Here is a 139,036-nt window from a genome sequence, read left to right on the forward strand (position 1 = left end):
CACTTCTGTTATTATTGTATGAATTGCCACGGTTTCCTTGATAGCGATTACCTTGGTATCCCTGATCTTGACGATAGTTCTGGAAACCTCCCCCTGTTGTTCGAGCTTCCAGGATCCTTTCATTGATGTCAACAAGAGTTGATACCTTTTCAGCAAGTTGTATCGCCATGTTCTGCAATCTGGTTGGATCAGTGCGATGAAGCACAAGACTTGAGGAGGGTTCATCCCATGACGCAGACAACTCCTCATTGATTATTAGTCTGCTCACAATACGATGGCAGGATGCCTTGTCCAGTTCAAACATGGAGGAAAACCAGTCAAGACTCATGTTATCGTAGAACTGACTGTATGTAAAGAGGTATGTACAAAGAGATTCCTCCTTTATTTTAGTTTCCAACATCTCCATGACTGCCTCTTTATTGTGGAAAAGATTCCACACCTTGTTGTTCATTTTTTCATTTATAACAAAATTGAGACAAGCACGATAATCGCCCATTTTCAAAGCTTTGGCAGCTGCGACAACATGCTCCCTCATATTGTCAGGGGGTCCTAAAAGGGATTGCCTTTCACTAACCCTCAACTGATGGTGAAACTGCTTGGAAATCATCCTTCTCCGTGCATCAAATTCATGAGCAGAAACATATGGAATTTCTAAAAGCATAGCAGATACCAAATAAACACATTCAAGAAGCTCTAGATTGATATGCATGTGGAATGGTATTTGGCGTCTTTTTTCCACTTTTTCCTGCTCAGGACTAATTCTCTCTCCTTGTCTTTGCAGTAACAAACCTTGGGCAAGGAGCTCCTTAGCGCGGCCAGTAGATTGAATATCAACGAGGGCATTGTGAGCTTCTTTCATAAGTCCTCTTCTAAATGCACAGAGTCCCAACTGCACAATAGTGCGATTATAAATGATTTGGGTTGGTACATCTGAGTAATGGATGGTTTCTTGAAGGTGAGACATAAGCATAAGATCTCTTGCTTCATACCAGCGGTCATGGAGGCAGTGATGATAAATTTGATGCAAAATTGCTCTAGTACGAAGACGATCTGATGAGTCCTTTGTATAAATATACTGACAAAGCTCTTTCATTATTTCAGCAGATGATTTGTTATCTGTTTTAATTTCTTCGGCCTTTTCCTCATTTTTCTTAGTGACAGATTTGTAGTCATACCTAAAGTAGATGTATTCTATGAGCAAAAGATATGTGCTACAGATATTTTGAGAAGATCCTATGCGTTCAACATAAGTTCTAAGCTTTTCAATAATATTTATCATTTTAATTTCTTCCCTTAAATGCTTAACATATTCAGTAGAGTGAGCATCTGAGTTTTGAAGAATTTTGATGTACTCCGAGTGTAACTTCTCAACCATAGTTACTGCACTTCCATTCAGACGATAACCAGCAGCCTCATCGGACACATTCTCAGATTCCTGTGATATATTTTCGGATACCGCTATATCAGGATGTTCTTCAAGCATGTCCAGAATTTCCTCAACATACTGGAGAACGTCATTCCATGGCTCTGATTTCATACAATCCAAAATTTTGGAGTTGTAATCAAAATATGCAGAAACTAAATCAAATGTAATCCTAATAGTCATTGCTGGGCCAAGATCATTATCTTCGGCAACTTGCCTAAGCTGCTTTAGCAAGTCTACCTGATCTTTGCGAACTGTAGAACGCCTGCCACGGTTCAATATGATTTCATTAAGCTTTTTTATTACAACAGGATGGGTAATTTCAGTATCTTTATCAAAAAGAGTAACCTTTGCTTTCCCAGCACGCTTTACCTCTTCCCAGTCACCATCTTTTTTTTTAGACTTGGTTTCTTTTTGTTGACCCCTGTCCTTCTTCTTAGACTTATCACCAGCACCATCTTTACCAGGAACCTTCTTGAGAAAATATTCAGCTGTTAACTGTCTGCCACCGACTCCCCCTTCATCGGAATCATCAGAAGAAATATCACTATCATCATCTGACCAATCGCTATCACTATCTGAGCCATCGAGTTGTTCTTTTGGTGGGGGTAATGTTGCTACCTTTATAGGTGAGCTTAAAAATTGATCAATGTCCTGCACATCATCTTCTTCCTCTTCTTCACTAAGTGTCTTGTCTACCACTTTTTCGTCAACATCTGGATTTTCGCGATACTTTGTCACTTCGTTCTCAAAGTCCCGTAGATATTTTCGCAGCTTTTGACGCAAGCTGCTCAGGCCCTTGGAGTTTAACTTGCTGGTTTTTTTACGAAATTCCTTATCTTGCCACAACTCATTTACATAATCTTCTGTTTCAACAAGATTTCGTATATAAAACCGTGGAATACCCTCTTTCAAGATAACTGACTTGGATTTTACGTAAAGTTTGCAAAGATTATCAAATTCATCAACTAACTTTGACATATCTCTAATCTTTCGTGCATTTTGCATGAGTTTAATGATATCTTGTAATCCTTCCCAGCGCTTCTCTTTACCACTTCTGACAACACGTTGTGTTTCTTCTTCATCATCACTAGGTAGGTATATCTTCTGAGCTGATGGTTTTGGGCGGGAAACAATTTGAGTTTCTTCATCTGATGATGAGGAGTCATCTGTTTCACTGCTTGATTCAGCAGCATAAAACTTAGAAGTTGACATAACAAGTACTACTGTAGACTAATACATACGAATGTGGAGTAAACTAAAAATAATAGAAAAAGGTTAATCAGTAGAATGAGGGAGGTTTTTACTATACATTGTGCAATATTAACACCCTATATATGCGTGTTAAGATACTAATTGCTTCATTACAAATGTCAAAAATCAATTTAGACGTAAGGTGTTCAATAACACATTCTGGATAAGTAATAAGTTGGTAGTTGCCTATTGCAAACATTCAAGTTTAGGTAGGTGACATCTAAATCGAAAAATCTGATTTTGTGCAGAGGAAGGTTTAAACAGCTTAAAATTGTAAGGCTGTAAAGCTTACTGCTGAAATTTGAACAGCTGTTTCAACATTTAATTCAAAAATTTGGAATCCCTAATTGAATTTATTACAAAAAGTGTAGGGTTGGCAAAAACGCAACATGTAGCAAGCAAATTATTTTACGTGCAAAAAAAGAGATAAGTAACCCAATTTAATAAAAAAAAGCCAAATGTAAACACCTAATTTCAACCAAAGTCAGTTGTGCAAAAGTTATTGTCTAAAGTAATTACAACACTGCTCTTGTCCTATAAAATCTAACATGATATGGCATGCTATTGCATTGGTCTGTAGAGTGGAATTAACAAATTAGGCCCTGGTCTAGAATCCTATCAGATTTTCGCTAACATTATTTGGTTTAATGGCGCTGGTCTAGAATCCTACCACAACAGGCATTATTTGGGTTAGGTTGCGGGATTAGCGTTTGGGTTAAGGTGGGTCAAGTATTATTATTAATAAAGAATATAATAATACTTGACCCACCCACACCTAAACCTGCAACCTAACTCAATTTTGTGCGTTGATTTCATAACTGTGGTAGGATTCTAGACCAGCACCGGTTTAATTAGCGTTTCATTTGGGCGGCTGAAGCATTATCATTATATTTATTCCCCCATATTTATGTCTTACTTGCAGTTTTGATTTTCGTTTCGTTACTGTAAAACAATTGTGGTAGGATTCTAGACCAGGGCCTTTTTTTCATAACTCATAGGCAAGTCTGGAAAGTACGGCAGATTTTAACGAGATCTCGCGGGTGCACGGCCGAAAAAATCCGGGTGACCGGGTGCAACAAAGGTCAAAAAAGTGTACCTCGGGTGCACTTTATGATTTTCCAATGCATTGTGTATTGCATACATTGCACTGTAAATGTATGCCGCACAAATTTTGTACATAATTGGGGTGCAGTTTAGATATTTTTCGGGGTGCACTTTTAAATGGTTGAAAAAAACTCCCGGGTGCTCTTGCCATACTTTCCACAGTGGCTCGGAGGTATATTTTAAGGCAAGGTTTTAACTGATTAACCAATTACCTTACAGAATTTTAATCCGATTCCATATGTTACGTTAAGCAACAAACCACTTAAAAACTCTCTTGTTTAACGTTAATTTTCAATTTGCAATACACCTAAACACTGCGTTATTGTGTTAGAAATATTCAATATATTTTCGCCGCCCAACATCTACACGTGAAAATAACCAACCAATGGGTACATTAACGTACAAAATAGAATGTGTTAATACTAAAACACCGACATGGATATAACGATACTGTTGAATAGGTTACATTGCATTTGGACTACGCAATGGTTCCCCAAAACGGTGCCATGACGTGCAGTTTGAAATACTTAAGGGTGCCGGGAAATATTTCGCAGTTTGTAGAACTTTAATTTTGCTTGTAGTTAATTTAACCATTATGTCATATGTTGTTATTTCTAGCAGGAATATTAGCCTTTTTGTCGCATTACGTCACACCAATAAACCAATATCCATTAGATACAGTGCCATTAAATATACTCCTATGCGGCACCCCATCCGTCAGAAATCAGTGCAGTAGTGAACGTGCTTGAAATGAAAAAAATACATATCACGTAACAAAGGTACGTCACAACGTGACGTCATAAACAGGCAAGCTCAATTAACCTGCTGGTCTCCGTCGATCCAGGGCGGGAACTTGAAATTAAAATCTTAAAGCTAAATACATTTAAAGAGATTACGAAAAAGAACTTGAACATTATTTTAATGCAGATCTACTTATAACACGCGGACCGCGGTCCGTATCCGGAACTGTAATTAAAAGTGCTAATGTGGAATCATTTTTTCGGTCGAGGTTGTATTCGGGTTGGTTTTAATCGATTTTGTTGCCTTGGTTGCTGGCCCCTGTTGTTATTTTAGTCTTATCTGTCAAGAAAATGCACTACTGGCTTAATATACCGGTAGGTCTTTGTGTGTTACCGTAAGGGACGGGCAGTCAGGGGAGGCAGGTGAGGCACTGCAAAGTTATATGTCTACCGCAAATTTCACGTTTCTATACCTATAATGTACTTTATTTTTTTCTTCTATTTCTGTTGCGTTATTAGTATCAAACCTTCACGCGGTAAAAATTGTTAAAATCCGCGAAGAGAGTCAGCGCCAAGCTGTGCCTCTCTTCAGGTCACAAAAGTGCCATACACTGCATTATGCGTGCTTTTTTCTTTCGCAAATTCTCTCGGAAAACATGATGAATTTAGCTATGATTTGAGGCATGCCTTAATTGTGACGTTCACGCTATGAAACGTTTATTTGTCCGCAGCTTGGATGCCCGCACGTACATTGACTTCTTGTAGTGCAAAGCTCTAAAGTTGAAGTCATAAATAAAGGCAGACCTGTTGCAAATTAAAAAATTTTGCATCAGACGACTGGACAAAAAAAAAACACACAACTGCACAACTTTCAAAGAGATTGGTAAAAAAAGGAGTAGATGTGTTGCTGTCATGGGCGTAGCCAGGGGGCCATGTCCACCCAAAAATTAATAAATATTGTACTCTTAATAATAATTTGTTTTGTTGCTTTTATGAGCAGTAACCTACCACAACGATCACAGGCATGTCACACCTTCAATTGTCATGCACTGTTACGTCATAAACGATGTAGTCATTATTACGTTTGCTATATTAATGTAGTTTTACTACTTTTCAGTCATTTAGTTTTTGCCCTCTGAATGGTTTTTGAGTGTTGCGTTAACACTTAGTCAGTTGCTGCTCGAAACGGTTTGCTAGCATATTTATTTGTGTTCGTTACGCAGTTTATACAATGGCAAAAGCTAAACAAAAAGAGTTCAAACTTTCTTTTTATTTTTATTATTACGATACCGTTTTTGTGGTTGTTAAAGAAAAACGTGACTCGAAAAAAATTGTACCTCACCATCTAGGAACCTCACCGCACGTCACTGGTTACCATATTTGAATATAGTCTTGTACATGGTTACCAAGCGGCTCGGGAGTCGCATGTGGCTCTTTTACCAAAAATTATTGCCATCATATGCAAAGGCGTAGTGAGGGTATTTTGCGCCCAGGAGCAAACTATAAATTTGCCCCCCCCCTCCTCCATGTTTAATCACATTTTTTATTGAATTAACATAATATAAGGACAGTACTTTATACGAAAAGCAGTTAAAAAGCGTTTTGGTTATACAAACTACACGCATGACTCACTTAGTCACAGTCAAACATGAATGATTAACAACTATAGATTTTTTCTAGATTTCACTGTCGCAAACTGGTCATCACGTCATCGAAATCTGTTGTTTCCAATGTTTCTCTTTCAACTTTAAGAATAGCAAAATCTTTGAGACGATCCTGCCCCATTGATACACGGCGTACTGCACGCCGATACGACAAAATAAGGTTCAATTTGCTGACAACCGCTCACAACTTGCAATTGAAACAGCTATTGTTAACAGAATTTGTAGTGAAGATCGCATATTTGGAAATACGTCATCATCATAAAACACAATAAAACCAATAAACTCTAAAGGAGTTTTTGGTAGAGCTTCAGTTCGGTTACTGAGCAGCATTCGGCAATTACCAAATTCAATGAAAAGATCGTTGCCATTGATGTTCGTGTCGTAGAAATTTTCAAAATCTGCACAATTTTGACGCGTTGCAGGGTTGGGCATAAGCACTCGCCCGCTCGCCAATGCGAGTGCAAATCGCTCCTGGCGAGTGCTGATTGACACTCACTCGCCCGACTGACGAGTGGCTTCGGCGAGAAATTTAATTAGTTTGTGTAGCACAACTTGTGGTAAGCACCACTACTAAGCGAAATATTACTTAGCGCCAGTTATTTCCTTAAACACCAAGACGCAAATACATTCAACACTACACAAATAATAAGGTTAATCGAAGTCACGTTCGAAGCTCGTAATAAAGACTCTTTGTCCCGTTTTAAACAAAAATCGTTACCGGCAAACAATCAAAGACGTCATCTTTTGTCGCCTACTTGTGTAACTACAGCTGAGAATTAACAATTAGTCTACGTAACCATGTGTTGCGATCTTTTAAGTTAATAGCGGTCAACCAAGACAAAGCTTAAAAAATAATATTTTTTATGGGATAAAAATATTTTTTATGGGAATTATGTTAAGATACAAACCGAACCATTGCGGACACCCTTGGGAAATTGAAATGACCCACTATAGGGCGTCGCAGCATAGAACCTCTGGTGCTTGTGGTTGTTAACTTTTCGAATGAATGTTTAGATGTAAATTTGACTATTTTGTCAGTATTTGCTGTTCAACCAGTAACTATGGTGTTAGGTGAAATGTGGCGTTTTGTTTGTGGCGCGAAGCAACCTGTGGTGAAACGTCCTTCAAGCACAGAAAATAAAAATACGAAAAAACGAGAGCGCGAGCGCGAGCATTTTTAGAAAAATGGCGTTATTTTTTCACTGAAGATTGCAACAAATATTTCGCAAAAAAAACATTGTTTTAAGCGTACACTGCTTCATTGGAAATAAACGACCAGACTTTAGGCTGGCGAGTGTACATTTTTTGCTTAGGAACAACCCTGCGTTGCGTCCTCATCTGTTTCAGATAGAAGAGTCTTTAACGTCCAGCAAATATGCAAACTTATTGTTCAGGTCTTTTTGTCGTGAAAAAACGTCCTAGATACGCCCCCGATCATATGTTATTCTAATATCTTTAAATACCCACTAAACTAAAAATTGGTAATTTTATTAGCCTAATAATACATGATGGCAATTAAAAGTAATATTACAAACAAGAAAAAAACGTAGGCCTTGCAGCTATCATATCGGCAGTCGGTAGCTTTTGGAAAGTCTATCCAATTTAAACGATATTATAATTAACGGTTTACATACCGTACCGTACAAGTTATGTTGACAGAGCTGCGAATTCAGAATGCCATAGGCATAGACCATCAGGTATGGCAAACCTTTTTATCGCGCGGGTCACAAACACAACCTTAATCCTTACAAAATGCTAGGGTGGGTCATATATTTAAGTTTATACTAATTTTTGGACGATTTTCAAATTCATATTCTCACGAATATTAGCCTATAATAATCTAAATAGTTAACAAATGCTGCAGCATTTTTATGAGATTACAGGAGTTCAGCAGTAAGCTTTTCAGTATGGTTAACCAGGTTTTTCAGAATTTTAGAGAATTGCCACCGTTTTACAGCGATAAAAGAAATTCTTTTAGTTGTCTGTTTTTTTGCACGCATTAGTTGAAGTGCAGTTAATGTAGGCCTACTCGTCACCCCTAAAACACTTTTGCACAACCAACAAATTGGGCAGCCCTGATTTAAACAGTAATAGTGCTATCTAACGAAGAATTGTTGTTTTTACATTTATCCTTTCCTAAAAAGGGTTGATAAATAATAACATTTCGGTATTTCTAGAGAGACAAGTGGGTCATTAAAAAAAATCTGTAGTGGGTCACTCCGTGACTAGCGGGTCTATGGTTGGTCATCCCTGGAATAGACAAATACGCTAACAGTGACTTGATAAACACGTTTTTTTGTGTTCTAAACAAGTCATTTGAAAGTGATTTTTTTAAGTCGCATTCAAGTCATTTGAAAAATAACGTAAAGTTATTAGGCTACTATAAGATTTTACGTAAACTATTAAAATTGGCAAACTCGCCCATTTATAAGCAATAAATAAATAAAAATAATAGAAACGCAACAAATAGAAAATAACAGAAAAGCAACAATTAACAGCAAACAAATTGTTTTACGTGTGAAAATAGACATAAATAACTAACTATTAAATTCCAAAGTCAATTCAATTAAAAGTCCAAGTCAATTCAATTAAGATTAGTAACTTAAAGTGTAAACATACTTAGGTCAAGTCATTGACTTAAGTCATTACAACGCTGTTTTTGGTTTGATACCAGTTGTATTTTTGGCCGCTTTAAACTGGGGTTAAACAAAAAATTAGGAAATCATTGTCGCCGGTGCACCCACTCGATAATAAAAGAGATATTGCTTACAAATTTGAATTTTACTAGGTGGCGCTAATTTGTTGAGCAATTTGCGCTCGTGGACACTAATAGTGACCAGTTAGATCTCTATTGGTGAGCGCACATTATTGCGAGAATTAGCTTCAGCGAAAGCAATTTAGCGTAACAAACTAACAGTGCAATATAAATATATGTAGGCACTGATACAACTGCTATTGCACTTTTTACAACAGTTTATATTGTTTTAATCTAAGATGTGTCTGTATGGAAGTCGTTGAAGCTGGTCTAGAATCCTATACAACCAGAATATTATTATTTGGGTTAGGATGCTGGTTAGAGTTGAGCTGGGAAGATTAAAGAAATATTATTAAATAAAAATACTTGGCGCTCTTTCACTATTGTACGTAAAAATTAATAAAGAAAAAATTTTGTTCAAATGCCGCATACCACAACACATTGTTTGGGTTAGGGTGCGGGTTAGCGTTTGGTTGAGGGTGGGTCAAGTTATTATTAATAATAAACATAAGGCGCTGGTCTAGAATCCTACCACAATGAAACACCATTTGGGTTAGGGTACAGGTTAGCGTTTGGGTTAAGTAAGTCAAGTATTATTATTAAACAAAGAATATAATAATACTTGACCCACCCAAACGCTAACCCGCACCCTAACTCAAATTTTGTGCGTTGATTTTACAACTATGGTAGGATTCTAGACCAGCGCCTAAACATAATATTACTTGACCCACCCTCACCCAAACGCTAATCCAAACAATGTGTTTTGTGGTATGCAGTATTATTTTGTTGTTTTTTTTGCATAACTTTTCACGTACAATAGTGAAAGAGCGCCAATTACTTCACCCACCCTTACCCATACGTTAACTCGCACCCTAACCCAAACAATGTTAGTGGGATAAACTCCCGGGCGAAATTGTGGTAGGATTCTAGACCAGCCCTAAAACAGTAATTTAAGTGCACCAAGATCAATTCCTTAAACATTGTTTTTATTGTTGCTGTTGTCACTAGGGTTCTTCTTTTTCCCGGATTTCTTCACTCCCGGGAAACGGGATTGAAAAATGAAACTTCCCGGGAATCCCGACGAAAAAATTATATCTAAAATTAAGCTGAATTATGTTCTGTAGTATTGCTTCTGCAATCTTGCAAGACCTTCTCGTTTTAAAGTCAGGACCCTTATTTGTTTTAATTTAAAAAAGCTCATGCAGGGCGCATTTTATTGGTAGAAGAATTTGTTTTCCGCTGGTAAGCGCAAATAATGTAACAGGCAGGCAATGACGTTAACATGGTTAGGTACTATTTTTCGCGCTCCTTCACTTCTGCACGTAGAAATTTATGCAAAAAAAACAAAAATACCGCATACCATATAATGCACATTATTTGGGTTAGGGTGCGTGTTAGCGTTCGGTTGAGGGTGGGTCAAGTGTCATTATATTTATTATTAATAATACCACCTGAACCACCCTCATTCAAACGCTAATGCGCACCCCAACCCAAATAATGTGCGTTATGGTATGCGGTATTTGTAGACCGTGTTTTGGCGTAACTTTCTCTGTGCAAAGTAGGGTTCCTCTCCGGGAATGTTTCGACGGGAAATTCCCGGGATTTCCCGCGAATTAACAATACCGAATCCCGGGAATTTTTTTCTATAATCCCGGGTATTCGGCAACCTAGCAAAACTTTAAAAATATTGCCGTTTTTACCTAATATAAAGAAAAAAAATAGTGACTGAATTGTTTTATTTGCGCTTACCAGCGGAAAAACCTAATTAAATTTTTCTAACAAAAAAATGCGTCACAAACAAGGGTCCTAACTCGTATTAGAGAAGGTCTGGTGCTCCTTCAGTTATGAACGTATAAATTAATAAAGAAAACGGTCTTTAAATACCGCTTGCCACAACACAAATTATTTGGGTTAGAATGCAGGTTAGCGTTTGGGTGAGGGTGGGTCAAGCAGTATTATTAATAATAAACATAATAATACTTGACCCACCCTCACCCAAACGCTAACCCTCACCTTAACCCAAACAATATGCGTTGTGGTATGCGCTATTTCTTTCTTTTGTTTTTTTGCATAACTTTCTACGTACATAAGTGAAAGAACGCCCATAAATGAGCTTAATAAAATGTTTGAAGCTAAAATAAAAAAAAAATGCCAACATCAAAATGACGTAATTTTATGTGTAATTTGTTCGTCGGGATCCCGGGATTCCCGGGAAGTTTCATTTTTCAATCCCGTTTCCCGGGAGTGAAAAAATCCGGGAAAAAGAGGAACCCTAGTACAAAGTGAAGGAGCACCCTATTTTTTTCTTTTTATTTGTCAACAACGACAATTTTTTTAAGTTTTGCTATGTTGCCGAATACCCGGGATTATAAAAAAAATTCCCGGGATTCGGGATTGTTATTTTGCGGGAAATCCCGGGAATTTCCCGTCGAAACATTCCCGGAGAGGAACCCTAGTTGTCACTTATTAAATATATTACCTAATGATTATTATTGTATTTACGATGCTGGGTTAAAACCATTTTTTTTGGCTAGGGTTCTTGACTTGTCTTTCGTGAATTCAGCTGCTCTGTGAACAGCTTACTGTGGAAAGTATGGCAAGTGCACCCGGTAGTTTTTGCAACCTTTCCAAAGTTGCACTCCCAAAAAAATCTGAACTGCCCCCCAAAAAATGTTTGATATTTTCCGCCGTGCACCCGCAAGATCTGCCATACTTTCCAGACTAGTGAACAGCTATAGAAATTTAATTAACACAACAAAATGTTAGGGTACGGGTTAGCATATGGTTATGGGTAGGTTAAGCAATATTTTAAAATAAATAAATATAATAGTACTTGTGTTATCCAAACACTGTGTTGTTTAATAATTGTTTCAATGCTGTGGTAGGATTCTAGACCAGCTCTGTTTAATTACTATAGGGTAGTCAATTCTTATTAATAACAAAACTCTACACAAAACATTGTTTTTACTGGGTTCCAAGATGTTGTCCATTATGTGGAAGCGAATCTCACTTTGTAAAATTTCATATGGTATAAAAAATACATAATTTAAGAGTTTAACTCAATTTAATATCATACAAACAAATATATACTGTGTGGGCCAGGAAAATTCGTACAAAAAAAAGATTCATGGCTCCGTGAGAATAATTTTGGTAGCAATTTTTGCATTACCTACAGATGCGTAAGACTGACGGCAACGTAACCAAGTATAAATATAGATTCCTTACAATGTTTTTACATTATGAGTGCTGACTATGGATCTGCTTCTGCTCATTCAAGAATACCCAAAGTAAAAAGCTCTATAACCATTAGTCCAAGGTATTCTGTATTCTATTTGCACTACTGTGATTATCATTGTTTAAAATTAATTCTGAAATCTTCTATTAAAGTATATTTGCAGCTGAGAATATACAATATTATTTGCAGAAGATAGCCAATGGCAGACTGACAGAACCAGCCTTCGGGTGACAAGCATTTTTTGTCTAATTTTTTTGGTTGCGCCACTAAACTTAAATGATGTGTTTGCCTTTAACCTGTCCATGTCTAGGCGATAAACAAGGGTTTTAACAAGTACATTTTGTGACATAAACAAATCCATAAGGGGCAGTATAACCTGGAGCCTAGGGGGCACATGTCTGCTTTTCTTACTCTAACACTGCTACATTAGATAAGCTGTTTTGGGCAAACTCCGGTGCAAACAGGTAGCTCAAAACCAGATTGAAAAGGGAGAAAACAATTCTTTGGTTAAATTGGGAGAAATTTTTAATATGTATTGCTTGGCATAACAATATATATAATTCAATTTAGTACAAATAGTAGAAATTGTTTGCAGAGGTTAGAGTAGCACACTCCAGTCTCAAGTACAACATGCCATATGCATAATGCCCAGGGCTGAATAATATATATAACATAGTCCAGTAAAACAAGGACAAAAGGCACATGAACAGTGAAGTTTTTTTGCGCTTGATTAAAACACGTAATTAAAACATCACAAAATATAGTTTCATAGTACAACCTGGATTTTCCCATGCAAATGTCATACCTGTCTATTTAACAGGAATGGCAGCCATTGTAATTGTTTTTTTAATTCAATATAGGAATACACAACAATTCTAGGAACGAAATTTTACAACATGCTTCGCAATTCCAATTTTTTTTCAGAATGGCACAACAAAATTAAATTCCTGCCAATTGTGGGTAATGTTTCTACATATTCAGCATTTCAAAAATATATGTGTAGAAACCATCACAAGTTTTATTTTTTTGTAAAATGGATCAAAAAAAATTTCATAATTTTTTTGCACTTAGTTCTTCGGTTTTCTAGCTCATTTTTCGGCTAACATAGTCGCCAGCATTCTGCCATACCATATTTTGGCACATACTTAGTTGGGATCTCTGCTGATACAAAACCAAAATGTGTTATATTATCTGTTGTTTGCAACAATACTAATGCACATACCCTTTGCAAGTTTTCATTTTATCATTTTTTGTAATTGACTGTATCGGATCATACAGAGATGCTTTTTCTCAAAATTTTATATATAAATAATGGAATAAAATAAGAAGTCTACCTTAATTGAGAACTAATACTTCTGTCTTCTGTGTGCATTATTTATTTAACATTATTATACTTATTTTGTTTAGGCAACTATCTGTAGATGGTTCAACTGCTGATATCAAATTCCCACGCATTGAAGATTGTGCACATTTTCATTATGAGAATGTAGATTATGGGCATATTAAGGTACATACCATTTTTAGTTTTTAGTTCAAAGTTTCTGCAAATGTACTCTCACATTTTATGAAAAATATTATACCTAAACATTTTGTTTTTATTACTGCTAGTATTGTAAACAGACCCTATTTTTGATTTGCTGAATCTTCTTATATATATATACAAGATGTTCATGGTTGCCACAAAGTTTAAATCTTTAAAAGTCTTTAAATTTGTTTATTAAGTATTTAAAGAACAAACCCTGTGTGACTCCAAAAGTCTGTGAACAGTGTTTGAATTTATTTTATGTGCAACTATAAGTTATTTGTTAAGTAAGTGCAGTTAATTTTTTCTAATTGTGCTGACCATGGCATTTATACTGTTTTGTTTCGGATTATATTAAAAAACATTAAGCAACCCAATTTCAGATCTTTAAAAAGGCTCTAACATTTTTTTTTTTTTCAGAAAACTGTGTGGCCGAACCTTATATTATTCTTGGAGAAAAGTGTTTTGTTATACTTTTTCGTTACAAATTTATTTATTTGGGTATTTATTTATATTGTATTTTTTTTTTTTTTCACAAGCTATCCTTAGTAGAAGAATCTGGCGATGGATTACATATCAATGGATCATTTGTCTTTGAAGGGTTTAAACCTGCCTTTTGTGTACGCGTTCAATGCAAGGTAATATCTGTATTCAGTTGTAATCTTGACAGTGGTATTTAATTAGTCTATAATTAATTTTATATTTCAAAACAGATATATTTATCTTTATGGTATACATATATTTCTGAAATGATTTTTGTTAGTTGCTGATATATTTTTTGCACTCATTTGTTTTAGAAAGGTTTGTAACTTGTAAATGTAAGATTCATTTTGCAAAATTAAAAATATCCTGAAGTTATCTACTTTACAACTCAACAGAAAAAAAAAGATATTTTGTCCACAATGTATTTAACTTATTGATTTAAATAATTACAGTAATGAAACAGTAATTAATCTTGATCACAATTTAAAGTAAAAGTGTTTTTTACATAAATTTATTTTTTGAATTGCAGGGAAAATCGTGGATTGTCAGAAGAAATTTATTGCACTTTGAGAAACTTGATACCTTATTGCATGAGTGTATATATGATAGAAAGTTTTCAAAGCTACAACAATTGCAAGAAGAATCTCTTCGTTCTCAGCCATTAGAAGTATAAAAAGTTGTTTTTAATGACACTTAAAAAGTAAATCCTAAGTAGGAAGCATAACTGTAAATAGTTCTTTGCAGTTATATATTTAATATTACATTAAAATCAGTGTTATATGGCATGAATGTCTTAGTTGAGCACAATATTACTGAATCAGTTGCTTTCAGAATATCCCTGATTTGTGCCTTATTTTCCAATGCTTATACCGCCAGGAAATCCAGGAAACCCTTCGCTTGTACACAACCAGGTTGTCAGACATCACTGAAGTTGATGACAGTAACTCTGGAGGTCAGATATCATGTGGGCCTGTTCTGCACTGGTTGGAAACAGACAATCATGGACGGAACCTGGCCCCACATGCTCTTGGCGATGTTGCTGACATCAACATTCCAGCTGTGGCAGCAGCGAGAGTTGTAAAACGTTACAATGCTTGTAATGAAGATGAGCTCAGTTTGGATGTAAGTTGTACTAAATACTGTACTACTAAAATATTTGACAAAACTACCAAAATTACCCGTTATTATTAAGTTATTTTTAAAACATATAATAAAAATATATTCAGGTTGGTGATATGGTTTCCATCATTGAAATGGGTGCAACAGGTTGGTGGCGTGGAAAGCAGGGCCTCAGAGTTGGTGCTTTTCCTGCTCAGTGTGTTCGTAGGATCAACAGTGCAACTGACGTTATAGCGACCCATGAGAGGCCCTTTTCTCCACCATCGTACCATGGGACTACATCACCTGGTCCAAGTAAATGAGCACCTTGCAAACTATTCTGAACATCGTCGGCAACCCGCATACATCATTAATTATCAACATTTACTTTTCTTAATTTGCTATCTGTTGCAGTAATTAAAATAATATATTACTTTATTTTTTTTTATTACAGTTGGTAAAAAACATGGTAAGATCATGGATTTTTTGAGGTCATTTCTCGCTAGTCGCCCATCCAAGGCCCAATTAAAACAAAAAGGAATTTTAAAAGAAAGAGTATTTGGATGTGACCTGGGAGAACTTCTTCACAGAACTGGTGAAGAAGGTAGGCCTTGCAGAATTTTGGAGATTTAAACAAACATTGTCTAATTCAATTATTTCCTAAATGGGTTATTATACTTTTTACATTGCTGGCAGAGTGGTAGTTAAAGTACTGTGGTCCTGGGTATACAGAGAGTTCAATGTGAATCAGAAAAATTAAACTGTGTTTTTCTTGTATATTTGGTTAATTAAAAAAAATATTGTTTTACAATTTTAGTACCTTCTGTTGTGTTGGACTGCACACGTTTTGTTGAGCAGCATGGCGTTGTTGATGGCATATACAGGATATCTGGTGTTGCCTCTCATATTCGATTCCTGCGCTATGAATTTGATTCCGACCATCAACCAGACCTAGAGAGAGTTGTGGAAGGTTTACCTAAAACAGGGCATGTACCAGGAATGTCAAAAGAGCGGAGTATGGTCTGTGATCCACACAGCATTGCAGGGCTATGCAAACTGTTTTTCAGGTAAACGTTTTTATAGTAAAGGTTGTTTAATAACAACTAATACAGAATAGAGTTAACTTAGTGCTTTTAGTATGTTACTGCATTTCAACTGTGTTTTGGTTGAGTTTTGTAATTTATTGATTTTCTATCATTATGAACCATTTATATTCATGTAAAATAATAATAAATTTGCAGAGAGATGCCCAATCCACTTCTAACCTATCAACTTTATAATCGGTTTGCAAGTGCTGTTACTGATTTTGAAGCTGAAGAGCGACTGTTAAAAGTTCATGATGCAATTCAGCAACTGCCACCTCCTCATTACAGGTGGGTGGAAATGCTTTCCTAAAATAATTACTTTCATTTGCATCATCAAATATAGGTGAAATGTGATTTTCTTTGATTCTATGTTAACATATATGCTCTTGCTTACCATGAGTCATGTTAAAAGGCATAATTTGTTTCTTGTTATATTTGTGTTTAGAACTCTTAAGCACTTAATTACACACCTGCGCTACATGGCCAATCAGGATGCACACACCTCCATGCATTGTAGAAACCTAGCAATTGTTTGGGCACCAAACCTACTTCGATCTCGTGAAATAGAAGCTGGACTGGCTGCTTTCACAGAAGCAAGGGTTCAATCTGTTGTACTGGAATTCATGATTGTTAATGGCGACATGCTGTTCAGTGATCAGCTGCAGACTAAGCAATATGATGCTGGTAATGCGTCAAGTATTTCCAGCAGCTAATTCATTTGTCTTACTATAGTTGTGTTCCACATTTAGTACAATGTATGCTTCACTGCTGCTATCTTCATTTGTTAAAATGTTATTTCTTGTGAATGCTTCAGTTGATGCACAAATAATATTATGTTTTAATTCTATATGAGACAGAATAATGATTCCTAATAACGTTTCTTACAATTAAAATTTGAAAAAAAATTACTTGTACATTTTTTATGTGTGCAAATAACTGTTTTTTGTTTTGTTTAGAACACAAACCACCCAGGCCTCGTTCTTTAATGATGTATTCAACTACAAAACTAATTAGCCTGGAGGAAGCACAGGCCAGGTCAAGAACTAGGACTTACACAACGCCATCGTCATCTGACAGTTACAGTTCATCATTCCATGCAGAAAACAGCAGTATGGAAGTGTCAATGCGCAATCCTATGCCGGGGTCAAAGTCATCAAATGACAGAAGGTTAGTGGGCTCATTGCAAATATGTGTTTGTGTATGTATGCACCCTTTTCAGTAAATGTTGTGGAATGTATACCACTTGTCACAATATTTATGCTGCACTTTTTATTTTTGTTTTTGTTATCAAAAGCATTTATCATATACCAAATTTTGTTTTTATTTTTTTACTTATATTTATATTTATTATAGTTTTGCAGTACAATGAAAATATATACAATAGCACTCAAGTCATCTAGTACTTACTTTAAATCTGGTAGAATCTTACTGATAGGTTTGTTACACTAAATGGTTTGAGAAACATTAACTTTCTCAGTAAATAAACTATGTTTTTGTAATTTCTTACACCAACTCATTAACCAAAACATTTGTAGAGTAAATATAACTAGTGATTTTTGCATATTAGTTTTCAGTTCACTTAACTTGTTAAGTTAACATTTTGGTAAAATCATTGCACTGTGCAGTTCTTAGGTGTATGACGAACACTTTTTTATCCTAAAATCTCAAACACTTATAATAAACTGCACATGTAGATTTAGTAGTACGTTTGTACACCCATAATGCTAAAGGTGGTTAGTATTTCATCTTATAACATATATTTTTTTAAATATATTTTGGTGGTTCGTTTACTTTATTGTAATGGTGCTGTATCTTGTTTGTGACTTGTATAGGCGGCGTTCGTATGGTGACTTCACTCAAAAGCGCCGAAACCGGCAAATTACTATAAGCCGCATCTTTACCCCTATCAACACCAATGAGGCTGAAGCCCCTGAAAGTGAAAGTGTTGAAAAAGAGTCCCGCAGAAAATCTTCCCAGTTGTAGATGTCTCCCAATCTCTTGCACTTAATTAACAACTAATTGATTAATGTTTTAATAATCTAGTAGTTTTTTTAATTCATATTTAAAGAAGGCCTTTAAGTGTCAGGTTACTGATTAATTACAAGCTTATATAGCATTTCTTTGAGTTTGTTCTACCACTGATAGAAATTGATTTTGGTTGTCAGGGCAAGTGATTAGCCAGACACCAAATTGATCCTGATTTGCATGATGCTGTGATGACAATCATCTCTCACGCCTAACGTCATTCCTTTTCTATTATGTTACACTCTATGAATGTTTTATTTTTTGCATGAAATCCTTGTTCACTTTTGTTGCTTTTTTATGATAGGTATTTGTTTAAATGCATGAATGTGCATGCAACCGATCTCTCTTGGTTGTTGTTGTTGTTGTTGCTGTTGTTTTTTTTTTGTATACTGACTGATCAGATTTTCTAAAGCCATTGTAATGTTACTTTTCACCTTCTGTGCAAAAACAAAAAATTTGGATTAGTTTTAGTTAATTCGATGAACTGAGAGCCTAAGCATGAGCTATTTTCTTACTAACCTATAAAGTAATTTCTATGACTGACCACAAAATTTTGCCTATGAGATTTGTTTGCATTACACTGGAAAAAAGAGATTCTGGCACCCCATTACAGTAAGTTGATTTCATTGCATACATTAATTGATTATCTTGTGACAGATATATTTCGAATCCAAGTGTTAAGCTAAGTCATTACATCATTCAATCCAGTTTTAATTATATCTTTGTATCATCATGCTGATACATAAACCTAATTTCCTGTCTGCAAATTTGATTATTAAGTTGTGTTTTGTCTTATGAGAATTTCTTTGTTCAGAAGATGGTTGCACAAAAGGGGACATTCTTCTACTACCTCTGTTTCACATTCTACCAGCGCACAAAATCCAGGTAGTTTATTACAATTTTAAAGAAAATACAAAGAATGGATATTTTTAAATACAAAGAATGGATATTTTTATAAGATTTGTTTACCGTTCCTTTTGACTCAACATTTTTTTTACATTTTCCTATTAATGTTAATCTATGATATAGGGTTATGAATAACAAAACCGACTTTTCATCTGCAATATAGGTTTTATTTAAATCATTACCCACAGTTTAGGTAAAAATGCAAATTTGTCAAAAATGTTTAATTTATTTGACTTTCTCCCGCTTAAAATCTCAGCGCACTGATAATGCGACCTTGTACTTCAGCACAAAGCCACCTTGTTGATGCCATTCCGCTGAGCTCTTCTGTACCAGCAAAGTGTGAAGCGACACTCAACACCAGCAAGCAGCCACCAAGCAATGGTTCAGGCTGGAAAGTTAAACTGGGCAGCCTGTTAAAAAAATCTGCTACCAATACTGTGCAAAGACAAGGTAATATTGCGACCTTCTGATTCTAACGTTTTATTTGGGTTTGTCGTTTTCCGTTGGTCTTGAATTAAGGTCCGTTATTTATCCAGAACACGAGTTGTTGGTATGACATATATACTAATAGTTTGTTCGTCACCTGTATTACTTGTTGTTTTTCATTTTAGTTGTACTTATAGATACACTATGATGGCCGCCGTCCCAATGATTTATTCAAGCTTGGCGAAAAACTAACGACCATTAAGTCCCAAAATCCCTAATCTACTGGCGAATATCGATTTTCGTAACGTTTGTATTGTACCGCCTTGTAAGTGTAAGTCTGCTTGACTTTCCGAACATTTATTATCTTGGATCACCCAGTAGAAAGGCTTATTTTAGCGCTACAGAAAATATTTATTGTAAATCGATGATGCAATTTTCCTAAATAAAGCCGGTCCGTGTAACCTTACCTAATTTGAATAACTCCTGCTTTGCCAGCTATTTAGGTCGTTTCAGCTTTAGGCTTTATTCATTGTTCTGGCGTGCTTAGTGTTTCCCAACCTGAATGACTTCACGATGAACTAACACTATGCATAAAATCAAACCGCACACAACAAAAGTATTTGCAGGATGTTGTTCTTGTATAATAATTAAAAATACTTTCCTTTTTCTTTTTATAGCGGAACAGATGCAATTGGCAACCTCTAAATCGCATTTCGAAAATTAAATGTGACATTAGTATTTTGTTCTTTTTGCTTAAATTTTTTTCGAAACACCAGCCAAGATTTATAACACCATGCGAACTGAGGCGAATTTACAGTAATAAGGACATAAACGCCAATATAATTTTACAGTGATATTTCATGGGTTTCAAGTGTATAAAAATAGTTGACCTTTTAAATCAAATGAAGTTAAAAAGCCTTCGCGGCACACCACTTGCGTAGAACTGTTCTGAACGACCTTTCAAATTATGTAGTAAATTACAATTTATATCGTCAGGCAAAAGAGATTACAAACCTTTAACAAATATTTTTTTGACAAGAAAAAAAGTTTGTTTGCTCAATTGCGGCCAATTTAAAGTAATAATTCCGGTTTTGATAAAGTTAAATAACACTTTATTAAGTTGTTACTGTGCTTATCCATTCTCTTTGTCTGCGTTGGTTGACCATAACTAAAATTTGAACAAAATACTGTTTCGTTTTGAGACACGCATTGCGATGTATATAAATCCTAATCCAAGTGGCATTTGTGCAGTTTTGGATGTACCACCTTTCCATGTTCTACTTTTTATTTTATCGGATTTTTTGTGTTTATCACTGTAACAGCGCGAGTTTATACTTGCAGCCTCTCTTCGCCGGTGTCAAAGCGAAGATTCCCTTGTGTCGCAAAACAAGTTGGGTCAAACATCTTCCACTCGCAGGACGCTTAACTTTTCACGAGCATCACTGCTTCCTCAAAACGCTACAAATGTATGCAAGTAACAGTATGAATACAATTTGATCATGCTGCTGGTGGTTACTCACCCCGTGACCTAATGGATTTCTGATCATAGGATATAACGTGCATGCTCTCACGAATATCCTTTCGACTTTACACACCCTAAATAACTAATCCCGAAGCATTTAACACTTAGCAGTTTAGCACTGCTGCAATATCGGCGGCTTTTGCCTAACCCTTATTTGGTAACAACTATGGCGTACGCATTATTATAAAAATGGTACGAAGCCGTATTGTTTGTCAGTTTGTGCGAAAGATAACGCTTTTTTACTTTCAGAAGGGCTAGATTACAATGTTTGTACACGTATGTTAGTGTATCTTTCACTGACAACCGAATTAATGTTTTTATGACACTTTGTTAAACAAGTTTCTGACAAGCGATTTAGTGTTAAGTGTTTAAAATTTGTTAAAAATATCGTTTTATTTATCTATTAGGACTACGAGCGGGGCAAACCGGAGCCTCAGGTTCCCCATTGTCCTGGTCGGTCTAGTGGTTCCACGAAATGTCGGCCACTAGGAGGCGTTTATGACGACCGTGAGCCGACCGGAAATGACGCCCGCAAAACAATAAAAGAGTGAGATGTTTACTTTATTTTTTAGCCCTTTTTACATTGTGTAGTATATAATCTCCCTTGAAAACTGCCCATACGAGATACTTAGAATTGAATAATAATCAAATATTTAATAATAAGGCTAAGCTCAATCAAGTTTTGTGAAATGATGTGTACGTTTATTGTCCTACCATGGTTGCGCTACTCCTTAAGTATTATCATGGTGTACAGCGGAAACGACTCCGTAATTAACACCAGTCACGAATCTCCGGCGTAGAATTTTTTCAACGATTATATGCAATTATGCATGTACCATAGGGCCTTTCTCCATCTCTAAAACGTTCTTAAAATTTGCAACAATTCGGGGCAAAAATGTCCGCCTCGAGTTCGGCCAGAGATGTAAACGCCACTATTATTAGGAACCACAACATCGACAAGGCGAAAAGTTCGACATGTGGCAAGCCGAAGCGCGATAGCACCAGTCCCTTCGGCGAGCTCAATCCCGACTTTCCCGTCATCATGGGTGATGTTGGCCTGGACTTCGACCCGCTTAGCTACAAGGCACTTAACACTGGTAAGATTGCACGTTATCTTTTACAAAAGTTGCTACATACCACCCAACGTTTCGTCAAGTTCTTTGATATGCTTCTTGCATTCAGAAATCGAAAGTGTTGCAATCTCTATTTCAGAAAAGAAATCGACAAAGCGACAAAGCAGAAGTCCTTTAGGCGAAGAAGCGGCTGCTTCGACACCTGCCACTTCCACCACTGTCTCAGTTCGGCATGTGGACTCTAACCAAATGGTTAAAGGGGAAACAATATTCGTGGCCGTATCTAACGACCCGTCACGACGCAAACCCACGAGCCTTGTCTCAGCAGCGCGGCGTAACGGCTGCAACAGCTATTCGGATCGCAATAGCGCCACTTGCCCGTCTGTTGCTGACGTTGGCGCTCACGACCCGGCTGCACGAAATGGCGTTCGTGACGTAAGCAAATCCATAGAAGGCAAGAACCAACTGGATCAGCTTACCGCCGCTAACTGCACGTCACCGCCCAAGCCGGCAGCGCACGACGCGAGGCGATCGCTTACCAGGAAAAAGTCAGCCGCTGAACTGCTGGGCATTGTGTCGGCCAGTCGCGGCGCAGTAAAGCACTATCGTGTACCGCCCATAATACCTGTTGCCTCGAATAATAATAACAACTTTGGCAAGGAACCCCGCGACCTGCCAAGTCTTCCAGTCACCTCGCAGTCGCACGTTCGCTTTTCGGAAAGTCGCACGTCCACCAGTGTGAGTGTTGAGTATTACTCCATTCCTCAGGACCCGCACCTGCAGCGGAATCGACATTACGGTTCGTTTGTGGCTCTGGTCGGGAAAATGTACGACGGTACCGAGGGCGAAGCAGACAACCCTTCAGACCATTTCCGTTCTGACGGTAACAGCAACGATTTTGTTGAATCGAATAAATTCAGAACATCACGATCGGATCAAGTTGGTTCTTTGACATCAACAACAGCTTCAACAAGAAGCCATAGTACATTGTCACCAGTTGAATATGGCGAAGCAGTGTCAGACAGACAATCGACAGGATATTCCCCGAATAGCCACGCTCAGATATTTTCGCCACGACTGGACACGTTTGATCCGTCTGGCAGGCAGAGGCAGGACTACTTCGACGGACTGACCCACCAGCGAACTAACAAGTACACGGTACCGTTGTCTGATTGCGACCAAGCGCTCAAAGCACCTCACTGCCGATCAAAAAGCGCTGATTCCTACGAGAGGCAAATTCCAGATTCCAAGCACTCCTCGTTTAACCGGACGTTAAGTTCGATGGGATCCCATCATGGTACTTCCCCGTGCCCTTCGGTAAACGGGCACCCCCGCTACAGCGAGTCGCGTTCTGTGTATTATCCGATACCTGCTCCGCGAAAACATTACCGTTCATTCTCGGCCGGCGACCCCCTCAGTCGCCAAGACTCCGAATGCGGAACAAGGCCCGTTCCACTTCCGAGAACCTCGTCGAGGCGAATTTATAAACCTCCTTCCAACGCGGCAAGAATTTCTCGCGACGTCCCTTGCACTGGTCGGCCCCATCTTGATACAAATCGCGAAGCTTTTCGGCCGCAATCATACAGCAACATGACTTACGACTATGTCGATGCCTACTCCCATAACGAGCCATACTACGTCAAGCAGCAAGCCGCGCAACCTAACCACCATAATTCCAACCAGGCACCATCGAGCGCAATGAACAATCGCATTTCTTTGGTCACTGGATGTCGCTCGTACGACGGGAGAAGTTTGCCCCAAAAGCCATTAATAGCTCCACGGCATTTCGACGCTAATCATGAACTGGCGACCTCCTGCGCACCTGTAGCTGGCTTGTCTTGGGTTTAATATATCTTTTTTGTATCGCATTCAAGGTGTTGTCTGTCTAAAAATACAAACTATGTTTTATCAGCTGTATTGTTGTTAAACGATTGTGTTAAGTTTTATTATTTTTGCTTAACATCTCCTTGACTAAGGCATTTGAAGTTCAATCGAATCGTACGCCCTTGTTTATGAATTTTACATGCCCGTTACGTTGTGACACCATTATGATGTTGTAAACTTTTGATTTGCATGTCGGTTGAACGTATTGCATCCGGTTCCGTAACAAATATTTTGTATGAAAGCTGGGATTGGCTAGTCCGGTGCTACATTCCCGCGCGTAGCAAACCGTGTTGACGTCAAATTAATTTCACTGTGACGAGATAAAGATTTAAAAATTCTTCAGCAATTGAATCTGTGACCATTGAACTGCGTCCTACATTCCGTTTTGCATTCCAATATTAGAATATAAATAATAAAGTTCCACCGCACCGTTTCTTTGGCCTGACATTAACAGGGTTGGAGGGTGCTCTAATATACATTTCTGATAAATTTTGTTACTCATTTGCTGGGTTACTGTCGGTATGAAATTTGTTTAGTAATGCCGAAGTTATTGATATTGTTACAGCTGTATATGTTTCAGATGGTATTCTGTTTTTGATATTGTTACAGCTGTATATGTTTCAGATGGTATTCTGTTTAAAATTCCGTTAAATTATTATTATTCAAATGAAGTGATTTAAATGTGTTACTGACACGTTAACTTGTTGAGACAACATGCTCTGCGTTTTTCGCTGTGAATGTTTGGTGTATTCGTGCGCGGTGCAATATAAACGATACGTGCTCATTGTTTAGAGCACTCTCATCATAACAAGACTTGGCAAAACTAATATTTTTAACCTAAGGTACGGAGTCTATAGTGTAAGGTTCGTTTTATTTGCACATAATAACACCAGCAGTATAGAACTATCGCGGTCATTGTAAGATACGCGTGTTTGTTTTGGCAGTATTTTGTCGATTGCTTAGCGACGCCGACTGTGGCCATTGTTCAAGCGCGTCTTTACACTTTTGTCATTTTTTTGTGTTTGTTCCGCTTTGTGTTGTCACAATGTCGTTCATGCGGCTGTCGTCAACTGTACGCCCTCATGAAAACGTTCATTTAATAAAAAGAATCTCAACTTAAAAGAACATTTTTCAAATCACTGGAACGAAAAGCTATGCGGTTCAACAGTTCTGTTTTTGTTATTGCATTGTTAATTTGCTTTTGTACAATAAAACAGTCTACTATTTAAGCCCTTAAATTGGAACGTGAGAGTTTCGGTTAATTGTCATAATAAGCCGAGTGTAAATTAGGCTAATTTTAATTAGAATGTGGTATTGTAACTTAATATTGCTGTCTTAATTTTAGACAGTTTTACATGTTCAGTATTCGACTGCTGTCCTTGCAGTAGTTGTAATATTAAAATATATTAGAATGTCATGTGGAACTGGCCTATCCGAAACTTTGCCTTTATGTTCATGGTTTCTGTTTAGTTTAGACTAGGAGTGGTCAGCCGTTGTTTCCCATGCGCCAAGTTTTTACGTTTAATTCATTTGTGCCACAAAAACGATTCAAAGTCTAAGTATAATGCGTGTGCTTTTACGGGACCCCTTCTTTTACTGTATATAGCAATTCTCACTATGCCCCATATGCCCTCAACCAAGTGGGAAAAATGGCGTGACAGTCTTGGACGACTGCTGCCTGGACGTCTGAACTGGGAAAATAGATCGTCCAAACGAAAATAGAAGAATGCTGTTTGAGTGCTTACTGTAAATTTAGGGTAACTTGTTATATACCTTTGTCCGATGTGCTAAAGTTATGAGTGTTATGACGCTAGAGTTAAATAATTAAAAAGCCTCTTTATATTTTATTTGCTCAGATTACAATGTTGCACAACCACCTGAAAGTAACGAATATTGCACAACCACCTGAAAGTGAAATGCGTCATGACACAAACTACAGGATGTCTTCTTTGACGCGTAGCGTGCCTTTTTCTCACTCTGGAATTGGGCTTATAAAACAGCCTGAAAAGCTGAGGTTCGCAACGTGATTCTGTTATGACTTGGAAGGGCATCAGTCATGGCAGGCACAATCTCGTTCACGCTTACTTCTCGTTTCGGCAGATACAAAGATAAATACAAGATACCACGGCTTTCATCGTCAATGGACTCTACTTTCAAGTAGGTCCAACCCCCAAAGTCCCTTCCACACCGGTCCCTAGATTGATCGCCCGCAGCGACCGCGCTGTCACCGGCAACGGTGCAAAGCGGTGGGCGTGATATTCCAGGGGCCACCTGAGTTTATCAGCCTAAGCCTATGCTTCTTCAGCATAGTTTTGCTGGTGAATTTGCGGTGGCTCAATGGAGAAATCGACAAATTGTAATTCGTGAAAAAGTTCATAGTAACGCAGGTCATATTTTGTATGCTACTTTTTTGAATTGTAATATTTTTGCTGATTTCTGGTACTGTAGTCTTTCACTGTATGGTAAGCATTAACTATCGAATGTGTAATCTGGTAGGGCTCTATGGATAGGCTACGACATAATGCTGTGCTAAGCCAAAACTTCTGTTAGTCGAATGTATTCACACAGAAGTTTAGCTGAATGCATTTTGACAATGATCCACACATAGCCTAGATACAGCATAAGAAAGCTGAGTCCATGACAAATCCGGGCCCTAACTCAATCATTGTGCGATTCTTAAAAAATATTTGTTGGCTACACCAGCACTAACACACTAACGCGTCGACTAACTATACAAGAACCTAAATGTTAATGATTCCCTAACACTCTCCAACCAATTGCCAGTGGTAATATCCGAAGCAGTGTTTTGTTGATCATTTCTGTTGACGGAATCTATATGTTTAGCCTACAGCTACAGGAGCCTAGGAAAGCAAAGCTCTTCGACGTTAATCAGTTTTTAATCACTTCGTATACCACACAAATTATAGCAATGTATATAAAGTAAAGAAACAACTATTAGTTGTTCGGTAAAGTTATTCTATTGTTCTTACAACCGGCCACAAAAACATAGCGATTTCATACAGGCCAGGATGCCCAACTTTCTGATAGGGAAGGCGTTGCTGATAGCATTATAATATAACATAGAAAAATCCCCTTTTACAGTTGTTACATGTGAGGTGCGCGCATTTTACATGCATGAAATACATACCCTTCGCATTTTTTTTAAGTTGTATAAGTATAATATATACCCTAATTTTTGGGTACACTATGCACGGGTCTGTAATGTAGCTTGATAATAAATTGCAAGCCAAAAAGGTCGAGTAGATCGACAGCATCTTGATTAAGACGTTTCGATACGTATCATCTTCAGTTGATGTGACTGAGAAGCACATTAAGCATCACTTATAAGAGATGGAACGCAATTGTTATCGGTCTGAGTTTCAAAAGTTGGGCCATTATTTAGCACCTTCAGGTGTTAAACAGGTACAGCGGTGTTGATAAGGTGTCAACGTTCAGTTCGGGGCTGCAGTCTTGGATAGATAGGATAGATCATCCAAAATCTTGGATAGATCATCCAAAATCTGTCTGACAGAAAGCTTTTGCCTGCAGAGATCAACCTTCTAAACCAGTGGTCGGCAAACTTTTTTCGTCGCGGCCCAAAATACTCTTTTCGGAGCTATTGAATTTACATTGGCAAAACTTCAATTAAAAGGATACGTGAGGCATATGGCACTTAAAAATTTCCAATATTGCTCGAAATAACGGCATTTATAGTATAAGTTAACAGAAATTGAACTGTACAGTTATGAGACACACGACGCAAGAAATTATAGAATGTCGCTTTTTGGCTGAGTAGATTTAAGTATAAAACTTAACATAAACGTACATAAAAATCCTTGCATTTGACTTCAAAAGTAACATCGTAGTTCAAGTAATTTGGGAAACTTGTTCTCCAACCAACCAGTGTGGTATTGTGCAACACAAAGCAAGTTTATCGCGCGAAAAAGTTTACCACTATATCATCTCCACAGCTGAATGGCGGCACCCGCAATTACGTAAAACGTTCGCACGAAACACGTAGAAAGAACTCCATTACGTTAATCTTGTTTTAAAATTTGGATAAATGTTACTCATGATACAATAGCCATATTGCAAAGTTGAATAGAAAATTATATTAAACTACATATATTTTGGTAGAAATTACAATTTGCAGAGAGTCTAAGTTTACACAGCGTTAGACTGTTGACACCAAGTAAAGGTGAAATATTACACGGTGCTTTGATGCCGAAATCACTGCCATACGATAATGTAAAACATAGCGGTAGTTCAAAACAAAGAATATACGCGCGAAGCGTGAAAAATTTTGCGTTTAAATATAGTTAACGTTGGCAAAAAATATAGTTAAACAGGCACTCTCGGGGCCCCATTTGGCAAGCGGGCCTGAACAACGCTAGGAAATATAATTCTTAGCCACATGAACTCTTAAAATACAGAAATCAACGTACGGCTCTCAGCCGGCCCACAACTACATGATAACACTAAACTATTCAAAAGTAACTCGCGGCCCACTAAAAATGGCTCTGCGGCCCACATTTGGGCCGCGGCCCACAGTTTGCCGATCACTGTTTTAAACAAAGGTCTGGACTACGCCTTCTTCCCAACCAAGCTCAACATCAATGCTATCCGAGCATACATCTACCATGAATTATGTCACCATTTGCGTAATACTCTTCGTATTCGATTTAAACAGAAACCTATATGGTAAATATGTATCCACCTTCTTTAGAGAACGGAAGACGCATCCATCCGCGATGTCGCCCAGCGAACATGACACCTTGCAATCGCTTAATTCGTTCTGATCTTAACATCGTTATCAGCAAACCGGATAAGGGCAACGGCGTGGTGGTATTGAATCGCAATACATACATATTCAAAATGCTGCAAATTATATCTGATTACTGTAAGTTCACCCGTTGTGCCTCGAATGACAACATTACAAATCTATCGAGATTTCAGAACTGCCTCCGCTACTTGAAGAAAGTAAATGCCCTCAGCGAAGAAGATTACCACCGAATACATCCAGTCGCTGCTTGCACTCCCAGCATGTACGGGCTACCCAAAATCCACAAAACTTCAGTACCGTTGAGGTCTATACTAGCATCCGTTGGAAGTTCCACTCACGCCTGTGCCACATGGTTATCAAAATCGCTCAACCATATACGTCAGCACCCTACCAACCTTGCAGACACGTTCGCTTTTACGTCACTTGTTCAAAACAGGTCATTTTCAGGCAAAATCATGGTGACCTTTGACGTCAAGCGCCTCTTTACCAATATCCCGGCTGATTACACCATCAAACTTATCCTTGATTCCGTTTTTAGTAACGGAGTTACAACATTCAAAGGTCTTAACAAGAGTCGCCTCAAGAAGCTTCTATGTTGGGTCTCTAAACATACTACATTCCAGTTCAATGGTAAGTTTTATAAACAAATAGATGGTGTAGCAATGGGCTCTCCAATAGCCCCGATGATGGCAGACGTTATGATGAACCACGTTAAACAGAAGGCAATCGACAAGACCAAGCCGGATCACAGGCCTGAGGTACTTTGTCGTTACGTTGACGACATGTTTTTGGTGTTTTCTAATGCTAAATCTCTGAATGTGTTTTTTGACTGCATTAACTCCATTCACCCCAGACTATCCTTCACTAAGGAGCTAGAACACAACAACACTATCAGTTTTCTAGACGTTTTAGTGGAAAATACCAGTGGAATAGCCCGAACATCGACATTTCGAAAACCAACGCACACAGGTCTCTACACTAAATGGTGTAGCTTTACACCTCGACTTTACAAACGTAATTTGTTTTTTTCTTTGTTACAAGGGCTTACAGGATCGCTAACTCCTACAAGGTTATCCATCTGGACATCAACAAGATCAACGGATATCCGTTGGAGTTTCTCGACAAGTGCATCGAGCAGTTTTTTAATAACAAACACCGACTAGAAAAAGCACCTTCAACACAGTGCAAGGACAACCCATTACGCTATATATTGATGCGGCTACCATACTTAGGCCCAGCCTCACATCATATACGTCGTGAATTACATAGGTTTATACTCCGCTCAACTGGGGCAAAGTTGCGTTTCGGTTAATTCACGACACAACTAAGATGACGAAATACTTTGCAATCAAGGATCGCCAAGAACATTTACAGCGATCTAGTGTCGTGTACAAATTAAGTTGTTCATGTGGTGCTTCTTACATTGGCCAAACCCGACGGAACCTGTTAACGAGGGTCAAAGAACATAGGGTCGATGAGAAATCAGAGGTTTGCAGGCATCTTCTGCAAAATTCCGATCACAAGGTTGATTTTGGCAAACCCGAAGTTCTCGGTTGGGCTTCAGGCGTTTTTAGATTGCGGCTACTCGAGTCGCTATCTATCCAAGACTGCAGCCCCGAACTGAACGTTGACACCTTATGAACACCGCTGTACCTGTTTAACACCTGAAGGTGCTAAATAATGGCCCAACTTAATGGCCCCGTCAACCGGTTAAAAAAAGCACTGCATTAACCATACTTTAATAACGTGGAACAAAGTTGTACATTTCATTAAATTTGGGGTTGTTTTATGCAGGAATGAAATTGTTTAATAAATTAAGTTAAAATTGACCATTACTTATTTTCAATAGTAGGTTAATTTTCAATAGTAGGCTAATTTTCAATAGTAGGTTACTACTTAACTTTTTATTTAGGTTAAAGTTAAAGGAACTCTTTTTTTCATTGGCATGGCGCAACCAACAATGACGACACATGTTTGGTAACGCGAAATGCCTTCTTTACTTCAGCCGGCACGTGATCAGCGCTGACTATAAAATACGAGACATGGCCTGAGTAAGCAGCGCGATTTCGTTATGAGGTGGAAGGGCTTCAGTCATGGCGATTCCAATCTCGTTCACGCTTACTTCTCAATTTGGCCACTGGAAAGATAAATACAGATAACATTAACTCAATGCGTTCTTCGTTACTGGATTCTACTTTCATGTAGGTCCACAAACTTTTCTCTTCGGAGAAACCAAAGTCCCTTCCACACCGGTCCTTAGATTGATCGCCCACAGCGACCGCGCTGTCACCGGCAACGGTGCAAAGCGGTGGGCGTGATATTCTGGGGGCCACCTAAGGTTATCAACAAAAAGTGCCTTTAATGTGTGTACTTTCTTGATGATGATTATGGTGGCTTTTCGGAAGTTTCAACGATCTACGTTTTTAGCAACAAAAACAACATATTGAACGGTCCATACTGTACTTACCTACATACATTCTGGGTTATCAAGACATGGCATATAACCTTAACTCTCTACACAGTCTGTCTACTATTCTTTAAATAACTATAAGGTTAATGCTTACTAACCTTTCATAGCTTATGGCACCCCTAAAAAATAATAAATAGATTTTCGGCACACTGACTGGAATTTTTGTTGAGTATAAAACTGAAATGCCACTTTAAAGGGAACTGGAACACTTGTCATTTGATATGATGGTCTCTTATGGTACACAAATAGTTTTATCAGGAAGCTTACCAGTTGAGCAAAAATAGGTTTCTTACAAGAGCATTAGAAGTGGCACACCAGGGCGCTGCGGCACCCCGATTGAGAACCACTGGTTTAGTACAATATAAAATGACTAGTTTTACATCATTTGTCATAAAGGGGTATATTTTGATCATCTATCTATTAGGTCTTGTAGTTGTTTGCCTCCCAGCATTTCACAGTACTTTTCAACAAGCTATCTGGTGTTTAGCACCAAATTTTGAAGTGTGCAATCATGTTTATTTGCACTGGAGAGGTTCAGAAATCAGAAGCATACCACAATTGTTTTTTTCCTGATTTAGGTATTTACTAATTGAGATGTGCACACAATATCCTGAAAAACTCTCGGGCGTGCACCTGTCACAGAATGCAGGCTAGACAAGGCCTTTAGTTTAAGAACCACTGTTTTATATGCAAAGTTGGCCAGGTTTTTCAAAATTGTGCAATACAAAATAAATGACTCTTTTTAATTAATTGTTTTCTGTTTGAAATGAATTTAACAATGTTGTGCTAACTGCTACACATAATATTATTCACTCACTCAAACAAACATTTTAATTTTGACATGTTTAACTTTTTTTTATTTACTGAACATATATTTAAAAAAATAATTTAATATTTGGTTTATGGCACTACATGCCAGAACAAGTGTCAGCACAACCTATGTAATACTATGTGATATACAAATTTCTGTAGATACACTGTCATATTAAATCTTGTTAATTTTTTTTTGCTACATTCTCCGCTTAAGAGTAACAAAAATATGAATCACACAACATTTTATTCAGTAAACGGCAGGGATACCAAAAATCTGAAACTTTTCTAAATGAGATATACATAGCAAATTAATAAAAAAAATTGTACAACGATAATAAAGAGCAAACAAACTAAACTAAAAAACACATTGCATCAACAAAGTTTTAAGGGCACGATTGGGTTTTGACACACTTCCAAAACTCCTCGGCAGAAATCACTTTTACATTATTTGGTAGTTCAGTATCAACTTTTTGTTTACCCAAAACTACATGTGTTGCATTTTCAATGTCATACTCCTCTACCATGTCACCATTGCCAGCAACTACATGCCGGACCATCAAACTTCGATCACTGATGCTATCAGAAATGTGAAACCGAAGCCCTGTAAAGCTGTTATTAAGAAAATCAACTGGAGGAATTTTCACATCATTGTCCAACTTTGAAGTATGAGGCTTACTACCACCAAGCAATGCAGAAACATCTGATTCCTCTTTTGATTTTTCAAACAAAACCTTTAGCCGTTGTAGCGAAGTGGCTGTGTCCCAAGACTTGTCTTTTCTGATTTTGGTAACCCTTGGGAATCGAATTGAAATTCCCGCAGCAGTATGTGCATCAGATTTGCTGAATTCTGTACCTGTAATTTCCCATACTGGGGCAGTCTTAGGGTCTTCCACTACCAAATCGGGCACATGTTGTCGATTCACATGTAACCATTTTGGAACTTTGCTGAAGTCTCTACCTATCTTGACAGTTGTCAGCTGTTTGTTGATTCGCTCCAAAGTCTTATCATCATGCCCATTCCCAACCTTAGTGACAGTACACCAGCGCTTGAAGGTTTCATCATAAACACCCATAAGGAAAATGGACATCATGCCACCTTTGTTGCCAGTGCCATAATATGCCCCAAGAACAACCAAGTCTGCAGTGTCTGCCATCTGACCTTGCATTAAATAATCCTTCTTTACTTTCAGCCAGTGCCGCTTCCCAGGCTCATAAATTCCACCGATATCTTTCAAAACCAAACCTTCCAAGCCTTCTTTAATGACCCTGATAATCATATTTTTAAGGTCGTCTGGTTTGTTGACAAACTTCATTTCTGAAAACATGACACGATTCGGGATTTGTTTCATGTTTTTTTCCAACAATTTTCGTCTTTCTGTCAGCGTTTTTTTCATTAGATTTTCACCATTAAAATGCAAAATATCAAACACGAATAAGCAAACACTAGCATCTTGGAATTTTGACTTCTTGTGGACTCCAAGGGTTCCAAAAGGAAGTGGATTTCCTGTTTTGTTGTCAACCAACAACACCTCACTGTCAAGAATAATATTATTTCCATCTGGAAAAGCATCAGGTATGTATTTGTTAAAATGCTGTACTTTGTGTTGTTGCACGGGCTTTAGACTTCTGCTAAAGAACTGAAAACTGTTACCAGACATATGAAGTTGAACTCTTTCTCCATCATATTTGATTTCGGAGTACATTCCTTTCGGGCATTTCTTCATTGCTTGTTCCACAGACTTACAAGCTTCAGCAAGCATCGGAGCAACAGGAGTCATCAATGATGCTCTTACCTCCAGGGTCTTAACACCAGTTTTCTTTTTGTTCAAGATCCGGTTTATTACATCTTTTAAATCCCTCGATGCTTTAAATGCTTCATGTGCATTAGGATCTAAAGCATCCAATATATGTTTTGGTCCTGCTGTTATCCTAAGGTCACCTTTAATCAACCGAATAATAGTTTTTAAATCGTTAGCAGTACACTTCTTGGTGATTTTTTCCAAACTGTTTTTTTGATCTTCCTCTTTTGTCATTAGCGATAGGTTGTCCAGAAATTTGTCAACATCATGTATTGTCAGTGAACTCTTTTTGCTAGCTGGACATCCAGTATTGTTTTCAAAAAAATTAAAAATAGTTTCTGAAACATCCCCCTGCTCAAGATCTTCAACCATGCCATCCATGTCTTCATTAAAAATTTGACTGAATAACTTTACCAATTGTTTACTTTGTAGGTTATATATTCTTTTAATAGCTCCTGGAAGTAGCAGTTTTGTGATGGTGTACAAGTCACCAATAAAACCATCACCAGAAGTACCTTTAACAAAGAAATTCTTCACAATGTTGGTCTTTTCATTATAACTAGACTCTTCTGCAATCATTGCACAAAGTCGGCGGAACTCACGAAACTGATTGTCTTTGATTTTTAAGGTTGTAGGTGAATTTGTTGCTGCTGTCAATTCGCTGGTTGATGGCTTTACATCCAATGGTATTTTGGCTGCAGGAACATCAGGTGGAGTTGTTGCTTTTCTTTTCTTTGGGGTAGACTTTTTTGGTGTGGTTTTTTGAGCTCTATTCATTGACAGTTCTTTTGCCAACTTTCTAATGGTTTCCTTATCCCCATCATTCATTTCTGCAAATCCCTCCAAATCACCAACATCTTCAATAACTTTTGTTGTCGCCCTAGCCTTGCTGAACACTTGAAACATACATTCAATATGATGGTATTGTTTCATCATTCCATCTCCGTCATTAAAATGGTTTGGAACCAATTTAGCAATTCTTGCAGAACCTTTTTCGATTGGTTGTTTGCACTTTTTGCAGTTTGCTTTTCTTTTGGCATAGTCACACATAAAATTTGAGGTATCACTCATTTTATTGTTATGGCTATAGGACTGCAATATAACCATTAAATGCATTACAATAAGTATTGACAATAAAACATACTTTTTAATACTACCAATTTGGAAAGTTTGGCACACGCCAGTGCATAGCTGAAACAATGGGAGTAACCGGGTGCACCAAAGTAAAAAACCTGCTAAAGAATGTTTGGGGAAAAAGGTGCATATTCAATATTTAAGGGTTCAGGTTTAATTTTTTGATAAAAACTCACACTGGTGCATTTGCCATACTTTCCACAGTGGTATATGTATATATGCATTTAAGTCAGTGCTTTTCAACCTTTTTGCTGGAGTGGAACCCTATGAAAACATTCCACTGGCTCGAGGAACCCCAGTGTAATAAAAACACCTCAATTAGCTAAAGAATTTAGAAATTGCGAAACACCTGGACTGTACAAGCGGAACCCTGATTGAAAACCACTGATTTAAGTATTAAAAAATAATTAATATACTAATGGTGCTACCACAGTAAGGATAAGCAACTGTTAACGGAAAAATAAACTGCATCCTTAACATGGCCGTCACACAAGGGGTCTAAAAGGCATTTAAGCATGCTGTGCCGTTTGGATTTTACATATTTACAAAAATAAATCATAAAATAAACAATATTGATCTTTGTGAACTCATAGTATTAAAAAAGAGAACAGGTTCCAACAAATAATATTTTTTAAATGTGAACCATAAATGGGAAGTTTACACCATTCCTTGTTAAATGCATGCTATGATAAAAATAATGTTTAAGACTGAAATGGTCACCACAACAATTATATAGATTAATTGGCCTGGATAGTAACCAAACATTTAGGGCTTTACATTATTAGGTATAGTCAACAACAACACAACCTGCTAACATAATACCAGTCTGGAAAATATGACAGATCTTACTGGTACACATCTGAAAACATTAAGGCGACCAGGTGCACGTTCTACTGCATTACATAATTTGTGGCCGCCAAAGATTTGTGTCAAATCTGAGTGGGGTATAGCTATGCTAACATGGTGTCACACCAGTCGCCAACGTCTGTAATAACACGTCAAAATCGCAATTTCATGGCTAGAAAAGTTGAGTTCCAAGATTTTAATAAGCTAATTTATGCTCTTGCGATATACTGAGCATGCTTTCTGTGAATATAAAGCTCATTTGTACCTTAACCTAGCGGGGGTACAATAGAACGAAAACAAATAGTCCAAATAGAGTTTAACTACTTGCATAGCCAGTAGCTTACATTTTATTACTGGCAACACAGAGATTTTTTAGCTACTTATAGCCAAATTTCGCGGGATTGTTTTTGAGTTTTAAAATGATTTCCGTTCATTTTCGTAACATAGGTTCAGATTTCGCCATAGTTGTGCTTCAGTGCTATGTTTGAAAGTCCCGCCCCCAAACCGCCCCCTAAATCCACAACCGCTTAATTTTCGCCAGTAATAAAGTAATGGCGACATCTAACGCCGTTGGAAAAATATATTCTAAATAATTAATAGCGACAGGAAAAAAGTTCTGCGAGACAACGGCAGTCATTGGCATTTTTAAGTAAATGAGTTTGTAAGCTCACCCTTTTCCCCATAATCGTAGGATTTTTTTTACGGCACACTTAAAAAATAAACCGAAATCCACAACCGACACGTGGGTAAAAGCGCAAGTAAAAAACAAGTTACACCTCGGCACACCTATCATGGTCTCGCGGCATACCAGTTTAATCATTGGCTGAGTTCATTCAGTATAACTTAAAAATCCCGAATTAAGGACCATTAGTGTTTTCAAGGGGTTACCCGTTGGCAGAAACCTAAAAAAACTTGTTTGGACCTTTGGACATAAGAGCAAAGGCTGCTCAGTGTTTTTAAATAACTAGACTTTCAAAGCCATAATACTCGATTCTCAAAGCGTTTTTAATTTATTTTCGAAACAGTCCCCTTCAAAATTTTTCGACAATCCACGGTCCACGCATTAAGCCAGGGTGGTCCTGTCACGCCAAAATTGGTCCGGCTTTGGTCGTAATCAAGCGCCAAAACTGGTCCGGTCCGATTTTGGCGTTGGAACACCCGCTAAAACAGGTCTGGCTAGGCCAAAACTGGTCCGGCCTTTAAAATCCCTTATTTATTCTTTAAAATCTGATAAGAAGCTTGCAAACAGTTCAGATGGTTAAAGTAAACTATGCGTAAAGTAAATATACTGAATATTACAGTACAAACGAAAAGAAATTATCGAAACACTATTATAAAGAAACTCTAATCGGCTTTTGGGAGATTCTATTGTTCAGTTCGTTTAAAACTAATAGCGCCCTCTAGTAATTTTATATTCTGTCTAAGATCTAGATATTATGTACAAACTGAAAACGTCTTTATTAGGCCTATTCAATAATGATTAATAATAAAATATAGAACGTTATAGAGTTAGGGTTAGGGTTAGGGTTTAAGAATAAATAAGCGGTTTTGAAGGCCGGACCAGTTTTGGCCTAGCTGGACCTGTTTTAGCGGCTGTTCCAACGCCAAAATTGATCCGACCGGATCAGTTTTGGCCCCGGACCGCAATTACTCCGCTAAATGTTTTAATTGCATTGAAAACTGTAATTAAATACATCAATTACAATTACAAATCCATTTTAAAAATACTATGCATTTGCCTATAGGCTATTGCAATTTGCTAAGTTTTCTATTGCTGCTGAAATATGGAAAACAGTTTATGTCTCATTGCTTTTCAAATAAAATAAACAACGTGGAATATTATTGAAACTTCAATTTTCTCAATATCAATGAAATTGAGCCAAAATTTTAACAAATTACAATTACAATTAGAATTACACAGAATAAACATGCCTCAATTACATTAAAAACTGCAACTAATTACATCAATTACAAATCACAATTGATCCAACTCTGGTTGACAGCATATCGCGGGTCACAATATTTTATGCCTATTATTTGCGCGCTACATAAAGCAGGCTATCATGCGTGCCAGGAGCCGATCAACAATTTTCGTTAGGCCAGGCATAAAATGTTTAAAGATGAAGCCACGAGGCATCGTCAAAAATTAACGTTGAAACACATATAAGCTCCAAAAACTTGCTGCTATCGTCGAATTGTGCGCAAATGAAATCGAGTGATATAATGAGACAGGAAATGTGGTGGCGGGATGCGCGAAAAAATTGGTAGCCGATTTGACAAAAAGTTAGTTTATAGAAGAAGGCTGCATTTATAAGAGTATGAATGTTTTTTATCTAGATCAATTTGGCCGAAATTGCACCATGAAAAGGGCCAGGGCGCCAGCCTTTAGTCATAGTTGTAAAACAATACTTTACAGAAGCGCGATATATTTTAGCAAAACAGTATAGGGCGTACTGTGACTTTCAAACCGGTCTAACACATGCCGGTACCAAAAAATGGGCGTTCTTGCCAATTGCTATACCTCCTGAACAGGGGCGCCCGCAGAAATTTTTCCAGGGGGGCAATCAGGGGCGTAACCAGAAAATAAAAAAGTGGGTCCGGAATTTTCAGCTTAGGGAATTACCCTATTTTTCGTCTGACGTTATTGAATAATGACGTCATAAAACAGTGACAGTATGACGTCATAGAATGGTGATATCCAGACGTGAGAAAAAAACTAATCAGAAACAGCCAAATACGTCCAGCAAAAGCGACCACGTGCGTCATCGACAATCCTGTCAGGCGCCAGCTGCGAAATCACGGTGTGCAATCGTTAACTTCAAGCAAAAAAAACAAACCAGCAAGACCGTGAAATATGTGTGATTAATTGTGGTAGAATCACACATAATTCGACCATCAGCAGCGCAGTTTTCAAGTTCCATGAACGGAACGAGCGCTTAATTACAAGCACGTCTTTCACCACCTGCAATACTAAACGAAGATCATTTTTTCCGGGTGTTATTATGCCACGATTAGCGCAACATCTGCGCCGAGCTGTGTGAAAGTCAGCTAAATTACAAGCTGCGGTTGAGGGGAAATAAGTTGTGTCCATTGCACACTTAGCATGTGGTCTTAGAGTATGCTTAAAGAGCATAATTTTGCGTTAACCATCATTACTTAAAAATGGAGATTTTGAAACGCGCACGACAGTCACCATTATACCTCCTTTAAAGAATCTGCTTCAGTTAAACAAATGTCGGTGTTACACGAACATCGGATATTAGGGCAGAGACCGAATGGCGAGCAACATACTGCGTATAACTCGACGTTTTTTAGCGAGAAAAAAAGAAAGAAGGTTTGACTTAGCGTTGTCAACTGTCGAATACACACTTGCTAATCAGTCAACCTAAACAAATAACGAAAGAGAAAAACTTCCAGCGTTTACGGTCGACCAAACAAAAGACGAAAAACGGCGTTTTGCGCTCGATTTTGGTTTCGCATAATATTAAGACGCGTGACCCAATTACTTAAAAAGCACGCCGCTTTGAACAATTTGTTACGATGACAACGAACAAAAAACGATAATATCACTTACAAAAAGGGGGTAAGAACCCCCGCCCCCCTGGATACGCCACTGGGGGCAATGGATAATGTATAATATTTTTAAACTTCTTAAGTAATACATATTACACTTATAAATAATACTAATAATCGCATTTTGAAATTCCAGGGGGGGCAAGTGCCCCCCCTTGCCTCCCCCCGTGCGGGCGCCCATGCTCCTGAATCCGAACTTGATAAGCTATAGTAAAGTGGTTTATTTAATGGTGTACGCTAACCGGAAATATGTAGGCCCAATCATACCCAAACTATTGCAGTATGCTTGCTGATGATTATAAACCCTCACCTATAGGCTACGCATTACAATAATTCAACAGGGCTTCGAGGGCCACGAACAATGATGTCGCGGGCCGCATGTGGCCCATAAACTATAAGTTTTAACCTGTAACTTTAGTCACATATGCATACTTTTGGCGTAAATCCGAAAATTCTTGCCATCTATGGAAACAATCTATCTGGAAATGTGAAACTGGAAAGGGGGTCGCGACAACAATAAGCTGCGAACCACTGAATTCGATCAAAATGCGACTAACTTTAATTCTAATTTGATTTGTTATCGCTGGTGTTTTCTAATTAGAGTTCTAATCTACTTTTAAAGTGCTACTTTGTACAACGGCATTTTAGTCTCTCAGTCGGAACAAATTGGCTAATTTTGAATTAGTCTAACAGGCCTACTCTTTAGTCGGAACGATCCTTGTAGTGTAGGCTACTTGAACTTTACTCTCTGAAAAGCATAGGATATGCAAAAAATAACCAATTAGTGCAGGAATATGTGCTGTTCACATTCCTATGAGAATAAATTGCGATTTGGTCGTGAATAAATATTAACAAAAAAATGGTGGATAGGATGAAAACAGCACTTTTATGCCTAAAGCTGCAATGAACATAGATAGATGGATATACTTTTTTGCCAAGTAACTAAAATTCAAAATATCATGTATTGCTATGGGGCTTAGAATATTACCAGCCTGCTGGACTCGTTGCCGTTCTTAAAGACCCTGGCGACTTCTTCTTTCCAATGCGTGCCCAAATGGTCACGAACATAAGTTTTTAGCAAAATTCCTAATGAAGTAAAACGGTATTCTATTTTGGCCTATATATTTGTACTCAGTCGAATTCTTCGTCTGCAATTCATCTTCGCATAATTCGTAATTGTGACAGCATAAACAACCCTATTTGAAATAGATGGCGTTTCTCAAATAATTATGTCGGTAAACTGATGTTTAGCTAAAGAAAATGACAAGTACCGCAAATCACACAACATTTTGCATAATGCGAGTTTCGTTAAACGAGTCCTAATTTTCATGTTACTACCAATTCGAATATGTTTTTCTGAATTCGCATGATCAAGATTTTTTCCATAAATCGGAAAATATTACACATTTTTTAATGTCTTGTGAATTTACTCAGTCAATTCAAGTTAATAATTGCTACCTATAGTCAGTGGTAGGATTCAAATTTTTTGTCAGCCGGTTCTATCACAAAAGTCATATAGTTCAACCGGTTCTGTTACAAAAGTCATATTTTCCGAGAAATAATTAAAGTAGCTGTAAGAACAAGATGGTTTGTACTTCTGACGCAACAACTACATTTTCAGACAAACAACCACAAATAGAAAATTGCTACAATTATAAAAATTAATAAAATGTATGACTGTTACGTGCGACCTTGACCATTGTACATTTTGTTAAAAACAAACACGTGAGCTACTTGGATCTCAAAAATCAATGTAAGGAATAAGATGCAAAAATTCACTGACAGTAACCAGTAATGCTGACCCAGCGGTTCTCAACCAGTGGGCCATGGCTCACTGGTGGGCCATGGAAACTTTTTAGGTGGGCCACAGACCAATTTGAAAAGCTAGATTTATTGAAGAATTCAGTTCCATTTGTGTCACTATACCTAATTTTACAGAAATAATGGCTTGGAATGTATATTAAACGTAAACTTATTGGTTGAATAAATAATTAATCTGTTTTAACATATGCTCCGCTATTTTTTGTTCCTAAACCTTTTGTAGTTTGTCCATTCAAAAAATTAATTGGGCCACAGAATTTTTGTGCAACGAAAATGGGCCACAAAAGAAAAAAGGTTGAGAACTACTGTGCTAACCGGTTCGCTGATATTCCGCGAGACGGTTCTATCAAGGCTTATATCACAGGCATGGACACGGGAATTCCCCCGCCCATTGTAGCTGTATTATTTGTTGTATATTTGAGTCTGCCGTCTCACGCTTGACTGAATTTACCAAAAGCAACAATTAACGTTGGTTGTAGTCTGCGAGATTCATTAGATTTTGTAATATGTTTATTAGGATTGCAGTTTATAAAGTTAGGTAAAGACCAAAATATTTACATTGTTTCGACACGAACGAAAAAATTACAATATAGTTACTTTTTATTTGGATTGTGGGCAAAGTAATACAACAGTAACGAGATTTCGTTGGCCCAGTCTGTATGGTGTGGCAAACGCATGCCCAAAATTTTTTTAGGCAAGTTGTGTGCACAGGAGATCTCGGTGATTTTTGCGTAAAGTGCTTTGCAGTACAGACTGGTCGTCGGCGAAAACAAACTTCTTCTTACATGTGTACATGTAGACCTACTTACCTTTAACAATGACTTTTATTTACTGGTCCAGTATTTGTAAACCTTGAGCAAGATTTCACTACCTTGGTCAAAGTAACTTTTGTTCCTATTTTCATAGACTAGTTAAAAATGAGTAAACATTGCTGTATTCCTGATTGTGATGGTAAATATCCCGACCAACTTTACCATGTGCCAGCAAAAAGATTCTGTTCAGGCGACAAACTCAAGTGGGCAAATGATTTGGAAAAAATTATTCTTGGCCTCAGGGCTGACAAAGCAATTGGGGATTTATATAAACGAGATGTAGTAAAGATATGTGGTCGTCATTTTAAAGCAGACCAGTTTATTCATGGTTAGTTTAAACAATTTCTTAACTATTCTACACCTGTATTGTATTCCTGGATTGGAAAAGTTTGTGTATTTTAGAAATAGTCATTATGTTAGTTTACTTAAAAAACATAAATTATTATTTATCTACAGGACAGAAACGAGATACGTTAAAATTTGGATCAATTCCAACATTAAACATGCCAGTGAAGTTAGCAGCCAGTACAAAGGTAGCTCGCAGACCACCCACTCCACGAAATCCAGAAAATTCTATTGTCTTTAAAACTTTTAGTTCATTTCTAAAACAAGCTAAATGTCTTGTTTCAAAAAGTGATACATGGAAAATACATGCAAAAGATTTCTCACAAATTTGCATTTCCCACGTCTCTGAATTCGATCAACAAAAATATAAAATATTTGTTAATGAAAATTTTCAATTAGATGTGCACTACTTTGGATGGTCTGGCCTCTCTAAAGAAATTTTTGAGTATAACGTTAGGTCCAAATCTGTAAGAGATCTTTTAAATTTTATTTCGAACCTACCAATTTGTGGAGGAGTGTCTGTGTTAGCAGATGGAGAAGATAGCAATATGACAGCTTCACATATTGTAACAAAATCAAGTCAAGCGTTTGATCACTGCAAACCTCTTCAATCAGTAACATTGGCTGTTAGGTGTTTTATACAGAACTTTTGTAAAATATAGTATTTAGATAATATGTTCAAACCTTTTTATTTTATTTACCCCAGAACAGATAAAATTGGTATATGCATAATTAGTCAGGAATTTGAGTTTACTGTTATTTAAATATTAAGCACTTACAGGATTATTTGAGAGTTGGTATGTCCGATAATATAGGATCGTAGCCTATAGCTGATGTGATAGTGTCGGTACTCACCCGTTGGTATCGGTGCCGATCCGATACCAGTTCATTTGTGCTTAACAGCCATATTGGGTAACAGATCAGATCGCGATTCTTTTTGCTCGAAATACTGGGTATCGGTATTAAATATCAAGTATCAGACATCCCTATTGAGAGTTCTAAATATAGATTAATATTAAGGTTAAGAACATTACATTTTGTTAGAAGAAGCCAGTTAGAACAGGATATAATATATATATATATGAAAATAAATGTAAAATTTTTGGAAGTTTTAAATAGAGATAATCAGCTCATAAAAAGATTATATTTTTTGCCAAAAAACTACTAAAAATATATTGGTATAGTAATGTATTTGTAAACTTCATCAAATCTAGGTCATTGCAGTGTGAACTATTTTTTGCTGGATTTTGTCCAAAATGTGTGATGGTATCAATGACAAACAAAAAAAGACTGCAACAAAAGCAGAGGTATGTTGCCAAAGTTGAAGGTATTCCCCTTCGCAAAGTAGATGCTCGTTCACTACCACAACGTGTAAAAAACACCATAAAGGATAAAAATGAAAGGTGAAAAATAAAATATTAAAATCAATAAATGTGATCGTAGTATTGATTATATGTTAATTGAAAAATATTTTAGCATTGCAAACCTGCAAAATCAAATTTCGGAGCTACTAAAGGATCAAAGCAAACACATACTACTGGACGATAATCAATCTTTTGATATCCAAAGTTGTATGCAAGAAGGTCAGTTTGTAATTCACACTTACAGCTTTTGGATATCCTATGTATATATATATATATATATATATATATAAAATTATACTTGGAATATTATAGTTAAAGGAAAAAAAGGAATTTCGCCTTTCTATGAAGAATTTTGGAAACAACAACTTTCTCTTAATCACCAAAGTAGAAAAACCAATCGATATCATCCTGATTTAATAAAGTAAGTTTTGCTGCTGGGTTTTTATTTAAAAATAAAATAATGGTTACATGTTTACAGGTATTGTTTACTTCTCTATGCTAAAGGACCAAAAGCATATCAAATGCTCCAGGAAACTGACATTCTTGTTCTTCCATCTTCAAGAACACTCCGCAGATATAGGTAAACAACTGATTTTCATTTTCAGATGAGTGAGATATACTGTATATATATATATATTTTAACTGTTGCTATATGGACATATAAAAGTGGATATACATATATTTATAGATGTATAGATATTTATTAATTTATTTGTTATGTGTTAAAAGAAATGCCACACGGCCAAATGTTGGATTTGATCATGACATTTTGAAAAATCTAAATCTACCAGGCGATATTGATGACCACAGCCATCAAGTGATGCTTATTGTTGATGAGATGAAAATTCGTGGTAAGTAAAATTATCAAGGTGGTAAATTCGGTTTTACAAAATATGAATGGTAAAAGTTTAATTTTAGAGGAATTGGTATTTCAAGCCTCATCATCAAAATTTTTGGGATTTGTTGATCTGGGCAGCAACCTAACATTGGAAAATCAATCGTTAGCGAGCAATGCTTTAGGAATTTATGTTAAAGGTAAAATGTCTTTGTTTGTATGGTTTAAAAGACTACAGTAATCGGTTTAATGTCTAAAATTACTGTCATTTTTCATATTTCTAAAAACAAATTGCACCTAGTTTTATATTTTAGGTATAACTAACTCAAACATTTCTGTGCTGTTGGGACATTTTGCCACGACAACTGCCAATGGACAAGAATTGTTGTCGCTTGTGATGCAAGCAATTAGTCTTCTGTTCCATATTTCTAACCTTCGTTGTTTGGCACTTATTGGTATGTCCTACATTTATTAAAAGTTTAATAATTGTAAAATTCAGGTTTACATGTTGGTTAAATATTATCATACAGCATGTTATTTTAATTAATTTCATATATATTGCAAATAAATACTTTTGAGAAACTAATGTAGGTGATGGGTGTCAGATGAACAGAAAAATGTTTTGCATGCTGGCAGCATTACCAGATGGAAGCCCAATTCCACACTGTGCTCCGAACCCAGTTGAACCACATAAGTGAGTATTGAGTTATCTAAGAGTTCTGTCGTTATGATTATAAAGTTTTATAAAACATTTTATGCTTTGTAGGACTTTATTCTTCGTGAGTGACCCAAGTCACTTGATTAAAACCGCAAGAAACAACCTATGTAACAGTCGTTCGGGATCCAAGCTCCTATGGAATAGTGGCTATTTAACCTGGTCATCACTTTTGTCACTTTATCATAACAACTGTGAACCTGGTGCTGAGTGCTTAACGATGCTCCACAAGTTAACAGTACGGCACATGTATCCCAATGGATTTGACAAAATGAAGGTTAATCTGGCTGCTCAGGTGTTGTCAGGGTCTGTTGCTGCAGCCCTGAAACAGAAAGGTGACGAGGCACTTTCTAAGTTTTGCCAACTCATAAATGATTTCTTTGATATCTGCAACTCCAGTACAGGAAAAGGCAACCCTTTAAAAGCACCATTCTGTGATGTTAATGACTGGAGACTAAAGTGGTTGGAGCAGGATTTTATAAGTTATTTTCAGGAATGGGACAGAGTCGTGGAAGCAAGAAAAAAACAGAATGGAGAAAGTTTTACGGCACCAGAAAAAGAAAAAATGAAGATTTCCCATGCAACAAAAAATGGGTTGATTTTCACTGCGAAATCCTTAGTTGCTATTACAAAAATTATTTTGTCTAGTGGTGCCAAATATGTTATTCTGAGACGTCTATCCCAGGATGTCTTGGAGGCGTTTTTCGGACAGGTGCGGCAACAGGGTGGTTGTAATTTAAATCCAAATTTAAGGGAATTTAGCCAACGGGCTCATGCACTGAATGTAACAAGGGGCTTGAAACGTTCAGTATTTGGCAATGTAATTTCTGAGGGAAGTATGGTGTAATTCAAATATTTATAACACAAGTAGTAGGTTCAAAATGATAAGGACCTAGCTTTGTTTTTCCTTCCCACCCTATAGAGGTGGGCTACAAACCGATTTATGTTGCACGCCATGACATATATACATTTTTTGTGTTTTATATACTTTTATTCATGTTATTCACCTTTGTTTTATTGAAGAGCATAATAAACTTTAAACCAGGTTGTTTGCCGGGCGAACTTGGTAAATAAGCCTGGACCCCATCGTCAAGGAGTCGCCCTTTGTCCAGGTTTTCAATTTTTTTATATTCCAGAACTGAAACCCATAGCTCCATAGGCAAATTCGGAAACTATGGAAAATTAAACTGGTTACTCTTGGCTGTTGCTATGAAAGCAGTTATGTAGCTTGAAATTATCAAACTGTAGATTTTGATGAAGAAGCCAACTGTTGACGAAATGATGCACCCTGAACACTTGGGCTCTGTGAAACAGTTGTGTAAAGTGGGTGGCATATGAATGCCCTCTAGTCCGGACATATTTTTTAATAATATTAGACAAAATTGAAAACACATAGTAATGCGTTTGGTTGACATCCACTGGCAAGTCTTGAACCCATTTTTCAATTAACTTTTTCTGTGAAAGCAAAACTTCTTCGGCAATCAATGCAGGATCAAGTTCACGTGCAGATTCCTGTTGAAGTACTGATTTTACATTTAATTCAGACTGCAGAAAAATATTTTTTGCAACTTCATTTATACCCCAAAGATTTTTAACACTGCTGGGATTTTCTCCTTTTAGTTGCAGTATTAAAACCTCGCCCGTTTTGTAATACAGGGAACGTAGAACTCTCCCCCCTATGTAGTAGCAAATATCTCTTTCAGTATCATTGATGGAAGCATGTTGTTTTTCAAAATCAGTGCAATTTTTGCCCTTTTTCTTCAACAAAGCTGGAAAAAGCTCTATCAGCACTGACCTGGTATTTAAGTTTTGATTGTGAACCGTCAACATAAAATTTTGGCTAAAATCCTCCATTTTTATATTTTGATTATAAATTTGCAATACACTATCCAAAGTTAACTCGAAATCTTCTAATATTAATGAAGAAATGTATATTTTACATTTTTCTTCAGCAATTTTCCAAAGAGACATTAATTTATCAATAGTGATGGCGTCGCATTCCGAAACAATATGCAGTCTATTGATATGAGACTGACGACCTCGTGATGTACAAAAGGATTTTTTACACGATTCGCATATATACTTTTCGTCTGGTTGGTTTGACCAAAGAGATTATAACCATGAGGACAAACTGTGACGTAGCCCATTGTTCTACTTTCGACAACGTTCCGCTCTAGTGCATAATAGTAAAACGTAAACAACTGGGTTTGACTTGCATGTTGGTGAGCTTAAATTTTGGAGCAACCGGCTTATATATATTAAGGTTCGAAATTTCTGACAGGTTAAAAGTTATGTTTGAATTAGGTGTCAAACTTTCATTGCCGAGTTTCGTGTAAACACACTTAAAAATGTCCGTAGGGCATACAATATCAGTTAACCATAAGTACTACCGGTATATAATATGGTTAACACACTCGTTGGCGCGCCAACGTCGTCAAGTTAATGACTGCGGAAGCGTACAACGCGTTTCTGTAGAGTAGACCAGTGGTTCCAAACCGGGGTGCCGGAAAGGAATTTACATTTTTTATTATTACTAGTAAGCCTTTTGGTACATCTTTTTGTGTTTGCTTTTATAGTACAATAAACAAAATATTACAATATTGCTTAAAGTTATTTTTATTGCCCCAGTTTCGTTTATTTTAGCATTACAGTAAAAAACTTAAAGAAAATTAGAGTAGGGATCTTGTAATATATTCAATTATTCTTTATTTTTGGTGTTAAGGAATATTAACATTACACATTTTGGTACTGGATAGGGTTCGGTGAACACAAACTTGGTGTGTAATATTGTTCATTGAAAAAGGAAAGCACCAGATTATGCAGCTTTGTAATCTGTTGAAATTAAATGTAATAATAACCTTTATTATTTTACTGCCAGTTATCCAATCAAGTTTAAACTGAATAAAGATATATATTTAAGCTGTTTACAAGATGTCACCTATTTCTATACATGGGCTTTGATATTCATTCAACTACATCCTCCAGCAGTTAAGCTCCAAACTTTTGTTATCAGCTATTAGGGAGAAAAGAGATGAGAAGCACTGAAGGTAAAAAATACTTTTCGCAAACTTACATTGAAAATGACAAAAAATATCTATTTCAAACAGGGCTGCGGAGTCGGTTAAAAATAACCCGAGTCCGACTCCGGTTAAATGTGGCATTTCATTGAGTCCCGAGTCTGGCCCTGACTAAAGCCTGTTTAACAATGGATATTCAGCTATACACTTATAGGGGTGTCATATAATTCATTCATTCATAATACATGGTTGGAAAATATTCCACCACATGCTATATTCCACCTTTACAATTTTCAGTTGGCGATCATATTAGTTTACTGCGCATGTCAGACTTGGGAGTTGGGTAGTTTTACATGGTCTTACTCGAGTCCCGAGCCTGACTCCAGCAAAACAAACCGACTCTTCGAGGCAGACTCCACAGTCCTGATTTCAAACCTGTACAATATGCTACCTAGTTCTGTGTGGAATTTTTTATTTACTCTAAATTAAGTCACTATATTTTTACAGTCTATAATTTATTCAGAATAAGTAATGACTCAACAACTCTTTTGACGAAAAAGTAAAAATTTATAAATATTTTATTCATATAAAACAAAACGTTTACTATGTAATACACACTTGGAAATATAAATATAATATATCAGTGCAAAGAGAGATAATTTAATAAAATTATAAAAAACATTTGTAATATATTGGTTGATAAATTGTGTTCTTACAGACGCTGTTGACCAGGTACTACACAAAAGAGTACAATACTGAAATGGACTCTGGAATCTGGTGTCAATCAAGAACTTTATTCATTTCTTAAATTGACTGATTCCTGCCATGTTTAACCAAATAAATTTTAAATAAACATTATTTTGTTTTGCTTGCCTGAGTTTGCATATTACCAAAGAAGTAGGAAAATAATGACACTTTTAACAAGAATTGATTACTTAAGACAGGGTGGTCCAAAACCCAGGCCCAACATCATTGTTTGTGGCCCGCGATGCACTGTTAAATTATCGTAATGCGTACAGGGTTTATTTTAAAGAAATATAAGTGACCAACAATCAGTAAGCATACTGCAATGGTTTGGTTAGGGTTACATTTTTGCGATTACACTATTAAATAAACCAGTTCACTATAACTTGGCAAAAAAAGCCTAATTTTTTGTATGTGTCAGACAGGTTTGAAAGTCGCAGTGCGTCCTATATGGAACTTTCTAAAATGGCTGTTTTGCAATGCAAGTTATATTTGTGTTCACTTATAAATGCAGTCTTTTTCGAAATTAAGTGTTGTCAAATATGCAATTTTGCGTGTTTGGAGCGCACCATTCTGCCAGTCTGATTAGTATCGCTCGATTTTATTTGTGCACAATTTGGTGATAGCAGAAAGTTTGTGCAGTTTATATATCTTTCGACAGTTACTTTTTGACAATGCTTTGTGCCGTCATCTGTAAACCCCTTCATGCTCCGACCTAACGAAAATCGTTTATCCGCTCCTGGCCTGCATGTAGCCTGCTTTGTGGCCCGTAAAGAATATGTAAGAAATATTGTGCAACCTTGGACCACCCCAAAATCAAAAGCCCAAAACAATTGCCAGTAGGAATTTGTGTAAAGCAGTGTCATATGTTATCCACAAGAGAATAAAGTTTCACATTAATTAATAGGCTTCTTGCAGCACAACAAATGGTAAAAGGGTGGAAAATTTGAAGGAATTTATTGTGTTTTACTCTTTAATCTGCTCAGTCTGTGACCAGAACTTTTTAAGTGGAGGTTCCCGATCAGTTTTCCAACCTGTATAATAGAAAAATAGTGTAACATACTAAAATAGAAAAAGATTTTAAATAAATAAATACTTAAAATATGCCAGTAAGTCACAAACAAAACATTGGTAAAAGTACTCGGAAGTTTTGTATAACTAGACCAGGGCTTTCCAAACTGGGGGTTGCTCATGGAGTTAAATTTTATACAAAGTGCTAAATTTATAAAATTGTTATTTTTTTTGTTTGGTATGTTAATGGCAAATTATGTAATGCACATTACTTCAATAAATACATGCCAAAGCAGACATCGAGAAATGTTATGTTTTAAAATGTTAAACCTAGTGGGTCAAAAATTTTAATACAATAAAAGCAGTCACAGACTGAAAAGTTTGGGTAGCCCTAAACTAGATAGGCCTAAACTTTACCCATGGACAGATGGCAGTTTAAAGTTTTGTTTATAAGTAAAATAAATACTCTATAATGGTTTGCATTACACTATGATCTCATTGTCACAATAATCTTACCAGAGATTTGTTGTGTCGCAACACGTCAGCACATCAAATTAATTCTTTGTTTTATCGCCTTAATGTTGCGTCATGAAAGTTTTTGTTTAAATTCGATTGCCGATATCTCTTGCTAGAGTTTGCAACGAATGCCTTGTTACACCAATTTTTATGCGTCAGAGCTGTATGTGATGTTACGTATATCCGTTTAATGTGAGCGCTTTGTTTTGAAATTCGCCTTATTGTCAACAATCCATTATTTTAGAATCGAACGCCAGTTACGTCACAATGTAGATCGAAGCGCTTTTGTTCAAGCCATATTTGGACAAAAATATTATTTCCGTCTATAAGAGTCGAGAGAAAAAGGTTTAGACCACGCCTTGTTATCACGTGATATTTTGTTAAGTATTATAAGAATTGATGACGTAAATCTTTCTTTATCGCAGAAATTTTCTTAACTGATTCTCGTCTATAAATAGCGTGTTCAGAGAGAGAGAGAGAGGGAGAGAGATAGAGGCTTTTTATAGCTACTACTCAGACAGCAAACTCGAGTGCTTTTGTGACTGAACCAGATAGAGGCTACTCACCCGAACCGCAGCAAGCGGACAGAACAGGGTTTGTACGCCGAGAACCAGAGTTCTCGCCAATCAGTTCTGCAAGCTCAGATTCAAGCAGAAATTCTCCTGTCCAGAAGGTACGTAAACCCTTCGTTAATCTTGATAGACTTCAAGCATCTACTTCAGCAGCTGCTAATCATACAGCGAAAATACAATTGAGCAAGCCATCTCGAGGTCCAAGAACTCCACCTTTGATTAGACGAATTTCAGGATCCAGATCGCCCATAAGATCTAGATCACCATCAAGCAGAAGATCACAACCAATAAGAAGATATCCATCGGAAAGAAGAAACAATTACAGAAGAAATAGCCACGAACGTTCCCCGGAATCCGAAGATTCTTACGAACTGTATCTCCCGCCAGCTCCAAGACCTTCGTGGCGAATCCACGTCCCGTTTAGTGCAGGCACATCAAGAGAGCAAGTTGCTTCCGATCGGCTACTTGAAAATCAGGAATCTTGCCCTTTTGTCGATTCTTATTTCAAAGCTCGTGCAGTAACTACCCAACAAATCAGACTTCAAAACGGATCTTTTGAGGCCATTATCAAGAGGACGGCCTTTGACCATTTTGCTATTCCTAGCATCAGAGAATTCCGGCATATCAGCAATATAGACAATCTTGGAATTGTGGCTGTGCATTCTCTGCAAGCCAACAACGAACCAGGAGACGTGTTCGTGTGGCGATCAAGTCATACTCCAACATCTATTGAAGGCAAGGTCTTAACAGAGACGTTCTTGGCATTAAGAATATTCCTTAGTGTTCCATTACGTCTTGTAACAAGTCTTGTTTCTACAAATTGATGCCCGCGAGTGAGGAACGAACCACCTGCAAACTCATTATCGGACCCATACCCTCCACAAATTGATGCCCGCGTGTGAGGAACGAACCACCTGCAAACTACTTTCCCAAGAAGACTGAAGAAACGAAGCTCAAAGAAAAAATATGTGCCTTAATCTGTATGGACCACCTACAAACGGCCGCCTAAAAACTGTCATGTTTGGAACTTGCAAGAAGCCAGCTTTAGAAGAAATTAATCTCATCGAAAGATACGTGAAGAGACGCTCCATAGCGTCAGCAAAGCATTTGCTTGGAATTCGAAACACGAAATACAAACAAGCGTTGCCGATAAAGACATCACCACTGTTTGGAATCATGGAAAACGAAACGGAATTATGGATTTCACAATAACTGATTCTGCCTAGTTTATCAGGTGAAAAATCTGTTATACTTTTAAAATAAAAACAAAATTATATATATAATAAGTAAAAATATCGACTGAAAGGTCTGTAAATTGCTTTAATGCGACTTTTTATTAAACCATTATGTATCGCATTTCGCAAATTATGTATAGTCTATATCTATGAAGTCTAAGCTTAAACGTCGATCGCACGATATTTTGATAAATGTTAAAGGAGCTTAATTTTTGTGCTTGGAGCTCAATAGTTTGAAATCAACGCGTTAAACTTGTGAATCATGATTTAATTTTGTTGTGCACGAAATAATTTTGTGTTAAATTTCCGAATTCTTTTAAACATTTGGTACGTTTTGGGTTTTTGTCTGTTTTTCTCTCATCACGCAGCCGCGTCTACACACGAGTTTAAACATCTCGTATCAAGCATAATGATTTATCCACACGCGAAACATTAGCTTTCAAATCACAACTTTAGGAACACCCCATTTCCTGCCTTTTGTTGAAAGCAATAGTGAATAAGCAGCAACTTCAAAGCGTATTTTCTTGTGATGCGTCGTTATTTTAAAACTTACATTGAACGAATTGTGCAAACTAAAAAAAAAAATGCAAATTTTTAAGGAAATGTTGCTCAATGTTAAAAATCAATAAAATTTAAAATTGTATTGAATTGCAAAAGATGTGTAACGTGAGTAAATATATATTGCAGTAATTAATTGTCTCAAACTTTAAGTGTAACCTGTCGCGCCTATATATATATATAAGTATAGAAAATATGTGTGTCTATAACCAAAATGTTAATAACCTAAGTTTGAAGTGTTGCAATAAAAATGTTCCAGACATACGAACACACATCTGCCGAAAAATATTTCGCATTTTTCAGAATACAAAAGCACGTTGGACAGCGAAAGGTCACAGCACAGCGCAGCGCACAATGAATGGCTTTCCGGTGACGTCAAAATTACAACGCACCAAACAGGGAGTTTCCCCTGCTGCCGCACAGATCGCCTGAAAAGCTCAATCCACAGCAATGCAATGGTGTGTCAAGCACACAACAATTTCGAGCAACTCAGCGAACGCTGACATCAAAGTCCTCGGTTGCTAATTCAGGCACCAAAGAGAAAACTTTCTCGAGGAATCAGGAATCTGACTAAAACAATTGCGCAAATGCGTTATGTGATCGAACAATTTTCGCGTCCACGTGTCCACACACATTTCACAAACAAATAACCAGCTTTTAATATGCAAGCTGTTCCAAAATCTAGCGTGGGAATATTTGTAGAAGCCATTTTGTCATATTGTGTTTACACAGAGAATTTTTGTTTTTTAATCGATGTGTCGTAACGGAAAATTTTCAGTAAAAATCTATGGCCTAAATTCTTTGTAACCATATGTAATGTTTACGTCACTCCTTGCAGCCAATGTGCAAACGATAAGCGGAAAGTTTTCGGTAAAATTCCGTTACGTAGATTTCTTGCAACGAATGCCTTGTTACACCAATTTTTATGCGTCAGAGCTGAATGTGATGTTACGTATATCCGTTTAATGTGAGCGCTTTGTTTTGAAATTCGCCTTATTGTCAACAATCCATTATTTTAGAATCGAACGCCAGTTACGTCACAATGTAGATCGAAGCGCTTTTGTTCAAGCCATATTTGGACAAAAATATTATTTCCGTCTATAAGAGTCGAGAGAAAAAGGTTTAGACCACGCCTTGTTATCACGTGATATTTTGTTAAGTATTATAAGAATTAATGACGTAAATCTTTCTTTATCGCAGAAATTTTCTTAACTGATTCTCGTCTATAAATAGCGTGTTCAATCAATATGAATCGAAAAGAGAGGGAGAGAGATAGAGGCTTATATAGCTTCTACTCAGACAGCAAACTTGAGTGCTTTTGTGACTGAACCAGTATCACCCAGTACTGCCTAGTGCAGAGGAGGCTTTTACAGCTTTTACTAAGACAGCAAAATTGACTGTTCATGTATCTGAACTAAAGGAAAGAATTGGACCTGAATGGCCTCACGAAGACAGGCCATCTCAAATCTTGTAGGAGTGTGGTCGATTCATCTTGGCAATTATATAAATGAAGACTCATTAATCGGACCACACCACCACAGTTGTATCTTTGAGGAATAGACTGACTATTTTTTTATTTTGCCAGTGTACTGTTGATATGTCTTTAAGCAATGTCCAACATAATCCCAGAATGGCTAAATCACAGTTATAGACGAATATGTGTTCTTATTATAGTTTAACTAGTAAATACGAGCAAGTTCTATAAAAATAAACCAAGTGGAGAAGTTTAACATTAAAATAACATACTCCAATACTGAGCAATCAAATATATTCCAACTGCTGCAAGTTTGGCCTAAAATAATTTTATAGCAAAATTATTTTTCACATGACGTGTTTGTTACAATAAAGTTAAAAAAATATATATTTTTGTGACTTTGAAAAGGTATCCTCAGTCCATGTACTTAATTTAGAGTCAAACCGGTGACTACAACTTAGCATAAATAATAGTAATGTGCTATTGTTTTTTTTTACCCCGACATTGTTTTTTTTTGTACCTTTATCAGGGTAAAAAAAAACAATGGATTTTGTCAAATATTTTATTTATTTCAAACTAAAATCAAAAATCCCTTACATAGTTAGAAAGGTAGTCCCATCAGCACAATTAGAAAGAAAAACTAAACTTCTGTCACTAAAAATAAAAGTTTAGCACCAAAGTTAGCTAAAATTGTTTTTTTTACCCCACTTGACTATAATATAATTTGCAAAATTATTAACTGAATTCAGTGACATTTGGTAACTACTGATTTCAAATGTAACTACCTTTTTTAAATGTAACTACAAATGCTAATTGCTTTCTTCACTCGCACAAACAGCACACCACCAATAATATTTGCTAGTTAAATATTACACACAGCAAACTGAGGTGCAAAAATTTTTTGTTTGAACGATGTTTTCAAAGAATTTGGTATTAATTTTCAGTTTATGGTATCAATTTCAATGTGTCTTAATTTGTAACACTGGAACAAGTATATAGAAGACTATTTAGAGCAGCAGTACAGCATAAATTTATTTTGCGCACTGAACACTGGCATACTAAAGAAAAATTACTGTATGGAAAGTATTCTTTAGGATAAGGATATGTTTGCGTAAAGAACATTTCCTAAATGAACAACGGCTGTTACCATTTACCAAGCAGAGCAAATTTTTTTATTTAAATTAAATTGGTATACAACCAAATATTACTCCAACTTACTTTATGTAAGAAAAGCTGGAATTACCACCAAGGGGCAGACAAAATTTGCACTTCAAAAAATTGTTCGCAAGCTGCATAGCACTACTGCGCCCCACCGCTAAATTTGGGATCTTAAACAGTAGTATAGAAATAGATACATTTGTATTTATTCCAATAGTAATGTAAGGCAGTGGTTCGCAACCTTTTTTGCGACGCCCTCAAAAAAGAATTTTGATTTGCGGCGCACTTATCAAATTTGGAATTCTACAATTTTTACTAAAATTTATACACTAAAGCCAATTCATTTAAGGGTTTGGTTTACCAAAAGTTTCTTTTTCTGTAATAGGCTCTGTAGTGTACAGTGTACAACGCAAAATACCTATATCATTTACATTAAACATTAAGAAGCTAACAATTAACACCGCCATACAGTTAAGTTTAATGAGTTCGGCACCTTGAGGTTAACAACAAACTAAGTGATATTAATTTAATTTATACGCCAACTCCTCACACAAATCTTAACGTAGAAAGTAACGCAAAAAACGGTCAACAAATACCGCATACGGCAACAGGTTACGGTGCGGGTTTGAGTTTGGGCTGGTAGAGCATTATTATTATTAATAAAATAATGATGTGCGTTGCGTTATGCGGCATTTGTAGACCGTTTTTTGCGTTACTTTCTACGTACCAAATGGAAAGAGCCCCGAAATCAACGACATAGCTCAATCGCGTACATTTTAAGAGTAACACGCCTTCCAAAAAAGTACAGTAGGATCCTAAGAAAGTGTCACGCAACTTGTGATAACCTTGCCTGTCCTACCAAGTCAATTTTGTAAACAGAAAACGGTTTAAATTAGGACTAGGGGTCATTAAACAACAAATTACGCCAAAAGCGTACATTTTTATAACAGGCTTAAATGGGAAAGATGATGTTTTTCTTATTGTGAATCAGACCGTAACGGCTGTCGAAAGTAGAATGCATTGCTTAAACGCAAAAGAAAAAAGGCAAAAGTGAGAGTTTGTCCTCATGGTTATAATCTCTTTGGTTTGACGAAGAGGCCAAGAGCGCTAAGAAATCAACGAGGCGTGGTAAATTCAGTGAAGCGTAACACGGCAGAAGCATTTTTGACGAATCTCAGTCGTGTCCAGGCATGTATTGTATAGGTATTGGTTCTATAGAACCGGTGCGAACCGGCTGAATCCCACCACTGCCTATAGTGCACATTGTCTGGTGCTCGGAGTTTAGGCTATGTCAACATTAGTAGGCCTACGACTTTGTAAACTGTGCCGTAGACGGGCCAACCTCTAGCAACATTAGCTAGGAATAGCTGTTTAAGTTAGAATATTTCTATTGCATCTGAGCTTCAATAGATCACTGGGCTTGTAAATCAGGGTTACTTCTACACAATCCTGGTACCGGTAGTCTGAGTATTGTACTAGTTTAGCTCGGATTTAAAGGTATAAACAATAAAATAAGTAAAACCATGTAGGTTTCTATGTTGGTAATTCAAGTCGATGGTACTTCAAATCGATCGACCTTTATCGTCAACGAGGCAGAAAAAAAGAAAAAGGCCCGTACCGTAGCCTAAGGAGTAGCTATAAAGAGTCGATAATATACTAATGTACAGGTACTTGTGTGGCATTGGAAAAAGCAAACAATAGATTTAACCTCAAGATTATGTTCTGATTCCAGTGCATAAACTTAAAATTGAAGTTGTTTATCAACTTAATTCGCTGAAGGGTTGAAGAAACCGAGTGTTGACAATGTATCAGTGCTAGAGTTTGTTTTGACAGCGTGCCGTTTTGAATGATAGAGGAAACTGAGGCACAAGGACATATGGCGTTCCTTATAACAGTCAGCCTTGCATGACAGCTATTTGGTAAGGTGTTTTCGTCTAACTAAGAAAAGACTAAAAAACTGAAATATTCATATGACGTATCGGAGAAAAAAATTAGGGCAGTGCAAATAGAAAAACGTTTTTAGTTACATGTTCCCCGTGTATAGTGGTTATTGCTCTACTACCATATAATTTACATTGATTTTAATGGTATTGTGTTCGCTTGGTGTTAATTTTGCTTTTATGCTGTCCTTTGCTTTACTAAGTAACTGAAAAATAAGATTCATTATTTTACGATTTTCGTGTTTTAAGCTATGGAATTTATAGTTTTTTGGTATTTGGATTTCTTTTATTTCCATTTGTTGCTTTATATGATCGATTAGGGCAGCGTTTAGTCATGTAACAATCTCTTACAGTTCATGGAGATACATTGTGCACAGTTCACACCGTTTAGCCATTTGCGGAAATCCCTAATGTTATTGGGATATGGCCATTGCATTATGGGTAACACTTTTTGAAACAAGTAAACACAATTTGATTTTTCTGCGTTTTGCGCAAACTTTTTTAATATCCGATAGTACGATTACCATAGGGCGTGGTAGAACAACTTTTTATGTAATTAAACAATCATTTGTTTTGGTATAGCTATAGTATTAAATAACCCACGTTATAGTCAATGCAAAATAATCTAGCCCAGTTTTTCCCAACCTGGGGCTCGCGACCCTCGAGGGGTTTGCCAGAGGTAATCTGGCACGTCGTCGTGCACTATTTTTTTTATCGAAAAATTGACAAAAAAACAAAGAAACAACGAGCAGTAAAAGGAGGAAGAACAACCGCCAGTCTTATAATGGTGTTAATGACATTTGCTTCCGTAAACCAGTCGATTATTGACTTCACCATTACTCTCATTTTCAAACAATGGCCGAGGCATAGCTCCAGTCTAATGGTCTTATACAAAAACAAAACACATACATAAAAATACTGCTAAAAGTCTAAAATACCCCCAAGCAAAACGTTTTCATGGCAGTCTCAAACAAAATCTTTAAAAGTTGTTGTGGTTTTACGTAGTGGAACCTTAATAGCTCTTGAAAGAGTATTCTGCGCCAAAGTTTGCCGACCACTGCCTTAATCGACATTTAGCAATTTAGTCTTAAACTTGAAAAAGTGATTTGTTACGATATAAGGACACAATACATTTTTTTCTTTGGGGAAAAAAGTCGTAATGACGCAAAACAACATTAAACCATAAATTTAGTTCTTTGTGCATGATTTTGGTGTAAAATCGAAAAAAAAACATTTGGAAACAATCTGTCCATAAATTTGAACAGTTTTTCAAATTGTATGTGTATGTAATCTGGTTTAAGGATAAACACCAAAATTGGGAGGCGCACATGTTTCAGAATACTGGAAAGGGGGTCGCTAGAACAAAAAGGTTGGGAACCACTGATCCATCCAAACGATTTGTCAGAAGTTGGTAAAGCATGAAAGAGCGTTGTCTACTAGTAGATGGAATTTTCAGTAATTGTCAATTAAACACGAGCCTAATTTTCATTATGGTGATTGTTTTGTTTTTATTTCTGTTGTTGTTTTTCCCAACTAATTCGTTCATTGAACAAGTTCGCTTGCCAATAGTATATAATATTGAAGATTCGATGGTGAATTTTTCAATTTCTGGATATATTTACAGATATATACATACAATTATACATATATTTTTATCTATAGCTAACATTTTTGTTAAGTTTTCTTTAAATTAACAGCCTCTACAGTCGTTAACGTTGAAAACTACCTAGCGAAATGTAAGGAGCTACTGAAGTATAGGAAAACGGCAATGGATAAACATGTACAGCATGGCAATCTTCCAAGCGGCCTGCACGTTTTCGAAGAAGATGAGCTCAGCGGCGACGATTATGTGGGAAACGGGGGATTCGGATTGGTCGTGAAAAGAAAATGGAAACGTGAAATGAGAACGTTGTATGTAGCCGAAAAGAAGCTCGTTACGTATAGCAATACCGGGTGGGTGAATGTGTTTGTTATATTTTACAAAAGGTTATCTATTGATCCCAATGACGCCAAAGCTCCGCACACCGTAGCGTAAACGATGCCTAAACTTAAGGACGTCGGACAAATGGTACGCGTGTCGTAAAATTTTGTTTGCACGGCATTAAAAACGTTTATGCTGTTTTAGATTTAAAGCAGTGGTCGGCAAACTTTTTTTGTCGCGGCCACACTACGACAAACAAGGAGGACATAAAAACTTTTAGGATGACGTCACAAAGTTACGTCAGAAAACAATTCACTTTAAAAACACCTATTGGTCTCGAGCTAACTGGGGAGAAAATATGCAGCTAAAACCTATATCGGCAATATCGCCCTAATACGTTGAACGAGAAATAATCTAGTTGTCTAAATCTGCTCTGCCCACACCTAGAAGGTCATCGACTTTCAAGACTATTTTTTGCTAACTTGAACTAAATGTAAAGCACTGGGTTAGGCTGCATCAAAACTTTTCAAACTGCGGGTCGTGAGCGACCCTGAATTGTGTAGTGTAACCAGTTTTAGGGTCGTGAAGGACGTACATAAAGTTTACACAAAATTTTACATCTAAACATATTGTATTTTGTTACATTCGAAATTCAACTCAAAAGTAATGCAAAACACAAAATTCTACTTAAGTTCTAACTCGTACAAAAGCAAACAACAAGTTTTTTTATTACCATCGAAGGTTAGTACAAATGACCTTCAGTGATGGCAGACTAAGAGTTTGGGAAGACGTGGTACCCATCTAGGTAGCAGTAAATTATGATTTAATGCAAAGTAATCAGAAGGAACGTTCAGTTGTTGCCCGAAGACCACATTGCAATGAAATAGCTCAGATTTGCATACGGAAATATCTTTATTTGATATATTTATAGCTAAATCTTTTTTTGATACAAATTATTTCGACAAAGGAAGTCGTACAGCAGACTAATTTTACTATGTTGATCGCTACAGTGAAAAGTGCGATTTGGAACAGGAAGCGCGAATTCTTCATACGATACAACACAAACACGTTGTAAAGCTCTTCGGGGTTCGTTTTACCTCTGGAAACCAATTCTGTTTAGTCATGGAATATATGAAACATGGTTCATGCAATGGTTTTTTCAAAGGAAAACATACTCACGAAATCATTCCCATAAAGTACCGAATCAGTCTTCAGGTATGTTAACAAAATCATTTGTTTTTCTTGTGAATGTAACGCTGAATATATGTTGCTTCACCATTTATAGGTTTCTGAAACAATGCAATATTTGCACAACCAAAAGCCCAAAATGCTACATTTGGATTTGAAGGCAGCTAACGTGCTTCTAGATGATAAGTTAAATGTAAAGGTATAATAATTGTCCGATATATTGTAGTTTTTCGAATGACGATACCCAATATTTGTAAAAAATAAAAAACATTTCTGTCAGTTAACTTTTGAGAAAAAAACTTTCTGTCGGTGATGTTATAGTTTAGTAATATAGTCGAAATTGATTGAATTAAAAGGTAAGCTAATTTTTTTCAGGTAGCTTGGCCAAAATTATCGTTACGAGGTTTAGTTACCTTAAGTTACTTTATATTTTCAAAGAAATAAGCATTTCAACGCAGACATTGCGGTATTCGATCCCAGAAAATGCCAGAGATGTTTGTGTCAGTTGTATCAAACGAATACCGATTTTACCATTTGTCATGATATCGGCTATGAACTGATATTCTCGAACACCCCTAAATATAAAATTGTTAATCAAAGCGATTTTAGTTACGTTTCTTCATACATTTGTATTTTCTATTTTGTGATTAAATTGCCGTTTAGATTTGCGACTTCGGGCTTGCTCAACTTCATACCGTCAGCCGATTAACGCAGAAATCAACAGGTAATGCATGTGTAAGCTGACTTATATGGGCTGATCGAACTGTTCTAGGGCCAGACGCGTAATGTTGTGTTTGTTTAGATGAGGGATCGTGCCGTTTTCACACCAGCTGTGTTTATTGAAAATCAAACCGCCATCGGCATTTACTTTCAATTTCTATATAAAGTATAATTTTTTCTGAATACAGTACGACACGACACGTGTATGTACAATATCTGAATGTTTTCACGTGTATCATATATATATTTTGGTTGGTTTGGCTGTTCGTATAGCAAGGAATAGGCTAGAAGAATGAAACGGGTGACAGGGGCAGCATCACAAGATTCCAAATAAAAAAAAAAGGCGATTTCTTTCCAGACAGTGTTTTTACTCCCAGTTATCGGCACAGCTAAATGTTCCTGGCTTTTCGCTGTCTGCCTTAATATCCGGCGTTGGTGCAACAAAGGTATTTTGTTAAGCAACGCATTACCCAAAAATGGTCTAACTGTGTCGTGTGCGTTTTTAAGGCCTAATTTTTATGTAATGATAGTTACTGCAAAATTATTCTCTATATAAGCATATTTTCAGACGACTTGGTTAGCGGGTAACTGATGAACTTTAACCTCAGCTTGGATATTAGCTGACTTGGCACACAGCTGCGGTGCTGATGTTAGGATTATCGTGGCATAACAACACACTGCAAAAATAACTTCCCTTTATATTGCAAAACGTGTGCTTGTAATTTAGTCCCGTACATTTAGAACACTGCACTTGGTTGTTTCTGATTGTTTTTTTTCCTATTTATGACGGCATTATCATTACCATCACTTTTTTATGATGTCATACCCGCCACTATTTTATGACGTCATTAATCATTAACGTCAGACGGAAAATAGCGGAATTCCCTAAGTTGAAAATTCGGGACCCCTGGATACGCCCCTAATTGCTTGTTTGATTTGTTTCGATTAAGTATTACATATCTGAAAAGTAACTTGGGTCGCATGTAAATGCTGGTTTCGGTTTATCTAAACTGGGGTCGAGCAATAAAAAGATTGGACGTTAACAATGAAACTGTGTGGATTTTTTATTTTCTGTTTTTGTTTTCATCCTGATTTGTTGATATCTTGGGCAATTCAAATTACAGTTTTGCCAACTTAGATGAACTATTAGAGTTATCTCTTCCAAATTATTGTTTCATACATATTTTATATACGACAACAGGCTAGACCTTTTCTTTGCCTGAATATTTAATGTTTTTCGCATAGTGGCCGTTGTATCACTGACATGTAATCGAAAAATACCGAATTGCTTTTTTGTCTGTGCGGAAGTCGCAGGTTAGTAGCCTACGATAGGGCGCCGTACAAAACGGGATAAGAACCACTGGTCTAGTGCATACTATAATCTGAAATACCAAACGATAGTAATAACGATTTATTATCCGTATTACTAGAAGGTACCGAGAGTTTGGGATGTCCGATGCTTGGTATTTTTTCCGCTACCGGTAACCGATACTTTGGGCAAAAAGTACCGCGATCCACAACCAAAACCACGTGACGCCTTTTTATGGCTAAATATGAAAAAATGTTTAAATTAAAGAGTACTATATGGTAATGATTTTTAGGGTATTGGGCCGAAATGTGCACTTGCGTTGGGCAGCCCACTATTTATGGGAACCAATTGTCACGAACACAAATATTGTGCGCGTTATTTAGAGAAATGCTTCGACGTTTTTTCCGGTCTGAATACCCAGAAGTGTTACCCTGCAGTTAGATTTCTGAAGCACTCAAAAACACATGTTTTCACAGCCACGTTTAATGTAGAATGACCAGTTTTAACCGGTAAACATCACGCCACTTTTGGGGCATTATGACGTAACACAAAGGCAAATTGTAAACAACATAACAAAGTTTAACGCACAAGGAAAAGTTACATGGTTAGATTCTAATTTGTGACACCAATACCATCCTATTATTGAGTACTGCTAACTGCTATACTATCACTTGATTTACGGTATCGGCGCCGATATTATCAGGCATCCTTACTGGAGAATTAGAATGTGAATCGTTAGTACTATAAAAAACATTTATCTATCTTTGTACCTGGCAGGCAAACATGGAAATGCAGGCGGTACAATCACGCACATCGCGCCAGAGCATTTAGCAAATCCTAATTCCAAGCCTACATCTAAATCGGACGTTTACAGGTGTTTAACTTTGATAATGTTTACTCATTTTGATTAAAAATCATATTAGGATGCTTATATTTTTGACAGTTATGGTATTTTCCAATGGGAATTGATGGCCGGCAAGGAACCTTTTTCAAGTGAGTTTAACGACGGTTTTCTCAGCTGTTTAATTAGTAGAGTTTTTGTTTTGCAAATCACTTATTGTTCACGATCGTTGTGTAACTACAACGAAGTTGTGTTAACTGTGAATGTAACAAACTAATTAAATTTCTTACTAGTGAGAAAAATATCATTAATAAATAATAATTAATAGGAGTTGTTTGTTGTAGACGCACTTAACCCGAAAGTCTTGCAAGAAAACATTATCAATGGAAGTCGTCCGGACAAAAATGATATTCCGATTGTGATTCCAAAAAATTTTTTAACGGTAATGGAGAAAGCGTGGAACAGCGAACCAACAGAACGACCGGAGTTTGCAGGTTGCGCCATTTACACTATATACTAGCGCATTGTGCTTTATTTAGGCCATTCACTTTTAATTGAAACAATATTTTCGTTGGCAACAACCCAGTAATTTTTTACGCATATGAAATCATACATTCATTTTTCTGTATTAAACCATCGTCAACTCGTGTCGAGAGCAACAGTTTTCGGCTGCACCAATATTAGCAATAGATGCACCTTTTCTAGTCAGTTACCTTGTCGGAGTTTTATATGTTATTTAAGTGCAGGGTTCCGATACATTTTGAAAGCGAATACATTTCAATGTTATATCAGGTTTTGCACAATTTTTTTTAAATATATTTAAATATGTTTTATTGACATCTGATATTTGGTTTTGCCAACGGGTTTTTATTTAACCTAGTGCGTTGGCAGATATTTGTGCTGAACTGACACCGATGCCGTATTCAGAAAGCTCTGTTGAACAGGTGGTGGATTCACTTTTGGCCAAGGTAATGGCTAGGCGACCAGAATGCATAGCCCCAAATAGGCTACGCTATATATAACCATAATTTGCGTTGTTTGGTATATTAACAGTGCTCTATCTCTCCATCAACGTCATCAAGAAGCGAAAATGGCGAAACCTACAACCGACGTCAGATTGAAGAGCGCTTACTGTAAGAATATTTTTTCAGGAAATATGTTTTTCTAGAATACGCAATATTTCCGTGAGTCCAATTGCTCTCAAGAGAAGTCATTAGGATAACCTAGCCCGGTCCTAGCGTTGGTGTGGCCATCCAATCATGTGTTGATTTAACCACAATAGCCACACAATATACACATGCCGGAAACGAGCGAGTTTTGTCAAGAATTTTACAAATGTTAAATTTTACGTGAAGGCCTGAAACTAAATTAATCTTAGTTTTTGCCAAAAATGCGGACTTGATCTTGAATTGTGTGATTTGAAGATTTGAAGAGGCGGCGGGCCGAATGAATTACATCGCTAGAAGCATCCCCCCTTCTACCACGTGCATACACTTTTAACAAAATCGCCACATCAGTATAGTCTTGCAAAACATGCAATTTTGTTGCAGAATATAGTGATGCCAATACTATTTTTTTGATCGACAGCCTAAGTAATTTACTGTATACTTTATAATAGGACTTCGTAATGTTATTAATACCAAAATAACTCTGAAGCAAAACGTTTTTCTACAGATAAAGCACAGCTAGTGGCTTTTCTGTCTAATGAATTAAAAGGTGATACGTCCCGAAATCTTTAAACATTGGTACTGACTGCCAACTAATTTGTTTTTCGTTTAGTTAATTTTTGTTCACATACAAGCTATAAAATTATAGGACTACAAACTTTTGACCGTTGTTTATTCATATAAAAGTATCACTTTTTCACAATTGCAATTATAAAATCAAATCAAAAATAAATTAATCTTGCCACTTGCTGGTAACCACTACTTTCCAATGTCGTAGATATTTTACAGTTATCAACATGGTTGTATTCAATTAAAAAGTTTGTCCATTGCAACAACTGCCCTCTCTTTTGGTTTCAGTCGCCCAAGATTTTTCTCGCAAACAGATGGTCAGACTAGGCCGAAAGATCTTTATCACCGAGCTCTTCAAGTTCCTGATGTGGGCAACATTGTGCCCACGCAAAATCCCACCATAAGTGGCTGTGAAGGAGACAGAGACTCTGGAAACGCGAGCTTCGACACTCTGCAACAGCAACAAGAATTCAAACATGGAATACTTATATCTGACGTTACAGTGGACACACAGGGCGACACCAGTGATGTGCACCCGCTTGTGGAAAGTACAGGTAGGTAGCCTGCAATAACGAGTTGTTTCATTACGAATAAGCCTTTTATGCAGTTTCGCATAAGACGCCATGGGCACAAATTTACAGGAGGCCATGGTACCCAAACTATATTTTTTGCTAAATTTAACTCCCTTATGTGTTTTATAGTATGTTTTGCGCATTTCAGTCTTATAATTGCATACCGGTTCGTTGAGAACAGGACGCTTTTAAGAATACTAAAAAATCCGTCCCTAATGCCGTTGTTTTTACGATAATAAAATTGGTGTCGCATACTTGCATTTTAATGTGCTTTTCTGAAACATATTTGCTTTAATATAAAGGTAATAAAATCAGTAATTAGTAGGCCTGTTCTGAGTTACATAGTCCACTTCGGGCTCTATGGCGCAAACTGATTTTTATAACATATCAACCATGCTGTGCGCTGCGTTTTGTGGGCGCAAATATGCGGTTAGCTGTAGCCTATAATTGAACTATGCTGTTCGCAGGAACAATTGATTCGTCTGCTACTACAGTTAGGAGTTCGTCACACAAAAGGTGCTGTGGACTTATACTTTTGGCGATACTGGTTGTAGCGGGTGTGTCGCTTGGACTATATTTCTTTTTGAGACAAGGTGCAATATATTACGTGTGTAAATGTTTTCGTTCATGTAACCACCACTGAAGGTCTCATTTTAACCAATCCCTTTAGGTCTCATTGTTCGCCACAAGTTTTTAAACTATTCTACTATTTGCCTTTAAAGCAGTTTCAATCACTTATTTTTGAAAATTGAAGTTTTCCCTTTATGCCTAAGAGTTTTGCCAACATTTGATTGCCGGCAATCATCAACATATATCGTGCGATCATGCCTCGACAAACAGTAGTTTGTTACCGCGTGGTACCAAATGTCGGATCACCTGTGACAGAGGCTACGGAATTCGAAATGGGAGTACGTTACTGAGCTGTGTTGCATCTTCCACTTGGTCAACACCACTCCATCCCTGTGCAAAACGTATGTTGTAGGAATGCCGCTCCCTTTGGAAGTAAAACTGTAGCAATTTAATAACATTTCTCTGTACCATTGTTAATATTACTGACCGAAAGAATTTAAAATTGTGATAATAGAGTGATGTACCGTACTTATAACTAATAAATGCGTAGTAATTAACAGCAAAGTATTTAAAAGTTTACATTGGTTACATCATATCAAAAATCACATGTAAAGCAGAATAATTAGTCGGTAACTTATTTTAATAAGGCTTAGAAAATTAAGATTTAGGGTAACTGGTTCGTGACAAAAAGTTGTGGATATGCTATTTATTCTTTACCGGTTTCAAACTTCACTTAAACAAACAACTTCCGGTAAAGTTAATATTAGTCTTCGATTTAGTGGGAATCTGCAGCAAGCTGAACGCTCCTGCAAACAAGGGATCGATGAAATGTACTAATCTTTTTTACGAGATGTCGGTGTGCTCGTTTTCTTGTCCCGTGGATTATCGACTTCGGACTGGACCCGCTGGATGTATTAGCAATTTATCGACTTGTCAGCGAGTTGGAGAAAATCTTAACCAAACAGCCTGGTCTAATCCGGTGCCTTATTGCGAGCAAGGTAAACAAATATTTCCGCTGTAAGTGAGATATGATTAAAAAAAATAATTGCGTTGTTGCCCGGTCATGTTTTTTTTGAGCTACCAGCAGTCGATTTTTTCTACAGAAGTGACCTGTAAGGGTATGCCCAGCTCAATTGGCACTTACACTTGTGACGATCGCATTCCCAGAGGAATAGATTACGCTGGCCAAACACATAAAAACGGCACATCCTGCATGTTGAGTTGTCCGCCTGAAAATGCAGTATTTGGCTCGACTGAGATTGTTTGCCTCAACACTGGCGAATGGAATGACACTTCACAGACCTGTAAACCTGGTAATGATGATTTATTGATTATAGTAAACGAAAAATAAACTCCTTAAAGTAACAAAATGTAATGGAGCCAAAAGTAAGTGTTACCGAGTAGGGACGACGAAACCTCAGATTTTTTAGTATCTCATCTATCTTAAATGGATAATGCCCTTAAATGAGTTTCTTGCTAGAGAAGTAGGATATAATTGGTGATATGCATAGCGTATGCAACATTGTGTTGTGCATTGCTACGAAACACGACTGGCAATCCAATCCCAACTTTTTTATCCTACGTCAATCCAACAAATCAAACAGAAAAAACAGTCAAACGAAATGTTATCAACATAGCAGTAAGACAACAGTAATTTACTTAATTGAGAAACACGTGTGGTCCCATCATTTTAGCTGTATACGTTTCAGTGTAACTAAAAAAAGCTTAACAACCCTAAATTATAGAACTACTTTTGACAGCTTGTCCGCATCTCGCTTCTCCATTTCACAGCAATTATTCGTGCACGCACCAACGATTTGTCCTCTCCGTGTGTACTTTCGAATGTGAAGCTCACTACATCTTGTTGGTAAGCTGTGGTTAAACACAAAAAATCGCATTGTTATGAACTTAGAACCGATACAGTATGTCAAAACGCGAAAAACTATAGTATGTTTCTGATATTTTTCATTAGTTTATCATAATTACGCGGACATTTGTAATGACTGTGTTTTATATGCATTTATCTGCCTTATTTTTCGATCATAGTAAAATATATTTTTCTAAAGGGCAAACTACGAACTTCGTGCAAATCGAACCTCAGGTGGACATTTCGACCGCCCCGTTGTATTTGTCCTGCTTGCAGGTGTGGTTACCGGTGCCAGTACAACTGCACGTGGGCTGGCCTTAAACAGGAACTAAATCAATCTATGCCCCTCCCTCTGGTAAGTCCCGCACATTTCCCACAAGCGCGCTCCATTATGAAGCGAAAAGTAATACGTACATGTGGGAGTGACTAAATACGCCCACGCCATACCAACTGAGACAATAACGGTTAAAAAACGTTTAAAATGTGTTTTTCTTTTTTTGTTAACGCCTTACTTGCCGCGCAGTGAGTGGCATGGATTCGATTGCTTGGCCATGATACAACCTTTAGTATTTTATATGTTTTGAACGATTGGGGTTGATTTTTACCGGCAAATTCAACGTAGAGTGACTGTAAACCATCCTGGCGTCAGTCCGCCTACGCTTCTCTAAATTAATATTGACTTATTTATTTGCAGTCTATCTTTTATCAAGGACGTGAAGTCAGGTGCATCCAACCACATCCACCAGAGAAAGGGTTGTTGCGCCCTACCGACACCTCGTGGACATGTAGATGTGTAGATTATAAATCGAACCGAGGACGCCAATGCTACTCGTTCGTGAATCAGCAGGACGCATGTGAAAGGAGCTTGTCCGCTTTGATTTTGCTCGAGGCATACTTCGACTTATACCAGCTACCTTGTGATGCCGAGTCAATGTCCCCTGCATGTTAAATAGAATGTTGCATATTTAACGTATATCAAGACTAGCAGTGGTTGCCACCAGTGTCATGGACGATTTGAAAGAGGCTTAGAATAAGTCGTAATTGGGGGCATCACATTCCTAAACTGAAAGTTTGGCTAATCAGAAGAAGACAATGGCAATATTTTTTGAAATCATTTTAAAATACCAATAAAGTGACCCATTGCATAACCAATTTCGCAAATCTAACTGATATTATATTAAAGAAACGTTTTTGTTAACTGTTATTTTGGGCTGGCAATATGAGTAGCCTAATAACTGTACAGAATTGTTGTTTGTCTATTTAAAATACACGATTGTATTGCGCAACTGTTATAACTAACAATAATTCGACACAACAGACCTGAAACTGACCAAACAGCAACTAAAGTAAATATAAACTGAACATTATTGACAAAGTATGACGTACTGTTTTAGACGTTTTTTATTATATTGAAAGACAAAACTAGCACCTGGGCCTTAAATATTTTTCGATCTTACTTAACTGCCTTGAATATAGATAATATAAAAGCGAAACAGGAAGGCAATACATTTATTCAGATTTTGTTGGCAAAAAAAAACAACAAGACACTCAGCCAATGCGAAGTCTTATTTTCAATATATAAATTGTTCACCGTTACGATAGATGGATGAACTTTTACCAGAAAATATTATAAATTTGATAACAACGAAACAACTGTCAGCGGATTCCTTATCTTTCATCTGTCGACTTCACCAAACACAACGTCGAGTGTTCCTGAATTAAAAACAAAGAGATGTTTTCTATAGTTATACAATTTTGCCTCTACCAAAGGGGGTTTTTAGTCCCTCAAATTTAGGAAAACATAGAAACAAATGTTTCTCCACTGAAAAGTTTCAAATGGGGTCTACATAACCACCAATAAAAGTTTCAGCTCATCTGATCTTGGAAACATCGTCATTTTGGATTTTCAAAATGGCCGCCAGGATCATTCTTCGTTAATTTACTAGGTCTTGTAACCAATGAACTTAGATTCTCAAATTTGGTATTAAATTGTATAGAAAAGTTTTTTTCCCTTATGAAAATGACATATTTATTTTACTTAAATAATTTCGGTATCAGGAGACAATCTTTTTTGTAAGGTCGCTCTTGTTAAAGCAATTTCACATAGAAAATCTCGAAAGTTATAATAAAAGTGACTTTACGAAAAACGCTATATTTCCGAATATAAAGTATTTTAGTAAAATAAATACGTAATTTTTCTCATAAAGAAGTTCTACGTAATTTAACACTAAATTTAAGAATGTGAAAACATTTGTTACATGGACTGGTGAATTGAAATGGACCCGAAAGGCCATACTAAAAATTCAAAGTAGCGACTTTCCCCATGCCAGATTACCTGAAACTTTTTGGGCTGATATGTAGACCCCAAATCACACAAACCAGGTGAGAATCATTTGTTTCTATTTTTTCCTAGCTGAACCCTTTTTAGCTGTATAACACTTCTAGCAGGGTTACTACTTGTCAATGCTTTATTCGCGTTTTAGGTTTAACCTGCGCTAGTACAAGTTAAAATCGAGGTCTGAAAATAGATTCATTATTTTAGATTTTGATAATCGAGTAACACAACAACACTATGTCAAATCAACTCACCACTGTAAAAAATCTTAATATTTAAAAATTGATATTTTTGTGAAATCACCACTGACTTTTTGTTAAGTAATAGTTTGATTATATAGAATAGGTGGTAGTAACGGAGCTTTTTTCTTACCTATCAATGCAACAATGTCAGGTAGTTGTAGTCCAGGCGAAACATGTTCCATACAGGCCTGGTAAATCAAAAGGCATACATCAGAAAATAATAATTTAGGAAATTTTAAAGCAAAAAAAATGTTATTTAAAACAAATGATAAAACAACTAGCTGAAAAATGAAGCAATACCAAATGAGCAAATCCCGGCGCCTTGATCTTGCATCTGTAGGGTTTGCTCGTACCATCAGACACCAAATATACACCAAATTCTCCCTGCAAAAGGAAACAGGCCATTCTTAACAACAAACACACTAGGGCGCTTTAGAAATTGTGTTGGTGCCCAAGAAGCACCAAACCTTGCTGAACAAGTTAGGATTTATTGTTTCCTGTTAATATGGAAATATACATATTGTAATACCATAATATTTTACAAGGTGGACTACTTTGGAAAAAAAACCTCTTAAGTAGTCATTGGATAACAGCTAGACTTATCCACTTCTTAACCGACCTTAGGTGCTTCCACAGCCGTGTAGGTTGAGCCAGCAGGGACTTGATAACCTTCAGTGAAAAGCTTGAAATGGTGAATCACAGCCTCCATGGAATCCTTGAGGGGATACAAATTTGCGATTTACAAACGGCAACATTCAATTATCATTGGTGGATAACTACCACCTTGGCGCAAAACATTTACATTATTCAGGAAGTAGCATGAACATTTAAATATAGAAAAGTCAGGTATCTCCTAAACTAGACTGAAAAGGCCAAGCGCTAAGTTCCGCCCAAGCAGGTGTGCATTGTGCAATGCCTTTTACCTTCATTGCGGCCCGGGAAGGCGGTGTAAGTTTGTTGTCGTCGAGCTTGACCTCGCCGGTCGGCATCTTGTTGAGGCACTGGTGAATTATTCGAAGCGACTGGCGCATCTCCTCGACACGACACAAGTACCTGCGAACAGAGTCGTCATAAACGTGTAGGACGACTGCAAGTCTTGCTACAATAGGGAAGAATAACCTAAACGCTGATAGTAATACATGTTCGGAGAACGACTTTTGGTATAAGCACAGTTTTAGATAGAAAACTCGTGTCACACCCATTGCGGTAATACGAGTTCAGAAACAATACGGCGCAGGTAAATAAAATAAGCTCTTAAATCAACATTTTCATACATTCCTTATAATAAAATTCGTATTTAAACATTTGGTGACTTTTATAAGTATATCTTTGAATGAACTCTCATGACTTGTATGAACGCACCTGTCATAGGTGTCTCCTCTCGATCCAATGGGAACATCGAATTCTACCTGGTCGTAGCAATCGTAAGGCTGGGTCTTACGCAAGTCCCATTTGACGCCAGATCCACGCAAGACGACACCACTGAAACGAAACACAGTTAGGTCAAAATAAAGACCTATGTCTATGGTAGATTGTCGTAATATTATGGCGACATTTAATACCTGCAACCCCATTCCAATGCCTGCTGAGCAGTAATCGTTCCTATATCAACCGTCCTTGTGCGCCATATACGATTCTCAGTTACCACCTAGTTAAAGCATCTTAGTTATTCTAGTCTGGTTATAATATGTCTTCTGAATAGAGTAGAACTAAAATTATTAGGTTAACTAAACCTCTTCTAGTTCATCTATTCGTGCTGAAAATCGAATTGCCCAATCATAAATGTCATCCATGAGGCCCAACGGAAGATCCTGGCTGACACCGCCTGGTCGAATGTAGGCAGCATGCATTCGAGCACCACATACACGCTCGTAAAACTCCATCATCTGGTGACAAACAAGTTTATGTTAATGTTTAAGTTATTATACAAGAATTCGTTTAATATATATATAGTGAAAAGGGTAACAACACACATTAACTTATTGAAGGGTGTTGACTTTATTTAATACAAATATTAGTTGTGATTCATAACTTGGGTATAAAAGATAGTTTCAAGTTGATTGTTATTGCAAATCTTACAGTATGCTAAACTAATATTAAACCTTTTCTCTTTCTTCAAAGAGCCAGAAGAAGGGAGTCATGGCTCCAACATCAAGAGCGTGAGTTGTTATACCCATGATGTGATTCAGGATTCGTGTTTGTTCAGCAAAAAACACTACCAAAACAACAAAATTATTTAAAGACAACATTATCGTTTTGTTTAATTCAACTGTCATAAACAATTGATGTGCAAGATACATCCACTAAACCAGTGGTTTTCAACATTTTTAGTTAACGTACCGGTGGACCTTCAAAAATCAAAAGCAATCAAAAATGTAATTACAACAAAAGTATGTAACATAAAAGCAAAGAATGTAAACTTCAATTTAATGAGCAATTTTCTGTTGTCGTTTTGATGCCATACATGTTATACGTGGTTCTATTAAAGTTTTACAACTGGTTTTAAAGTTCAAGACTTAAAGGGCCTACTTTTAAAAAGTTTGGCACAACACTTGCAGCATTGTGACATACAATAAAGTACAAAGTAGACCATCAACTCTATGTTACGTCACAACAAAATGCTGCAAATTATGAACTGGCAAAGTTATAAATTTGATAGACAAGCCTTCAACATCACACATTTTGCAATTGATTGAGATATAAAATTTTAATACATTTAGCGGACATGCGAGAAAGTTGACCAGACCGAAACTTATCTGTTGAGAAGCAGAAAATTTAGGATATTGCTATTTTAAAGGGAAAATTAGTTCAGTTAACTGGGTCAAATTATACAACAAAGTAACTGATCAGACATGGAATGTTAACCTCTAATCCACTGAGCACGTGGAGGTGGAGTTATTCCAAGAAGCCGTTCAACAGCGATTGAGTAACACTGCTCATTTACCATCATGGATACATAGTCCAGTCGATCAAAGTAGGGCAGAGCCTTTGGGAAATACAGGTTAACATTAAGTTTAGCAAATAACAACACATTAAAACAGGGAGAATTTAATATTTTGGAAGTAAAATTTTATATGAGATTTAAAAATAAATAATATATAATATTTGCAAAAGTAAGTCAATAACAAGCGACATTCACCTGAGTGTAGGTTTTGTATTCAATCAGTTTTTCCGTGCCTCGATGTAGCAAACCAATATGAGGATCAGCTCTGATAACAACCTGTTTTATAGACAAAATGGACTTATAGTGTTGGCAAACATGAAAAACAATAAAGTGTTATTACCTCCCCAGACATTTCCAATATGAGACGAAGCACACCATGGGCAGCTGGATGCTGAGGCCCAAAGTTGACTTGCATAGTGTCCAAACCACCAAACTGGTCTTTGCGTCTTATTGGTGCTGGATCTATATTATGCAATAAAATGTATACCATTGAAAAAAATGTATACCATTAAAGTAAAACCCCTCAAGTAATGACAACTTTAAACTAATATTGCAACTTGTTGTTACAGAGAAAAAACATAAATGTTTGAAATTGGCGTTTCTTATAATAACTTGAAAAAAGTCGATTTATGACCTGTAATGACATCTACTGCCAAATTGTCTGTCTTAAAAAATATTCAATTTAGTTTTACAGCATGTCTGTCAGTTATATGGACTTACTAAACATCTTTCTAAGGTCGCCATCATCATGTTCTGGACAGTTTGGAAACAACACTTGCGGTTTGACGAACTCCTTTAGGTATTCATGGTTTAAATTCCACTTGGATGCATTTCTGAAAATTATTAAATACATTTTTATGGTACTATGAACCTTACCATCATCTAGTTTTTTGCTGTTCAATGTAACAATAATTTTTTTTTCTTATAAATATAGTTTTGATATTCAGTAGAATTTGCCTATAGTGACTTCGGACATTTGTGTACAAAACACGTTGATCATAGTGACACCCCTTTTGTGCTCCTTGGCTTAAAATTCTCTATAAAGACACTTGTAAGCAGGGCTGCAGAGTCTGACTCGGACGAGTGCCTGTTTTGCTGGAGTCTGACTCTGGACTCGAGTAAGATCATGTACAACTAGTCTGAGGTGCGGATACATAGTACTAAATTTTGAAACTGATATGGCAACCAACTTTAAATGTAAATGTTGAGTAGCATATGTTGACACTCCTACAGGTAGATTGCTGAATATCCACCATAATTAGTTACATAAACTGGTGGAATACAGGCTGCAGGGTGTGAGCCGGATTCAGGACTCGGCGAAATAACTCATTTGGCAGGAGACTTACACAGGACTTAGGTTTTTTATGGTTGGGGTCGGACTCAGCTATTTTAAACAGAATCTGCATTCCAGTTTGTAAGTTAATGATGAAATACTGTATACTTAATCCAGTATGGCAGAATGCTGGCGACTTGGCGATTATGTCGGAAGAATCAGCCAGAAAACCGAAGAAATTGGTGCAAAAAAAAAAAAATTTGAAAATCAATTTTTCTTTTTTTTCGAAAAATTTTTTTTGAAAATTTTTTTTCCAACATCCAATTTACAAAATACCTTGTAAATTAAACTATTTAAAACTGAAAACAGCAATTTATGTAGCAGTTTTAAAGCAAGAAAAGCAGACATGTATGTACACCCCCAGGCCCCAGGTTGTACCTTCACATGTCCCTTTAAAAAAGTAGCATATCGTTAAAGGAGGGAATGAAGTTATAGAAAAAGGGAGCGTAGCAAAAAGTCTGTTGCTGAATGCCTATGTCATGCCAAGAAGGTCCGTAATTAAGATATGCAAAACTAGGATGTCATTATTTTAGAGCATAAAAGCATTTGAAACACTCAAATTTAAAGGCAATGAACGCACAAATTTGAAGATGAAGACGAATGACAAGCTTTTACTTAAAGAGGCTTAAAACAGAAAATCTAGTTGTGTGTGGAGAAATACTGCTCCATATTCAATCGCTATGTACGCTACAGTAGAACTTGCATACAATGGACACATATAATCGACAACCATATACACCGAACCAATTCTTCCAGTCCCTTTAGGGCAGGGGCGGGCAACTTGTCCGGTCGGCGGGCCAGATATGGGAAAATAAAGTACTTGGCGGGCCAGATTAGGTACTGCCAAAGCTTGCATGTTTTGGCGCATAATTGCGGCTAAAATTGTACTATTTAAACACGGAAACACTTTTATTGCACATCAAACATACTGATTTCTTCCCGACGTAAAAAATAAACTAAGTACAGAACTTGGGAAACCAAAAATCAGTATGTTTGAATGTTATAAGACAACAATATTTCGCTACTAAAAGCATCAATACTAATCATGTATTTAGTAGTGAAATATATTCATCTTATAACATCCAAACATTCTTTATGATTGATGTGCAACCATAATCGTTTGTTTCCACCATTCGGATTCAGGCTAATTTTGTCATTTGAAAGAAAATTCTGATTATTGCCGACTGGAGTGAAAAAGTATTTTTGCATTCAATCCTTGTTAAATTCGCGACACCCTTCGTCAAACTTACGTTTCTTAGTAAATCAATGGGAAAATATTTATTTCAAATTCTAAACATAATGTTAACACAAAACAAAGAACCTAAAAACACAAAGAAAACAAAGAACTAAACAATAACTAGCAATAACTATTATTTGTGGCAGAATGTGGCCGTAGGCCACAACCGGAAACTGTCTGCGAGACGCTCAAAATCCCGTCGGGTCCGGCCCGCGGGGCCGTATGTTGCCCGCCCCTGCTTTAGGGAAAAACAAGTTAAACTAGACAGGGTGTGCGGTTTTTGTATATTTTGCTAGGGGGTTATAGCGCGGTTCTACTATATTATACCAGGGGGGGGTATAGCGCAGTTCCACTATACTTTACCAGGGTGTTATTCCTTGGTTATTCTATATTCTTTCAACGGGTCTTATTTGTCAGTGTCCATATACTCCCAATGTTGTGCTTCCAGTTTCGGTGCTTTAGCAGGCAAAAGCGGATGTGGCCCGAAGTTGCGTGTTATAGGTTGGACATGGTGCACTTTTACAAGATTGATTGCCAGTGGTCTTAATATAAATTTGGCTGCGAAGCAAACCTATAACTTGTCTTTATAATTGAAAAATATTTGACAATTTTTTCTTGCACCCCTATATGCCTCTAATTGTGGACAAAAATCAATAGTGTGATGTGTTCGATTTAGTTCTTTACAGCTATCTACTCTAATCTAGCAGCAGAAAACCTTCAATACAGAATTTGTTCATATCGCTTGCCTTATTCTGGCCGCGAAGCGGCTGGCTCCAGCGCGTGCAACATCCATTGTGCAAAGTGTCTCGTCTTAGTGAATTAACTTATTGCTCTTACAAAACAACATATTTTACCGCCGCAAGTCTAAATAAAAAATCTGCCTGTGTACAACCACTTTGTTTGCAATTTTTTTTCCATCAAAAAATCACTTTAATTTCTATATTTTTGGTTAATTATTTTCCCCCATGGGTTAATTATTTCGAGTTGAAGGTCAAAATTTTGCTGTGAAGCAACCTATAATTTGTCTTTATAATTGAAAACTATTTAACAATGTTTTCTTTAGTTTTTTAGACACCTCTAAACACAAAAATGGCCGAATTTTAATTTTGCCCCCCTAAAATACTCCCCTATTTTTCAAGAGGTAAAATGTTTATTTTAACATCAGCTTTAAATGGTTCTCTAACATTTGTGAAATTTTCAGATTTTTATGTCATTTCCTTCTAGTGTAAATATATCATTGAAATTTCCTAAAGTGTTGTGCATTTTGACCCCCCGGATAAACAGTTCAGGGGTAAGGTTTAAAATTTTGTTACTTAGCATTGTATATGTCATGTATCCATCATCCATAAATATATATACAGATTTTACTATTAAGTGAATTCTACTGTACTATGCATTAATTATTTCTATAATTGTACATTGTAAATGATTTTAAGCAAATCATACATCTAAATCATACGGCAACAAACTAAATGCTTTTACCTTTTAATTAAACTTGTAACTGGCAAGCATGGTCCAAGTTTGCTCCAAACAACAGGGTATTTGCTTGATACATTGACAAGGTTTTGTACTAGCTTTGCCATATTTAAAGATGGATGATGAACTGCATGCGATAGCATGCAGCCTAAATTATTAACATAGATGAAAACTTATAGTATAAATAAAGTTGCTGTGAGAATATCTGTGCATAACAGTTGTTAATACTAATCATAGTTTTACAAAGAGTAAGTCATACATTTTTAGCTTTTACAGAGTAAGGCACAATTACACCTCAAACAGTAAAGGGTTTTATCAAAACAGCACCAGGGACCATCTCTAAAAGGCAGGTAATTGACAATACAATGAACCAAGTATATACAACCAATAAAATTAACTTAAAATACACACTAAAAAGTTAAAGTTCTGAGTTCAGAGCTTCACTAAGGTTTAACCAATCCTTTTCAACAAATTTGTCTAATCCGCAAGTTGTTGTTTGTAGTTGGTCAATATCCGGGTCAGGCATTGTTTCCAACTTTTTTGTATTATATTCTTTAGTGCAGTCAATAACACATGCATCACTTTGATCTTGCTCAGTTGCAGCCAAACAAAACAATGACTCAATTGTTTGACCAGGCATTAATCCTATGAGACAATTACTCCGATAACCATCATAAACTTTCCATTGGGAGTCTGCAATGTTATATTTTTCTTGTGAAGGTATAAACATAAAGTTGTTAACTGCTTGTAAAACATCATCAACAGTGAATGTTTTAGCAACTACATGGTTTGAAGTACTGGAAGTTCTTACAACATTATTAGGCTCAGTCAGGATTGAAACTGAAGGATATGAAAACAAAGCAGGAACACATTCTTGCAAAGTTTTTAGGATATTGTTTGCGACAAATTTGTTTTTAAAGTCTAATAACAAGCAGGAAATTATGCTTTTCCAACTGTAAATCTCCAAGTCTTGCTGTGGCACATAGTCATCATTCTTTAAATCAATTAAAATGTACTCCATCCAGGCAGTAAGAACTCCCTGAGAATTAAAATTGCAAGAAGGGTATTGCAATTCTTTAATAATAAGAACCAAAAAATAGAGCAGTTCATTTTGACTTTTGATAAATTTGAAAAGTGTAATCCAATATAAAAAATATTTTGACTTAACCTCTTTGTCATCAAAAGATTTATCCACCAGATCTCTAGGAAAACTTGTTAAATAAAGTTTGTTTATAAGAATAAAACAAAATCTCCTTACTTTATTCTTAGTTTGTAAATAACATTCAATTTTTTTTAAAAAGTTATTTTCCTTTTGACGTTTTTTTCTTATAGTGCCTTTTACAACTTTTTGTAAAGATGCTGTAAAGTAATTGCTTAAGAGTTCTGTAATAGTTTTGTCAACAGATTCTATGTCTTCCTCTGTAGATACAAGTTTAGAATTATTCATCATGATTTTATACTGCACATCCCAGTGGTTATCTTTTAACCAGTCAAGGCCAAACAAGACTGCTTTTTCAAGCATAGAAAGAGTTGGTAGAGGGCCATGTGCCATTTCATGCCTGAGATTTATCAGCCATTCAGGCACTCCAAGATCTTCACCGATCTCGTGAATAGGTTTTCTGGTGTTCCCCTTCAGGCCATGCTCTGTAATTAGACCAACAAATTGTGTAATAGCAGCAGATAATAATTGGCGTTGTGCATCTTTGGATATTTGCTTTGCTTCCAACCAGGCTTCAAGCAATCTTGAGGTAGCATCGATTGCAACAGGTATACGACCAGCAAATCTCACCCTCCAGACATTAATTATAGACAAACTGTCATATTGATCAGCAACATTACCATAAAACAGGTTGTTGTATGTTTCTATCCATTCTTTATCACATATCCAAGCAACCACGCGATCTGTCATAGCGACAGAATAGCACAAAATGCTGTAAAAATATTGTAAATTGTTAGTATTAATACAAATATATAAGCATATTATTTCAAAAAAATAAAGACAAAATGTAGTTTATTTCCAAAATTTGTTTAGACTTTAACAGGGAAATAAAAAAGGGGTGTTTGATATGGAACTCATGTCTACATCTTATTTCTAGTTGAAAATGTTTAACAATGGCAAAAATCCTTATGAGTTAATTACAAAACAAGTGTTTTTAAGGAAGCAATTAAGCAAACTTATGCAAAAAACTTCTGGGTAAAATAACACATTCTAAATGATTTATCTTTAATTTTAATATTTAAGATAAATCAATTACTACATTATTACACAATAAATTATTTAGAATTCATTTTTTTATGAAACTTAAAATATTAGGTCTTTTCAGTTTTTTAAGACAATGATTTGTAGTTATCCAGCACCAAATTTGTTAGAAACTGGCTATTTTCCCAGGTTGCTCAGGTATACATGTACCCAAAAATGAATATAGATAGATTTGAGTTACACTTAGGGTTATCATTTGGGTAAGGTGAATTAAGATATTAAATTCACTTTTCCGAGTTTTGCATTATAGCAAAAACAATTTGTACTCAACCGGTTTATGATAAAAATTGATGCTTTTTAGAATATAATTACTTCGAAGATGTTTGTATTCTGCAGTATACACATACAGATAGATTAAACTCAAATTTTGGGCCAAACCACACAAGAAAAGAACCTCAGTTTACTTTTTTTTTTATCCTATGAAACATGTGAAAAATACATTAACAGTGGATTAGGGGGGTTTGAACAAATGTGCTATAGCCACATAAGTCATAAAACTAGTTTACAAATCCCAAATGAAAATCTAGCTATTGGTTAGGGCTCAAATCTTCAGGGGTTGGTGGGCATAGAACAGTGATTCTTAACCTTTTTTATCCCCTTTTGTAGTTGTGCCTTGGTCCCCCTCATATCAAATAAGTATCACACTAAAATAGTCAGCCAATCAATTATGCAAGCAAAGCCAAGACTGCTGTAAATTTTGAACTAATGACCTTGGACATACTGGAACCACTGATCTACCAACAGAGCTATGCAGGCCCACAGAGCTGAAGGCCGAGAAACAATCATTACACCATGTGTATTTTTTGAAAACAGAAAACATGCAATGGTATGAACAGATTTAGAAACTTTGAGCTAAATAATGTCCTCAAGACATTGTAAAAAAAAACTACAAAAGAAAAGAATCGTGCGGAGTTACTTTACTAAAGTTGGTAAAAATTGCAGTTTAGGTTGCACAGCCTGGCCCAACCCAAATCAAGAACCATATTTTGAGTTCCTCAACTAAACTGTGTAATTTTTTTTGAAAGCATCTAGGGCAGCCTGACTGCATTCCATAAATTGTGGTCGCCAAAAATTTATGCCAAAAATGTTTTTGGCTAAAATCCTATGCCAACAATGACAATATATACCAAAAACCACAATTTTTTTGGTAAATTCACAAGGCCAGCGATATTCCATGCCAAATGACATCACTGGCCAAAATAATAACCAAATAATGTGCGTTGTGGTATGACGTACTGTAGACCATTTTTTTGCGTTACTGTATGTACCAAATTGATGTAGTGCCTGGCAGCACCCGACTATATTCAATAATTTGTAGCCGCCAAAGATAAAATGGGGTACATATTTATTCGGGTAGGTGGAGGTTTAGAAAAAAAATATTTCAGGTGCACTTGCCATGCTTTGCATAGTGGCACAAATATTGTGCGTTGATTTATTAATTACATCATCGCTTTAGGTCCCATTACATCAATATGTGACGTAATCTTATATGCATCCTGGACAAGAAATTATCATTGACCACCACAGTTTGGGCTTTTTCCCCATTGTTTAAATAATTATTAAATAACGCACATTGTTGGGTTAGGGTTAGCGTTTGGGTTTAGCTAGGTTAGGTTTTATCAATTCTCACATTTTATTTTTATCTTCTGCAAATTTTTAGCGAATAATTTCACTTTATCTACGCCAGTAGTTCACCTATAGGTCCAACTGGTGCATTGCCGCGGCCTCGGTGTCTATAAGTCAGACTCTTCTGCCCTTGGATGCTTAATTATCGTAGACCTTTTTACTTAAAACTGCACTAATTTCTAGCGGATCGGGTGATTATTTCGGTGGCTGTGGACCACTGTGGAAAGTATGGCAAGTGCACCCGCGAGATTTTTTCAACCTTTTAAAAGTGCACCCTGAAAAATATCTAAACTGCACCCCAATTATGTAAAACGCTTGTGCGGAATACGTTTACAGTGCAATGTATGCAATACAGAGTGGTTTGGAAAATCACAAAGTGCACCCGAGGTGTACTTTTTTGACGTTTCTTGCACCCGGTCACCCGGATTTTTTCGGCCGTGCACCCGCGAGATCTCGTCGAAATCTGCCATACTTTCCAGACTTGGCTGTGGAGAGAAAATTTTAAAGCCTACAGTTTTAAAGGAAATGGTTTCAGAAAAATATTAATTATTTGTAGTTTTAAGTACGTTTCTGCAAAAAATCCCAAAAGTCAAATGAATTTATAACACCGGAAATTAGCGTCGAAAAGGCCAACATGGCAAAGCCGGTACTTACACTGAATGTTATTCGACTTTACAGATAGAAATGTAATTGTTGTCATTTCTCCAACCAATGGTAATGTTTTAGTACAATAGAAATCCTTAAAACTCGAGTAACTACAGTAGTTTGAATAAACCAAAGAGATCATAAGGCTTTGGAATAAACAGAGTATTTTTTTTCTGCTGGTCTGATGGGTTTCCAGGTTTTCGTTAAGGGGTTTAGTAACAGTTTAGACAAGGGGTTACCAACTCAAACATGCCGACGTGCCAATTTTTATCTTATAACTTCTTCCCGTGCCAAAGTTTAGCAACTATTTTTTTTCTAATATTAAAAGCGCTTTTATACAAAAAAATAAAACAGTAGAATGTTGTAATATCAGGAGCAGTTGTTTGTTGTCGTAATTGCTGGGATTGTTTTGCATTGTGAATAAACAATGACAATTGGCTGTATAACAAATTTAGCTTTTTTGACAATTGGCTTTTTTGGCTTGCGTGTCATTTTTATTAGGTTGCGTGCCACATTTGGCACGCGTGCCTTATATTGGACACCCCTGGTTCAGACATTACGTAGGTTTGAAATCAGATTTAGCACGAAGAACTTGTACACGAATGGTGAAATCCGTGTGTAAAATAAGTTTACACTTACACCGACAACACCGAGATAAGAACAACACCAACGTCAGAATCAAACACAATTCGGAATAAGGCCCAAATAGGATAATACCTAATGGAAGTAGTACCGTCTAAATCGGAATAAGTCCTAAATCCGTCGGAACAGGATTTAAAAAGTCAAAATCAGTCCTAAACAACACTTTAACTAACCCAAAACCCCACCCCTAAGTACATCACTAACTCCCCTAATAATTTCAACAATAACCCATTTCTAACCCCACCCATCACCCACCACTAATCCCAAACAGGATAAAAAATCCGGTGCCAAACAAGCGGCGCCCTGACGGCGCCGGTCAGACTAGGGCGTCCAAACGTATAGTCCAAAAAAGGCCCGATGCCAAACCGATGGCCCCCGATCGTCCCATACCTCTATCCACAGGTTCGGGCGTTATTTTGGCCATTTAGGCCTTATTCCGATTAATTTAGGCTTTATTTCGATGAATGTAGGCCTTATTCTGATGAATTTAGACCTTATTCCGATAGGTTTAGGTCTTATTCAGACGATTTTGATCTTATGCAGTACCTACTGGATATTACTTCGTATTTGGCTGTATTATATCGTTGGTCTTACTGCTTTAGGTATTGTTGCTTTTTAGATCTTATTGTGTGTTCTCACCGAAAGTGACATTATTTGCTCAAATCGTTAACAATTCAGACTTATTTGTTAAGTAAATTAAGATAAATTGCGATGGTGACTCATTTACCTTACGAGATCAAGAAAGCAGCATTTGTTTGTTTTGCGATGGCAAAATCTTTATATTGCATAGCGGCAAATTGACGCTCAACCCGATTGCTAGCATATAAAAGCTGATTATACTGCACATCCCACTGGTTACCTTTTTTGAGAGGTGTATAATTAGGGGTGAATTTTGAATAATTTTCATGACGGAACGATTGAAAATTGTTCTTACCCGACCGCATGACAATTTTCACAGATACGTCACAGAGTTACGTCATAGCAGGACATCATAAAACTACTACCGGTAACATTAAGAAACCTGAAGTTATCGTTCAATCTTGTGCGCAAATATGCACTAAACCAGTGGTCGGCAACTGTGGGCCTTGTCCCAAATGTGGGCCGCAGAGCCAATTTTAGTTTAGCCCCTCGCACGTAGCCTAGGTATATTGTTCTTGTAGACTATACTAAGAGTATGTTTTACATTATGACATGGCAGTGTTTTCGGCATCGAGGCGCCGTGTAATATTTCACCTTACATTCGTGTGTACAGTCCAATGCGGTGTGAACTCCCTGCAAAATGCAATTTCTACCAAAATATTTTAAGTTGAATGTTATTTTCTATTCAACTTTGTAATATGGCTTTTGTATCATGACTCAATGAGTAACATTTATCGAAATTTTAAAACAAGATTAACATAATGGATTTCTTTCATGTCTTTCATGCGAACTTTATACGTGATTGCGACTGTCGCCATTCAGCTGTGGAAATTATATAGTGTTAATCTTTTATGCATTGAGTACACGTTTAAGGTAAACGATTTGACAATTAAACACAAATAGAGGCAATTTTTTTTTGCGTTTTACGCGATAAACTTATTTTAGTTGCCATATGCCACACCGGTTGGTTCAAGAACAATACGTTTCTTAAATTACTACCACGTTACTTGTAAAATAACTACGATATTACTTGTGAAGTCAAATGTAAGGATTTTTACGTACTTTTATTAAGTTTTATACTTAAATCTATTCAGGCCAAAAGCGATATTTTGTAATTTCTTGCGTCGTGTGACTCATCCAATTTCTGTTGAATTGTACTATATTGCGTTATTTTGAGCAATATCCAGTGTTGTAAGACTCTAGTTAATGAGTGCAGTTAAGTTACTGTTTTTAAATGACTTAACTTGACTTAAGTCTTCCGGACAAATGACTTGACCTGGCCTGAGTCTTTTGGACAAATGACTTGGGTTGAAATGAAGTGTTTTCTTTAGGTATTTTTTTAAAATTGAGCTATTTATCCATTTTTTGCACTTAAAACAAATTGCTTGCTATATGTTGCGTTTTTGTTATTTTGTAGTTCAGTTATAGTTCTTAATCGTATGAGTTTAAAAATTATAATAGTTTGACGTTGTGTTTTTATGACAAGGACATGACTTGAAGTTGACTTGCTCTAATTATGACTTGACTTAAGCAACTGATGACTTGGGCTGGGACTTGACTTGTTATTTATTCAAAAAGAGTTGACTTGGACAAACCGGTGAGTTTTTTTTTTTTAAATGACATGACTGGGACTTCATTTTGAAATGACTTGTTTACAACACTGGCAATATGTGAATCCTTTTATGTGCCATGTATCCTTTCAATTGAAGTTTTGTCAATTTAAAACCAATAAACCTTATTTTTTCGAGATACGCGCAATTAAACTGCATTTCAGCTTCATATTTGCACACAAGTTCGTTCGAGAACAACAGGTGTTTCTATGAACAATTGTTTTATTACGTAACTTTGTGACGTCTTTCTAATGGCTCCAACTCAAAACAAATATCCTTAATCCCACTGTTTTCGTAGTATTTCAACAAAGTGGGCCTTCAATAGCCCTGAAAAAGGTAAAGAGTACAAAAAGTTTGCAGACCACTGCACTAAACTCTTAGTCTTAATAGGCTACATTTCAGAAGATTGCGAAAAAGCAATTGGTTAAATAGGCAACAAAATGTGGACACAAAAAGAATACATTTTTATTTTCGGAAACGCCGTTTTACCCCAAAACGTTAGGCCTACAGATTATTTTCACCACTTACTGTAACACAATTGACCTACTCGTTGAAATGCTCATCACTCGTACAAAGTACATACTTTTTAATTTGAGGTTTACCTAATAATGATTGCAGTAAGTTCTAGTTTTCACACTGCTAATAACCAAGATAATACAAATTAATTTGCGCAAAGCGAAGTTGACGTTCCAGCAAGAAAATTATTTCACTTTCGCCTGCACGTTTGGGATACGTTCGGTAAGAAATTTCTCCCTGGAATTGTCTAACGGGGTTGTTTTTCTCAGATCTTCTCATATAGATTTTTATTGAATTTCCAGTTGGAAATATAGCTATCCGGACTTGAATATTGGAAGACAAGAATATTGTTTTATAATTGGAAGGCCTAATCTATTTAATGATCTAATCTGTATGGCAATCTTTCTAATGGTATAGTCATAACTGATAGGATAATCTGATTAACATCGATACCCGTAAAGCATCATATTTATATTACCACTGCACCGGGTGATGTGTAAACCTACCACATTATTAACATCAGTTGCCCAACATGGCGTTGAATATAATTTGCTACCAATAAATTATTTTTACAATCAAGTACAAAATAAAAAATAAGGTTTTGATGAATTGTTTATTAGATAATGTGTTAAATTTAAATAACACAACAAAAAGCGTAAAAAAATTTAAAAGCATTTTCTGTGAACAATGGATGGACCAGCTTCATCGTATTCTTGCTTGGTGATCCACATCTGCTGGAAGGTGGAGAGAGATGCGAGGATTGAGCCTCCAATCCAGACCGAGTATTTGCGCTCGGGAGGAGCAATGATCTTAATCTTCATAGTGCTTGGAGCAAGAGCGGTGATCTCTTTCTGCATCCTGTCGGCAATTCCGGGATACATGGTGGTTCCTCCTGAGAGAACGTTGTTGGCGTAAAGATCCTTACGGATGTCGATATCGCACTTCATGATTGAGTTGTAGGTCGTCTCGTGGATACCAGCCGATTCCATTCCTGGAGAATAAGTGATTTGAGACATATATTTAGAAATGCTTTTAAAATTACGAAGACATGTATATCGATTCGGAACTTACCAATAAAAGATGGTTGGAACAAAGTTTCTGGGCAACGGAATCTCTCGTTTCCAATGGTGATAACCTGACCATCAGGCAGTTCGTAGCTTTTCTCAAGAGAGGTTGATGAGGCAGCAGTTGCCATCTCTTGCTCAAAGTCAAGGGCGACGTAGCAAAGTTTCTCTTTAATATCTCGAACGATTTCACGTTCGGCTGTAAATCAAATATATATCCATAGGCGTTTAATTTTAAACAAATTAGTTATTTTAAACAATAATAATAGGATTTCGGTATTGACCTGTGGTGACGAAAGAGTAGCCTCTTTCGGTAAGGATCTTCATCAAATAGTCGGTGAGATCACGTCCAGCCAAGTCCAATCGGGCGATGGCGTGAGGGAGCGCGTATCCCTCGTAGATTGGGACATTGTGGGAGACACCGTCGCCAGCATCAAGAACAATGCCGGTGGTTCTTCCTGAGGCGTAGAGGGAAAGCACAGCTTGGATGGCAACGTACATAGCTGGAACGTTGAAGGTCTCAAACATGATCTGGGTCATCTTTTCGCGGTTGGCCTTGGGGTTGAGTGGAGCTTCGGTAAGAAGTGTGGGGTGCTCTTCCGGGGCGACACGTAGCTCGTTATAAAAAGTGTGATGCCAGATCTTCTCCATATCATCCCAGTTGGTGATGATTCCGTGCTCAATGGGATACTTGAGGGTGAGGATACCACGCTTGCTCTGTGCTTCGTCGCCGACGTAGCTGTCCTTCTGACCCATACCGACCATGACACCCTGGTGTCTTGGTCTTCCAACAATGGAAGGGAATACGGCTCTTGGTGCATCATCACCAGCGAAACCAGACTTTACCAAACCGGATCCATTGTCGCACACCAGAGCGGTTTCATCAGCTTCAGAATCCGACATATTGATTTTTCCTGCAAACAAATAACATATGTCTTTAATTCATAATATTTTATACCAGACTGATTGCATATACAAATATTAAGCAATTATCATTTATCTAATATAGTTTTCCACTGTTTAATCCAACGAAGTAAAAATGTTGCTTTTTTCATTACATCGATTCACCATTATACTGTAAGTTTACCTGTGTTAGTATGCTGTTGCTTTCTGAATAGCTAAAGAGGTAAGATGCAATTGATGGGTTACAATAGGAAATGTTTCTTTTTATACTGGCTATGAGCTAAAGCTGCAAAGATATCAAGCTGTCGTCAGCTGCTTTCGCTGCCTCCCACACGTCATGACAGTTGGCTCGTTTCTTGCGAAGGTAATGACAGTCGGCGCCCTATATAGTATTAACTATTGCCTTGTCCATATTTGGCCATTCTTTTGTTTGCAATGCGTTTAGATCTAAATATAGAATATCTCAAGACTAAACCGATCCAGATGCTATAAAATTGTTTTAGGTTATTTTTTTTACATGGAAACGCAACATATAATGGTTCATGCTTATGATTTGTTCGTTTTAATAATTTTATTGGTTGACCCTTCCAGCAGGATTGCGCTAGATTTTTTTCGGGTAACTAAACACGTCCCCGATACTGAATTTGAGTTAAATATACTTTACATGCTTTTAAACAATTCTAATTTATTTTAAACATAACGTAGTTTTTAAAAACAAGGATTTTCATATACCAAACATTTTTGGTATAGCGTACTAGGATAACAAAACAATATTTTTATATGAACACCGGTTTAATTTTAAAAAGACAACTGCACGTTTATCTAAATCCCGATACTGTTGTAATTGATCGTTTTCTTACATCATATATGTAAAAACTGAACGATGTACTAGGATTCCATGAGAAAATAAAGGATAGCAACGTTAAATTATAAAATATTTTTTCAAACAAAACAAAATTCCTATTTACAGTAAGTGACAATATGGGCAAGCATCACTGTTCGTTACCAACTGTTTTTGTGGTCAGTTGTTCGCACCTCACTGATGCGAAACAAACTTGCTAAATCTGTTTGAATGACAGCTGGAACCAATAACACCATATACGGCATTGCCTTCTTTCCATTGGTGAGTATATAAGCCTGGTGGTAAAATGCTAATCAACGTGAATTAACTTTGCTATCTGATTCATTTCTGCATCACAAACATTGCAAGGTAAGTTTATATGTTAATGCTGGACTAGTGCGGAGCTTAATTACTGAAGGTTTCAGATAATTTGAAATAAAAAAAAAACAGCATCAAGGAGTGTTTTCGATTCTGTGTAGTATGATAGTTATTATGATTAGCAATTAAAACTCTGTTAGTGTATCAAAGTTATAAAGCAGAACAAGTAAAAAGTAAACAGATATGCAAATTCCTGTAAGTTATACCGGGTCCTTAACGTACATAAACCAGTTAGCCTACTTAGGAAAAACAGTATTATGAATATTGTCATCGTCCTTTTTGCTAAGCGATGCGTTTTTGAATTGACAGAGATGCAATGACCTAGGTTAAGTTAAACTATTTGTGTTAAGGGTTGGCTTACGTTTACGGAGATTGATGATAGTTTTATGTAGCTTTAATGTTAATAATTTCATTGATGAAAATTCACATGATTTTATATACCAGGCCTGTAACGGTGTTTGTATAAAAATGGGTTAATAGGCCTAACGATTTGTATGAGAATTTAGAGGTACATGTTGTTACTAACTAGGCTATTACGGTATTTTATGAAATGATTTCCTTTTTGATTTTCCCGGCTACATCTATAATATTTTTGTTCACAAAAATCGTCTTTTGTATAAACAACTGTTTTTTTTTGTTTTGTTTTTTGTATAAACAACTGTTTTTGTATAAACAACTGTTTTTGTATAAACAACTAATTTTTTTTTTAATATTAATTTACTCTGTTTTTAATATTAATTCACTTTGTGTAATATTAATTTATTCATCCATGTTCTCTTGCAGTAAGAATATACTATCAACATGTCGGATTCTGAAGCTGATGAAACCGCTCTGGTGTGCGACAATGGATCCGGTTTGGTAAAGTCTGGTTTCGCTGGTGATGATGCACCAAGAGCTGTATTCCCTTCCATTGTTGGAAGACCAAGACACCAGGGTGTCATGGTCGGTATGGGTCAGAAGGACAGCTACGTCGGCGACGAAGCACAGAGCAAGCGTGGCATCCTCACCCTCAAGTATCCCATCGAGCACGGAATCATCACCAACTGGGATGATATGGAGAAGATCTGGCATCACACTTTTTACAACGAGCTACGTGTCGCCCCGGAAGAGCACCCCACACTTCTTACTGAGGCACCACTTAACCCCAAGGCCAACCGCGAAAAAATGACCCAGATCATGTTTGAGACCTTCAACGTTCCAGCTATGTACGTTGCCATCCAAGCTGTGCTTTCCCTCTACGCCTCAGGAAGAACCACCGGCATCGTTCTTGATGCTGGTGACGGTGTTTCCCACAATGTCCCAATCTACGAGGGATACGCGCTCCCTCACGCCATCGCCCGATTGGACTTGGCTGGACGCGATCTCACCGACTATTTGATGAAGATCCTTACCGAAAGAGGCTACTCTTTCGTCACCACAGGTCAATACCGAAATCCTATTATTATTGTTTAAAATAACTAATTTGTTTAAAATTAAACGCCTATGGATATATATTTTATTTACAGCCGAACGTGAAATCGTTCGAGATATTAAAGAGAAACTTTGCTACGTCGCCCTTGACTTTGAGCAAGAGATGGCAACTGCTGCCTCATCAACCTCTCTTGAGAAAAGCTACGAACTGCCTGATGGTCAGGTTATCACCATTGGAAACGAGAGATTCCGTTGCCCAGAAACTTTGTTCCAACCATCTTTTATTGGTAAGTTCTGAATCGATATACATGTCTTCGTAATTTTAAAAGCATTTCTAAAGATATGTCTCAAATCACTTATTCTCCAGGAATGGAATCGGCTGGTATCCACGAGACGACCTACAACTCAATCATGAAGTGCGATATCGACATCCGTAAGGATCTTTACGCCAACAACGTTCTCTCAGGAGGAACCACCATGTATCCCGGAATTGCCGACAGGATGCAGAAAGAGATCACCGCTCTTGCTCCAAGCACTATGAAGATTAAGATCATTGCTCCTCCCGAGCGCAAATACTCGGTTTGGATTGGAGGCTCAATCCTCGCATCTCTCTCCACCTTCCAGCAGATGTGGATCACCAAGCAAGAATACGATGAAGCTGGTCCATCCATTGTTCACAGAAAATGCTTTTGAGATTAGTATTAAATTAAGTTTATTTATTGCAACAAGTTGTTTAATTTCAACAAACGTTGTGCGGTATTGAGAGAAAAGTAATAAATTGTTTTCAAGTCAAAATAATCGGTTGTTTTTCCTACCGTGTTACAAACTGCAATTTGTGCAAAACCCATCCAAGTTACTGCATTACACCAAAACGAAAAACTTAGATAACTAACAGCATATAGACAATGCAATACGTATAACTTTGAATTACAAAAACATTCGGACCAAGGTTATTTGTCGCAAATAAAAAATGCAGGCATTTGATTGTGCGAATTTAGCTCTTTGTGAGATTAAAATAAGATATCCTGCAACACATTTGAAGATGACCTTTTTAAAGTACAATACAAAATGTTAGTCAACTATTTATTTCATTCAATTAATAGTATTTATATTTTCAAAATAATGATAAGTATGTTTGTTGCGAGAATCTGAAAAACAAAAAGATTAAGACGATTATTAAAAATAAAACCGGTAGGTGTATCGAAATTTTTCAAAATCTGATTGCGTGTTAGACAAAAACAGCTTCGCCGAAGAAAATAAAAGTACACCAAAAACTGCAAGAGTTGTTGCATTTTAAAGACAGATTGCCGAAAATATTTTTAAAAACAGAAACGTCTAAATTCCATACACGTTTAGAGTATATAACAAATACCAGGAATGGAATTGCTGTACTACATGAGAAAAACACAGCGACCGTTAGAGAGCGATAAAGAAGTCGATTAACTAATAAAAAATATCAAAGCTAATAAATGTAATATTACAAATATTAGGCAATGCATGCTTTAGGATTAAATTTTTTTCAACTATGAGAATAGCCATTCCACTTTAAAGTGTAAATTTTAATTTTGTAAAACATGAGTGAGTAAATATTTTGACGACGGGCTTACGGGTTTGTAGTCAAAATTACCTTTGAATATTTAAAATTTGCTTGCTTATATTGGCACTAAGGAACATCTGGAATCAATAGTTCTGCGTACAAATTTTATTTAACAATAATAATTGCAACAAATATTATTACATATCAAACTATTTATCTGCTAAGGATATAGTTTCGTTTTGAGGCAACAAAGTTGACATACAATGTAGCTTTATACGCAGCATTTCCAGTACGGATTTATGTTTACATAAAATTTGGATGAATTTTTTTTTTATATTTCTAAAGGGATACAAACACTTATGCAGATGGAATAATTATATTTCATTCAAATAAACAGTCAGAAATGGACCATTGCATTTGCGACATCAAACTACAACCCTTGACCGCGATTTTTAATGACGTTTTCCGCCATTTAATCAAAAAGCGGATTTGCTCAATATAGGACTCTCGGGCCCTGCCCAAGGTTGCCAAGCGGCAGCACGAGCCAGGCCAATTGGCATAAAATTGCTCAAGCGACGAGAGTGCAAGGGGAGCGTGTAACGCGTCGTTCATCAGATCAAACGCAGCCCGGCGGCTCTCGGCTCCGGCGTCGGGACTTGAGCAGCAAAACCAACATAAGCACGTGAGCCAAGAAGGGGCAGCAGCGGCAGCCCAACAAGCAGATGCGCCTGTTAAGAGGCCGCGCAGGGGACTGGGTGCCGCGAGCGGGACAAGTGACACGCGGCGAATCCCATCCCGATTTCATGCCGACTGTTCCGGCCCATACGGTATAACCACATCCCGGCGGGCGGCAGCAAACGGGCTTCGGAGCGGACCGTCCTCCCATGCCATGTCCTCCGCTTTAACGGTGTGGCTGATGTGGAGAATCGAGCCGCTACAGTAAAGGCAGTCGTGGACGTTTGTTCGACGCGGCTAGCCGACGCACGGTAAAAACACAACTGAAGGCATTAATCCTGTAGCGAGGTCAACCGTTTCAGACCTTTCCAAAGTAATCCATTCATTTTGTCGCTGGCATCTCAAATTTTACAGTGGGTTCTTTAGATTTTGGCCTTTTTGTGAGGAAACAGAGCAACTACCAACAATGTACTTTTAAAACAATAAATATAAATAAAAAAATATATATACTTGGATTACTCGTTTCGGGATTTCATGTAGTGACCTAAACATTGAAATGACTTGCAAGACCGTTTCTTATGTTTCCTATACGTTTTTAATGGTAAACTGATATACATTTATTGAAATTATAAGAGCGTCATAAAAAAATCAAAATTCCTGTTTAATATTTAGAATTAATGTTTATTAAATCAACAAAATGCAACAAAAAACTGAAAACCATTTGTCTAATTTCAGAATGCATGAATAAAATCCTGGAAAGTACATTTTATGTTGTAAACGAAAAGTGAAGGATGTTAAAGATTTTGCCAAAAACAGCGTATTGACTTTGTTTTGCTCGCGCGATGTCGCAGTGATGCGTTTTGCAGGTGCGCTCTGAATCACGCGAAGTCTACCAGTATCGCTTAATCCTATAAAAAATAAGACGATAAAATCATTGGAAACGCGCTGGGCAGCAGGCACGTCATTAACGCCAAGTTGATATTCGGCCAATGAGGAATGTGAGTGGGCATCCCTGAAGGACCGGAGCGATTCCAGCGCAGGTGAGCGCTCATACTTCAGCCTTTGTTCGTTGCTTCTCGGCAAAGGGTGGTGGGGGGGTAGGTTATAAGGTGAGTTTATAGTTGCCACGCTAACGTGTCAGAAGATAAGCAGGCCGACAGGTACAAAGCGCAACTGCCCATATGCTGTTTAACTGTTGCCATGCGAAACTTTGCACGTTATTGGTCGGCACACAAACCTGGCGTCTGTGTTGAAGCCGGGTTGAGCCTGTAGCGGTCATATAGAAGGTGGGAAGAGTCATCAAGATTTGCGGTCACGGAAATCCAATCCCGGATAACCAAAACAAACAGCGCACGGTGCTCCAAGTCCGCGTTTACGAGTACGCAGGTGGTATTAAACCTTAATTTGTGCCCCAAAACTTTGACGTGGTAAGAAAAAATGTCGCCCTGTCGGGCCGCGCTTGGTTTGTTTTCCCCTCAAACAGTGCGTCGGTTAGGAAGAAACGAACTGTGTTATGACAGGTGTCAGGGCTACTTCGTCGTTTGACGAATGATTGATTACCACCAGTCACGCCTGGTTATATTTTGTCCCAAGTTTGTGCAAACTACATACGGCCGCTATATTTGCCGAATTCGGTATTTTCACATTTTTATATATACTTTGAATCATTGAAATATATAATCCTAATTCGCGATATACTGTAACTGATTGAGTTATTCACTGATCACTTTTGCACACCTTATTGTTCTACAAATAAGTCTTGTAAAGGTATAGGTAGGCCAATACGAACGAAGTTTCATTAACCCAAACCGATCAATATTTTTCCTTTTAAAACTGCTGCTAAATGTATGACTAACGTCCTGTCTACGGAAATAAGTAACGAAAAGTCACAACGATCAGCGCAAACTATCCAACGAACAGGTGCTGGTTAAGATTATAATCTTTACCGCATTAAAAACTCAAAATTTTTAGGGGGATAATGGGTTTATTTGGCACCTTATTGGTAATCCTTCCGGAGGCTCTAAAATGGACCACCCCTGATGTATTGACAGCTATTACGAGCTGACTGTTTCATTTCTGTCTGTTAGTATAACACGTGGCTTCATTTATAACTGGTGGTATTTACAATTTTAACGTATTGTTTTTAAACCATATGGAATTGTTGATTTTTTATTTAATTCAATATACGGTACTTTAATAAATAATTACGAATATGTTATTTTGGGGAAAATAGGATATTATTACTCAAATCAACAGGCGCACCAGCGTAGCGCACCACTTGCCTAGAACAGTTTGTTTAGGTTTTTATTAGCGTACTTCTTGACTTATGTTGTGTTATGTTTTTTGATACTGATGATGCTTTATAGCGAAATATATTAGCGAAATATAGGCCGATATATTAGTTAACTAAAATATTAAAAAATTACAATTGCAAATAACGACATAAATGTTCTATAAGCTCTGAATTCCAGTTATTTTTATCATAACCACAATCCTTTAACACTGCGGCATTTAAATATTAGGAAAGGTAAGAAACAAGGACTATCATTTTACTGGAATGGAAACATCTAATTTGCCAAGGAAAGCTGATGCGAGTACGTGAAGCATCCGATAGCGATGCCCTTACGCGATAAATATAGTTTGGGGCTATAGATCGTTTACCATGGCTCAATCATCGGGATGAGGTCCATGCAAGTTATTTCGTTGTGCTGTTACACCCTCATACGTTTGCATTTTTCGCCTGTGCTCTACACGGTTGCGATGTTCGACTGAACGAAGAGGCTAATTAGAATTTCGCATCAGTAAAACAGTTGTGTGTTGCCATAACTTTTGTCAACGACAGCTTGTATAGAATATCTATCAAAGAAGCGTTTGTTCGGTAGAATTGTTTTAGTTTATCATGCCTTAATAGTTGTCGTAGTAAACATTAAAAGCACCAGGTTATACTTGTTGTTCTCTTTCAATTTGGTATTTGTAAGTTAATAACGCGTATTTAAGATAATTTCGCGCATTTTCAACAAGCTTGAAAATATACGGACATTTACATTCATATATAAAGAAAACTTAAACTTAACACAAGCAACATTGAATTTTCCTTTTTTTTATTCAGTTATTTATCGGCGGTTGAAATAAGACGATGTTTTACAATAGATAAACAATTTGTATTGATCGTTTTAAATTTCAAGTGAGGTGACTTTTCACAATGGTGTTTTAGAGTTAAATTCAAACTAAGTCAACACTACATAATCAGGTTAACATTTTACTGGCGATTTCGTTAAAACAATATTAAATAAAACAGATAAAATTTAAAGATACCATAGAATTTGAGTTTGGTGTCATTCACCCTGTGAAAGGCCACCTGTGTTTGACGTCGAAACGTTGAAAATGCCTGGTCGGAATTGTTAAAATAGGATATCAGAAAACGCGTAAATATTTTTTGTGTTACTATCGTTTAAAATAAATTGACAGACGAAACGCGATGACTAGTATGTAGACGAATTCATCGACAGAGCGCGAAACAAAATGGTGCAATACCCGTGAGCAAGTCCACCAGGTAAGGAAGGGTGTGATAGATAGGCGATTTCACGCCTCACACCTTGACAGCGCCGCCAAGACAATTTTGTCAGACAGGAATAGTGGTGAAAAATGAAGCAGGGTTAATGTCACACCTTATGCGAAGTGTACCATGTGTTGTAGCGATCATTGGAAAAGTTTCGTAGAGTGTTAGTAATATGCTGATTTAAAGTTTAGACGAGATGAGTCGTATGAAATAGAGATGAACATTTTTCCAAACGATAAATGTCTACCATATTTAGACGACGATAGATTTTACAAAAATCGTCCTTTATTTTGTATCTTCCTTTATTTAAAATCGTTCCTTTATTATGTATCTCAAATGTCGACCAAGATAAGCTTTCTCGAAACCTTGATTTTACAACAAACTATCGTTTACAGCAGTGTAATGAAAAAGGTATGTTGTTTTAAAAACGATTAGTTTTTTCAGATAGGCTTCTACGAAAAATTCGATGCGTATTCCACGAATTTTAAATAATTTTTGTTGACTGAAGGTATTCAACAGTTGATGTTGCCATCATTTTAAACTTTTAGACTTTAATTGAACACACTGGTGGCGTATTGCCTATACCTGCGTTAGGAGAAAGTGAACACGCATTACAAACTTCCCTTCATGCCCCCCTGCCTTATTCAACAAGATTTATTTACACTTGGCTTAGCTCCTCACACCACTCCGTTTATGTTTCCAACTTGTTTTCTCTAATTTTTCAAACTGGTTAATAAAACGGGGACCTCTGCTGCGGATTGCTTCGATTACAAAACCAAAATGGCTGCTGATGTGCGTAAACAGTTCGTGCGCGCTTTATTGTTTTGTTGCACCAGCGAAAGCGACTATATAGGTTTGGCTTTGATTGTGGTATAATTCGGGGCGGCTAAGATATCACGCGAATGCGCATCTATGGCGCGGCAGTAACAGGTCACTAGTTTTCACGGTTTACTTCTGTAGGGATTAAAGCTCGATCTTTTCGATAGAACGAGGGACGAAGTTTCGTGCGACCTCGCTCGCTCGCGCGAGTTTAATTAACAAAAGCTCGGATAAAGATTTCTTATTAGAACTTCAAGTTGGCGGGAGGCCTTGCATTCAAAAGACTCGGGATTTGCCCGGCGATGAATCGCGTTCTAGCGAAACGTGTCGCACTTTGTTTTGCCGATGCATTCTCGCTGTGACACGCGCGCGTTATGTCTTTATTAATTGTCTTATTTGACATGATCCGCCTGTTAACGAAATTGGGACTCCAGTGGATTTGACTTTGATAAATTTCAGCTACACTGTCGGAGATTGGCAACATGATGAATTACAACGCTAAAATCGTATATATATATATATATTTAATATAAATATAAAGTTAGATTTATAGCATTATTTAAATGCGTAGCGGTATGCCAAGATGTAAAGGTCGTACAATTTATACTACAAGAAAGTAATCATATTCTCTTTTAAATGAGTATGATTTTAAGTTAATACATATTAGGGTTTTGGCCTGTAGTTAAATTTGGTATGTTGTTTCCTTAAAAAACATTTATCCATGGTTTTGAAAAATTAAGGCGTATTTCGTAGGTTTATACATTTGTATATTCGCTGCTTAAATAGATTGCTACTAAATATATATTCAAAAAAATGTTAAAATAGTGAATAAATAATTTGTGTTATAAAAGTAAAAAATTACATCGGTTGTTACTTATCGCACTGTTTGAAATGCATAAAGTTCTTGGGGCGTTTACGACCACTCGTCAATTTACACAACGACACTGGTTTGGGATGCGGTCGTATCATTAATTAGTAAGTCGAGCGTTGTGGATTGCTCTCGTGTTGCGAGTCGGCCCAGCGGGAGAGATTAGTTTATCAAGCCTCGTTTACACATTTATGATGACTGTTACTATAATCGATGATCATTTGTCCAAAATTTATGGTATTGCTCGTGCTTAATTTTTTTAAATTGCATCATTATTTAAGGTAGAGAAATCGCAGCAGTAAAATATATTTTTCGATAATAAATAATTAGAACGGTATAATTGATATGACGATCCATCTAACAAATTCTTCGGAGAAATGTTTATTAATTTACTCGGTATTTTCTTGCCAACTATTATCAAAAATAACATATAAACTTATGTGACGAATTTTAAATTGGTAGTGTAATTTTTTGGAAGAAAAGTCTTACCTAGACACCGAGACCTATAACTAGAAACCGCCTAACCGCAAAAGTTTTACTGCGAAAATCTTCCAAAAAATCGTATTGAAACGCCCACTAGATTTTAAGGCCCACGACGGCAATATTACGACGCTAATACGACGGCGGTTGAACAATGAGAGGTTCGCGAGTCGGTCACTGGGGTCAGGGCAAGTTGATGGGGCGCGCACGTGGTCCATCGGCACGCAAGCGCGATCCAGGCCGACCCAGAAAGTCACAAGCCATCGCGACGGAAGCAGATTTGTCACTCGCTTTATTGCGGCTCGCGCAAGCAGCCCTTTTCGCCCCACTGGCCTTTATCGACAAGGCACTTACGCTTGCTCCAATGGGCATCGTCCGTCCATTAACGATCCCTAGTAGGCGTTCAAGGCGCCTGAGCAAAGACAATCGATACGCAACCCGCGCTCGCCTTCCGCGCGCCCAAGCGAGTCGGAAATACGCGCCTAGTGCAGCTGCCTGTTGCTTAACGACGTCCACCTCGAGCGTTTATCGCGGCTAGAGGAAGCACGCCCGCCTCTCCCAGTGTCTCCCGCTCTCGGACCAGCGCGTCGTAATACACCGTCGCTTGGGCGCTTCTACAAACAATAAGGCCAAAGGACAATGGGGAAATGTAGCTGACCGCCCAAATACCGCATCATTCTCGATTCGGGCACACCGGTGAGCGTCAACCGCGCGTCGCTATTATTTTGCATCACGCAGCGCCGTGCCAGGATTTGTCCATTGTGTCCTGTGTGATAGAAACCACAAACCGTCGTTTTGACACAGGTTGTGCGCTTCGAAAGGCAAATTCTTCCGTTTTAATTTGACCGGTTGTGTTGCAGTTCGCAGTGCGATCGATATGCCAGAGATCGAAATGAATTCGAGCAGTCATTTTATTTTAGCGCAACTAATCGCCACAATGCTTGACAAAACCGATCGCTAGCTGACGGCTCCATCAGCGGTGTTCCCACGGCTAGCCCAGCAGTTAGTCCGATTCACGTTCGAACGGAGAACAAGTGTAAAGTTTTTTGGTTAAGTAAGTTTTTGTTCTTTAATGGAGCAAATTAAATGCTCTGGGGCTGCAAGTGATTCCAATGGGCTTGTATGCAAACTTCTCGTCCCTAAATCGCCTAAAACATGTATTGAACAAAAACGGCAAAACGCAAAAATGATGGATTGTAAGATTCCCGCTGACATGAGGCGCCATGACGACTTGTCACTTCGTCAAAAACGGGTGCGAAAGTTCAGGGGTCAGCTCGAACACGAGCGTTCGCTGTGGTTGGGTGACCAAGTGGAAAACCACCCAACAGGGCATAATTTGGGTAATGGCCCGGTGCAAATATAGCGACGCCTAAAGTGTGTATATGATTTTAGCTCCTCTGCATTGTGCGCAGCTCATACAAGCCGAACGGTTCCCCGCAGCATAATCCTTTAACTTGCTGTCCCCTTATGCTGTGTGGGCCGCGATTGAGCCCATAGTATATACAAGTTTTATGTCAGTAAAACACTACATCGCATTATAAAAGCCATCATTTTGCTATTTTATTTTTTACTTCTACTTTAATATTTTTAGATATCGAAATTTAACCATAATAATCAAGGTTTTTGTAAAAATCAAACAAGGCAATCAAGGTTTATAAAAATGAAACTTTTTAGAATTAAATTTGTTTAACTATGAGTGCAACAGGGTTTAGGAGAGTCCACATTAAGGAGAGTTATGATATTTTACGCGGACGTTTTTGCATTATGGCCAACAGTTGTGACTTTTCCATGGGCTGTTGCGCTTCCCAACCTAAACGATTAATGCTGCTTATTTTTTATTGTTTTTAGTGACTCACCATCTTAATTTTTGTTTAATCGAAAGACAAGAGCCATCCAACTCCAACGCGAATGTAACTGACAAATCTATAAATTATTTCGAATTAAATTAAGTAAAATGCATATATTTTAATCGTTAATATATTACTTAAACAAACATGGTGCTCCACATAACAGGTATTACTGAATACTGATCCAACATAATTTTTATGCAAACTACTATATTCGGACTAATCAAAATAAACTTCTCAAACACTGACGTTTAATGGCTGGAATGACATCTTCGGTTTTCACCCCCAAGGATGGCTGCATTTATTCAATTAAAAACAGCACAATTAAGTCAGAAACTTAATTTGATTCAACGTGTTTTATGAAAATCCGGGAAGCATTTCTGCGATATACATTCATGTAATGGTTCTTTGGAATCACTAAATTGATTTTTCAAAAATAGGTTTTGGTAAACTTGAACTATTTGCCACCATTTATTTTATAAATTATAATTTTTATAAGCTCATAAAAGTTATTCTCGCTTTCTGTAGATAAATTGCAACTACCGGTTTGGACACCTTGAACCTAATCATTAAGTAAACTTTTGTTAAACCGTAAAAATGAACTACTATGCCACTTGTCTAGTCATCAGATTTGATAATTGACATGTAGCAAGGAAATGAGAAAGGAGTGATCAAGATTTTTCATTCCTGCAAATATTATTTGCATTCCAGCATTAATCGAATTCTCCTTAAACCCATATCTCAAGTTGTCGAATTTGAGGCTCAGCAAACAAATATTGAGAATGGACTTTTCGCGTAGGTGAGCAACGGCTACGTCAGATTTCCTTCTCAATTCTGCCCTATGGTTATTTAGACAGCGAGAAATATGCTGCCTTTGGCTGTAATTTTCCATTGAGTGCCTTACACGCTACTAAAGCTTGACTACACAATTCAGTTTCATTTATTTGTTATTGGCCTGATTAAAAACATTGCTTTTGGTATTGGGGCAACTGCAACAACATCAATATGGAAAAGATATCCAATGAGTGTTGTTTTTAATATTTAATGAAAAGAAGAAATTACCTATATAATACACTGTTATACGTCATTTGCCAACATTTGATGATTAGGTGAATTTCGCCCCCGATCTTGATCCACATTAACTTTACTTTTTTCCTTACCTTTGTGATCAACCTATTGCAAATAGTTCCTTAGTTTCTTCGAAACAGAGCTTTTTGATTTACGCTGAAAACAGAGGTAAGCGTTAAAAACGGTTTATTGTATAAGACGGTTCAAAATAGGAAAAAATTTAGCCAGTGCTAAATTTTGTAAAATTTGAAGCCTATATAATATGAATGCAGGTTACGAACATGATGTTAGACCGTCAGAGTAAATTTTGTCAAGGCGGGTTTTAACGCGTGTCGCGTGACAAATTATTGCCCACAAGGCAGTTATCATACGGTAGGACAACTGTATCTTATGCTGGGATAAACGGCTTGCGACTAACTTCAAATTAGCAAGGTCTGTTTCAGTTTTTTAAAGGATGTTAAACAGTATTTCTGTGAGTTCTGTTAAGAATGCACTTGGAGTAAAGAATGTTTTTTTACAAAGAAAATAATTAAATGTTTTTAAATTGAAGTACAGTTTTTATAAATGCAGAAAATGTGTTTACCAAAACAGAAATTTGTATGAATATTAGATACAGATAAAGTAACATACATGTATCTCATGTGTAATGAAACCAATAAAGCATTTTGGTAAGGATTGAGATATTATTGCGATTTTGAATTTGTGTCTTATATTCTTTCTTTACTCATCATAGGATATTCCCACTTTTAAAACAATATTACAATTACTTTAGTTTTGTATGGAACACGTAATCAGGTTAGCTTTTTTCAGGGTTGCGTATATTAGATGTATTTTATCGCGGTCCACGGGATATATCGACTGTTACCAGTTCCGTGCTAACGACCCTCAAAAAACATTCTAATTTTCACTGAATGATGGGCGAGCGCCATCATGCTGCTTCCATTCATTAAACGTTGTTCATAAACTGCCGTGAAAATCGTTAATTAATGCAACTGTGCACCTCCATTTTGTGCATGGCGGTTGCTACTTGCTGGCTACCAGTTCTCCAAAAGCCGCGTCTGCGGGATTTCTGAGCTCGACGCTCGGCCAAGTAATTTGGTCGCTGCATTTTTTGCTCTAGCAAATTTCGTTGATCTGTCCTAAAAAATTGCATTACTGGGACTCGGATTATATTACTTACATTGCGTACAGTTTTCTTTGGATTTGAATTTTCACGTTATTTGCATACTATTCGAAAAAAGTATTTTATGTTTAAAAAACGACAACATCAATACAAACCTAAAAGTTCCATGAAACAGCTATTCTTGGCCACAAAATATCTTGCCATTGTGATTCGGTGTAAAAGGAAAATGCAATTCGAACAGGGTTTGCATTCGGTTGTGAAAGATTTCAAGGCTGGATGCTCCACCCCGTAATTTTCGATAGGAACATTTGCTTGTTTATTATTGTAGTCTGCACGCCGATAGGTCGAACGTTGACAATGGACGTCACGGTCCAGACGCGAGATAGCCGGGTAATTAATGTCCTCCATATTAATCAAGCCGAGAACCCAACGCAAGAAAGAGAGAGAAGGCCCACAGCCGTGCACAACAGCAGAACCCAGACACAGGAGAGAGAACCCTATACTCTAGCAGCCTACAGACCGCGGCAACGCGGCTCACAGAAATGGGAGAGGCGAACCTTTTTTCCCGGGGCTGGTCACTAGTGCAGATACGCATCTTTACATCTCAGTTAATGCACAATCACTGTCCGGAGCGGTACTCGCCCGACTCAAAGGTTAGCGTACTTTTTTGTTTTCCTTCGGGTTGTATTTTTTTTAGCTATTAAAAGATTTTACAAAGTTGTTACTAGGACAGTCAATGCGAAGAAGCAGCCTAGTCAAGAACACTTGTTGCATGAAATAAATTTTAAAACTGTTTACGAGTTTGTATTCTATATCGAATTTACAAGAGACAGAGACATTATCTAGCAATTTTATAGTACAATTTTTAGATGCGACCTGAAATACAGTCTTCTATGGTAATTGCGTTTGGTATCTTCTCGTTTGTTTCACATTTAATTGACGCCATCTATAAGTCCGTGCTGCCTACGTATCAGTCTGTTAAAGTGGGCTTGAACTTTTGGCTAAACATTTATTACGTTAATCTGTGCTTACACTACCGGCTTAAATGACCGCCGCTCTTCGGAGCCTGCAACAGTCAACAGATTAACTTGTCGCAGGCTAGTGCTCTGCGGCGGTACCTGCTGTGTCACAAAATCTTACGTTTTTAGCAATACTGAAGCCACTAAGCGTTTTGCTGGTTTGCTGATCGATATGGCGCTTTCTCGATTTGCCGGATCGTTTTGAAGAAACTTGATATGGTCGGTGTTATCTATAAGTAAGCGTGACTGATAAAAAATCAGGACCTGATACCGTAATTTTCTTATGACCAATATACATATATTTGAACTTGTTGGCGAATTAAACAAATCCCAGTGTGCTTACGTTCTTGGAACAAAAACATCCTTGGGGAAACTTTGCTGTTAGCACACATTGCAACAAAAAATTAACGCTTGTTAAATTTCGATAAGAACTGCGCGGTGACAGACTAATGGTTTATAGCGATTGTTATTATCCAATGAAATCTTGGTTAAATCTTAAACCAGAAATTACCCAAGAATACCTCTCACGCTGATTTTACGCGTTGTAAGTTAAAAATGAAATTTCGTCCGCCATTTTGAAGAATGCATGTCGCATTTATTTACTTTTACCTGCCTCGCTTGGGCTTCACGAATTCGGTATATACGTACTGCGATTTTTCCCCATTTTATTATACTTGGTTGGCTGGGTTGGCAAACTTATTTTATTGTTTGTCATAGCTATAAAATATGTTTACAAACCAAACTTTATGCAAACCGAATGCGTTATATTTAAAAATACGCAACTTGTGACACGTTGCGTGCTGCAAAATCATGAAAAATTAGTAGGCAGAACGTATGTATCATAATATAGCCTTTTGTAAATACAACCGCCTGAAAACGAGATTTTGTCAAAAAGTATACTGGTTAAAACAACTAGTGCTATCTTACAGCCAATCTGTAAAAAAAATATATTTGAATCAGGTTATATTCAGCTTATTCCGAATGTTACGACAAAAATCACAACCAGCATTTTTTGGCAGCCTTTTCATTCTAATCGCCCATATGTATTTAAACAACACCCTTAGTTAAATCAAATTCAAGATAAAATCGAAAACTATTAGTTTTACTGCCTTTTACAGGGATGTTTATGTTCTCGTAAACTTTGCGGTCTACCTGTATTTCCTAGACTGCTAGAAATATTCAATTTTAATCGAAGTTGAACACAGTAACGACATTCGCAAGAATCACAATTGAAGAATGATGCACCCAAGTACAAACTTCAGGCCTACATTCCCGCTAGAAGGTTGGTAAAATTGTATAGATTTTATTATATTCAGACCTATTTTACAAACATAATACCATACCCCAAAATAGATAAAGAGAAGTGGGATTTTAGTTATTTAGTCGCTGCAATCTTTAGAATACCGACGATAAACATCGTTCGATATACGCAAAATCAAGCTAAAGGCGTTTATACGACGGCTCAAATTACAAAAAAATCAGATTTAGTGCTACCGCTATCTAGGTATGGGTTCGCACGTCGAATACATCAACACTCATGGCTAAATCGACGCACTTATTCTTCGCGTTCCCAATCGGCAATTACTTTGGCGCATAATACATAATTAATGCGACCGGCCAGCGACGGGCTAAGCAGGACAAGTCGCAGTTTTGTTGTTTTCACAGTGCATTTACAATTGCACGGAATTATCGCTGGGCTGGAAATTATAGGCCCCATTACATACAAGACGTACCGCAATCGTTGCATAATACATTTTATTTTCGCACTACATATAGAAACGGTAATTGGTAGATAACGCTGTATAGGTTATTCGGGATATAATGTTGACATCCATTGTGGTGTGGTCAAATGAAAAACGCATAATTAAGTTAACAAAAGTATGCTTTAGCTATCTATTGTTTGTGTCATTTTTTGTAGGCCTACCGGTTTCAAATATTGCTCAGCTGTTTTGCAAACTACAAGTATAACTCAACAATAAATTATAAGGAACGGCACACGATAAACAAACAATGGTGTTATACGCAGGAAAACGTGTATTGTCCCGTGGTCCAGGGCTCTAGACCGCGTCTAGCAAATATGACCAAACAGATATTTTGAATATCACACCCAAAGGCCACTTCCCACGTTTTCAGGCTGCAGTCAAATGACGGGCATTGTTTCGGGCCGATCGGGTGAAACTTGAAATCGCCAGGCTAAGGTCATTAAACATCGATTAAAATATGTTTCATTGCATTGACCATTGCACTGTTCTCCGTCCGACCCGGCGCCGGGACCTTAATTGCTGGCTACATTGTAATAAAGCGGGCGCGAACAATGCTGCACCTCCAGACGTCCCGCGCTATCGCTCCAGCTATACAGACGGCGGCAAGCAAGCGCACTGCCCTTGCTTGCGTTGCCTATATGGCCTTGCTGTTGTAGCGTGGGAATATCAAGATCTCCAATATTACAACGCCACTAGATCTTGATGACCAACTGTTGGCATTACGCGAAGAGTTAAGACTACGAGTCAAAACCGTTAACCTTTATGAATCTTTTTTTTAATTAGTTTTTATTCTCCGAAGTATTTAGCGATTGGCGCACCACCAAGAAAATGTTTCAAATTAAGATTTTTTGTTCTTGATGATTTTTTTACACATGTTTAGGATTTGAGTTGTTTCGTGAAATTCATATATTTGCCATATTTGCCGAAAAATACTTTTTTATTAATAACCTATATTAGCTAACCGAAACCCCGCAGGTTCAATCGTTACGTTGCTTTCCATGCCCGAAACCTCATTTTTAAATAAATAATAAAAACGTACCAACACCTGTACAGCGTTGTATGGGTAGGTAAAGTAAACAGGTGTCGCGTACAGATAGATAAAAATCGGTGTCGTGTATTTTCGGTTATTCCAAAATCCCGCGAAACTCTCGCTTCCATTTAAATAGTGTATGGAATAATTTTTTGTTAGCGACCTGCGAATAAATGGCTAAATATTAGCTGCCAACTCGTTAAATTTCAAATTCACTATAGTACACTTAGTCAAGAACGATGAATTTTTAGCAGGTGTCAAGATTAAAGTTTCCCCATACAGAACCACGGCCAGCTTCGAGCGTCCGTCTTGTCACCTGTGTTTACATGTTTTGTCAACCAACACGCCTTTGACTAAACAAGGGCTGGACTGTCCACCCGATGAGTAATGGGATTTGCGCGCGCTTGCGTTTTTGCTAGTCGTGATTTTGCGGGCGGCAACGTCGAAGGGTGGGCGGCACGACTGTTGTGTCGGACGCGCTGGATTTGTTTATTAACAGCCAGACCGGAACTGATTTTTCGAACCACTTTTAACAGTCTTTGTCGAAACAAAAACATTTGGTGTGTATGCAATACACACAAGAGACAGATTGGTGAGTTTTGCAGTCGTGGATTTAACACAATTATTTCAAACACCTTAGTAACAGCATCTTATCGTGTTCTAATGTTTTTTTTAGCTTTCGAACTGTAACACAGAAAACAATAACAGTGTTTTATTGCTGACACTGTATGTTAAGCGTCAAGTCGAAAAAGAGTTCCGTAGCAGTGTTTGCTTTCACTTGCAAAAACGAAAAATAGAGATATAGAGTTTAAACACGTACAGAGATTTAAATTTAATCGACTCATTTTGCAACGCTATTTGCACATTTTTTTAGGCCAGGGCCGGGTCAACCAGCTCGGTGGTATGTTTATCAACGGACGACCGCTGCCCAACCATATACGCCACAAGATCGTCGAAATGGCCGCCCATGGCGTGCGACCTTGCGTCATCAGCCGACAACTGCGCGTCTCACACGGATGTGTCAGCAAGATTCTGTGCAGGTTTGTATTCTCGATATACCTAGCAACACAGACCTAACAATATCCAAACCAACTGCTCGAGTTGTCTGTTAAACGCAATATCCCGTGTTTGCTTTGCTTTGCTTACGACAAATTAGTATTTCTAAAAAAGTATACATATTCACAAACACTGAGCACCGTCAAAAAGCTTTTGTGTGTTTTCTGATGTTTGTTTGTTAAAAAACGGTTGCAAATCATGACAAAGAATTCTCGTTTTTATTATTATTATTCCCGAGCAACACATATACTAATTGACAACAAGAGCAAAATATTAATTTTAATTCAACGCATACGAATTGGTCAACATGAATACTATAAACAGATATCAGGAAACTGGATCAATCAAACCTGGTGCTATCGGAGGCAGCAAACCTAAAGTGACGCCAGTAGATGTCGAGAACAAGATTGAGGAATATAAAAACGACAACCCCGGTATATTCAGCTGGGAGATTAGAGAACGACTCATCAAGGTATATCTATCATTGTCGTTCATTACGTTTCGTCAACAGGTTTACTGGTGACGGCATAATATAATTGGTTAAGCTATTCTAAAGATTTTCTTTCGTGCAAAAATCTATAAAAGATAGTCTAACTAAAAGTAGTATTTTGTTATATGATCTCATAAGCCGCGTTGCTGCTTAGCACATGTTGCTTTAGATTCGACAGCAGACGAATGTGGAGCTATTTGCGCGTATAGTCTAACATTCGCTTCGCATTAAGCACGGTTCGGAGCACATCCTGATTCCGGTGCATCACACTTTCGTTTTTGTTTCCTGCGTGTTATTGCACTTTCTCACTCTTGTTTTTTTCGTTTCCGTTCCCCCAGGAAGGGATTTGCGAACGCAACAGCGCCCCCTCTGTCAGTTCGATCAGCAGAACGCTGCGAGCCAAGGGATGTGACATGGACAACGAGGCAGAACTGTCGGGTGAGATTTTAATGGTAGCATTGCGCGCGCAATAACGCTGGAATGAAATTGCACGGCTTTCAAAATGGTCTGCCGCCGTTCCAACTGCATCCGGACGTGCGCCACGTCATTACACTGGCTGGTTTGACATCAATGGCATCGGCACAGGCTGGCGAACCATCGCAGTCGCCCGGTTATGCATTTGGGAGGAGTGGGGATATATGATTAAGCAATGGTCTCCTCTGGGTCGCGCTTTGTAGCCTGAATAATTAATACAATTCACGTGTTTTGCCAATCGCTGTCGGGCCAGCGCCGGGGCGAAGGCGCCCGAATAGGCACACAACGATAACGGTCGACGAGCCTGTGCAACATTCGTACGTCGAGCTTCTGCGACTTCTTATTCCGACTAGTACATCGTCATACAAAAATCTGATTTGGCGCTTGGCAGGCCTCGTAGATCAATCAATGTTACATATTTTTATATTCGTAAAAATCGCTTGACGGGAGTTCAAATAAAAACTATGCAAGAAAGTTTCACAGGTCTACAGAAAATTCATTGCAAGGGTTAAGAATGTTGCTAAATTTACCTTATTGCGTGCGAATGTCCTCTAACAGGAAATGCTCGGATGGTTTCCGGCGTATTTCAAGCCTTTTTAAAGTAACTGTGGCCTTACTGTATAGCGGCAATAGAAAATACCAAACTCGCATGGAGTTCGTAAAGTTGCAACCAGGCATTGTCTTGTGCTGCAGTGGTGTTTGGTCGGCTTTATTGAGACACGGCGTGGCGCGGAGATGACATTCGGCGTCCCGTCGACTCTGGGTGCCTTTCGCGTCTCCGTAATGAACCGTCGGTGCCTTTCCCGGGCAAGGGATAATGACGACTTCTGACAAGCCCTCCATAGTCTAAACTCCAGCGCTTTCGCCGGGCACTTAAACTACGCTGCGACCGCAAAGTCCATACACTTGATCTTCTGCTCAAGCTTTTCCAACGGTTCGGGTTGGTGGGTAACGAAGCGCGCAGCGGCAAAGGGGAAAGGTCATCGTTCCCGGATCGTATCACCTGCTGCGTTGCACCACGAGGTCGCGCTAAGGAGGTTTTCTCCTTATTTCCTTAAGTACACAAAAGCTATCTCGCAAATCTCGGGCGCTGCCTTATGCTGGCATCTTCATTTTCGTGTGTGCTTATGTAGAGATGTTGTGCTGCGGAAAGGCATTTTTCGTGTTATTGTTATTCAAATCTCGTCACATAGGCGGTACAATCGGTGACTTGTTTATATTGTTACCATTTTATCACCCAATAATAGAGCTTTAACTTCGACAATATATACATATATACATTTTGTAACGTTTAATATTTCTTTGTATTGGTTAAATTCTCGTACTTACCTATAATATCCTTAGTATATAGATTGCTACGCGGAAAAGAAGTTCATGTAATTTTCTCCTTACAAGTATCGATCGAAACCTCTGCAAACATGAGCTATGGCGATAAGAAAATTGAATATGCTCGAATATAAGCTGTATCAGTTTATTCCTTTAACATACATTTTTGATAAGTTTTAAACACAAAATAAGGTGTACGAATGCATTTGGTAGCTTATTACCTGGATTTAATCCATATTCGAGCGTGCCTTGAAAGACGTTTTTGCCTTTTATTGACACGTCCCTCGTCCCACATTGTCGCCGGAATAAAACCAACAACGTTCGCCTCGAAACGACAGGCGACAAACGCAAGGGCCGTCGATGAACGCGCGTGTGGACCAAGTTCAAACAAACGCACTCGTGGCATATGGAAGCAGTTAAGCCTGGCCGTCCGTGTTTTCGCCGCCAATTTTACGCCACTGTTCCGCCCCTTCTGCTCGCGCGCAGGCGCAACCGGGGCAAGGTCTCGAGCCGCGCGTTCGCCTTGGGAATGCGTGTCAATTTTTCGCCATTAAACTCAGCAAACACGGAAGAGCGGCGACGAGCTGCGGAAGGACTGCCGAGGCCGTGGCAAGTCAACTGAAAACCGCTGACCGCCCGCCGAGGCTTCCGTGTATGTAGAAATAGCCGCCTTTGCTTCAAAGCCTACCGAGTTGCTCATGCTGCCTTTCGACGCCTGCGCGCTGCTCAGTTTAAAATTTAAAGGAAATGCACTTGTTCTAGAGTCGAAATTTTTTTTTTTTTGGAGTAATTAAATAATATTGACGTTTTTATTTTCTGGCATTCTCGGCGTTCACTTAATTACACGGATTAGCCATTGAGATTTCGCCATAATCCGCCGTGTTGTCAAACGCCCAACGATGTAGCTATAGGAAGGTGTATTACCGCGTAATTCTTCCGCGCCGTTATGCGATTTGTCTCGCTTTGTTCCGTTTTTAAATGCGGCCTCTTGGAGCTCGATTTCTATCGAAATCGGAAATGGCCGAAGCGAAGTCAACATTCACAGGCGATCTAAATCCGGCACCACACAATACAGGTGCTCGCTTCGTGGCGAACGTGCTGCGCTGCTGTAGGGCCGCGGGGCAAAATCGCGGCCATTTTGTTGTGCCGCCCAGGTGTGAAAGAGCATTAAAGTGGTACCGGGGACCAGGTCCCGGCTCTAGGTGTGTTCACACGCCCTTCGAAGCGTGCGCGACCCAAGGTGGAAAATTGATAATTGCGCTAAATGTATTCACGCGTATTGTGCGTTAATCGGCGCGACGCAACTGACGTTTTAAAGCTGGCATTTGAAACAAAATCTGGACACGGCATAGCGGCGCAAATTTCCCCTGACTTTGCAAAGGGACATGTATTAGAAAGTCACAATTCGCCTCATGTCTAATCGGACGTTTTTTGTCGAAAATACATTATATTACAATCACCTACGTTTAAACTCAGTGTGAGCAGATTACGATCGGTAGGATCAGCGGGACACCTTAGTTGTGACTCGGTCGACGAAGTTCCTTGTTCATTAAAGCAAGCAAGGGATTTAACAATAGAGTTGTGACCTGCCGCGAAACACACGTTGAAAAGTGTTTGAAGTCGTTACATTTTTTTCGCGCAGCCGTGTGAGAGGCGAATGGCTCCTGGACCCCCGTCGCTTAATCCCGGCCGAAGTGAAAACTTAAGCTTCTTTTGAGTGTTGGATGTTGCTTTTCCTTGCGCCTGGGTCGGTAATCGCCAGCAGGTGGATTGTTACCACCGCGAAAGCCCGTCGTACTAAACCACAAGCGCCTATACAACACCGGCCATCGCGCCATTCGCTGTCTTAATTGAATGAACGAAAACGTCTGTTGATGCAATCAGGAAATGCCTTGACGCCGATACTGACAGTGCCACAAAAAGGAGATTTGCTAAAAACGTATTTAGCAAGTCAACAACCGGCTTATGACGATAAGGTTGCGATCCGGGAAGACGATTGGTTGGCGGCCAAACGCTAATGGGCGACCCGCAAACTTTCTTTGCTTTAGTTAAGCGCGTAGGCTGCTTGTTATTATCTCTACGATTTGACGCCTGGCGCGATTTTGTTAGTTACAATGAGTTTTTAAGATAAACTTTTGTCTGTTTCGTTTGTCCCGGAAGGTTTAATCGGGTGGAAATTAACAAGTTCGTTTTCTGTCTTTGCTCAGGCGGCGACTCGCGTCCATAAGAAATGCGCGCACGATGACTTATCAATTAATAATGCGCATCGCCCGGTCGTGTTTGGTTCCTCGTACGAAGAACCTTGTTGCTGGCGCACAGCGTTCTATCAACTTGAGGGCTGTGGGACCTCGGCATGCACCGGGCTCAGTGTCAATTCATGTGCTGCTCCTGTCGCCTTCATCAGATAAAGAGCGCCTCCCGTTGCAATGTTAATGTTCGGGTGCCCTTAACTTTGATCGGCGATGTAGACGTTTCTGAAGCTTGCCCGCCGATAATTTGAAGGCCCCGTTATAGCCCGCCGTCAGCCAAGTTTGGGGTTGTCCTTTCTAATTTCGCCACCACTCCTGCGGTGCAAAGCCAAACGTGCTTGCTTTTACACAACAATTTGCCATTTTCCGTTCTATCGGTTAATTGACGTGCGGAATTTGAAGGAGTCATGTCCTGCGAAGCGAACAGTTTATCTGATGCAAACGCGAATGTTTTTACGTGACGTGTGGTCTACTTTTTTACACGTTTTCTCAATGAGCACCTGGCTGGTTGTTATGACCGCCCTCATCGTCTCTGATACCCGCACAGCCAAAATATCACCGCACTGTCGGAAAACAAACCGTATCTTCATTTTAGGCATCGCCCGCGGCCAATAACTTATCGTTTTTATCTATGCGAAGTTTAAGGAATATTTGTTTGTTGGACTATGATTTCATCTGCGCGATGTATACCTCACCCTCTCTCTTCCAAAGTACGACTTTGTACGGTTCAAACTGCATATCGTGCAACTAGCAACGGGCCATTGAACTGTACGACCTTATGTACCAATTTTTGTGCATATGTTACAAATCTATTCTTTTTTATATTTAATAGCGGCAAATCGTTCCGGTTCGTCAGGAGGCGAGCACATTGAGGGAGAGGGAAGCGATAGTGAGTCGGAGCCGGATCTTCCACTGAAGCGCAAGCAAAGACGGAGCAGGACGACGTTTAGCGCCGAGCAACTCGACGAGTTAGAACGCTGCTTCGAGCGGACTCACTATCCGGACATTTACACTCGCGAGGAACTCGCTCAAAGGACGCGGCTCACCGAGGCCAGAGTTCAGGTGCGAAAACCCGACCAAATTACCGAGTTCTGTTTAACGTATTTATATATAGAGAGAGACATGTACATATACAGCTGTCCGAGCAGGCTTCCGCTCTTCGAATTGCTAGCGCTGTCGCGAAAATCGGCCGAGCATTGCCCACGGGCTCAACAGCGCTCCGGTGAAATTGTCGTGAGGAATTTGCGCAGAAGTGTGAAAGCGATCGAGCAAAACGCCATAAGCCCGAGAAAAGCGTAAATCTTCGTCGCGCGGGAGACAAGTGGAAGGCCGTGGAAGGCCGGCAGCGGCGCGATAGTTTTTTTCCTTCATTATGCCGCCACCTGATCTGTCTTCGTAAGCGTTCCCGTACGCGGATAATGTCCGCCGTAATAACAATAAATAAACCGCCCACTTTGTCCTGTAGCGATGGCGGGCGTTCGCTTGGTGCGCTGGACAATTGACACCTACGGGCGGCAACGCTGGCTCTTGCGTTTACGTGTGCTCGCCTATCACGAGCGATGGCGGCTCGGACGGAGCCCACGGCCAAAATAAACCGCTGTCCACTGTTTCGATTTCTTGTGTTTACGTAATTAAGTCCGGAATCTCGCACCTCTCGGTCATCACGGCCACGTACAACGACAACTTATGAGCGGCCACCACTTCGCAGCTGTGCGACCCGCAGCACTGTGTGTTGTCAATTTCGCACAAAAAGTAAATAAGGCGGCGGCACATGTGAACGCGTGGTTTTGCAAAAGATGAAAATCGCAGGCGGGCTTAACTTGGCATTTAGTCGACGTTAAATTCATCCAAGGCGGAAAGCAGGACGTGAGCAATCAGAATGTCTGTCTCTCTCACACAGCCCTAAATAACGCTGAAATTTTGAACACAAAAGGGCTAGTTTTGCGGTCGCGTTTCTTGTAATAAACAACCCTCTCGACACGTCGCGCTTTTCCGTAAATGGACCGCGATTCACTGTCAATCAAGCTCAGGTCCCTTGCCACTCTGTTTCCTATTTATGACTTGGTAATCACCGCACGATTTGAGGCGTTTGTAATTCCTTTTAAGCGAAACGGCCCTATCAATTGCGAATACAGTTTTCAATAGATCCTAAGCAATGGTGCTGACCCACAATTTGATCCAGTTTGAAGGTAGCAAAACAAGTATCTTAATTATACTTTTACACGAGCGGTGACAACATTAAAATCTGGCCTAATTGTAGCGCTATTGACGCACCGTCGTGGTTGGTTTTTAATCAGGTTTATACAACAAACAGAGGAGGGTTTCTCCCATGCGCCAGAAAGCGGAAAGAACAAATTTTCGGCCAGGAGAGCCGAGATATCGATCGCACGCTATACTTTCCTGCTACGGGCCGCTTAAAAACCGTGCCGCATTTACACCCTTAACGATTTTTCGATTGCCGCGGCGTGTAAGCAATCAAGTCTGCAAATTACGTTCGCGTTGCTGCCACATTTTGACAGAACACGCAGCACAAACAGTGGCCGCGCTCATCGCACGGCACAGCAGCTTGTGGATTCGCATATCACAAATGTGGCAAAGTCAATGTTCCGCAATGTCGCTCGTAAAAGCACGACCCCGCCGCAATTGAATCGATTTTAAACTAAGGCGACGTAAAATTCAGTCGCGCTTTCAATATGAAAACCACTATCAGGGTCTATTCGCGTGAATATTTAGAATTGCGACAGGCGATCGCAGAGCATTTCGAGCGATCGTCGCTGCGAGATTTGCCGCCATATATAATCTCGCTGTCCCGCACTTGGCTACTGGACAGGTGCTTCGGAAGTCGTTTGTCTTGGTCTAACGACGCCGGGCCATCAGGGTCAAAATTGATATCAGTGCGCGAGTGCGAAATGTCAAACGACTTTCAACCGCGAGGGAAACAGGTGCCGGCCAAAGTATTAAATTCGCACGCGGCACAATTTGGACCAAGTTATTAAGCTTGACTTAATTTTTTTCCTTAAAGCGATTTCAAATAGCTTTGGAGATGACTACATAATATTTATAAAAGGTTTATCGCTTTCTATTTAAAAACCAAACGTGTTCGCTTAATTAATTGCAAAGCATTTAAAGTCAACTCTACACACAGGTTTGGTTCAGCAATCGACGAGCGAGGTGGCGCAAGCAAATGGCTGCGCAACAGTTGCACGGAATTCCATCGCACCACCCCCATCACATTCCGCCCCATCTTGCCTACAGCCACGCAATGCCGTCGGCGGCGGTCGCTGCGGGAATGGGAGCCGCGGGATCGGCGCACAACTACATGCTGCAAAGCCCCGGAGCTCATCACGCAGCCGCCGCAGCGCAGTCGATGCACGACACGTTCGCCAGCTCCACTAATGGTAAACCTATTTCACTGTTTTGGAGTCGCATAACACTGATTGCATTCTGAGAATAAATACAGAAGCCGTTTATATCAGTTTTATTATGTTAGATTATCACAACCACATTTTTTGAGACATTGCTGTTTTTGTCAGGAAACGCAGTAATAATTAAACTTAACCTAATAAACAACAACCATTAATCATACCAGTGGTTCTCAACCGGGTGCCATTTGTAATCCTCAAGGGTGCCGCGACATATTTGGGAGTCTTTAAGAATCTGAATTTTGCTTAACTCGTACAACTTTTTTGTAAGATTAGAGTGGAATAAATCCAATTATCACTTCGTACGTTGTGTAGAGTTGATGTGTGTTGTTCCAGTTCCGTTTATTGTGACGTTCTAGTGAATTATCTATGGAAAAATCTTACATGGGTGCCGCAAACTATTTATCATTTCTGAGGGGTGCCGCTAGCCATAAAAGGCTGAGAACACTGAACAATACCATTAACAAAAAATAAAAAAAAAGTTTTTTTTTTTGCTTTTTTAAACAGACCAGGGCCTTCATCGCTCCCACCCGCCTGTTCTCTCGCCCACCATGAGCCATCCTCACCAGACGATGCGTTACGACGGCAGCGACAGTCTAAACCAGAGCGCAGCGGCAGCCTACGGGCTGATGGGCGCCTCTGCAGCGGCAGCGGCTGCGGCAGCCCGATACGGACAGTACCCGGCCCACGCCGCTGCCGCTAGCGCCTTCGGTGACTACTCCATTCACCCCTACCACCACTCCACTTCGCCGCCTACAGGGGGCATGGTAAGTCAATAAAATAATGAACTCTAAAAGGTTTTAACAGATCGAGTTAAAATTCGATGTTTAAACCGCGTGAATTTTATCAGACTTTATTTTATTTGACAACTTCTACTTTTCTTACCTGGAATTGAACAACATGACAAAAATTATTGAAATATACCTCATTTTTAACCGTAACTCTTTCGCTCTATCTATAAGAAACGCATGTTTGTTTTATCCTGATGTTTGACCGTGAATAATACTGCTAGTGTTCTATACATGGTAAGCATCCAGATAAAACAGAACTGCGTTTTGCATTTTCAACACGTTCCTTCGTATAATTCAAAAATGTAGAAGGTGGATTTACCGAATGTTTTATAGTAATATTTTGCCCCAGATATTCGGATTCTGTCCAACCGCCGCATCTACGTCATCCGCCAGCGGCAGCTACTTGCCACCAGCATCAGCTGCGGCAGTTGCAAGTGGCAACAACACTGGCAACTCGGATCGGCAGTTGGCTTCCAAGCTTTCCCCGAACGACGGGCTTTCACCTGCTGACAGTGGAACGCACACCTCGTCGGCCAGTCATCAGCAGCAGCCTTACAACATGAGCCAGCAGCATCAGCAGCACGTAGCCCGCCCGAATCACGCCATGTCCCAACAACATTGCAATTTTGATGGCACAAGCAGTAGGCGCCAGGACCGAAACCCATCGTCATCATCCCCACCTTCGAACGGCGAAACGCACTTGGCAGCAGGTAAAAAAAGTTTTACTACAATAAATATAAACCGCGATAAAAGCTTTTTTACAAATCGTTTTTTACAAATGTCGTAACCGTGTAACGCAATCGCAAGTTTAACGAGTTTGTTAACCGCATTTGTTTTTGTGTTATATTTAGAGAATAACGCTTCATAGTTTTTACAAAGATATTGTCGAAGAAAACCTATGTTAATTGTAAAATTACGTTTTATTTATAACGTTTTTGTTTAATGCCCAGGCATGCTATTAGAATCTACAATAACTTTTGTCCACAAAAAAACCTCTATTATCGTCCCCTCTATAGCTTTAACTCTTGTCCTTTTCCAGGTTTGGACCTTGTAAACCAGCACCGGTACAATACAATGTCGTCCAGCAGCAACCGCTCGCCGAAACTGCACGGAATTGCTGGTTCTAGTCACCACCACCAGCAGAACCTTACAGTGCCAGCAGGTCAGCAACCATCTTCCTCATCTGAACACTCCGCTTCAGCTTCCGCTTTCGCTACTCAAGGTCAGCGTCCTTCTGCGCCCTCATCAACCGAATCCAGCTACGGAGTAGCCGCTGGATTTTCTTCCGACGGTCGACACGCAGCCAACGGCTCAGCTGCAGCAGTGGCGCAGAATGCCTACTCCTCGTCGTGTCAGTATTCGCCTTACGGACAAAGTGAGTCGCTTGTTTTTTCGTTTGGCGTGTTTGTCGACGAGTAAACAGAGCGAAGGGTCGCGAAAATTGTACATATTCATAAAAATTGCGCGAAGCATGCAGTTAATATTATTAGGTAGGGCAACATTCGACATTAGGCCTAGCTATAAAGTGTGTCTAACTAAATATTTAGTGTAAATAAAAAAACAATAAAAAAAATATACATATTTGTGTTTTATGTCCGAATATTTTACACTAAAATATTCAAATGTTGTGACTAAAACATAGGAAACATAGTATTCTGTTACATAAAAATGTTGTTTTTTAAACAGTTGTACGAGGGTATTTTTAGTTTTTAGGTCGGAGTGAAACGTATTGTTTAAAAATTACCGCCTAACATATCAATTTAGAAACGACAAGGTACCAACTGGATAAAAAACAGATGCCCCTTCTTTAAACACATGGCTGTTGTAGTGAAACAAGTTAGTTTTTGGCAGTCATATTTGTTTCTCTTAAACATATTGCATTTTTTATTGACAGGCTCAAACGACTACAGCAACGCCGACATTGCCGCTCTGCGCATGAAATCACGAGAACACAGCGTTGCGCTCGGTCTTCTTCCAGTGGGGGGCGTCCCGAGCGTGCAGCACGCTTATTGAAACAACATTCATCCCTGACGAAATCAAAATATTCTTACGTATTTCATTGATGGCTCATTTTCGAAGAAAAAACGAATCAGTCTTAGCTGAATGGATCCCCGCAAGAAGAGATGGACTATATGCCGCGATCAATCTGTTGCGAATGATTTTGTTCGCCGTACTACCACTACGAACTTTTGCCACTGCCGCTGAACGATCTAATACCTTTTTCACAAAAAATATCGTGTGTTGTGCGTTTTTCCTCTCAGAATACTGCCAAACCAGCCAGTGTCGTCGATTTTTGCCATTGTTTTTAATGTGAAACTGCTGTTGAACGTCGGTGAGCGCTTTTGCAAATTTTGCAACTTATTTATTTGTGACACCTTCCTAACGATTCCCTCTGTCAGTTTTTCGTTGTCGTCGTGTCGTTTGTATAGTAGTCATTGAAACTGCATTGCCAAGTAATAGATCACTATGATGTTAAGACCATGCGTGTGGTATGAGTATATATTCAACATTTCCCAGTTGTTCAGAAAAAATTGACATATCCATACAGTTGAAAATATTTTTGTAAAATCACTAGATTATGATTATAAATGAAGTTTATCCTCTGTAGAAAATCTAATGTTGGATTTTTTATTTCCAATATAACAAATGTACAAAGCGATTCACGTTTATGTACAACACGGTTCGTGTGAGAAGCAGACTATAAGCGATAATCAGTAGCTACATGATACAAAAACAATTGCAAAAAATGGCAACGTCATGTAAAATATTTTTTATAAGCTCTACACATTGACTTTTGGTTTAGTACTCAAACTGTAACAGAAAGTAAGATGCAACTTTTAAAACCATTAAATATCAAGCTTAAACCGTTTTAAAACGAATTTTTAGTAGTTTATTGCAAAATATTAGGCAGCAATATCAGTCGCTTTTTGTTGGTGCCGCAGTTATATGGACAGATCTGTTAGTTGGAAACGAAAACAACGTGTTTTGCTTCAAAGTTTGGTACGAGCAGCCCTTGGGACCGGTTGCTGCTTCACGTCACACGCTTGGTTCACGTGACCCGACGTGCCTAGACTCTGAACAGACCTGCCGTTGACGTCGTGGGGAGGACTTGGGAAACCAGATGATACAACAGTTGACTGAAGAGCGTCGTTCTTAATGGGCGTTGATTGCCTGCCGTGCTGTCCGTTGGTGGCTCTCATCTCTTGCTGATGTTCATGTAGTTGATTCTGACCTTCATTGTTAATTTCACTAATGTTGACAAATTGATCGCGCATCTGCAATCTGGATCTGTAATATATTGTTGTTAGCTCCCGTGTTGCAAAGAACTATTGAAAAACACCAAACTGTTTATACAATGTACAAATCGCTTTGTAAAAAAATCTAAATGAATAAGTTGTATAGTTTAGGTAGTTTAGTTTTGTCTGAGTGATTGTGCGTTTTTTTTCTCCAAAATAGTATTTGTTACCAAAATGGTGGATGTTGGGATTTAATAATTTAGAATGCCGAATAGACGCTGATCACCTACGACACCATACGGTAAGAACAGCCAGGGTCGTCAATAAAACAAATCCGATCGCAGCTCCCAGAACCGCGTAGACTATGACAAGATCACGGGAATTGGACGTATTTACGTCCTTGTCGCCTTCCCCGTGGTATTCGTCAGGCATGCTTCGAGTTTTCATCTACGTTGACATAATTTTATTTATATGTGTAATCATAAATTGGAGTAACTGCTGTAAATGGAACTGCAAAACATACGGAGACAAAAAAATACACGATAGATATTTAGTGTAGGCCTACCTTAAAACAAGATTCTTTATATTGGTTTTCAGTGGTTATGTTGTCTTGAATTTGGACTGTAACAATTTCCGCGCAGACAAAATAATCGGTACTCGGCGATAAACCTGTCAGATGAGCTTCTCTGCAAACATTGGTCATAATTAAGTACACAATTAGAATGTTTACGATTTAACAAAAATGCTTTTTTGTTTATTTAAACGAAAATATATCGATAAGCACTAGAATACTTGACGGTTATAAGTTATAACAGAGTTGTGGCTACCTTGCCATTTTATTTCGTTTCACTTTTTTTGAATGGCCGCCGTTTATCGGAACGTAGGTTATCTGATGAAAGGAGTCTTCAAGGTCAGATGCGAAAGCTCCGATAAACGGAAGTGAAATGAAAGCACTTGTCGCCGTTACCTTGTCAAGTTTGCTGTCAACACATTGCCTGGGAATGAAAGGAAAACTATGTTAAATCCTAACATATTTAAAAACAAAAATAGAACAGCGTGCTGTATAGTCATAATCTCTCAACTTTAGTTTGGTTATTTCGAATAATTAGGAACAAAGAAATGGATAAAATGGGTGTTGAGACAAGAGTTTTTTTGCTACAGCGACAAAAAATATAAAGTTCGCCGAAATTGGAAAAATTTAAATTAAAGTATAATTATGACTTGTCAAAAGTTAATGCGGGTACGTTTCAGGATATTTCAAGTTGAATAAAAAAATGTATTTTAATATTAGACAATTTATTTTGTTGTTATATTTGGGAACAATAGTTTAAATTGAATTTATTGAAATATCATTCTTTAATTTTACTATTTATATGCTACTGGTGATTATTTTAGGGCAGCGTTTTCACAACTTTTTCGCGGTGACCCATACGCTAAGCATGAAAGTAATAGAAAACTTTTGCAATCTTAAAGGGCGCAAAACACAAATAGATTACATAGGTTTAAATTTAATTAAAAATATGCAGGTCTTGGTATTACTTTCTTAACTTTTCTAAAATCAAATTGCGCCATGGCTACTTAAGAAAGACATCATGATTTAAATCAAAAATAGCATTAAGAGTTAAATATTTCACGTGAACTTGTTATTTCCTTAATTGAAAGCTCAATTAATTAACCCGATTATATCGTCATTGGTATGCTCACCTGAAATCACCCAAGCGTAAAAAGTCGAATCGCTTTCCAGCGAGTCTGGGAGGAGAAGCGCATCGAAGCATATCGAAATCTTCAGTTGTGATCATCGCCCTACCTCCGTTTATTCCCAAACTGTACCACTGTAAATGACAATCGCAGCGCCAAGGATTTCCGGCGAGATAAAGAGTCCTGTGGATGGTATGCAAGCAAGTTTGATATTGAAGACCGACCTGGTCACCATTTAGCACGATTAAAATATATAGTCAACTGAGTGAAAATGTAAACGCGGCATGTCAGTTACAAGATTAGGAAGGACTTCAGACAATTTACAGAAAGATCTTAAACCGCAAAATTTACAGATATGGGAAAATAAAATTTTGATTATTTGCGCATAGTTGTGGCCTATTTTGCTGCAGTTTTATTTTTCTATCAGCAAGGTAATATACGTAGAAACTATATGTAAATGTGGAATCTTTGTCTGATTTTTGCTAGGAAGAAATTTACTGTGTTTCAGTTTGTAGGAAAATAATTTGAAAAAAAACTTTGAGAACCATCAATTTAGAGAATACTTGAGTCATCAAGTGTTTTGCGCAGTTATAAAAAAACGACTTTTGATCTGTTAAATTAACTTGAAAGTATGAGGATCATATATTTCTTTAAGCGATTTTACCTTAGTGCTGGCAGAGCTGGAAAAAACTTGGTCACACTAAGTGTTTGTAACTTCATATTGTTCAATCGAATCTCCCGTAGATTGTTCAGACCGGCAAACGACTTGATACACGTTTCACGAATAGGATTTTCTGTAAGCTTTACAACACGAAGAGCAGGCATTTCTCGAACCTAAAAATAAAATTTGGTAATATTTCATGATGGCCTTAAATTTTAATTAAAACAATACTTATACGATTTTAATAGTTAAGAGTTGCAGTTTACCCTGGCTAGTACTGATACAAGGCTACAAACTGTTTTTTTTTTCAACTTGGACGCCTAACAGAATTCAAATATTTTTTAAAGACGATAAACTTCATCGTACATTTTTTTCTAACAGAAATGTCCCCTCGCGTGTAACAACTCCACCATATTGTCGTAATATGCCAGCTATATAACTAATTGTAAAGAAATCAAGTATTTAAAACATACCACTAGCGGGACAGATGTGAGGTTGTTTTGAGATGCCAAGTTGAGCACTCGTATGTGGTTTATGTTGCCAAATACGTTTCGTGGTAGTTCTGTCAGACCCACACTCTTAAGTAGCAACACCTCCAGCGAGTTTGGTCCAGTAAGAGCAGCCTTGTGCAGGTTTCCAATAGGATTTTTGCAAAGTCCCAAAATTCGTAGCCTTGTATTATGTGTAATGTTTGGAGCGACCTGTCGTAAAGGACAAATGTAGTGTTCGGATTTTGATTCGAACTACACAAATTTTTACTCTGTTGTAAAGTGATGCGCATAACACGTAAAATAGAATACACATCTGATTAAATACTTTACTTTCAAATCGTTGTACAAGAGCCACAATTCTTCGAGCTTTGTAAGCTTAATAAACGCCTGGTTTGAGATAGAACCTAAACCGTTGTTCTTTAAAGATAGCATCATAAGGTTTTGGTTTTCGGCAAAAACATCATCTTCGATTGCATTAATTTGATTTCCATCAGCAGTAAAAGTCCGCAGGTCCTTCAACCTAAACAAGGTGGTTTACGTTAAATGTATAGTGCAAAGCTATCTTTTGCAGATGTATAGTTATTATCACCCAGCAAAATAGTACTTAAGTTAAACTATGGGTATATTATTGGAGTATTATTTGCAATAGATATAGTTTAATAATACAATATCTCTTCTCACAACCATAATGCAATATAAAGTGTACTATCTTACCCAGACATTGCATCAGAGTTCACCTCACGCAGTTGGTTGTGACAGAGATGCAAGTTTTTTAAGTTTGTTAAGTTTGAAAACATGGCAGGTAACATCTCCGTCAAGTTATTACCGCGCAAATTAAGCGTGCTAAGGTTTGTCAAACCTTTAAGGAATCATAAAACAAGAAGTTGCTTCAGAAATTACGTACAATAAAAACTGCAATAGAAACAACTAACCAGTGAAACCGTTTTGTATGGAAGCTAAGTTCGGGTTGTGTGAGATATTCAGTGATTCCAGGTAACCCAAATTTGAATTAAGCTGTAAATCTGTAAGATTATTGTAAGATAGATCTAATAGTTCCATGGTAGACTGCTGTTCGACACTAAATTCTTCCAAAGAATTGTTAGAGAGACGTAACTCTTTCAGATTTTTTAAACCACTAAAGAGGCAAAACATGGTTTATTGAATTTAGTACGATAAAAAAAAATACGTTTTAAAAAATGATTTTACCTTAAAGTTGCAACTGGAAATAGTTTCAATTTGTTGTTGTTAAGATTGAGCTTTTCCAGTTTATCGTGATTGCCTAAAGTAGGAACTTCGACTATCCTACAGAAAAATAATTATTAGCAACGTTGCACAAAATGATAAAACACTTTAACCTACTCATTGCTACATAAATTGAGACACTTCAAATTCGACAGAGGTCTGAATGCCGTCTGAATGTTGCCTGTTATGCGAGACTTGCGTAAATTAAGTAGTTCCAACTTAGGAACATTGTTGAATCCTTCTGCAAAATTATAACATAACGTTGTAATGCGTTTCTCAGATCTGCTAAAATTCTGTCACTAAATTGTTAACAAATCCAATCGAATTTGGTTTGATGTAAAACTGGTTTGGTATTTTAACTCTGCATGATTAATGAATTAACCCGAAAATTACGTTGTAAAACAGTAAATATCAAAACATTGAACAATATAAGAAGATGTGATGTAAAGTTGTTTATGCAGACGAAATAAGATTGTATGCCATTGCGCATTATCTTTGATATGGCGTCAACAACTGAAAATTACACTTTTGTTTTTTCAATATAAATCAATTTTATTTCGCCAGGTTTTCAAATGTAGGTGTAATCTACCTGGAAGCACATCAATGTCTCCTTCGCTTAAATCAAGCTCAACAAGTTCGGGGAAGTTGATGTTGGATATAGTTTGTCGACTGATTTTGTTCTGGCCCAACCAAAGGCGCTGCAGACTTGGCAACACAAATACTCCAGTGGGGAAACTGGTCATCCCCACGTCAGTCATTGAAAGATTTTGAAGTGAGACCAACGGTTGAAAATCACTTACGCTGAATACCTAAGGCAGCAAGAGCTACGTTGAGTGATTGTTAACCTACTGTATAATATTGCGGAAACAACAGTTAACTTTTTTTTAACAAAATTATTACTTGTCACTTTTAACAAGTGGGTATATTTAAGGATACCAGAAAATATGATTTGATTACCTTAATCGGGTTAAAGCAAATACTCAAACTTAGCAATTCGGTCATTTCCTTGACAACCGTCGGAACAAGCTTTATATTGTTACCAACCAAATTCAGTTTCGTATATGACGTAACGTTTTTAGGAAAGACGTTCCTGGGTAAATCCGTTAACTGGTTTCTTTTCACATTTAGATCCGAAAGCAGAGCATTTCCTGCATAAAAATTGAATTACAAATTCCATAAAACTATTAACAACGAATTCGGAACTTGTTTGTCCTTTTGTTGTCCCCAGGGCGGAGATCAAATTCAATGAGCAGCACTTGAAGTTTTTTTTGATTTTTAATTGAGGTTATTAATTCTTTAAAAGGCAGGGCAAGCTTATAAACCTAAGCGGTCTAAGCTTGTTCAATTTGTTCTAGGGAAACAACTAAGTAGGCTGTAATTGATCAACAAAATTTGGAGGGTCGTACACAAACATGTTAGTTCTTTATAAGTTATAAGCATACCTTCTTAATTACCAACATGCGTTTTTGTGCGGGTGTATGTGATGACATGTAGGCTAAGTGCACTTTTACATAGAGATCAGTTAGACCGCAATTCTTTTTCAAGATGATATTGTTTTCCCGACAATTTTTACGAATTTTTTACTTATAATGTATTACAGCCTACAACACCAAACGCTGTCCATTTTGGAAATCACAATACTATCCAAAACTATCCATACATCGTATATTTTGTGCTGTATACTAAGCCTATGCTAAGGTATTTTTAGTAATTCGGGTATAGTCTAAAAAGGAAATGTAGAATTTATGCAAAACTTTGAGGATGTATAGTTGACAGTTTGTTAAACTAGCCGAAATATACATACAACTCCAGCGACCATTTTTGCAAATGGCCCAAAACCAATCATTGCACATAAAAGGACACGAAATATAGTTTTAATAGGTAAGATTGCAAATTACCTGAAAGAGCATTGGCCGGAATACTCTTTATCTTGTTTGAAGTTACGCATAACGAGTTAAGTTGTGCATTTTCGGTCAGATTCGGAAAATCCGACAGCTTATTGTTGTAGAGAACAAGTTCTTTGAGATTTTTAGCGTCAGAAAACACTTCGTTTTCAATGAAGTGGATGTTATTGTTTGCCAAAGAGATCTTTTGCAGCTTTTCGCAGCCCTAATACAGCGCAGTAAAGTTGTTAAACAAATATTGTTATGTTCACATTACAGGTTTTTAACTCTTCAGTTGTGATGAATAACAAACAAACCTGAAAAGCTCCATTTTCCAAGAAGTATATTTTATTTCCGTCTAGTACTAGTTCTTCTAGTTTTGCCAAAGACTTTAAAAATCCAGGTTTAACGTTTAGAATGTTGTTACCTATAACACATAAATATTACTTTGGCTAACAGAACAAACCTACCTTTCAGTTATGTATTTCGAAACAAATCATTATTTTGGTTACTTTAAATATAAGATTGATACATTTATTCAAGAAAAGACATTTGTGTTTTTGTTTTCTATGTTTTAATGGGTTTTAAAATTAAGTGGTAATTAACCACTATTAACAAATTGTAGTGTACCTACTTTAGCTATGCGTCGTTAGCAAACTTGTGTCAACTAATTATACCTGATAGATCAAGTTTAGTCATATTTTCCGGAAAACGTAGTTGTGGAATGTTTCGCGCATGTGGAACTCGACATGTGACCTCAGTGTGGTCAGCATTGCATTTGCATCCATTCGGACACCCTCGAATCTCAGTGCTTGCCAGTATAACTAAAAAAACGAAGCTGAACACAAACTTCGGCAACATTCCTGTATATGCTCTCTATGAAACACAGATGTTTTTCTAATTACCAAAATATAGTTTTATTGTACAAAAATTGCCCTTTCACGACCTAAACTCTTATAGGTTTTTGCATCTATTCTTGACAACCAAAACACCGCGCCTTTTGTCACAATAACAAGTAATAATGTAAATAGCGTTTCGGCCATATAGTGACGACTGTGACTGGGCCGTGAGCGTTGCTAGCTTAGTCCGCGCCCCGAGAGGACACTTGGAGCAGACCCTTAACATCTGGAGGGCCCCACACCGCCCAGTACATAATGGCTGAGGTAATGACGCTAGAAAACTGATATTGAAAAGCTCTTTTCCGAATCGGTCGCCATTTGAGTGTCGTCGTGTTATAGGAAGGCGCGCAGGCGTGGTCGAACGCTTGTCGCCTTTGTTTGTCGGATGTTTGGCTAAACAGCTGAGCACTCACTCGGTCAAGGGGCTTTAGACCACGGGCACGCACAAAATAATATGAAAAACTACCACGAGCGTGGTTGGCCAGATCGTATCTGCAACCCAAAAATATCAATGTACAAAATTTATTTTGTAAAATACAAAAAGGTACAAAAAAACTCACAGTTAAAATGATATAAAAATATATATGATGGAAAATATACATACAAAAATGTTTTGAACGATATAAACACATCTCGAAATACAAAGTACAGAAATATTGAAATAAAGGCCGGTTTAACTAGTTCTTCCTTCCTTCCATGTCATAGGCTGTTCCACCGGAAGTGGATCCGAATGCCTTTGTGCGACTAGTAGTGGATGCTTTTCTTTTTCCACCGCTACCGCCAGGTGGCACTCGTGCAGCAGGACTAGGTGTGTTTTGCTTGCTTCTTGGTCGTGACTGGCGCTTTGAACCTTGCCGAACATTGGTGAAGTTTAGTTTATTTGTAAATCGTAACGTATTTTAAAGTACAAGTTATAGTTTGCCGGATTAACAAGCGAGGCAACACCTAACAACTTTTCGTTGTTAATCGCTTCGATAGGTCTACATCAGAGCAACTAAAAATAGTTAAGACACATAACTATAAATTATACGAAAGTTTTGTTCAGGTCCTAAAATATTTTAAATACAACATGTTTTTGTTTTGTTTTACATTTTGTGCGGGAAAACGTGTTTTCATATTTCTGTGATTTGTTTTTTAATAAACGGGATAACTGCTGTGATTTAAGCTCAATAATTCAAATTTCTGGATGAAGGCTGTGGTCGGCGGCCGGAGCAATCAAGTATAGCCTTGTTATACAAAGTAGAAAACATTATAAAAAAATGAAAATGAAAAACCCTAAGCACGTTATAAATACGTATAGACGTCATGTTCATAACTATAGATTGCAGTCTAGAGCTTGATTACAACCTGTGTTGGGTTGTTCAGCGACTCTCTTCGTTTCCTCTGACTCATCGTCGGAGCGGTCAGTTCTAACAGCATCCAGCTCCGGATCTGTTTCTTCTCCAAAAGATTCTTCCCCGTCATCCGAGCGCCCATCCTGTCCTTCAACTTCCAGCCGATCCTTGTTGTACCAGGCTGGTTGTGGTGATGGCGCGGACGACAGACGCTGCCTCTCTTCATCCCCTTCATCAGAGACTTCCCCGATCACCTCCTCCACATCCAAAGGATCGTCGGAAGTTTCGCGAGTGTCCGGACGAGATCTGGCTGAACCGGGCACGTTTCGCTGAACATTGAATTAAATGCTGGTTAAAAACGCTCTAAGCGTAAATTGATATAGAATCTTTGTCAACTTAATTTTACAAGCTTTTTTGTCCTTGTTTATTTTTATAAAACCATGCAAAGTGATGCAGTCTACGACTGACCTAAAGAAAATCGTTTGCACACCTAATTGCGAATGGAAACTTGTATTTATCGTGGTTTTGATGAGGTTGGTGCGTATATGATAAACACACCGAGATTAAAATGCCGATTTTAAATTTAAAACGCATATTATTCTGCATTAGAATCCTTGTGTGGTGCTCTAAGACAAACAAACTAAGCGATTTGGAAATTTGATCCTGAAATACTTTAATTCACCTTGCAACAATTTTAAAACTAAAACAAAAATAGTATAAATCATACTTACATCGAGGTTATCACTTTCAATTCGAGATTGCCGATTTCCAGCGCTCGCTTCGACGACGTCGTTTGGACCTGGGGTTTGTGGGGGACTTTTCGGTTTGACGCTGTGGATAGATGCGGGGGTGAGCGGGGGCGACGTCGCGCGGGGTTTGGGTCTTAGAGTTCTCTGCTTCCTGCGGTCGAGCAACCTCAACCAACGCATCTTGATATCGTACCACCTGGGCAAATGACGTACAATTCCCGATAAAATTAAGGCATACTTGGGTTTATTTTAAACTCTTGAGAAAAACAAACAAAAGAGAATGTAAAACGTTCAAGGTTTCAGTTTGAGGTTTTTTTTTCTATACAACATGCACTATTAGTTTTTTTTTAAACTTTTTGTTAAAAAGACCTTTCTTTTTATATTTTTTTTATGAAAATACTTTTACTTTTTTTGTATCCTTTAATAAAAAGACTTTTGCTTTTTTGTATCTTTTTAATAAAAAGACTTTCCTTTTATTATACAATACTGACCAAATTAGGTTTTTTAAACGTATTTGAAAACAGAAACCAAATGTCCAAACAGTAAACAAATGTGTCGCAACTCGTAATGGAAGCGATTTAAACGTTCTATTACCTGGCGCATTGGTAAATTCCCCATTCGTTCAGGATAGAGGTGGGATCTTTGATGAACTGGTGACTTTGGTTGCTCTGTTGCCATAGCAATGGCTGTACGTCAACTTTGAGACGCGCCAGGTCACGCTTGATAGAACTGGTCTCCTCCAGACGCATCTTGGTCTCAGAGTTGAGCCGGATGTTAAGTCCTGATCGCGCGTCGTTGAGAAAGCGCTCAACCTTAACATATTTGAGTAATAATAGTCTTATAATAAAACTTTCATTCTTCTCTTGTCCGCTCTAAATATTTATACGGTAAAATATAGGCTTGGTGCCCTCAGTAGAATTTGTTTGTGAATGAACATCTTAATGTGTTGATTTTTTTCAAACATAGAAAAAGTCTAAAAAAAGAAAATGTATTGCTTTGATTGTACGTTCGATTTTAGGGGTTCTTGACAGATTTTTTTAGTTTTTATTTATCATTGGCTACGAAATAAAAGAATGGCCACATTTGCTCGTAGCCGAATAAGACATAGAACTGATAAGAAATGAAAGCTGGTATATTAAGCTAAAAAAAATCGTTTACCACAAATATATTTTATATGTCATTACCTGAGCTATTTTCCCCTGCGCTTCAATTAAGTCCCGATGTACTTTTTCGTGCCGGTTTCTTTCCTCGATTGCTGCCGTGTCATGCTCGTCGATTCGCTGAGTCACCTGCTGCAACTGCTTCTTGGTGACGTCGTGCTCTTTCATGCGCAACTCGTTCTGCATGACTGACTTCGTCTCGGAATCACTCTTGAGAAGATCAAGACGTTCCTGGGTCTCCCTCAAATCTTGTGGAAGCTCTAATTTCAAAGTTTATTTCAATTTTTTAGCAATGTTGGGGCATTGTTAACCATCTATTTGTGGTAAACTACAAAATTAAACGAATTTAATGGCTTGAGAAGCGCACCGCTTCGAACAAAAATCAGTTAGCAAGGTCTAAAACTTTTAATGTAAATTTTCACTTCGCTATATAAATAAATGGCATCATTAGTTTATCTGTATAAAAGAGTAAAAAAATATTAAAATAATAAAACGTAAAATAAATAAAATACACCCAAGACTGACATGGACAGAGACAAGCTGCGTTTAACGCCAACCACTAAAGTAAAAAAAATAAGAATCATGATACGTGAAGTGGCCCCAGAAAGCCACTAATAAAACACGGCCCAGAGGGAAGCGGTATGTAAATGAGGGACGTAACAAAACACGGTAGATAAGTCCGGACACAAAGCTTTGTCGTAGTATTATACAAAAAAAATATATATAGTACAAAATAATAAAAAAATTAACGTTCAACAAAACCCTATTTTTTTATTATTTTTAATTTTATTAAGTTTCTTAGTAAAATCTTTAACAGAAAAAACATTTAATCAAAGGCTGAATAATGTTCATAAAGCTGCATGATGGGGCTTTATACCTCTCAACGCATCCTGTAAAATGTTTATATCTTTATTGAGGGTTTCTCTCCACTCGGCGGCGCTATGCACCAGCTCATTGTGCTCTTCGCGAACTTTTGACTGAAATTCACTCATTTTCGCCTCGTATGTCTCTTCCTATATAAAGTCAAATATATTAATTTCAGGAGTTAGATATATCACTTCAGACCTTCCAATAAATAAAGGCAGTCTAACCTGCTGCGTCATGCGGACTGTTATTGCAGCTAGTCTGGTGCCAACATCAGATACTGCCAGGGAAAACTTTTTCTCTTCTTCCGCAAAACGAGTCTTAATCTTCAACATATAAACTAATCATGAAAGAATTTACGTGGGACCGTCGGTAAAATACATTCAGGAACAAAATATATTATTAGTTGTTGCCTATCGTTTAAATTTTACTTGAAAACGATGTTTATATTTTCGAAGCATATGTTTATAGCAGTGGTTTATAAACTAGTGTGCCTCAAGAGATTCTTAAGTGTGACCATCAGCAACTTTTTGTATGTTGGGAAAATAAGTTATTCGTATTACAAATAGGCATGCACGCAAGCATACGAGACTTTAATGCAACAACACACACTATCCATTAGACCAGGGTTTCCCAAACTTTTTGGAACCACGGACCACAATTGGTGAATCTGTTTTTTCGCGGACCGCAATACAAAGCAAAAAATAAATAAAACCGAAGTTTATTTATTTACAAAACTGACAACATCAATGGGTACGATCCGATTGCTTTTATCTGCTTCGTCTGACAGACTTTTGTGTAGCGCAGGAAAACGGCTGGAATAATCTCAACAAAACAGCCATTCCGAATGGAGATAACAATATATTATTATGTCATAGACGAGGAATATGAGAATTTTTCGTAAACAACTTTTTGAGTACAACAAAGGCACAACAAGTAACATTTGCGATACTGGATAACAAAAGCTTTCGAAATCATTAATTGTGAATAACTGCGGCAATTTTTTTGACATGGTGCGTACTGCACAACGTATATGTGTGACTTTTTATTTTCTTGTCATATCGCCACGGACCACCTGTGCAGTCGCCGCGGACCACAGTTTGGGAAACCCTGCATTAGACAACTTATGATAATAAGGTTTATCACAAATTAACCTGTCGTCTATTTGAAGCAGTTGTCGAGTTGTAATATTGTTGTTTGTAGAAACTGTGCCGCTAATTATTTTAATTTTTCAAGTGTTCCGCAAGCTCAAAGAGTTTGAGAACCGCTGGTTTATGGAAACAAATGCAAACCAAGATGAAATACTAATTGATGAAAACATGTGTATACGTACCTCAGCTAAAGTTTTGTCCTTGTCCTTGCCGACCTGAAACTGAAGTCCACCAATGGCTTGCTGGAGGCTGGAAAGGGCGATCCGTAGCTGATCTTGCACGCCACCTATCTGCGAAACCACACGGATCGACTGTTCTTCGCGTTTCCTGATCTCAGCGAGCAAAACCTTCTCAAGTGCTTTTCTATTGAAAATAAACCTTATTGTCTGATATGTTTATTAAACATTTGACATGTGATGATATTTCTATTGAAGCTAACGATGTCACACTTATAAAGCAATTATACCGATCGTTAGAAAACTTTTTCTCGAGATGATGAAAACCCTCCTCAACGTTTCTCTGATTGGAGGCTTGCTTAGATCGCTCGGTCCGCCGCATTTCCTTCAATGCCTGCATCTCTTCCAGGTATATCTTTTGCTGCAGATTCCACCTTTAAATCGACGTGACTCATTTATGGACCTCTCTTTAAAATTTATTTTTTTTATTTTCTTATTTTAATTTTTTTAAGTTCAAAAACATTATATATAAGTAATAGATTGTTATTAAAATAGAGCGGTATTTTTGGGAACACAACCTGGCGCTGGGCTAGAATCCTACCACAACGGATATTATTTGGTTTAGGGTACGTTTGGGTTTGAGTAGATTAGGCAATATTATTAAATAATAATACTTTGTCCACCCTCATCCAAACACTAAACGACACCCTAACCCAAATATTGTGCGTTGCTTTAATAATTGTTTCAATGCTGAGGTAGGATTCTAAACCAGCGCCCACAACATTTTTCTATTGAGATCGACGCAAAACACATTTACCTGTTTTCCGTCTCTTCTCTGAGCCGCTTTTCGAAATCGACTCTTGCGGCCTCCTCCCGCTGCAGGAGCTTTTCCACGTCGATGAACTTCTTTACCGCTTCTTCACGGAGTCGGACTTCTTTTTGTAGGAGCTTGTCGCTCATTTCTTCCACTGCCGTCTGATCAAAACAGGAATGTGGAAAAATGTATTATTGTAATAAACACTCAATTGATACGGTGTTAAACAATTTTACGAAATGCTGGATGGGCCGTCGCCCTGCGCGAAATAAAGTGTTCCAATGGCTTCATTTTTATTTTTTTAAGTAAATCAGTCACTATCGTTAAGAGCAAGTCACAACATGCCTGAGGCTAAGCATGTATTCCAAACAAACAAAGCCACGAAATAACTTTACTAAGTCGCTAATGGAATAGTCGTATTCTGGTGATAGGCGCAACTTCGAATAAACCACTCTCAGTTCAGGCAAACGGACAGTAAGCTTTAACTTATGTACGTAAAATATTCAACGTTTTCAGAAAACGTAGGTCATTTTTTCGGCCATACTGGTATTGTTTTTTCGGAGATCGATTTAGCGTTGCACAAAAACACAATTGCAGGAGTACGTTATACGTTATAGGTTTAACTAAAGAGCTGACAAGCGCAAGTGGTGCGACTCACCTTGATCTTATTGTGTAGTTTCAGCCTCTCGCTGGCCTCGGAGTGATCGTGATCCTGCCGCGATTTCTCGATGGAGTGGAGTTCCTCTTGTCGTTTGTGCGCCAGGTCGTTGATTGCGGTCTGTTGCTCGGACAGCTTCAACGTCAACTGAAAACCACGCAAGGTCGGGTTAAAGGGAATAACTGGGTAAAGGTTAACCATCGCAGCACATACGTATGCCGAAAACATTGTTTGGACTCAAACAAATGATTAATTTTAACTGCTTTATACGTATTAACCTAAAAACAGACTTAAAGGGGTTTGGACAGAAAATGTATATATACCTGGTGCAGAAAATACTTCACAGACAGGATGGCTATCATTACAAAATCATTTAATTATCACATAAATTGAACGAAACCTACAGGATTCATACAATATCTATAGATTACGACCGACAAAATAGACCCATTTTTTTTTATATAGATCCCGTTAAGACAGTGGTCACCAAACTTGGCCGAACATAAATTTGTTTCTACTTTTATTAAATTGATTATTATTAAAAGAATAAAATTTTAATAACTACATGTAACAAAAAGAGTAGTAAGTATTAATAAATGATTGTTCATTTTAAAATTGAATGAAAAAAATCGTTTGAAATTGCTTTTGACAAAGTTTCAACTCTACCATATCTTTATTAAATAAACGTCGCGGGCCACGGGCTGTGGTTTGGCGACCCCCACTTGAGGACGTCAGTTTCCAGGTCTGGTGTGTTATATGAACGTGAGTTACATAAAAATCTATTTTATCGTATACCTGTTGGACTTGTGACCGTCCGTCGGACTCAGTCTGAGTAATCCGACTTCGCATTTCTGTAAGGGCGTCGCGTGTTTCGGCCAGACGAGACTCCAGTAAATGCCTTGCAAAATAGTTAGAATCAGCAGTTGTACGTGTTAATTTTGTTTGACCAAATAACGAAATTAAAATGCCAAATTCTATTAGATTTAAAGGCGGCGTCTATATTGCATTCTTTGAAAAGTTACTTTTGTACATGGAGAAGCATGTGTTATCAAGGAAAGGTAAAATAATTTTACTTATGATAATGCTTTCTACGACACTTTATCGTAAGTATTGTGGCTAGTAACAATTAGCACACCAGAATTTATTGTTAGGATGGTAAATTACGAAATCAATGAAAGTCGGCCTCACAAAAAAAAAAAAAAAAAAAAAGTGTTTGATAATCACAAGCGAACGTTGCAAAACTCACCGAAGTTGAAGGTTGTTTTGTTCAGCAATACTCGTAGTGTCCTTCTGCATGCGTCCTTGTTGAAGCGACTGTCTCATTTCATCTTCCATCCGTTTCGATTTCTGCTTTGTCTCGCTTTGAAGATGTGCAAACTCCATGGCCTACACAATTAAGCCTTAAGGCTCATTTACACATCAGCTGCTCTTAGCTGAGCTGGGCGTGAAAAGCGCTTCAAAACGTAACGTTTTTGTATAGCTGCACTGGGTTTGAGTTTTGCAAAGCGTGAAAAGCTCTAAACAGTAGAATTTAAATACAAATTACGCTTTGCTCAGCTCAGTGTAGCTGTAGTATAAACGGGTCTTTATTTACATTTGTTAAAGTGTATTGTTTGACAATGTTGGAAAATTGTTGGGATACCTGCATTTCTACCCTATTCTTTAGCTGGTGAAATTCGTCGACGATGTTCTCGGAGGTTTGGTCGCTCTTTTCCCATTTGCGCGAGATGTCGTCGATTCGATGACGTAATTCAGCCACATGTGACGTTTGTGTGTCGCGCTGACTGTCTGACTCCCTCTGGACGTTCAGAAGAATCTAATCGCAAAAGAGAATGTTTGGAATATAAGATTCAGTATTAAAATTTCACTGTATCTCAAACTTTTACTTTAATAAACTTACATATATATGTTGGAATAGAGAGTTTCAAATCGTTGCGAATAGCGTAAGATTATATCAGTTATTTCACCAACAGTTGTTTTTTCCTTGTAACAGTTAATCGTTTAAAATAATTTACAACCATTCGTCACCTGCTCAAGTTTCTTTGAGTGTGAATTAAGGGTCTGTACGTTTGCCTTTTCTCGGTGCAATTTTTCTTCAGCTATACGCAATCGAGACGTCAGCTGACTGATGACATCATTACTCGAACGAATGGTTTCCATAAGTTCGCGTTGATTTTGCTTTTCTTCTTTTACAGTTTCTTTCTTGCTCAATTCTGAGGCGCGAACATTGCTTTGTAACCGGTACATCTGTTGTATATAACACCACCAATTAAAATATCAATATATGATCTCTCGGTCAGTTTTTGTTGCATATTTGTGTAGTACATAACTTTATGTTTTCGAAAGGTTACTTTTTAGTTTTTAGACGCACAGTTATGACGTAAATTTGTGACGTCATCTCTAAAAACTTTCTATGCGTTCCGGTAAGAAATTTTTTCATTGTTCAGGTAAGAAAACTATTTTACTTTCACCCCTGCATAAAAGCAACCATGTGGGAATTTTTTGTATACTACCCAATAAATGAACAGATAATATTTAGTATTTACCCATTGGCTTGCGCATGGCACAAAATTTCTTATAATGCAAATTTTTAATAAAGTGTGCCGCGACTGCCACTAAAACATTTTTCAAGTTCAGATAATTCTAATAATTGTCGGTTGGTTTGCACGAGGGTGGTCTAAGATTGCCAGAAACTGAGGTGTGATGCGGCCAACCCTAGTTTGGACTAAACAAGTTGCGCAAAGAAAAGTGTAAATATTGTGCGTATATTTAGTTCTACGAAAAATGAAATCCGCTGTGGGTGTCATAACTAAATACAAGACGGGAATAACAACGGGAATATAATAAAAATACCCCTTCGACAAGGTTTTCTAGCGAGCCGTAGTCGTTAAACGAAATCTACAGTAGGTATATATGCCTTTTTCATCGAAAAGAACGTTAACGTGGATCAATTAAAGTTATACTGCTACCGGTAAACGCAAAAGCAGCTGGTAGTGTTTTTTATTGTAACGACACACTCGTCGGCCACTGTTTTTCTAAACAAAATAAAAAAATACTAGCGTACGCTACCTCCTCGAGAAGTGCTTTGTTGGCCTCTTCAAGCATTGCAACGCGATTGACCACAGCTTGAATGTGAGCGCCAACACTCCCATCACTATCGCGTGACCTAATGCAAAAATATCACAATTAATGCAGGCAAAATTATTTAAAAATGTATATTTTAGTAAATCGCCGTGTTGAATAACAGAGACTTCTATTTAATTTAAAAAAAAAAAAAAAATGGTGTGAATCGTGGGCCTGTTGACGACTACAGCCTTGACCTATCCTACAAAGTGAGTTTCTCTTGTAATTTATTAAGTCCTAAAAACAAATTAAAAAAACGTATTGTTTTATTTTTTCAGTAGAGTTAGAATTATATAGAATATAGATCATACTTGTTTTTAATTTTGTTCTGTTTGCAACCTTAGTTTAAAAAGTATATTTATAAAACATATTTAGAGTTGAATGTTAAAGTACAGTTACAAAGTGTAAGAAAATACCGTATTTCAGTAAAAGAATTAGTCCCATTCCACAACTGAGGAATCCGTTGCTTTGAATTGGTAGCGGACAGCGGAATAAGGTTTCTGTTGGTAGCTTGTTCACCAACAGTTGCCAAAGTAGTTCCATATTCCTTATCACCGATTACGCTTGGTGACTTAGAGCTAGAAAGTCCAGGCAGTACTGCCAACCTGTGCCTGCCATAAGGCTGACCATCCATTCTTGCGGCACTCATTGACGTTTCACTTGAAACAAAACTAATCTAGTTATCATTTGTGATGTCACAGTTTCAAAATATTTGAACTCTAGATGCTGTAAAAATGTTGTCAGTCCATTACACTAGAACCGTACTATTCCTAATTACGTTAAGTGCTCTCTCTACTAAACCACATATATAACGAGATAAAGCCTCAGCCCAATGAAAGTAACCTGATAGGTAACGAAATTGATTCGTTGCCTTTTTGTAGAAACATGATACAGAAGCAACGTTTGTTTACCCTTAAAAAAGCTCGGAGGGACGTGTGACAATTTATAAAGCCACACAAACGATCTAACGCCAAGCTCATAAGTTATTTTAGTTTTAAGTTAGTGAAAACGTAAGATTGTTATTTTTAAAACTTGACTGGCGGGCTGCACTGAGCTAAATTCACAGATGCCCTCTTGATATGGAGTGTGCTCTATAAGTGCCACTGCTTTTCAGTTCTCAACTCGCGTGGGTGACTTCGTTAGCAAGTAATGACGACAAGAGCTTAAATTTTCATATGGATGGTGGACTACCTATTCTGCATTTAAAATTCGTTTTTTCTCATTTGCTTCTGTTATTAACCTTAAGCACATTACGCTCTGTAGGATAGATAATTAAGTTTACATTTGTCGAGATTTACTGTCTTTCGTCGCACGAAAAATTAATGTTTAACAAAGATGCTTTTTATTGCCTTAGATACAGCCAACATCTGAGACGCTGAAATATAAATGTTTAAGGTGTCTTTTTAGGGTAAAACGTCGTTTATCTACTATTAAATCACAAAAATTTAAGCGGTCCCTAGGTATAAGGCTCTTAAATGCCTCGGACAGTGTAAAGCTTTTCACTAAAAGTCATTAAAAGTATACTTTACTCGAACACAAAGTCAACTAGAGAATTAACATTAACGTGAAACAGGGGTGCTTATCACTGTAGTGTAGAATCTTTATCCATATTAGTTTGTCGTGGACACAATAGTAGAATATGACTAACACATACATTTTTTTCTTCTTTTAATATGACCTAGACCACAACAGTCTATTGTTCTTCAACAAAATATTTGGAACGCAACTGAAATATCGCTCCAACGGAATTTTATTTAAAATCGTCTTCCATGACGAACAAATAAAAAACTGAATAAAACAAAAAGTTTTAACTATAAGAGTAACACACCGATTTTTTCAGCTCACGAGAACTCCGTAAACAAAGTAAGCTGAATTCTGTTCGTACATAACACAGCTATACGTGTGAGGCTAAGACGTACAAGTCGTACAGTAGGTTATCTATTAAACAACCCGGGTCAAGCAACTGAGCCATAAGATCCACATTTGGCAGTCAATTGCAAGTTAAGCTCTCGCATCAAAAGTAAACGTTATTTGATAAACTAGCTCGATTACGAGAAATAACTCGACTTAAAAATAACAAAAAATGCAACTTATAGCTAGCAAATTGTTTTTTGTAGAACATTTAAAATATATAGCCAAATTTTATAAAAAAATGCTTAATGAAAACACTTCAACACAAGTCTTTGCAGAAAATCAAAGTTAAGTCAAGACATTTGCTCAAAAGACATAAGTCAAGTCAAGTCATTTTTTTACACAAATTACTTAAAGTCGAGTCGCTTGTAAACAGTGACTTAAGTGCACTCAATTTAGGTCATTGACTTAAGTCATTACAACCCGGCCTGTGGACCAGGTTGAAAATCACTGTTGTTATCGTAGATTGTGTTTCGCCATGTAATCGTTTACTTTGTATGAAATGTTTGTGTAAAAGACTTTCGTATGTAATTTTTGATAAATATTATTTTCAAATTAGGAATATATTCTCATTATACTTTTTAATTCTGCAATTTTTTTTACTTTTAAGAACCGATTCACCACTGAATACGCTCCTGTTTTACATGGATGTGTTTTTTCCTGTTAGGCAAAAAAGAACGGGTCCGTGAGGAAGTTTCCAGGGATCTGTGCAACATTTTTTTTAATTGCTGGTACGCATCCTCATAATTGATTTATAATGCTAAAAGTCAATGGACAGCTTCTGTACAGTCAATGCAGTTTGCATGAAGTATGATTTAAATGTTTGAGTAA

General features: G+C 37.7%; 11 protein-coding genes and 1 pseudogene across 13 annotated transcripts in view; 6 read left to right on the plus strand and 6 right to left on the minus strand.

Annotated features, from left to right (window-relative positions):
- LOC146167982 (eukaryotic translation initiation factor 3 subunit C-like) overlaps positions 1–2,676 on the minus strand; it is a 3,081-nt gene extending 405 nt beyond the window's left edge. Inside the window, exon 1 of the mRNA XM_083383828.1 lies at positions 1–2,676. This exon is cut by the window's left edge and continues 405 nt beyond it. Coding sequence (XP_083239954.1) covers positions 1–2,638 — 2,638 coding nt within the window. The 5' untranslated portion in view covers positions 2,639–2,676.
- Positions 2,677–12,065: 9,389 nt separating this feature from the next.
- LOC146167983 (uncharacterized) lies at positions 12,066–25,423 on the plus strand. The gene is made up of 17 exons (XM_083388881.1): positions 12,066–12,256; positions 13,583–13,682; positions 14,237–14,335; positions 14,710–14,847; positions 15,057–15,302; positions 15,407–15,593; positions 15,733–15,882; positions 16,096–16,345; positions 16,520–16,651; positions 16,809–17,047; positions 17,320–17,530; positions 19,203–19,273; positions 19,580–19,744; positions 21,062–21,186; positions 21,650–21,789; positions 22,185–22,339; positions 22,455–25,423. The coding sequence occupies exons 1-17, from the start codon at positions 12,180–12,182 to the stop codon at positions 24,161–24,163; spliced, it is 4,194 nt and encodes a 1,397-aa protein (XP_083245007.1). The 5' UTR covers positions 12,066–12,179; the 3' UTR covers positions 24,164–25,423.
- A 3,483-nt stretch (positions 25,424–28,906) lies between these two features.
- Positions 28,907–30,650, plus strand: LOC146167984 (uncharacterized; annotated as a pseudogene).
- A 1,848-nt stretch (positions 30,651–32,498) lies between these two features.
- Positions 32,499–35,151, minus strand: LOC146167985 (DNA ligase 3-like). The gene has a single exon (XM_083388850.1). It carries the CDS (start codon positions 35,133–35,135, stop codon positions 32,649–32,651), a length of 2,487 nt encoding a protein of 828 aa, XP_083244976.1. The 5' UTR covers positions 35,136–35,151; the 3' UTR covers positions 32,499–32,648.
- Positions 35,152–43,867: 8,716 nt separating this feature from the next.
- Positions 43,868–52,193, plus strand: LOC146167986 (uncharacterized). The gene is made up of 11 exons (XM_083386187.1): positions 43,868–43,998; positions 44,072–44,178; positions 44,272–44,380; positions 44,438–44,539; positions 44,689–44,810; positions 44,878–44,994; positions 45,109–45,249; positions 45,386–45,488; positions 45,561–45,573; positions 51,349–51,470; positions 51,611–52,193. The coding sequence occupies exons 1-11, from the start codon at positions 43,868–43,870 to the stop codon at positions 52,191–52,193; spliced, it is 1,650 nt and encodes a 549-aa protein (XP_083242313.1).
- Positions 52,194–57,612: 5,419 nt separating this feature from the next.
- LOC146167987 (uncharacterized) lies at positions 57,613–69,744 on the plus strand. 2 transcript variants are annotated; one of them, XM_083390910.1, is made up of 18 exons: positions 57,613–57,713; positions 59,432–59,687; positions 60,666–60,870; positions 60,941–61,042; positions 61,507–61,567; positions 63,650–63,746; positions 63,816–63,865; positions 64,058–64,207; positions 64,605–64,681; positions 64,767–64,846; positions 65,738–66,003; positions 66,489–66,614; positions 66,795–66,992; positions 67,371–67,589; positions 67,695–67,904; positions 68,352–68,458; positions 68,658–68,813; positions 69,153–69,744. In XM_083390910.1, exons 2-18 carry the CDS (start codon positions 59,503–59,505, stop codon positions 69,405–69,407), a joined length of 2,544 nt encoding a protein of 847 aa, XP_083247036.1. In that variant the 5' UTR covers positions 57,613–57,713; positions 59,432–59,502; the 3' UTR covers positions 69,408–69,744. The 2 variants fall into 2 exon arrangements, 1 of the variants encoding a protein (XP_083247036.1); XR_014500454.1 differs by lacking the exons at positions 57,613–57,713; positions 67,695–67,904; positions 68,352–68,458; positions 68,658–68,813; positions 69,153–69,744 and having other exon boundaries at positions 59,407–59,687; positions 66,489–66,537; positions 67,371–67,512.
- Positions 69,745–69,951: 207 nt separating this feature from the next.
- LOC146167988 (NADH-ubiquinone oxidoreductase 49 kDa subunit-like) lies at positions 69,952–80,882 on the minus strand. 2 transcript variants are annotated; one of them, XM_083390911.1, is made up of 14 exons: positions 80,598–80,882; positions 78,987–79,956; positions 74,320–74,397; positions 74,175–74,255; positions 73,901–74,021; positions 73,138–73,250; positions 72,769–72,921; positions 72,598–72,683; positions 72,398–72,517; positions 71,959–72,088; positions 71,655–71,750; positions 71,336–71,419; positions 71,166–71,223; positions 69,952–70,171 (listed from the first exon to the last, which is right to left on the minus strand). In XM_083390911.1, the coding sequence occupies exons 2-14, from the start codon at positions 79,932–79,934 to the stop codon at positions 70,134–70,136; spliced, it is 2,106 nt and encodes a 701-aa protein (XP_083247037.1). In that variant the 5' UTR covers positions 79,935–79,956; positions 80,598–80,882; the 3' UTR covers positions 69,952–70,133. The 2 variants fall into 2 exon arrangements, with proteins under 2 accessions (XP_083247037.1, XP_083247038.1); XM_083390912.1 differs by lacking the exons at positions 78,987–79,956; positions 80,598–80,882 and adding exons at positions 74,700–74,812; positions 78,032–78,414 and having other exon boundaries at positions 74,320–74,441.
- A 5,746-nt stretch (positions 80,883–86,628) lies between these two features.
- Positions 86,629–87,930, minus strand: LOC146167989 (actin, muscle). The gene is made up of 3 exons (XM_083383995.1): positions 87,312–87,930; positions 87,035–87,226; positions 86,629–86,954 (listed from the first exon to the last, which is right to left on the minus strand). Exons 1-3 carry the CDS (start codon positions 87,928–87,930, stop codon positions 86,629–86,631), a joined length of 1,137 nt encoding a protein of 378 aa, XP_083240121.1.
- A 2,020-nt stretch (positions 87,931–89,950) lies between these two features.
- LOC146167990 (actin, muscle) lies at positions 89,951–91,252 on the plus strand. Its single transcript, XM_083384041.1, has 3 exons — positions 89,951–90,569; positions 90,655–90,846; positions 90,927–91,252. Exons 1-3 carry the CDS (start codon positions 89,951–89,953, stop codon positions 91,250–91,252), a joined length of 1,137 nt encoding a protein of 378 aa, XP_083240167.1.
- A 13,538-nt stretch (positions 91,253–104,790) lies between these two features.
- Positions 104,791–118,168, plus strand: LOC146167991 (uncharacterized). Its single transcript, XM_083388733.1, has 10 exons — positions 104,791–104,836; positions 107,222–107,387; positions 107,728–107,875; positions 108,232–108,331; positions 112,775–113,004; positions 115,088–115,340; positions 115,872–116,131; positions 116,505–116,865; positions 117,195–117,530; positions 118,050–118,168. Exons 1-10 carry the CDS (start codon positions 104,791–104,793, stop codon positions 118,166–118,168), a joined length of 2,019 nt encoding a protein of 672 aa, XP_083244859.1.
- Positions 118,169–119,145: 977 nt separating this feature from the next.
- On the minus strand, positions 119,146–126,227 carry LOC146167992 (uncharacterized). The gene is made up of 13 exons (XM_083386188.1): positions 126,044–126,227; positions 125,684–125,793; positions 125,382–125,592; positions 124,441–124,631; positions 124,073–124,292; positions 122,956–123,100; positions 122,572–122,761; positions 122,224–122,451; positions 121,754–121,923; positions 121,096–121,272; positions 120,242–120,386; positions 119,678–119,838; positions 119,146–119,443 (listed from the first exon to the last, which is right to left on the minus strand). Exons 1-13 carry the CDS (start codon positions 126,225–126,227, stop codon positions 119,146–119,148), a joined length of 2,430 nt encoding a protein of 809 aa, XP_083242314.1.
- A 583-nt stretch (positions 126,228–126,810) lies between these two features.
- Positions 126,811–137,078, minus strand: LOC146167993 (coiled-coil domain-containing protein 154-like). The gene is made up of 17 exons (XM_083389073.1): positions 136,711–137,078; positions 136,241–136,337; positions 135,200–135,418; positions 134,814–134,987; positions 134,418–134,557; positions 133,967–134,069; positions 133,172–133,318; positions 132,517–132,674; positions 131,990–132,133; positions 131,706–131,886; positions 130,600–130,698; positions 130,386–130,521; positions 129,533–129,768; positions 128,943–129,160; positions 128,331–128,544; positions 127,613–127,928; positions 126,811–127,115 (listed from the first exon to the last, which is right to left on the minus strand). The coding sequence occupies exons 1-17, from the start codon at positions 136,941–136,943 to the stop codon at positions 126,943–126,945; spliced, it is 2,988 nt and encodes a 995-aa protein (XP_083245199.1). The 5' UTR covers positions 136,944–137,078; the 3' UTR covers positions 126,811–126,942.
- Between the last annotated feature and the right edge of the window lie 1,958 nt (positions 137,079–139,036).

This window comes from Ascidiella aspersa, chromosome 1 (genome assembly GCF_963924565.1).
Source record: "Ascidiella aspersa chromosome 1, kaAscAspe10.2, whole genome shotgun sequence".
NCBI classification, from domain to species: domain Eukaryota; kingdom Metazoa; phylum Chordata; class Ascidiacea; order Phlebobranchia; family Ascidiidae; genus Ascidiella; species Ascidiella aspersa.

Bases quoted from the DNA above. Each gene is read 5' to 3' on its own strand.
- LOC146167985 (XM_083388850.1), bottom strand. From the start codon at position 35,135: ATGAGTGATACCTCAAATTTTATGTGTGACTATGCCAAAAGAAAAGCA.
- LOC146167990 (XM_083384041.1), top strand. From the start codon at position 89,951: ATGTCGGATTCTGAAGCTGATGAAACCGCTCTGGTGTGCGACAATGGA. The intron at 90,570-90,654 runs GTCAATACCGAA...TTTTATTTACAG, and splicing joins CTACTCTTTCGTCACCACAG to CCGAACGTGAAATCGTTCGA. The intron at 90,847-90,926 runs GTAAGTTCTGAA...CTTATTCTCCAG, and splicing joins GTTCCAACCATCTTTTATTG to GAATGGAATCGGCTGGTATC.
- LOC146167992 (XM_083386188.1), bottom strand. From the start codon at position 126,227: ATGTTGCCGAAGTTTGTGTTCAGCTTCGTTTTTTTAGTTATACTGGCA. The intron at 125,593-125,683 runs GTTTGTTTGTTA...GCGCTGTATTAG, and splicing joins TGGAAAATGGAGCTTTTCAG to GGCTGCGAAAAGCTGCAAAA. The intron at 121,273-121,753 runs GTAAAATCGCTT...TACCATCCACAG, and splicing joins CCAGCTCTGCCAGCACTAAG to GACTCTTTATCTCGCCGGAA.
- LOC146167991 (XM_083388733.1), top strand. From the start codon at position 104,791: ATGATGCACCCAAGTACAAACTTCAGGCCTACATTCCCGCTAGAAG. The intron at 108,332-112,774 runs GTGAGATTTTAA...TATATTTAATAG, and splicing joins CAACGAGGCAGAACTGTCGG to CGGCAAATCGTTCCGGTTCG. The intron at 113,005-115,087 runs GTGCGAAAACCC...CTCTACACACAG, and splicing joins TCACCGAGGCCAGAGTTCAG to GTTTGGTTCAGCAATCGACG.
- LOC146167989 (XM_083383995.1), bottom strand. From the start codon at position 87,930: ATGTCGGATTCTGAAGCTGATGAAACCGCTCTGGTGTGCGACAATGGA. The intron at 87,227-87,311 runs GTCAATACCGAA...TTTGATTTACAG, and splicing joins CTACTCTTTCGTCACCACAG to CCGAACGTGAAATCGTTCGA. The intron at 86,955-87,034 runs GTAAGTTCCGAA...CTTATTCTCCAG, and splicing joins GTTCCAACCATCTTTTATTG to GAATGGAATCGGCTGGTATC.
- LOC146167987 (XM_083390910.1), top strand. From the start codon at position 59,503: ATGGATAAACATGTACAGCATGGCAATCTTCCAAGCGGCCTGCACGTT. The intron at 64,847-65,737 runs GTAAGAATATTT...TTTTGGTTTCAG, and splicing joins CAGATTGAAGAGCGCTTACT to TCGCCCAAGATTTTTCTCGC. The intron at 66,615-66,794 runs GTGCAATATATT...TTTATGCCTAAG, and splicing joins ATATTTCTTTTTGAGACAAG to AGTTTTGCCAACATTTGATT.
- LOC146167988 (XM_083390911.1), bottom strand. From the start codon at position 79,934: ATGACAGATCGCGTGGTTGCTTGGATATGTGATAAAGAATGGATAGAA. The intron at 72,518-72,597 runs GTATTAAATGTC...GTTTCGTTTCAG, and splicing joins GCATTGGAATGGGGTTGCAG to TGGTGTCGTCTTGCGTGGAT. The intron at 71,751-71,958 runs GTAAAAGGCATT...TATCCCCTCAAG, and splicing joins CTTCCCGGGCCGCAATGAAG to GATTCCATGGAGGCTGTGAT.
- LOC146167986 (XM_083386187.1), top strand. From the start codon at position 43,868: ATGACAAACAAAAAAAGACTGCAACAAAAGCAGAGGTATGTTGCCAAA. The intron at 44,381-44,437 runs GTAAGTTTTGCT...ACATGTTTACAG, and splicing joins TATCATCCTGATTTAATAAA to GTATTGTTTACTTCTCTATG. The intron at 45,250-45,385 runs GTATGTCCTACA...AAACTAATGTAG, and splicing joins TCGTTGTTTGGCACTTATTG to GTGATGGGTGTCAGATGAAC.
- LOC146167983 (XM_083388881.1), top strand. From the start codon at position 12,180: ATGAGTGCTGACTATGGATCTGCTTCTGCTCATTCAAGAATACCCAAA. The intron at 12,257-13,582 runs GTATTCTGTATT...TATTTTGTTTAG, and splicing joins TCTATAACCATTAGTCCAAG to GCAACTATCTGTAGATGGTT. The intron at 17,531-19,202 runs GTTAGTGGGCTC...TTCTTTGTTCAG, and splicing joins AAGTCATCAAATGACAGAAG to AAGATGGTTGCACAAAAGGG.
- LOC146167993 (XM_083389073.1), bottom strand. From the start codon at position 136,943: ATGAGTGCCGCAAGAATGGATGGTCAGCCTTATGGCAGGCACAGGTTG. The intron at 131,887-131,989 runs GTATAATTGCTT...TATTTTCAATAG, and splicing joins AAAAAGTTTTCTAACGATCG to AAAAGCACTTGAGAAGGTTT. The intron at 129,161-129,532 runs GTAATGACATAT...AAATATGTTAAG, and splicing joins CGCAGGGGAAAATAGCTCAG to GTTGAGCGCTTTCTCAACGA.